At 44.6% G+C, this 131,360-nt stretch overlaps 2 protein-coding genes, 4 long non-coding RNA genes and 8 other non-coding genes across 17 annotated transcripts; 8 read left to right on the forward strand and 6 right to left on the reverse strand.

Moving 5' to 3' along the window:
• Positions 1-1,603: 1,603 nt before the first annotated feature.
• Positions 1,604-7,012, reverse strand: LOC101788463 (uncharacterized). Of its 3 annotated transcripts, none has more exons than XR_001200767.3 (5): positions 6,907-7,012; positions 6,237-6,352; positions 4,186-4,237; positions 2,054-2,139; positions 1,604-1,976 (listed from the first exon to the last, which is right to left on the reverse strand). It is a non-coding gene; the product is annotated as an uncharacterized LOC101788463 (long non-coding RNA). The 3 variants fall into 3 exon arrangements; XR_001200768.3 differs by having other exon boundaries at positions 6,825-6,990; XR_216253.4 differs by having other exon boundaries at positions 6,766-6,970.
• LOC111756200 (small nucleolar RNA SNORA71) lies at positions 3,072-3,201 on the reverse strand. The gene has a single exon (XR_002790676.1). It is a non-coding gene; the product is annotated as a small nucleolar RNA SNORA71 (small nucleolar RNA).
• On the reverse strand, positions 4,602-4,734 carry LOC111756204 (small nucleolar RNA SNORA71). The gene has a single exon (XR_002790680.1). It is a non-coding gene; the product is annotated as a small nucleolar RNA SNORA71 (small nucleolar RNA).
• A 9,800-nt stretch (positions 7,013-16,812) lies between the features above and the next one.
• On the forward strand, positions 16,813-29,021 carry LOC101788446 (uncharacterized). Of its 2 annotated transcripts, XR_001200765.3 has the most exons (7): positions 16,813-16,995; positions 18,196-18,342; positions 21,317-21,382; positions 22,661-22,779; positions 22,995-23,239; positions 28,175-28,362; positions 28,466-29,021. It is a non-coding gene; the product is annotated as an uncharacterized LOC101788446 (long non-coding RNA). The 2 variants fall into 2 exon arrangements; XR_216252.4 differs by lacking the exon at positions 21,317-21,382.
• On the forward strand, positions 19,076-19,208 carry LOC111756202 (small nucleolar RNA SNORA71). The gene has a single exon (XR_002790678.2). It is a non-coding gene; the product is annotated as a small nucleolar RNA SNORA71 (small nucleolar RNA).
• On the forward strand, positions 21,914-22,046 carry LOC111756198 (small nucleolar RNA SNORA71). The gene has a single exon (XR_002790674.1). It is a non-coding gene; the product is annotated as a small nucleolar RNA SNORA71 (small nucleolar RNA).
• LOC111756201 (small nucleolar RNA SNORA71) lies at positions 24,277-24,409 on the forward strand. Its single transcript, XR_002790677.1, has one exon. It is a non-coding gene; the product is annotated as a small nucleolar RNA SNORA71 (small nucleolar RNA).
• A 1,443-nt stretch (positions 29,022-30,464) lies between the features above and the next one.
• On the reverse strand, positions 30,465-54,942 carry LOC134475877 (lipopolysaccharide-binding protein-like). The gene is made up of 15 exons (XM_063247925.1): positions 54,767-54,942; positions 53,821-53,935; positions 52,220-52,348; positions 51,710-51,865; positions 51,099-51,162; positions 42,562-42,625; positions 41,619-41,710; positions 39,938-40,114; positions 38,010-38,219; positions 36,622-36,792; positions 35,198-35,265; positions 33,323-33,368; positions 32,418-32,481; positions 31,590-31,666; positions 30,465-30,698 (listed from the first exon to the last, which is right to left on the reverse strand). The coding sequence occupies exons 1-15, from the start codon at positions 54,885-54,887 to the stop codon at positions 30,666-30,668; spliced, it is 1,587 nt and encodes a 528-aa protein (XP_063103995.1). The 5' UTR covers positions 54,888-54,942; the 3' UTR covers positions 30,465-30,665.
• A 19,352-nt stretch (positions 54,943-74,294) lies between these two features.
• Positions 74,295-86,392, forward strand: LOC134475999 (uncharacterized). The gene is made up of 5 exons (XR_010047386.1): positions 74,295-74,453; positions 75,554-75,700; positions 80,103-80,221; positions 85,551-85,738; positions 85,842-86,392. It is a non-coding gene; the product is annotated as an uncharacterized LOC134475999 (long non-coding RNA).
• Positions 76,421-76,553, forward strand: LOC111756203 (small nucleolar RNA SNORA71). Its single transcript, XR_002790679.1, has one exon. It is a non-coding gene; the product is annotated as a small nucleolar RNA SNORA71 (small nucleolar RNA).
• LOC111756197 (small nucleolar RNA SNORA71) lies at positions 79,360-79,492 on the forward strand. The gene has a single exon (XR_002790673.1). It is a non-coding gene; the product is annotated as a small nucleolar RNA SNORA71 (small nucleolar RNA).
• LOC111756199 (small nucleolar RNA SNORA71) lies at positions 81,678-81,810 on the forward strand. The gene has a single exon (XR_002790675.1). It is a non-coding gene; the product is annotated as a small nucleolar RNA SNORA71 (small nucleolar RNA).
• Positions 86,393-87,831: 1,439 nt separating the features above from the next.
• LOC134475998 (lipopolysaccharide-binding protein-like) lies at positions 87,832-99,103 on the reverse strand. Its single transcript, XM_063248360.1, has 9 exons — positions 98,995-99,103; positions 97,314-97,490; positions 95,386-95,595; positions 93,998-94,168; positions 92,574-92,641; positions 90,698-90,743; positions 89,793-89,856; positions 88,965-89,041; positions 87,832-88,076 (listed from the first exon to the last, which is right to left on the reverse strand). Exons 1-9 carry the CDS (start codon positions 99,076-99,078, stop codon positions 88,044-88,046), a joined length of 930 nt encoding a protein of 309 aa, XP_063104430.1. The 5' UTR covers positions 99,079-99,103; the 3' UTR covers positions 87,832-88,043.
• An 827-nt stretch (positions 99,104-99,930) lies between these two features.
• LOC134475878 (uncharacterized) lies at positions 99,931-109,228 on the reverse strand. Its single transcript, XR_010047206.1, has 3 exons — positions 109,079-109,228; positions 108,468-108,531; positions 99,931-99,994 (listed from the first exon to the last, which is right to left on the reverse strand). It is a non-coding gene; the product is annotated as an uncharacterized LOC134475878 (long non-coding RNA).
• Positions 109,229-131,360: the final 22,132 nt, after the last annotated feature.

The following is a 131,360-nucleotide window of genomic DNA, read 5'->3' on the forward strand; positions in this document are numbered from 1 at the left end:
AAGTGATCATGGCTTGACAGACAAAGCTCCCCTGTTCTACTCCTCTCCACCAACCGTAGCAAGCTCATCTCTTTCCTTCCTGCCTAGTGCTCCATCCTGGTCCTCTCCTGCAGTGTACAGGTTAACAGAGCATGACGAACTCAGAGTGTGGGACTGTAATAGTGGGATTTAAAAAAGCATAAGAAACACACTAAAGGGGAGGAAGGTACACATTGCTCTCAATAGCTGATGGGAAATACAAGTTAATAGGGCATGAAGGACCCCAAGGTGTAGGACTAAGATAATGGTCAAGAAACAAGAAAAGTACAACAGAGAGAAAGGAGAGAGACAGACAGACAGACAGATAAACACAGAGAGAGAGACAGACAGAGATAGAGACAGAGAAAGAGAGAAAGAGACTCTAAGGGAGACTCCTAGGTCAGTGCTCTCAATAGCTGATAGGAAGCTCAATAGCTGATGTCCCAAGAAAGGGGACAGTCAGCCTGTTAAGGAAGGAGATGGCTACCAAAGTCAAAGCACCGAGCAACAGACATAGGGTGGAAGAGGCCACATTGGGGGAAATGTGTTCATTTCTCACCAAAAGATAAGGGCCTAGTTATTTGAAACTGGCCAGAGAAGGCTTGGGGTGAGGAGGGAGAGATCTTCCAGAAAGCACATGGGAGATGTTACATGGTCCTTGGGTAGGAATTCATGTGGGGAGCAATGTAGAAATGAGGACCTCTTGGGGCTAGGGGTTTAGCTCAAGATGTAAGCACCTGTCTGGCAAGCACCAGGTCATGAGTTTGATCCCCGGTACCAAAAAAATAAAGAAGGAAAGAAGGAAAGCAAGCAAGCAAGCAAGCAAGCTCTTCAGCCCCTGAAAATGCTTCCTTCTCTTTTTATAGAGCTTCACAGCCAGGTTTCCACCTCAGCCTCATTACTGAATATAGTGAATTCAATTTCAATTGAAGGAATGGACCAACTAGCCCTCCTCTTTCTGTCACAGCCTTGAGGAGAGTTCCTCTGTATGAACTATATCTGATCAAAGGGGACAGATTAAGTATACATGCCCATAAATGGTAATACACACATGTGCTGGGTACATCCTTGCAATCATTGCCAATGAATATACTGGCCAAAGATCAAATATACCTGGAGTAATGGAAATCCCAAGCTCTGGCACTGCTTATCACATCCCCAGAGTTCTCCAAGGGCAGCAGTCCTTATACACCCCACTCTTACCTTTGCTCGAAACCATTTTCCTATATTCACTCTAAAGCATCAAGCTCAGAACACAATTGTCTTCCTTGAAGACTTCAGTCCATCTCCATCTCTTCATCCACATTATCATCTTCTCTTCCAAATCCCTGGCACAAATGTTACTCAGCCAACCTAGATCTAACAGTTCTCTTCGTTCCTAAGCCTGAGCCCCTAGATGCACATGAGATTATTCAACCTCCAAATCCTACATCCCACCTTATATCTCCTAGGTCAATCCTTAGGAGTGTATTAATGGGAATTCTCAGTGAGTGAAAACAGGAAGATTTGCCATGTGACTACCTTCTCTATACCCAGCCTACCCAGTGCACATAAATATTTTGGTAAACAAACAAAAACCAAAATATAGTAGCATAATAGCATGTTCAACATTTATTGAAGTGGTCAAGAAGACAATAGTACAGAGTACAGAACACTTCACAAGGATCTCTTGGGTCTAAAAGTTACACCGGAATAGGGAAGACTGGAGGCGGCCAGATATAGGGAGACTTCTCATCCATGGCACTCTTTGGGTCTGCTGGCATGGGGTAGAATCAGCTAGGTCTCTACTCTGGAACCCAAATCCCCAGAATTCTAGGCTTCTCCTATGCCTGCTCATGCAGAGCGAAAAGGTGTTCCGTGTTGTGCTGAGGTCACTGCATTAAGGCCTGGAATGCGTTGTGCATTGATGTCCTTCTTCACTCCGCTATGCCAGTGTCCATGATCTACATCACAACCAACTAAGGGAGAAAGTCAGATGAGGCCTGTGGCCTGACTGAGGATTTCCAAGAAGCTCAGTCTCTTGGCAGTAACTTACCATGAGGAGACCCCTTCAGGGGAACAGGAACCCCATGCCATTATCCTGACATTCTTTCAGTAGTCTCCAGACCCAGGGCAGCATCCCTAGGGTGATGAGGTGACAGAGTGAAGGTTACTACAAGTACTTGTTCTCCAACATTACCTCACCTTTCTTCAAGCCGCCACTAATGAGAATGCTCCCAACTAATCACATCTCAGTTGTCAGGTGTTTTTTCCACACCAAATTTGTCTTAAAAAGGAATCTCAATGCACAGAAAAAAAAAACAACACTTAAAATGGAACCATCTTAACATGTTCCCAACAGCAGTGTAATTCATATGTCTCACTGCTGGTATAAGCCAGCAGAATCCCATGAAGCAGCCAGATGTGGTGCACTCCACTACAGTCCTGCACTGAAAAGGCTGAGGGGGGACCAACCAGTTTGAGACCAACCTGGGTAACACAGTAAGAACCCAATCTCAAAAAATAAATACAGAAATGAATAAAAACTCTAAAACAACTCCTTGCAGGGAAATTGAGCAGATATATAGTTGGCAGAGAGAGACCTCAAGAGCTCAACTCTTAGCGCTCTTCCCACCAAGGTCTCAAAGGACCACCCCAGCTGCCATGCCTCCATGCTGTCATTACTGTCCTGCCCATCTGTCTACCGAGCAGGACTGGGAGCCATTGCTCACCTCAACTTCAAAGTCTACCACATATCCCCGATCCCCAGAATCCCTATCATATCACATGACTTCCAAGGCCTGCCCAGGCCCACCATTTCCAAAAGGCTACTTCTCTTTGAACATTTGTGGTAATGACTGTGTATTACCCAACATTTCACTTATTCACTACATACAATTTGTCCTAGCTCCTTCCACCTCTTAAATGTATCTAATGCTTAACATGTATACAGTCTGGTCTCTTAGAATGACAGGCAAAGCTGAGAGAGACCAAGACAAACTATCTCCCATCACCAACCCTCACACAACAGCCCTTAAGGTTCCTGAAACTCAAACGTGTTGTCAGGAAAGAAATGTATGAAAGCGCCAGCATTTGAAAGGGACAGGCTGGACCCTTCAAACACGGGAAATGGCTTTCAATTCCTCTCCCTGCAAAACTGATGACCAGGGCACAGGCAGCCCATGATCACTTTCGAATGCAGGTGCACACACCAGAGAACAGCCCTTGAAGAGACGCCAGTCCCAGGGGCCCATGGAATGGGCCAAGTCCAGGAAAACAGCCCAGCTAAGCATAGGACTCCGACGGTGACAAAATTCTCAAAAAACCTCTCTGCCACAGGAAATCAAAAAGAAGTTAACTTGGACAGAAACACTGGAAAAATATGTATCACTTTATTTTTCAAGTCCAGAAAACTGGATTGAGCTGGTCATTGAAATAGCGGCAGAAGGGGACCCCCATCCCCAGATTCACCCATTTTGCATTACAACACGCTGCTGCCTACATGCAGGCAAGGAGGGCCGACAGCTGGGAGACTTATTGCCCAAGTGAGACTCTGGAGGTTTTTCTTTTACAGCAGTCACTAAAAACAAGTGTGATGGCTGGGATGCAAAATGTCCTCCCAAAGGCCCACTGTGTTGCAGGCTTGGTCACCAAATGATGGGCTTTTGGGAAGAGACTGGATCCTCATCAAGTGAATTAATCCACTAATGAATTAAAGAACTGAATGGACTTATCAAGAAGTGGGGCCTAATTGCATGAAATAGGTCACTGGGGGTCTAGCTTAGAAGGGTATACTTTGGGCCCTATCTCTTTCTCTCTGGCTTTTTCCTGTCTCTGTCTCTCTTTCTCTGCTTCTTGACTGCAATGGATTTCTTCCACTATTCCCTCTGCCATGACATTTCTGCCTTACCATAGGCCTAAAAGCAATGGAGGTATCAGACCATGGATGAAACCTCTGAAATCCTGAGCCAAAACATCTCATTTAAGTAGTTTTTCTCAGGTATGTTGTCACAGCAACAGAAGGCTAACACAGCATGCAAAGCGTGAGATGTGATCTAGCTTGTCTAGGTTGGCAGATTTGCCACCCTCATCTCACCTCCCAGTTTTCCTACTTCTGTGTCTCAAAGTCCCTGAACACATATGCAGGGCTGTATTAGATGCAAGGGATCAATGGACCAGAGATCTTACCTCAATGACACTGGAGTCTATGGTGCTCCTGATCTGACAACTTCCAAGACATCTGCAAGAGACAGGAAGCACTAGTGAGCATCCAGCAGCGTAGGCATGAACGTTACCAGGAAAGGGCTTGGCACAGTAGATATCAGATGGTAAGCATTTCAAACATGGCAGTTATTATTTCCTAAATAAATACAATATTTCCTTAGGGAAATTAGAGTTAACTAAAGAGAGAGATAATGATGATCTGCACCAGGGTGGCTAGTACTGAGTAATACAAAACACCGATTAGTTGAGTGGCAGTGACTCTGCTGACCACCAAGAGGAACTTAAGAAACACATAAAAGCAGGGGGCAGGATGTGAAAGCCCTAGCAATGACAGTAATGCACACAAAACAGCCGGAAAGCCCAAGCTATATGATGAGAAGTGTGGGAAAGCGCCTAGAAATGAAAGGCAAGCATGCAGACCCTCCAAACATAGGACAATTCTTTCCACATTTCCTCTACCTGCACTACCAATGCCCAGGGCATGGGGGTCCCTGATCACTTACGAATGCAGGAATAGAAAAGGGCGGGAGAACTGCTGTAAAAGGAGGCAAATGGCACAAGTTTTGAGCAGCCAGCCCAACTAAACACAAAGACCCAACAATGGTTTCCAATTCTTCAAACATTCCTTCAACATGGCCAGACAGGGGAGGCAAAGGAAAGACACTAAAGAAAACTGATGGAAAGCACAGTGTGCTTGTAATCCCATCACTGAGGTAGCTGAGGCAGGAGGACTGCTGTGGTCTGAGACCAGCCTAGGCTAGTGAGTTCAACAGCAACCTGCACTCACAGCAAGACCCTGGCTCAAAAAACCAAAGCAAGCAAGCTAGCTAGCTAGCTGATGTAGTTCTTGAATTGTAGAAGACAGGAAATTATGACCCAAAGAAAAACTGTGTCATCACATCCCTGCATTCTAGTGGATGAAAGTGAGGATTAAAAAAAAGGGCAAAAGATAGGAAGCGAAAACAAAGTGACTTAAGACCTGGGTATAGCTGAGTACAGTGCAAAACTCCTTCCTGCTTTGACTTGGGCATTGTGCCACCAACACACCAAGGAAGGAGAGGATCCTTACAGATTCCAGTCCCAAACCAGCACACCAAAGGGAGTCACATGCATCTCAAAACCCAAAGATGATGGTGCCTTCATCTCACTTCTATCTATGTCACATCTAGGAAATCTGCATAAGTCCCCAACTTCAAGAGGACACACTTCAGTCAGGAGGACCATGGTCCAGCTGCTTCCTGGCAAGATGGACACCTCTTAAAGCTCGGTTACATCTAGTTGTCATCTCTGTAATAAACAAGAAGTCCCAAGTAAGTCATCAAAACATCACCTGGTCAAACCCATCCTAATACATGTAGTAGTATTACATGGAGTTCCTGGCACAGTAGCTAGCTGCTGTTCCTCACAAACGTGTGCTGCTGTTACTAACCTGTTCTTACACAGGAAAAAAGCTAACAATGTCGCAGGGCACAACAAAATACAGAAAATTTTTCAAATCATTTGTTGTGTAACTCTTAAGAAAATGTAGAGGTTCCAACTGGGACCTGTACCCTGCCAAAGAACCTCAAATGGATACTTATTGATTATCCAAGTGCAAAGCTCAAAGAACCCGGTGCTGTCTTCACTTCAGATAGATTTCGTCAGCCCTCTTAACAGAGTTCACAGGAAGAAAGACTTTCGGTAAAAATGTGCAATTGTTCATTCATCCCGTGATTATCTACATGTAACCAGCACCAGAGTTGAAAACAAGAAAAGCGGGCAGCTCTCTGATCTCAAGAACTTTGTATCTTCCCTACTTAACAGAAGTACAGCTTAGTAGCATGAGGGAACTCAGCTAGGATCTGACCTCAGGTCTGACCCCCAAGTGTTACACCAGGCTTCAGTGTGCACAGGAGCTTTGCCACATAGACCTCGGAACCCCTAGGTGCTCAACCACCATCCCCTCAGTGGATGTTCACTGAATCAGGATCCAGAAGGCTCCCAGTCCTCAAAGAGCTCAGCGCAGCAGCACTTACCAGGACATTGGGTCCCTAGAATGCCCAGGGCAGGGCGCGCTGGGTGCTGCAGAACCAGCAGCGCTGGCCAAGGAAAAGTTTCCATCTGCCTCCAGGAGGCTGCGAAGCAGAAAGACCTAAGCAGGGGAAAGAGGAGGGAAGGGCTTCAGTGCACAGTCAGAACGCTGTCCCCTAGGGCCCTGGGAGCGGTCTCAAACAAAACCTCAGCCACAGAGTATGCAAAAAGGAAGTTTTAGCGCTGGTTTTAAAAGGCTTTTGGTGAAAAGAGGTCAGTTCTAGGTCACAGCACAACACTGACCCCGTATAGTCAAACGAAAAGCAAATTCTGGGCTGCGAACGCCACTAGTCCGAGTCCTGGCCGCGGGTGTGAAAGACCACGGGGTGTGTGGTCTCAGACCAAACGGGGCGTCCTCCCAGGAGGAAGGGTCAAACACAACACCCTTCTGGGACGCTCAGCCCGGCGCGGCAGAGGCCTGGGACATGTAAGCCCTGGAAATCCCCGAGTAACAGACGCGTCGGTTTCCCTTACGTGAGGGAGAAACCTCAAGCCTTTAAGAGCCGAGCGGAGAGCACGCTCCGAGCGCGCACCCGCAGTGACTTAGCCGGGTGCGGAGACGGAAGGCAGCAGGGAACACAGAGCACAACACCGGTATAGGCTGCAACACAGCACCTTGCGGATGGAGAGGAAGCGCTGCTACCTTGGCGCTCCGCTATCCCTGCGGAGCTGCGGCTGCGCGCAGGCTGCAGCCTAGAGCGGCGCCTCCGGGCCAGGCCAGGCTTGTGCGACTGGCTCTGCAGCGCCCCCTGGAGAAGAGGACTTGAAATTCTAACCCTCCAGTAAGGCTCTCTATCCAGGCTTCTTTACCACCAAACATCCCTCTTTCCCCGCATCTTTCCTCCCATCCACATATCCATGCATCCAATTATCCAGAAAATACTTAATGAAGCACAGCTTTCTCATTTGTCCAATTATTCATCTTTTCTATTGAATTATCAGCCCTTCCGCCATCCAAACATCTATGCACTAACCCATCTCTTCATTTTTCATCAAATCTATTCATCTAGATTTCCATCCATCTAGCAAATCTACTGAGCAACAACTTCACTTTAAGGATGGACATATCGGAAATATATGTCCAGAAATATGAAAATAGTCATAATTTCTGACTTTATTTTAATGGGACAAACCAGAAAATGCAATAATTAAAAATCATAGCTGAGCATAGTGGTGCATACCTGTGGCAGGCTAAGGCAAGAGAATCACAACTTTTAAGCTCAGACTGGTCAATTTAGTGAGACCCAAAACCATAAAGTATAAAAGGGGCCGAGGATGAAGCTTAGTGCAAAGATCTTAAGTTTGATTTTAGTACTGCCAAAAAAATGAAACAAAACAAAAACATAAGTGTTACCAACTCAGCATAAAAATAAAAAGAGCTGATCATAAAAGAACTATTTTTCATGGTATATCCGTTGCAATGACTTCTATTAGTTGACAGCCTAATAACTAATATTTTAGGACACATTTATAATGTTTCAATTATTTTGGTCCATTTAATCATCATACCAAGTGTTATGGACTGAATGCTAATGTTGCCCCCAAATTCATATGCTGACCCCTTAATCCTGAATATAGTGATATCAGGTATGAGGTGTTTGGGAGCTCATTAGAGTTAGATCAGGTCACATGGATGGTCCGCGTGAGTGTTTTTGGTGCCCTATTAGAGGCTCTGAAGAGTTTGCTTCCTCCGGCCATTTTACAGTGAGAAGAAAACCACCAGGTCTGTAAAACAGAAAGTTGAACCTCACCAAATAGCAAATCTACTGGTTCCTTGGTTTCAGACTCCCAGTCTCCGTAACTGTGGGAAAGAGTTTGCTATTGTTTATAAGTCATTCAGTTTATAGCAGTTTGTTATGGCATCTCAACTGGACCAAACCACTCATCCCGTAACTTAAACATTGCAGTCATCCTATTTGTTGATAAGGAAATAAGCACTCAGAAAGTTTAATTAGCTCATCCAAGGTCATGCAGCTAATGTGTCAAGAACTGCGTGGTGCCAGGCATGATGGGGTATGTCTGTAACTCAAGGTCAAGGCCAGCCTGCACTGCCAAGGGAGATCCTGTCTCAAATCTCTCCTCTACAACAAAAAAAAAAGAAAAAGAAAGAAAGAAAACAAAAGAACGGTACGGTCTGAGAGTTAATCTTGTTTACAAGCAGACACTTTAGCTTAGAAGTGTTTTAATAAATATTTACAGAGGACAGGAAATGTCCAAGTCAAAGGACTTCATTACTCATAGCAAGAGCAGTAGGCAGAGCTTCCTGTTCACCTGGGTGCCTTGTGCCTCACTAGTCCTTTGGGGGCAGTAGCACCCATGATGGGTTCCTGTTTATACAATGTGTGGGAGTGTGACAGGATATGAACACTGTGCATGGGAAAGTCATTCTGCTAATGGGGAATAGAGACAAACCTGGGAAGCTTTAGTCTGGGAGGAGCATTTACCTCATCCCACAAGGCTGTACACTGCAAAACATAACCTTAACAAACTGCCCAGATGACCCGCAGTCAGGGCCTTGCATTTGTGCCATCCCCAGCGAAGACAGGCATAAGTGCTCAGGGCCTGTGACACATCCTCTCTCCCAACAGTAGACTGTCAGAGTCAAAATTCAGGGCCATAAAGCAATCTAGGAGCCATTAATAGATGCTTCCATTACATTTGATAATAGTATTTAAGTTCTATTACTGATCAAAACAGTATATTTTAGAATGCACAGACTAAAAGGGTATTTTCATCATGTCATACAGATCAATGCAAACATAGAACATTATATTTTAAGGTGAAAGGTTAAGAACAGACGGTGTAACATCACATAAACCTGAATGGTCAGTGGTCAGGACATCTGACCTTTCCACTGTTTTGTCATTCTCAGAATAGGACCCTGCTATGGACCGAATGCTGACATCCCTCCCAAAATTCACAGGTTGGACTCTAATCCCCAGTGTGAATGTGTTTGGAACTGGGCCTCCAGAAGATGATTAGGTCACTAGGATAGAGTCCCCACTGATGGAATTAGTGCCTGTATTAGAGAGGACACCAGAGTGCCCCTTCAAGCCTTGAGTTGGTTAAACCCCATGATTTTGAGAGTGATCACCAGCTGATGCAGGTGTTCTGTGTTTGGATGGTACATCCCCATCCCTGTGAACCTGGAGCTTTTCATGTCTGGTGTTTGCATCTGCCAGGCACTGGGTGCAGCTGTGGACTGTGTGGTTTCCTTGCTTTATATTTTTTGAGCTTGGCCTCCTGGCAAAAATGAGGCTATGTGTATTGAGCACTGTTTTTCACCCAGACAGGGCTCAGTACTGTGAGGATGGTAGAGCATCACAGCAGGAGCTCCGCACAGGAGAGAAGAATTGCAACTAACGACAGAGTGTGAGTGAGTACAAAAGGGGATAGAGAGTGACACCCAGGGCTTGCAAAGGAAGGTGGCTTCTTGGAGGTGGTGTGCATTGGGGGCATTTTGGAGGACAGGAAAGGACAACAGGATAGTGTTTAGTGGGAAGAGGGAAGAAGTAGACTGTGAAGTTGATGGGAAAGAGATGAGGGGCTGGGTACATGTGCTGGTGTGGAGAGAAGTACAAAACCAGAACGTACAGTATGACCATAGCTCATTCCACAGTCTGTAAGGATGCCTTTACATGTTTATACAAGGCAAGAAGCAGCCAGATGCTGTGGCACAGGGCTATGTCATGACCAGTGCTCCGGAAGGCTGAGGCAGGAGAAGCTCAAGTTCAAGCCCATCTTGGGCATTTTAGCAAGATCCTGTCTCAAAATTTTTAAAAAAAAGTGCTGAGGACATAGCTCAAGGCAAAAGCCCTCTTTTTAGTCCCTATTCTGCAAGATGGAGAAGAGGGAAAGAGAGGAAGGGAGAGGGAGAAGAGAAAGAAGAAAGACAAGGAGAAAGAGGAGAACGGGAAGAAGAAAAAGAAGGAGAAGGAGCAGGAAAAAGATAAGGAGAAGGAAAGGAGGAGAGAAGGGAGAGGAGATGGAGAAAAAAGAGAAATGCTCACTTTAGTGGTGAGAGAGGGAAACATTTAATTCTGAAATGTGGGAAATATTTCTTGTGCTCTAATCTACTCTTGCCTCTAAAGGCTTTTTAAATGGAGGAAAAGGATAACTGAGCTGATAGAAATAAAAGAAGAGCAGAAAGTGAAATGGCAGAACATGGACATTGTCTGATTTAATCGACAGCCACACAGTTTCAGGAATGAGCAAAGGCGCGTGGCACCATCAGAGCAGAGAGTAAAATGTGAAAGAACACTGTTGACTCTTCCTGTAAAATTTAAAACAGAGGAAATGAACACACACCAGGAAATATTTTTAAAGTCACTTTAAGAAAGAACAGAAAACTTGAAAAATCTTATTTTAAAAAATGGAACCAGTGGTTAATAATGTTTACACAAAGAAAACATCTTACACCCAGGTATCTTTATGGGTTATTGTACAGTGTTGTTGTTGTTTTTTTTGAAAACATAGCTATATATAAGCCTTCTACAGTCTCTTGGATTGGAGAAAAAATCCTCAGCTAATGTAATAACCAGATCTTAAAATCAGATAAATTCAACAAAAGGAAATGTAATTTATAGGCGAATTCATTTGTGAACACAAAGAGAAACATCTTAAAAATATTTGCAATCTCTCTTGGCCCTGATGCTCCTGAAGGGCAGGAATAGCGCTGGGGATTGGTGGACATGAGAATGGGGCGATGGAAATTAACTGCATCTTAATCATGGTGACAGCAGATGGAGGACTCCGCTGAGCTGTGACCACCTGCAGCCTCCCTGATGTTCCCTCCTGCCTTTCATCACTGTTGCAGGCATCTCTGCACAGAGCCTGCCTCTCACGGGGCAGGGCAGGAACCCAGGTGAGGAGCCCAAGTACCAGCAAACCAGAGGGCCCCCAAGAGGCAGTGACTAGTTTGGGCTCCACACCTCTCAGTGCATCCTGGAGAGAAATTCCCTTGGAGCAGGGTTCTGCAGAGGTGGGAGACTCCTCCCATAACTAGAAAAAGAATGGAAGCACCTTTCCTTGGCTCAGACTTATTTCTTTCTTCTTCTTTTTTTTTTAATCAGAGCCTCACTATGGAACCCAGGCTAGCCTCAAACTCACAACCTTCCTGCCACATCTCCTGAATGCTGGGATTTTGAGCATGCAATACCAAACTGGCTTCAGAAAGTAATTTTGAGGATTGGTAGCCTGAATGTCCAAAATGTGAAAAACAATATTTTTCCTTACTGCTGAAAAACCTGTGTCTTTTTCTAAAGACCCTGCATACTTAATTATCTTTTGCTTGAATTCATGAAGCTGGCAGGAAGGTGTTGAGGGTTCTCCCGTAGGCATTACTTTTGGGAGGTGTTCTCAGCAGTCTGTTAGAAGGACTCACTATTTCAGGGTTAGAATGCTTCGCATAGGATCACTGTGCTGCTCCAAGAGAGGCAGACTAAGAAAATGCCTTCGTGCCATAATTTAATGATTTCTGTGACATCAACTCAGCCAAGTTCCCCAAGCATCTCTGCCTCTCAGCCACAGACTGAAATATGAGTGCAGTGTGTGTCCATATGTGGCAGTCCACAGGGCAGCTCAGGAACGGGTGAATGGCACTTGGGGACCAGACTGGCTGACACTTCCATCAAGTGACAGTCCCAGACCTTGGAGCCTGAGCATGTGGCTGCCAAGAGAAAGCAGAGAAGGGAGGGCAGATACAACAAAAGAGGAAGCACGGTGGGGTGAGGACTGGGCCTGGGGATCCACAGCGCTCATGTGGCTAGTTGCTGCCTGGCCCCTGGGCACCACCTGCTTGGAACATTCTGTCCAGCCAGCTACAAGTCCTGTTCTCAAAGGAAGGACTCTTGGTTCAACTTCTGTGATGTACAAACTTCACATGGTGGGATTTGTCCTACCAGAGACAACCAAACCATTTATTAATGCAATCAGGAGCTGAAAGGAGGGTGCTAGTAGTATGTAATTATGAAAAAATTGTTCCCTGTCTCTGCACATTTGCTAAATGCAAGAATCTTTTCCTCATCCCTAGAAAAAGACAAAGCAACCCTCCTAACTTTTTTGATCAGTTTTAGATAGTAAAATCTTGCAGGGTGCAGGATGTAGCTCAGTGGTAGAGTATTGGCTTAGAACATGCCATGACCTGGGTTCAATCCCCCACATCACAACATTTAACAAATAAAATAGAAATGTTGCAATCACTAAAAATTGGAAAGTTTCCATTGAATTATTTCAAATGTGAGTCTCATGCATTAATAATGTTTCCCATGATTATTCATAGGTAAGACTTCTGTCTTCTCCACAAGCTAGGCCTGAGCACAGGTAGAGTACTGTGGGCCTCCAAGAGCCTGACCAAGGGAATAAGGAATAAAGGGGAGGGGGCAGCTCTGGTAACTGCTACTGTTGCAAGAAGGTGGGGTAAGTACTGAAAGCTGAATCTTTGGATTTTTCAGAGACTCCCCTCCTCACCTCCTTTGACCTGCCCCTGCCAATATGACAAGTTCTCTGCTTAGACTTCTTCACCCTAGTGGGCTTTCTCTTGGGCAGGACTTTCTGGGTATTTGGCAGACATTTGCCTCACAGGTTCTATACCTGCTGAAAGACACTGAACGTTTGACTCAGGAGATGGTGAGGCCCAACCACCTGTGATCCCCAGCCCTAAGGGACAGTGATCTAATGATTCTCTGAAGCTCCTCTTTCTTACTTGGAGTAGGACACAGAGGCTTCTGCTCATCGCCACCACATGGGGACAGACGGTGAGACTCATGGCACTGTTCTTTCCTAAGACATACAGTTTATAATTCCAACTTGCTTTAATTTGTTTTTTAAAATCTATTTTAATTCAAAGAGAAAAAGATAAAACAAAATTTCAAAACACAATAATCAGAGGGCAATAATGGCACATATAATTGCACAGTACGAACCCCAAATCAGTCACCCAGAGCACAAAACATCTGCATTCAGTTGTCTATACAATACCAGTGCAAACTTTTCTCATCAATGAACTTGGAGAAATGAGTAGTATAAATATCTTAGGTATATACTTATATATAGTTTCTTTCAGCTTCTCACACTAGTGAGAGAAAACAATGTCTACACAAGTATGTCTCATATGGACACAAGTGGCACCTATTTACCTACAAAAATCTCATTTTTCTTTCTCTATGACTGAGTAGTACTCCATTGCATAAAAGTACACTTTTTAAAATCTATTACTCTGTCGATGGGCATTTAGGTTGTTTCCAAGGTCTAGCTGTTACAAATTGTTCTGCTACAAACATTGGTACACATACATTGGTACGGTATGATGTTTCTAATTCTTCTGGGAAGATACTCAGAAGGAGAATAACTGGGTCAAATGGGACCTCCAATCTTAGCTTTTTGAGGAGTCTCCACATGGATTTCCACAATGGTCGCACTGGGCCACAGTCCCATAAACAGTGGAGAAGGGTTCCTTTTTCCCTATAGTCCCTCCAGCATTTGTTATTGGTTGATTTCTCAAACCTAGCCATTCTTTCTGGGGTGACATGGAATCTCAATATTGTTTTAATTTGCATCTCTTGAATAACCGGTAATGTTGAACATTTTGTCACATATTTATTTGCTGTTTGTATTTCTTCATCTCAGACATGTGTTTTCATCTCAGGTACACATTTTTGTGTTGAGTTTTTAAATCTGGGAGGACTGATTGTTTTGAGTTCTCTTTATGTTTTGACAGCAAACATTTTTGTCTGAGGAACAGCTGGCAAACATTTTCTCCCAGGTTGTGTGATGTCTCTTCACTCTGTTGGTGGTTTCTCTTGCTGTGAAAACGCTTTTCAATAAGATGAGATCGGAGTTGTTGAATCTTTGTAAGGGTTCATGTGCAGCTGAGGTTTTGTTCAGAAAGTCTTTGCATACACCATTATCCTCCAGACTTTTACCTTCTGCATCCTCCAGCAGATTTAATGTTTCTGTTTAATATTTAGATCTTTGATCTATTCCAATTTTGTTTTTAGTACATGGTGAAAGCTATGGGTCCAGTTTTAATCTTTGGCACATGTTGAGCCAGTTTTTCCAGCACCACTTATTAAAGAGGCTATCCTTCTTCCAGTGAATGTGTTTGGCACCTTTGTCAAAGATAAGGTGGTTTAGTGTGTCTAGCATTGTTTTTCCATCTTATCTGTTTCACTGATCTTTGGCTCTGTTTTTTTTCTTTGTTTTGCCAGTACTGTGCTATTTTTATAGTATCGTTTTAAGTCAGGGACTGTGATGCCCCTGGCTTGTCTTTGTTGCCCAGGATTACCTTTGTTATTGTAAGTCTCTTCTGGCTCCAGTTGAATTTTAGGATTGTTTTTATTAATTCTGTGAAAATGCTATGGGAACTTGGATTAGGATTGTATACAATCTGTATAACATTTTTGGAAATATGGCCATTTTTACTCTATTGATTGTTCCTACCCAAGAGTGTGAGATATCTATTTTCTAATGTTCTCTTCAATCTCCTTTTCAGAGTACTGTAGTTTTCAATATAAAGGTATTTTTTATCCTTCATTAGATTGATTCCTAGATATTTACTTTTTTTTTTAGGATGATAGTATGAAAGGCGTTTTTTCCCTGGTTTTTCTCTGTGTGTTTGTTATTTGTGTCCAGGAAGGCTATTGAATTTTGAGTGTTGACTTTGTATCCATCAGGGTTTCTGTTTTTTGACAGGTTTTTAAATTACATTTTCAATTTCACCTAATCATATTCGTTTATTAAGATTTTCATGTCTTCTTGATTCAGATTTGGTAATTCATATGAGTCCAGGAATCTGTCGATTTCTTCTGTAGGCACCAAAGATGGAGAAATGAATGAGCCAAGATGACTTCCGTGGTATAATGGCCACAAGTAACACAAAAGAAAACGTTGGTTTGAATCATGGTTCTTCCTCTTTCCAGACTTCTGAGAGCACCTGTGCCTTAATCTTCTAAATGAGAAAACCCCAGTCTGAGGATCCAGAAGGCCACATCCTCCAAAGGGATTCCTGGCTCTTCTGGTGGGGTGTGTGTGAAACCTGAATACTCTCAGCTTCCTTCCTGTGGCTGCCTCTCTCTTCCAGCCCCTGAAGGACAATCAAAGCCAGAGTGCCTGCAACCTGAACTGATGAGCACAACCATCACAAGTCCATTTGCCTGCTCAGTCCTGGAACTGTAGCTGGTCTGAATTATGATGTGACCAGATTAAAAGACTTTGAGTACGAAAAAGAGTGGTAAGCAACTCAATAATTTTAAAATATTGATTACGTGCTATCAGATTATTTTGGCTATAGTATCAGGTTAAATAAAATACAAGTTAAAATTGTTGGCCGGGTTGATGGCACACGCCTGCAATCCTGGCACTTAGGAGGCTGAGGCAGGATGGTTGCTGAGAATTTGAGGGCACCCTGGGCTACACAGTGAATTTAAGGCCTGCCTGAACTACATAGCAAGACTCTGTCTCAAAAAAGCAAGGAAAATCATTCATTATTAATTATTGTTATTATTATTTTGAGGTTCTGGGGAGTCCAGAGCCTCCTAGAGGACAGACAAGCCCTCTATCACTGAGTTAATTCCCACCACTTTTTCATTTTGAGACAAGGTTTCCCTAAGACAAGACATCAGATGGCAACAAACTTGTGCTCCTTCTGCCTCAAAGTCTCTAGAGCTGGGATTGCAGGCATGTGCCACCACCTCTGACCACACCCACGTATTTCTAATTTATTTGAAGTTTAGCTAAGCATCCATCCTCTGCTTGCCAGTTGGGGCTCATTTTCTCACCCTTATGCTGCAGGGTCTGGCCAAAACTCTGATATGGGAGTCCGGTGTTGAGGTGGGTTTGTGAACCATACAGGAATGCAAACAGCCAAACTGATAAATCTGGAATTTAATTAACTGAGCTCAGGACCACTCAAATACAGATCCCCTCCCACATGTTCCAAAAAAGTGGCACTGAACTGGAAAGTTACAGAGTTTTTAAAAGAGAATCACAAAAGACATCCTGTTGCAAACAATTTTTCTCGAATCTTTCATTAATTTTCGGTTGACACCTGTATCCTGCTTCTTTGTTGAGCAGGTTAATTTTTCTCCTTGTAGGTACAGCTCATTCTGTTTTTCTCATGGGACTTATCCCATGAGTAGTTTTCCATTTTCCTGAATACAGGGCACTAGTTGACTGCAAAGCTTAAGCTGGCGTCAGTTATGCCAAGCTACAACAGTGTGTGGCAGGTAGCACAGGCGACATGACCGCACAGTAGTGAATCAGACAGAAGTACACAAGACGCTTTCAGGAGGAAAGGCAAACACATAGAACAACTTGGTCAGAGCTACGCAGCCTGCACTAATCATTCCTATCTATTAACGACAAATTAGTGACCAAAAAATGGCATCAGGACAACTGCGAAGCAGAGCAAATGAGATAGGCTTTCTTCCAAAATCCCAAGGGCTTCTTGAAAATATTCCCAAACCCTTCAGGCCAACGTTGGCCTCCTGTCCCTGTAGAGGGCGCTGTCGGGGATACGAGCATTTCTCCTGGTGTGGTGCGGATCTAGGCCGCAATCTCGTCTTCCAGCCGCGCTTCCGCCGGAGTTTCTTTTGTCACGGCGCCAGCTCCTCTCAGTGCCTCAGAACTCCGAGAATCTGCAAACATCTCTCTTCTTCCACAGCTGTCTGTTCTCTTTCGGCAGCCGCCCAACGCTGAGGCTGCACGGTGAGTTCACTGCGGGGCGCTGGTCCATTTGATGAAAGCGAGGCCCCGAGGGCGGGATGCTCCGGGGTGGTTACCGGAGACGCGTGTTCCCCGGGCCTTGGTCCCCGGAGACTCGCGTGTTCTCGGAGGAGACCAATAGTGGGCTGCGGCCTCGGCTGTCAGGGTACGGACGCCAATTGCGGTCAGCGTCCAGGCGACGCTGTTCGCGGGCCTGGAGCGAGGAGCAGAGGGCGCCGTGATCTTTCTTGCCCGCGTGTGGGCCTCCGGTTCGTGGCAGTCACGGTGCCGAATCCGCTTGTGGTTTGTTGAGACGGGAGCAGTGAGTGCCACCTAGGCACTCACCTAGGACCACCGGACTCCTTCCCCTCCACGATCTTTCAGGGCCAGGGCTCAAAATATCCATTTTGCTAAGGTCAATTACGGATGCTCCCAGAACCCTAGGAAACAGCTTCGATATTATAGACAGCTAAGTTAGGTAGTAATATAGACCGTCGGACAGCGCTGCACCCTGGAGAGTTCAATGCAGAAGAAAACTGTGGATGGAGGCACATTCACTGAAGGCCAGACTGCAGCAAGAGAGGAATTACTCAGTCATATACTTCCCCTAGGGATGAACAGCAACGTTTGATACTCAGGATAGGCATGAATCATCTCTTGGTAGAGGACCAGACCTTAATCCAATCCTTCCAGGAAAGTCCTTGTCCATCCCATGTGCTCTTGCTGTGTGACTTCCCAATTTGATCTCCATTTAATCAATATTACCCCAGCGACTATACTTGTCATAACCTTTTAGTTCACCATAGTCTTAGTTTACTTCATACTCAACTTTTGATTTTCCACAGGATCAATATTACCTGAGCAACTATGCTTGTAATCTTAGTGATTGGTTGATTGCATTTGTGTCCCACCTGGAACCTGCCTCACCTCCTGACTTTGCCCAATAAACACCCTTAGAAGTGAGATGGGGGGGGGGGGGGCAGCTCGCTTTCCAGGCTCCCTTCTGTCCCTCTGAGAAGCTTTCTTCCTCAGTACATTCTTCCTTCTCTTAACTTCTTTTTTCCTAGAATTCATTCCTCAATGTTAGAGAAAACAGACGCTGATTTTAGGACTTGTAGCAGGTTGGGATTTGTATTCCCTCTATGTCATTGGGACTGCAGTCCCCTGCTAGCACTGAAGCTCCTTCCTGTTTCCCCTGCTTAGGCCTTGCTTCTTCAGGGACATGTGGAGATGGATGGAAACTTCTCCTGTGGTCAGCACCTTGGATTCTGCAGCAGCCAGCCAGCCACTCCCTCCCCTACACTGCCTTTCCAGCTCTCCCTGCTGCCAGTGCAGAGCCCTGCTGTTCTGGTAAGTGCTTTGGAGCTGAACTCCTTGAAGTGGGAGCCCTCTTAGGTTGCCTTTCCACCTATACCTGCAGAGCAGTGGTGGTGGAGGGCTTGGGTTCTGAGATCTGCCTGGCAAAACCCCTGTGCAGACTGAAGCCTGGTGAAGCACATGGGGATCTTGGGGTCGGAGTTGGGTCCAAAGACACGAGGTCAGATTCTGGCTGAGTTCCCTGATGTTTCTGAGCTTTAGTTTCTGTGACATAGGGAAGCTGCAAAGATTTGAGAGTAGTGAGCTTGACTGATTGCCTTTTGAATCTTGCCCTGGCAGGGTATACATACTCTGGATATCTGTGGGGTAAAGAATTGAATCATCTTGACCATAAATTTGTATTCTGGTGAGGTTTTCATGGCAGGTGGAATTTCTTTTTCCCTTTGTAGAACTCAGTGTTGTATTGGGTTTTTGCTTTGAGTTACTTCACCTTATTTTTAGTTTATTTTTTGTTTTTAATTTTGAGGTGTTCTCTTGCTAAGCACTTTAATTGCCCAGATTATATTCAAACTTATGCTCCTTCTGCCTTAGCTTCCAAGAGCACTGGAGTTCCAGGCATGTGCCACCTCAGGTGGCAGCTCTGATGGAATCTTCTGTGTGATGATGGCTCTCAGGAGTTGGGCGTGGCTAGTAGTCTCCCATCTCTGGACTGCTGGAGGAAATTGTGGTTACATGTTAGCTTCCTGGTTTACCTGCTTGTCTTTGCCACAGTATTTGAAAATGATTAGGGCTGCCTGTGCCCTGGGCATTGGTAATGCAGGGAGAGAAACTGCTAAAAGCCTTTCTCTGTGTTTGGAGGGTTCACTCCCTTCCCTTACAAACTCTGGAGCTTTTGCACACCTTGTTGCCACCTTGTAGATGTCCCTGGGCCTCTGGTGTCTTGCTTACTGGGTGCTCTGTGCAGCTCAGTGCTGGTGTCTGAAGCTTTAGCAGGGGAGAATGGAGTTGAGTGCTTTCCTCAAGGAGCACCTGTGGGTGGGGAGTAAAGCCACAGCAGGGGTCACTTTTTTATCCTCAGCTCATTGTGAATGACCCTTTAGCAGTTGTTGGTTTGCTGGGCTCTGTATCTCTCCTGTGATCTTAAGGGGAGTGTCTGAGTCTTGCCCCTTGATTTATCTTATACCTGGCATGGCAGATTCTCAGTGTTTGGCACTTAGAGAACAAATGAAACTGAGAAAAGAAGAGAAGCCTGCCATGTCATGACCCTCAGCATAGTTTGGCACTTCACAAGCAAATTTTAGAGCAAGGCAAATCACCTGGCCCACCAGGGTAGGTATCCCAATGGATGCTCCTTTTGGTGCCAGGAGCCAAACAGGTAGGCCTGGAGATGGATGACATAGTCGAGTGACCCATGTAATCCGCCCTGGCCCTTAGATGACAAAAGTGGGCTAGTCTGGTGGTGCTTCAAGTCAAGGCTGCTGTGCATGCTGGCACATCCAGCCTTCCAGAGTCCAGCATTCAGCTTCAGGGCCACTGCAGACTAACCTACTTGTACATAAGATGAAACTGAGGATGTCCCTGCATGGTCTTCTCCTTAAATTAAGCTCTTTATGTAACAGACAGTAGGACACTGTTCAGGTAATTATGACAGTGTCTGTGAAGCACTTCCAACCTGCTAGCTTCTCCATGTACTGCCCAGGACAGCTTTGACTAAAGATTTTTAAGTGGTTCCTGCAGGCTTGTTTATTGCAGAGGTTGCAGCTTGGTACAGGGCAGACATGGACATATCTCTATTCTGCCAGGAAGCAGCTGGACCATGTAGCTCCAGGGAGAAGTGGGAACTCTGGAGATCTCCCATATCTGATATTGGGAACCCAGCTCAGAATCCTGATTTTTAGTCTCAAGAATGCCACGAGAAAATAAAAACAAGACAAGTATATAAAATTCCAACAATGGCTGGGAAGTCAAAATCTCTGGATCCCCTTCCTTCACTCTCGCACAGCCACTATTTATTAGCTGTATACGATGATAGGTGGGGCTAGCCAAGTATTACATTTCATCTGAAGACTCCGATTCCAGAGGGCATAGATGACCTTATGCTTAGAAGTGTCTTGTCCTTGAGTATAATCCTGAGATGACTCAAGAAGGAGTCTTCTAAACTTAAGATCACTTAAGATGATCTTAAGTTTAGAAGACTCAATAGGGACTCTGAGAGGAGTGGTGTCAGTAATCCCAATTCTTCCTTTTCTCCCATAGGGAAATATGCAAAACTAGTGACTGTGAATTTGTGGACCCTAAAGCTGGGAAGTAGATGGAAACTACATAAAGGCAGCTTCATCTGGTTCTCAGTTAGAGACGCACCTGGCTCTTGCTGTACCCACTTAGGGTCCAGCGGTTTATGGTACTCTGTGTTTTCTTTTGGTATACAGGCAGCAGAACTTCGGCATGAAATGCAGGAATAGCTTTGGCATTGTACTCTGCCATGCCCAAGTGCCCATCACCTCACTGCCATGTCCTAGTTTGGGGACCTGCCCAGATTCCTGGTTTCCTCATCAGGAAACTAGGGAGTGTAAAGTGGTAATTTGTCTTAGGTGTACATTGTTCCTACTTTCTTATGTGGGGCATCTTCCCTTTGTGTGTCTTGGATGGAGCAGGTTAAGTTCACGCAGGACAGGAAGGCAGCTGCAGGGTCCTGTTCTCTGTGCTGTTGCAATCCCGTCCCAGGCCATTTTCTGACACTTGCTGGCATTTTTGTCAAGGCCCATGTCTGTTTCCACTCCCTGTTCACTGTGACTGTAGGCTATATTTGGGAATTCAGAAAAGCCAGGAGGTTTTCCTCATGTGCAAGACAATGTTCTTTTCTTTCCAGGGGATTGGCAATGACCTCAGAACGTACAGTTAGAGGTGTCAATGGATTCACTGTCCACGACTGATTCGCTTGTTTCCTAGACATGCTGTCAGCAGTGCTAAGTTGGCTGATCATATGCTGGCTTCTTGTCTCTTGCAGGAGTGTCACACGTGTGCTGATGAGTGTGTGAGAGGTTTCCTCAGGGAGAAGATGGTGAAATGTCAGGTATGTGGTGATGTTCTTGGTTTTCTAGAGCTCACGTGTACTGTCGGTGATCAGTTGAGTTTCAATGCTCTGGATGGGGAGTGAGCTCAAGGGGGAAGGCTGCTTCGTTGTGCTCCTAGTTCTGTTCCACTTAGCCTCTTTATTTGAGGGGCTGCTGCAGAGAAAATGCTTCCAGAGCTGGGTTTGGGCTCCCAGCATCCCTGAGGGCGGCCCTCTGTTTTGAGGAGGAAAACAGCAGTGTGTTGGAATGGACAGAGGGCCACCTGGAGACTTAACTCTAGGTTCCTATGCAGTGAGCAGCGTTCTGGTCTTCTGTGTGCCTCAGTGGATGATGCTCAGTATTGTTACCACTCAAACCCAGTCTCTAGCTCAAGAATTCCGAGGAATTCTGCCAATATTTGCCTTCAGTTCATGTCAGGGAGCGCCAGGTGATCTCTAGAGTCACAAAGCAGCTTCTGTCCTCCCAGTTCCATCATTTCCTGGAATGCTGGCCATGATCTCTCCGTCCAGCTTAACTTCTGTCCTTCTGCACCCTGTATTCGAAAGTGATCGTGGGCTGCCTGTGCCCTGGTCATTGATAGTGCAGGGAGAGGAACTGGTGAAAGCCTTTCCCCGTGTTTGGAAGGTCTACTGCTGTCCTACCAGACCCTGGTGCTTTCCCACAGCTTTTAGATGCCTCCTGGCTCCTGCATCATCCAGTTCAGTAAGTGGCCCTTCTCTCTGGCCTGGGGCAGGTTTCTGTGACTTCTTGAGAGAAGGTTGTGGAAGCCTGGACCTCACCAGAAGTGGATGGGCTGTGATGGGTGTGGAGCCTTGGCATCAGGCTCTTCCTCCAGGGACTTTCTCAGTCTCCATCCAGTGGGCCTCAGCACTAAGCAGGCTGAGGGGCAGTTACTGCTTTGCTTGTCTCCTGGCTTCCTTCCTGGTGGTCAGAAGGGTGGCGCGTTTCTTCTGTGTCTTCATTTTCCAGAAGATCAGTTTTCTATGAGCCTAGGGCAAAGGAAAAACAAGGAGATTCCCTTTGCTGTAAGAGCTGGGATGCATCGCCTTGTGCAGGGCTGGGTTGGGGGTACAGTAAGCAGTCTGTGCAGGAGCACACTGGTGTTTTCTCCCCTTGAAGAATTCAACAGGTCACCTCCAGGGGACGGACAGCTTTTCAGCTCTAGCCTGTGCGTACTGTGGTAAGGAGCAGGGATAGGCAGAACAGGATGTAAGTGAGGGATTTATGGAAGTGGCCCTTCCTTACACAGCCCTCCTGCTGCTCTGTCTCCTCCTCAGGTCTGTGCCACATGCTGGCAGAGAAATACCACATTGAAGACAGTCAGTAATAGTTGGCGCAACAGATAAAACAGACACGCTCCACCACTTTTAGGAGATCTCCAGTCCCTTTCCTAGAGGTAAGCTGCTTTTGGGATTCCTAAAATAATGAGACCTTTCGTGATGGTAATATGGATAAGTCAACACTGTGCACCACTGTACAGAGAGGCTTGGTCCTAAGTGTCACAATAGAGATCGTCAGACTGGGCTCTGAGGTCAGGTTTCTGGTCCATTCTCAGGAGTTATGGCTTTTTGTACCATGTAACGTCGGTTCTTTTTCTCTGATTGTTTGCAGAGTGATGTAAGCAGGTGATGAGGAGGAGATGAAGGGTGATACATGGGTCCCCAGATCTCCCTCCATGGACTCCTGAATCTCATCTGGTACCAGGTTTGAACCAGCAAACCCTGACAGCAAGACAAAAGAAGATGTGAGAGAATTATTTTTTGCTGCGGGCTAGGGAGCTTCACGGAAAGGAAGCCTTGAACTGACTCAAACTTCAGATTTATTCAGGAGTAACAAAGACAATGTATTCTGCTGAGGTTTGTGTCAGGTTGCTGAATTAATAACTGTTACCTGATTATTCCTCTGGAAGCTTCCTTGTTTCCCTGTTGGGCTCTTCTATATGCGGGTTGACAAAATATCCTGTCCTGAAGATGTTCAGGCTCCTGGCTGGGGGTTTAGCTAAGTGGCATAAGCGCCTGCCTGACAAGTGCAAGCTCATGAGTTTGATCCCTTTTACCAAAAAAAAAGAGGGTTCCAGCTCTTTGGAGTTAGCAGCCTTGTGCTTTCCCATCCCAAGTTTACCTGTTGAAATTGCAAGGAACTCCACCATCTGGTACGCCACTCTAGAGTTGTTTTGTTTTGTTTTTGGAGACAAAGTCTCATTATGTCGGCCGAACTGAACTCTAATTCACAGTGAACCTTCTTACCTCAACCTCCTCGCTGCTGGGATTATAGGTGTGCGCCACCATAGCTGGTGCCACCTGCCTTTTGGGATCATGAAGGACCCAGCCCCTCCAGACCTGCTGGTACTGAGTTCTGGGCCTTCTTTTGTGTTACAGCAGCTGCAAGCTGTAACAGGAAGTGGGTGAACTTAGGCATCACAGACACCCAATACCTGTCTCTTCATTCCTCCATATGGTTGTGCCAGGGATCTAGTGGGATGGTCAGAACCCAGGGCTTTTACAGAGGGCTGGTTGTGTAGATGCCTTTGGCCTTGCAGGTGTGCAAGTCCAGACTCAGCAGGCGTCCAACCCAAGCCACATTGTTTGCACAGGGAGCTGGGTTCATGGAAGTGCCGTGAGCAGCTAGGTGTTTGACTAAGAATGTTTTGGAAGCCAGGTTTCAGGACCCAGTAAGGGCCACTGGCAGGAAGACAAAGCTCTGACAGGTGAATTTTACAGACATGACCATGTGATCCTGTTCTTCAGCCCCCAGATTTTTCTCATTTTGTCAGAGGGTCTCCCGTTTGATTCCCACATGGCAGTTGCAGGATCCTGTGCTCCTTTCCTTGTGGACCAGGCATCTGGCACCAGGCTCCTGTACATCTTGGCCCTCCTCCCTCTGCTCTTCTCTGCCCTATATTCGAAAGTGATTGTGGGCTGACTGTGCCCTGGTCATTGATAGTGCAGGGAGAGAAATATTGAAAGATGTTTTCCCCGTGTTTGGAGGGTCCATCTGTCCCTTCTGAACCCTGGAGCTTTCCCACATTCTTGTTCTCTTCTGCCAGCCTTGTAGGAATGCAGTGCTTCTTGGATTGCCACAGAAGTCAGTGTCAGGGGTCACCATGCCAGCGTCTTTCTCGCCTTGTCTTGTTTCCAGCAAGTAAGGTGTCTATGCATTGAGATGTTGCCCAGCAGAGTTCAGTCCTGTGGGGAGCAGATCAGGATTCCAGAGCCTCAACCTGCTCATGGAAAGATTGTGTTTAGGAATCCCAGTGAATGCATGCGAGTATCAGCACAGTAGGAGGAAGTGCAACATTGGTGTGTACGGTGGTTCCCAAGTGTTTCTGGAGCAGCTTCCTGAAGAGTGTGTGTGTGGGGCCATTTCTAAAACAGAACAGGAGGTGCAGTGTCGATGTGTGCTAGGGCAGCTGGGACAGCAGGCAAGAGACTTTGGGAGTTGGGTGAGCAGGGCTGGGTGAATGCAGCGGAGAATATATAAGGGATAAGCAAGGGAAGTATCTTTACATATCAGTGGTGTGTGATTGAGAGCCCTTAGGTCTATATTGGTGAGAATGGGAGGGCACTCAGTTCTGAGGTGGGACACACCTCACTTCCCAGAGGGTGCAGCTCCTAAGAGTTTTGCTTGCTCTCAGGACCCTCTAAGGTATGCATTGGTATCACCCATTGTGTGCTCTTACCAACTGCTTACTCCTCTTCAGTTCTCTTGGCTTTCAGGGAATCCCCTTTTGATACCTGGTTTCTGGAGAGTAAAGTCCTCAGGTCAAGAATGAAACTTGAGAGCTAGGTGTCAGATATGTCCTAGTACTTGAGAGTCTGAGGCCCAGGCTGGCTTCAAACTTGTGGTGATCCTCTTGCCTCAGCCTCTCAAGTGCTGGGATGTACCGTGACATCTGGTTCTAGTTTCATTAAAAAAAAAAACAAACCCAAACATGAAAAATGCTCCATGCTGAGCCAGTTGCTTAAACTTATCAACTTCACAAATAGACACAACAACATCCTAGAGTGGTCCTGCATGTCCTCTACACTCTTAATGGATATACAGCTGCTGAGTCACTTGCTTCAGCTTCTAAACTTCTCAAGTTGACACAGAAACAGAGAGAGAGAGAGAGAGAGAGAGAGAGAGAGAGAGAGAGATAGTGTGTGTGTGTCCGTGTCTGTGTTCAGGCGCGTATGTATGTGCGTGTGTGTTAGATACAAGTTAAATGGACATTTTTCTCTCTTCATTGTTGATGGACCTTGCAGGGTGGGATATGATCGGCAAGGTGCACTCCTTTGGGTGTGTACCAAGAAGAGGGATTTCTGGGTTCCAGCACCCTTTTAGCAAACACCAATGATCAGCAGTTGGGTCACAGCAGGTACTAAATAATGTGGACGTCATTCCAGTCACAGGTGGTGTGCACACCCTTCCTCAGTTAGGGCTCCTTGATGGAGAAGTAGCAGTGTGGCTGCAGAGTACTCAGGGTACAGCCAGCACCTGTGAAGGGCCAGCTGCCTTACCAAGTGCTCGTTCTGTTGGAGACGGTGACCTGTATGCTGAGACTATACATAGATGTGTTGTCTACCTAGCCTACAGGAATGATTTTTGGACTGTTCTTTGGCATATTGTTTTGTCCATGTTCCCTAGGGCTTGGGTGGGGGCATATGAGGAAGTGAGGTGAGAGCGGCATCCTGTGAGTTCCAGGTGTATTAATCTGCATTGGGCCAGGGAGCCCCCCATCTCTCCCGCAACTCTGCCAGGAAGGGCCATCCAGAAACTTGACTGGGGAAGAGAGCTTCCTGGGTCATCTTGCCTCTGGGTCTGTGATATGTCACTACTGTGTTAAGAAGAAAAGAGTCTGGATTCAGGCACCAGCGACTCTGATCCTCCGATTGACCCATCTGGCCAAGTGACCTGCTCTCAGCCTTTTACAAGCTCAGCTGGGTTAGCAGTGTTTTGTTTTGATGTGTTTTCTTCTGGTGTTAAAATCATAGTTCCTGACCATTTCCAACCTAAAAGCCTTACCCAGTATATTTATGCTGGACTTCCGTGATCCATAGGTCACAGTGGCAGGTAGTTGGATGCTGGGTTCAGCTGGGCTGTTCTCTAGGACTCAGGCCATCAGGCCATTCCCCAGCTCCCTGGCCCCAACCTCCCTGTCTTCTCCACTCTTTGCCCCTTTTCTGGTCCCCTAACCAAATACGATCTTGGGCTGCCTGTGCCTCATTTATTGGCAGTACATAGAGACGAACATGGAAGACCTTTTCCCTGTGTTTGCAGGGGCCTCTTTTCATTGCTTGCAAACTCAGGAGCTTTCCCACACTTCAGGCTTCCTGCCTACCCTTTAGACCTTGGCCTTCACTGGCCCTCATGGGAAACTGTCACTAGAGCAGCTTCCTGACTTGAAAAATTAAGGTTCCTTGCCAGATGCTATGCATTTCCATTTAGACTCCTTACCACAGTAAATCCTAGCCGCACTGTAGGACACGTGTGAGAATTGTAAGTTAAGGATTCTGCTCTACAACATTTGTAGGAGTGGAGGATAATCTGGATAATGCATGTTTTACTACAGCCATGCTTTAAATGCTCATTCGCGTCCTTTGCTTCTTTATCTCCCCCTTCCCCCCACACTGAGGATTGCTATGCATGCTAGCACCACCCACCTGCTGTACCACTGTGTGACATCCTTTATGAAGTCCTCTTTCATTTTTTGAGACAGATTTACTTTGTAGTTCAGGCTGGCTTTGAAGTCACAGAGATCCTCCTGCCTTAGTGTCCCCAGTGTACACCTACATACGGCTTCCCCAGGACAAGGCCGCCACTGGCCCTTTAATTTTGAGGAAGGCTGTGCTAATTTACTGAGGCTGGCCGCAATGGTGATTACAGGCGTGGGCCAGTTGGCAGTCCTTTATCCTTGTGCACAGCTTCTCCAGCAGCCTGCCTTCCTTCCCCAGTTGTTCTCCTGGTTCTGGCGCTTTGCAGTTCAGCCAGGCATGGAGAGTTATTGGACAGTCGTGACCCTTTTAGATTCATACCTTCTAAGCCAGGAATTGTGCCACATGCCTGCAGTTCTAGCATTTGGGAGGCTGAGGCAGGAGGATTGTTGTGAATTCCAGGGTGGCTTGGGCTACATAGTTCTAGGCAAGCCTGAACTACAGATAAGGAAAACCTTCTTCAAACTAAGCAAATATAGGCAGGCAGGCAGGCAGCTTTTCTCTCCAGAAGGCCTGGTAATTGAGAATGGGTTTGGAGTCCTCCGGATTGTGTGGGGTTCACTTGCTGTGTGATGACATCAACCATTGATCACTTGTGCATTTATCATATAAGTCGGATTTGTGATCTTTAGAGACCTCGCTACCTAACAAGTCTCTAGATGTTTGGCTTCCACTTGTCTCTCTGGGCTGGGTAAAATTGAATGGATCTTTGTGAAACAGGATGACAGCTGTGAGGGCTTTGCAGTAGGTTGGGCAGACAGGTAAAGACCATGTGATGGAAGAGCTGCTAGCAGGGGTGGTCTGTCTTCTTGTTCGGGATGCTTTAGCTGGGCCCAGGGGTACACTTCTGTGATCCTGGCTACCTGGCAGTCTACGAGTGGAGAGTCCCAAGTTTGAGGACGGCCTGGGCTTTTTAGCAAGATCCTTTCTGAAAATAAAAGGCAGAAGATGAAGCTTAGTCTTTTGTGAGGCCGTGGATTGAGTGGCTTCTACTGCGAAATACATTATTCCAGCATGATGGATGGTGAGGTCCTGCTCTGATTGTGAACTGCTGGAAAGAAAATCATTTGCTATAAAAACTTACTTTTCTGTTCTTAGGACTTCTAATGAGGTGTGCATAAACTGGAGCTGTCTATTAGGAACGCCCGTGTGATATCAGCTTGCGTGGGAGAACCTGGTGCTGGAGCCTGAGTGCTTTGTTTGCCTCCTCAGTTCTCACCAAGCCTGACAGTCTGTACCCTGGGGAGAGCTTGGATCTGAGTGCACTGAGTTTTTTCTCAGTGATGGTAAGTTAGGGCCAGGGGCCTGGAACCCACAGCCAGGGCTAAGGGGTTTTGTGTTTATGCAGATGAAGCTCTCAACCTTTCTTGTCACCTCTCTTTGTTTTAGATCCTATTGGTGTTGTCCAGGAACTCTAGGAGCAGAAAATGGAGACTGAGGCCACCAGAGGAAGTGTAATTGGAGCTGTGGCTGTCCCTGCAGGCTGCTCAGAGCATTGGGGACTGCTCTTCACCCTGGGAAGAATTTGGATCCACACTGGCCCTAACCTGTTCCTCCAGCCCAGCCTGCCCACCCCCTGACAGCACAGTTAGCTCATCAGTGGGCGGATTCACGGAGGAGCACAAGGCCTCCTGACACAGTCGCCTTCCAGATGCATGTGAACTTAGGAGAACATTTTAGGTCTAAATGATCGCAGAGTATGTGCCTTTCTGAAGAAAAGGTATTTTAGTGTTTTTGTGTTCCAAGTTAAAAAACTGTCACTACCAAAGAATTAGGATTATAGACTTTGATTTGTAAAATAATACAATTAAGTACAGTAGGTTTAAAGGTTACTTGTATTTGGATAATACTAGGCATTTTAAAATAAAACTCCCTCAAAGTGGAGTTCATTGGGGGAATTAGAAACTATTGCCACGTAAATAAAATTGTGTGTTTTAGAATGGTACTGTGTATCTGAAATAATTTTTGGAGATTTATTAGTTTTACATGCTCACATAAAAATTAAAACTTGAGGGGCTGGGGACTTAGCACAGTGGCATAAGCGCCTGCCTTGCAAGCAGGCAGTCATAAGTTCAATCCCTGGTATCGATAAAAATGAGAAAGACAAAAAAAAAATCATGTCGAAATGATAAGTGAAGATAGTGAGAAATTATTAGTGAAGATAGTGCTTCAAGAGACTAGAAGAAATGGAAGGGCTTTTGTAAAGTGATGTGGACAAACTGGTAAAACACAATACAATTTTAGGAGTGAAGGAGAACAGGATGGGTAGGGCTGAAATAAAAACTAATAATACGGATTACTTGTTGCTTTTAAAACTGAACGTCTGTAGGGCAAACAGTAAAAATTTAAATTGCTGCAAAGAGCAAACGAAAAACTGTTAAAACCCAGGGATAACACACCTGTTATCCCAGCACTTGGGAGGCAGGAGGATCACCATGAATCTAAGACCAGCCTGAACCACACCATGAGACTCAAAAAATAAAAGCCACCCAGGGGCCAGGTTCAGCAGTCAGATTTGTGCACTTACTGTAACAAAGAAACTTAAAGCTGTGACTAGCAGAAGAAACGAGATTCATCCTGAAACAGGAATAATCACCAAACCTTTACCCTATACTGTTAGGGCCAGTTGCCTACAATCCATTGGCAAGAAGGAAAAGGCGCCAGGTCTTGGCATCAGACTGCTGTCTGTTTTTTGAGTCTGGTTGTGTTGAGGTGCTGTGTGTGAGTCAGACCTTTCAGGTTTTCCCACCTTGGCTTCAGGTTGTAGGCACATGTGCTTCTCTTATGGCTGTAAGGTGGAAGTATACCAGTATGCCAAGGGGATCTGTGTAGGTTGGTTGGGGTGGAATTGAGCTAAAGCCTCTGGAGGATGCTTACCAAGGATGTGGCTGTCACCGTGGAGGAAGGACAATATACAAAGAACACTATTCCACTGGTCCCTGGATTTGCATCAGCATGCTGTGCTGCCACTGGAAGATAAGGGCTTGAAACCTAGCAAAAGGGTCCCCCTGGACTAGTGTATGAGTATAGTTGTTTCACAAATGACTCAGGAGTGTGTACCTTCTGTCAGCTTTGTGGTTTTTAATCCTAAATTTGATGGGAGGGCTCTCATTAGTTTTGAGGCCAGTGCAGGATAATCAAAGTTGAAAATCTGGTGAACACATGCAGGCCCCATTCTGAGCCTGCCCGCCCCAGGGTGGTTCCATCTCATTGTTGCATACCCAGGAAGTGGCCAAAGAAGGCTTCAGCACATGTCTGACTTAATCATGTCACTGGGCGACATGTACAAGTAAGTTCCCTAAGTGTCTTGTGGAGCAGGTGACATGGAAACTAATGAATGCTCATGGGTTTATCCTTTATGGAAGTTTATTCTAGTTGATTGGTGCAGTCAGGTTGAGCTCCCTCGGTTAGACTGATAGCTGTAAAGAGAAGGTGTGGGAATACAGAAAGGAGCAAGTTTGGGAGTGTCCCGTGTCCATGGCTTCAAATGTGACAGGTTCATTGGTGGCCACTGTCCATGGGGCAGAAAGCTGGAGGAAGAGGCTGCAGCCTGGGGTTCTCTTCCGCTCCTGTCTCCTCCATCCTTCACCTAATTGATATCAGCTCCTATGAGCAGGAAGTTCTAGAGAGAAGACAAAAGAGCTAATCAAGAAAAGTCATTTGCTGAGCCACCCAGGTGTCCGGGTTCCCACAGGAATCAAAAGTCTCAGCCTAAGTCTGGGGGCTTCACAGTAAACTGTTCTCAGCTTCCTATCTCCAGGAATTTATACTTCCCAAAGCACTGCTCCCTAGAAGACATCCATGAAAGTCACTTTCCTCCAAAAGTTACTCCATCAAAAAAAAAAAACAAAAGTTACTCCGTCAGGAGAGAAAGGCAAACCTGGGTGCTGTCTCAGCTGCTCAGTTTAGCAGAAGGCAGCTCTGAGCCTCCTTGCAAGGAAACAGCTGTGAACAGTGAAGATACTGGCAAAGGGCCTTTGTGGATATAAATCAAAAACTTGTTTTTTGCCTGTGCTCCCCATGGAAGGTATGGCACAGTTTTCTCCAAAGCTGTCCCTTGCTGTGAGTGGGAGGGCTGGCCAGGGACTCGGGGCAGCTGTCACATCACTACTGTGACTGTAGGCTTGTTTAGGATGCCCCTCAACCCCAATGGCATGTGATCCGACCTGCACTTATGCTTCTTTTTTTTTTTTTTTTTTTTTTTTTTGTCTTTTTTTATCGGTACCAGGGATTGAACTCACGACCGCCTGCTTGCAAGGCAGGTGCTTATGCCGCTGAGCTAAATCCATTCTGCCATCCAGGGATGCATTACCTCGTGCTGTGTGGGTGCTCAGTAAATGTGTACCCATAGGATCATCAGGAACTGAGCGAGTCTATGTGTGGCTGAGACGCCAGATCATCAATACCTGCCATTTTCACTGCAAAATTTATGTTTTTTCCTGGTTCCCCCTCGTCCCCCAGCCCTTGAGGCAGCCTCCCAACACATCTCAGCACTGCAACCCCATTCACTCACTTTGTGAATTTGGAGTTCCACGTTGTTGAGGTAGATCTGCCTGGGCAGAGGGAGTGGGAAGCCCTCCTCGAGCTTTGCTGGAGGAGAGAGCAGAGGTGAGCTGGACACAGAAGTCCAGGAGGAGACAGGAAGCAGGCCATGACCTTTGCAGCCCCTATGGATTATGGATTCAGGGCTGGTTTGGGCTGGGATATTGAGACCAAGGACTGGGAAATTCAGCCTTATCAGGACTGATGAGAGGAACCCCTTGGGCCCCCGAGGGCCCATTTAAGAGCCCTCATCCTCCACCCAAAGTAGCTGAGGAAGAGGTGTGGCGTGTGAACCCAGTGACTTCTTCGATCTCTCCAGCTGTCTTACTCTGTTGTCAGACCAAGTTACCTCCTCTTATCTCTTAGTTTAAAACTCAGATGCTGAAGCCCAGTGAAGAGGGTCCTAGGTAGTTGAGGGGGACTACAGATTCTCAGGCAGCCTCTGTTCAGGTCACCCAACAGTGTCACCTCACCAGGTCCAGTGCCAGGACTGCAAACTCCTGGAATGTTTCTCTCCCTCTACCCAATTCTTTACCTTAGCTCTCATGCCCTGGAAGCCTTGCCTGACCTCCAAGGCCATTCTTGGTGCTTCCTCCTGGCTCCTATAGCTCCCCATTGTTCCTGCCATGGCACTCAATACACTGTGTACCACTGCCTGTTACCCGCCTGTCTTCTCAAATGGGCAAGAGGTCTTGTTGAATGGATGAGTGTGTGAGTGAATGAATGAAGCATGAAGTCCTATGGAAAGGGAAGAGCTCAGTCTTTGTGCTATGGAGCCATCAGCAAGAGCTCTACTTACCATTGAGGGCCGGGTATATAATATTGAACGCATAGTAGTTGAGGATGGTTTCCATTAGCTCCACCTAGAACACAGGAAGTGCCAGAACAGAGATCAAGTAACACATGAATAAAAATGTCTGGTTCCACCTCTGGAGATCCTGTCTTGTCATTCCACCTCAAGCACAGGCGTTGACCCTTGACCACCATTATGAACAAGCGGCCCCTTCCTCAAACCCTCTCATCTGTAAGCTCATTCTCCATAAGTGCAATAGGACTGGTGTTATCCTGAGGCTATTTAGTGGTCTAATTTATGAACATGTAAAAGTTTATTGAAGAAACATGAGTGTCTTTGATTACACACTGATTCTCCAGAACTTCCTGGAAGTCTTACATAATATACGGAGCAAGAACCTTATTATGTCTCAGAAGTTATCAATTCCTAAAGCCACTGGAACCCATGATTCAGTGAGAAGATGGGGCCTCAATCCCTAAGTCGTATAAAGGCAACCCCGTGCTATTCTTTTTCCAATAGTGAATGTAGTTGAGAGATTTTCATGTGTGAGACATTTTATCACAGTGTCTTACTGAACTCATCGGCTTGCTTCATACTGTAGCTCCCATTTGGGTAGATGCTCTTATTATTCCCATTTAGAGTAAGAGAACCAGGCATGGAAAGGTCACATAATTTGCCCATGGTCACACAGTCAGCAGCAGGCAGAGATGGTTTCTTATTCCAAATCTCATGGCCTTAGAGTCTCTGTCCTATTGTCTTTTTAGGTGTCAAGCTCTTCATGCCTGCTGAACTTTCAGATATGGCTGCCCCATTTCCTGGGAGCCTGTAGACATCTTTAGGCCTTTTACCTGACACTCCATGACACCCGATTGGGGAAAAACATTCAAGAGATGCAGAGAGAAATGACTCACATTGATGTCGCTGACACTGGACTGTTTCAGTTGAAGCTTCAGCTCACTGTGTGGGGAGATAAAAGTGTTTGGGTCACCAGGTCAGGGCTAGAAGTTTCTTGCTGTCACCCCAGTGGAATTTGCACTGTGCTTGGAGGCAAAGTCATTTTGTTTGAGACTGGGTACCTGGCAGTTGCTCTACAGTGTATCACTGTGGGCTCAGGGCCTGGCACACACACTGATTTGAGAGCAAAGTGCTATGCTTAAGACTAAGGTTTAACTCATAACTTGAAGAACTCATAACTTGAAGAAATTATAATGATATAAAAAGTAAGTGAAAACGGTAGAATACAAAAATGTATGCACTATGTATTTCCAGTTACATGGGAAATGTATGCTTTGTGTTTTGTTTTGTTTTTTGTCTTTTTGACAGGGCTTCACTATGTAGTTCAGGCCAGTCTTGAACTCATTTCATAGCCCAGGCTAGCCTCAAGCTCACAGTGATCCTCCTGCCCCAGCCTCCCTAGAGCTGGGATTACAGGTATGTGCTAGTAAGGCAATCTAGAAATTGTGTTTTTTAAAAACTGGAAGGAAACAAAACTAGTAAGAGACACAGACTCTGTGTGGCAAAGTTATGGGTGATTTTGTTTTTTATGTACCTTTTTAATCTCTAATATTTTCTTGCAATTAATACTTATTATTGGTCTGATGTTGGACTACACAATGAGCCTGTGTTGTTTGTGTAATGTGGAGGTGTGTAGCGGCATGAGTTATCTTTATCACATGGAAGCCGACAATGTGAAGGAGAAAGAGAAGCACTGCAAATGGTGGCAGTATGCAGATGACACCCACTAGAGTGGGTGGCTCAGGATACGTGGGTCCCTGTGGCTGTGGAAACCAAACCCCAACTTCTTCCATTGATGCCCTTCCTGATAGGCTTTCTTTTTGGCTGCTGTGCTGGTTCCTCTGATGAGGAATTCTTATCTAGATACCTCTGAAGGAGATGTTCATTTTAATATCTCAGTGCAATTTATCAGCCTATAAACATTTAACCTAACGCCAGGAAGTAAACCAAGCATAGTGGTTTACAGTTGTAATCCTAGCACTCTGGGAAACTGAGGCAGGAGAATAACAAGTTTGATCCCAGCCTAGACATTGGTGACTTAGTGTGAGACCTTGTCTTGAAATAAAATATAAAACAAAAAAAAATAGCTAGGGGTAATAGCTTAGTGAGAAGTCCTGGGTTCAGTGCCCAGTTTTAAAATAAAATCCAGGAAGTAGCTCATCTGGTGTATGTCAACACAGAGCTGCACACACAGTAAGTGAGATTCAGGTATTAGTACAGAGGACAAGTTCCAACCCCAGGAAGCAGTACAGTCCCTGCTGACCAAAGCCTGAACTCTTTCCCCACTGATTCACCAGTGTAACACATGTTTACTGACTGGGAATCTGGGTAGGGGAGCTACAGGCAGTGGCTTGGGGCACTTTAACCCTCCATCAAAAATCTTTCCTGCTCTGTGATATGATTTCTTTCAGTGAAGTGAAAAGTCCTTGTGACACAGCTTCCCACCCTGAACTAGACTGTCCTGAGTAAGTTTTTGCCTTTGCAGAGAGTCATCTTCTCCACAGAAGCCTGAGAGGGACAAGGGAAGAGCTTAGAGATACTGGGTACCCGAGGACAGCCTCTGCAATATGGCAACTCTTCTGTAGTTACTTCTGGCTGTCTCCCTGAGGCACTGTTACTGTGCCTTTTCCCCAAAGGAACTGGATTGGAAAGTGTCCCACCTCTGGTGGAGATCTGTCTCTGGGGGTCACCTCTGATCCCATCAGTCAACCTGGCCACTATCAGGATGTCACCCTGTGCCTTCATTCCCCTCCTACTCCCTGGTCTCTTACCTTCCTGTGGTTACTGAGCCAACAATCCTGCTGGAGTTCACACTGACGTTGATGGAAACACTGGTATTCTAGAAAAGCAAAAGCTTGCTTAGCTATCATGTTAGCTCCTGGAGACAAGTCCTGGAGACAAGTCCTCAGAAATAGAAATTCTGGGCATGAGGCCCTATGGGACACATGGGCAGAAAGCAGCTCCCAAGGCTTGTGGCTGGAGGGTGCAGGCAGAGGGTAGCTCCGAAGGGGACACTCAGAAAGGGAAGCCAAGTTTCCCAGGTCTCCATCTCAGTGAAAGTATTGAGAATGGGGAATAAGCCTGAGCTGAAAGCACAGAGCATTTGAACAGGGGTACTTCCAGTTTGTAACCATGACAGAGCTCTTTGGAGCAGACCACCAAGGAACACTGACAAAGCCTTGAGCCCTGGAGAAACATAGGGACAGCACCAACTGACATCTGATTTAGAGAGAAGGACTTTCCTGCTGAGGGGTTGCATTTGACAGGTGACTGAATCTGGAGGGCCCTGTCCTGTTCAAATGGTCCATTGAGTCACTTCCTGTTACCAGGAGGTGAGCTCTTTTCTGTGGCACCTGGGTGAGGGCTTGAAGTCTTAAAGACTTGTAACAGGAAAAAAGGTACAATATCGTATGCCAGCCAAATGGGTAAGTCTGGCTTCTGCTCAGATGTATACAACAGTTTCCAGGAAGTATTAAAGATGGACATGAAAGGTGCTGCAACTGAGCCTCTTATGTTTTAACTAAGACTCATTAGCTTTATAGCCAGAGCTCACAGCTGGACTACATTTCCCATCCTCCCTTGCAGTTTCATGTGGCCATGGGACTGAGTTTTAGCCAATGGATCCTTTGAAGCTACTTGTGAATTTTAAGATCAACTTGTCAGCTGGATTCTAAGGAAAGTAGCTGGAATTTTTAAAATAAAAATTGTGAGAGCTTGTAAATCAGTTTAGAGTATTGCTAAATACTTATATCGTCTTTTACAAGGTAATTTTATACTTTTTATTCATAGAAACTTCAATAGAGTGATGTTTGAGATTTTAAAAAATGTATAGTGAACTAGCTAGACTTGGGGGTTCATATCTGTGATCTCAACCCTCAGGAGGCTGAGGCAGGAGAAATACAAATTTAAGACCACACCGTGTACTACAAAGTGAAACCATGTTTTAAAAAATTATAGTAAATGACTGTGGGAAAGTTAAAATTAGCAGCTTAGCTAGAGCAAATGATTCAAGATTTCCTGCATCTATGACAGTCTATGATCCGATGAAGTGTGCCTTCAGGAAGCCTGGCAGCGTGGCTCAGGAGGGCGGTACTCACGGCAGAGTTTTAGCATCTGCCGGTCCTGTGGCTATCACTCTGCTGAGGGAGGGGCTTGCACCATGACTCCCTGGTGCCTCAGTCAGTAGCAGACTTACCGCCCTGAGCTGGAAGAGTGGCCTGTGGTCAGAGGAGTTGGGTAGGAGGACGAAAGCTTGGATATTTATCACTGGTGAGAGGGTCACATTCCCAGGAGTGAAAGTCAAGAGCGGTTCAGACTCAGGCGATGCCTCAAGTTCCACCTCCATGTTGGGGTATGTCCTGGCCAGCTGGAGAGAGAGCAGACACTCAGAGGACAGCAGGGGACACATGGAGATCCAGAGGGAAGATCAGATGTTGGGTCCCAAGGAGCAAACTCTAAAGGTCCCATCCAGTTCTTCACGTGACTTGTGTTTTCCAGAGCTTCTTTCCCTGAGATGGCTGTTATTGGAAGGGACACTGCAATAAAGTGTCTAGCGTAAGGGAGAAACCTCAAGGAACTGTTTGAGCAACAGAAGATAGTTACTGTGCTGCCTTCCAATGCCAGCCTACTTTGTCAGGTGGACAAGTTGGGGATTGGGGCCACCCTGATCTTTTCTACTCTGCCTGTATCACTTTTCAGGGGGGCTTCCAACTAAATATCAAATAAATGTTGATGACTATAGGTTTAGCCCCAAATTATTAGTCATCCAAGGTTGGAAAATTTGCACTGGTTGAATTTATTTTGGTATGTATGTATGTATATAATTTATTGCAGTACTGGGAACTGAACCCAGGAATGTTCTACCACTGAGCTATAATCTCAGTCTTTGTTCTTCCTCCTCTTCTTCTTTTTTTTTCCTCCTCCTCCTCTTCCTCTTTCTCCTCCTCAATCTCCTCCTTCTTCTTCTTGTCTTTTTGAGACAGGGTCTCGCTCTGCCATTCAGGCTGGCCTTGAGCTCACTTTGTAGCCCAGGCTGGTCTCGAACTCACAACAATCCTCTTGTGTCAGTCTTCTGAGTGCTGGGTGTGCACCACTGTGCCCAGCTGTCCCCCAGCTTTTCTTTCTCTTGTCTTTTTTTGGTTCTCTAATTTCCCAGAATGAACTTCAATTTGTAATCCTCCTGTCTCAACCTTCGAAGTGGCTGGGTTTACAGATGCACACAACCACACCTGGCTTGGTTAAATGCTTTTATCTCTCATGTAAGCAACCCAGAGGAGTGGAGGCTATGGTCATCCTCATTTGAGAAATGGGGAAACTGGCCCAGGCAGTTTGAATTCCAAAGCTAGAAAATAGCAGGCCTAGGATTTAAATCCAGGCAATCTACATTCAGATCTTGCATCTTTGTGCCATCAGGAGCCAGAGGAAGATAGGAATGTTATACAACAAATTAGTTTAATAGATTATATATTCCCCACTGCTCTAATAAGTGAGCTGTTTCTCTCTGGGGTCCAAACACATTTCCTGGATCTGATCTGGGTTGAGGGGCTTGTCTTGCCCTCTGGGATGAATGGGCAGAGGTCCTACCTGAGGGACCAGCATCTGGAAAGAGCTGGTGTGCAGAAGGGTTGAGAAGTTTAGGGGCATCTGCTGTAGGAGAGGCAGGAAGTTATTGGAGAAGCAGGACGCCATGGTGGTTAGAGTTGTAGACTTGAACAGCTGACATCCTGGCCTTAGATTCTGCTCCCGCCACTTTTTAGCTGATTCACTGGCAGCCAGCTTTATCAGATTCCTCAGCTATAAAAGAGGAACAGTGGTAGGAATTATAGGTTTACAGGTTAAATGAGACACTATATGAGTAAAGTGTCCAGGGCTGTGCTCGGCTGTGCTCAATAAATACCTGGTGGTGTTATTTACTTTTTCTCAGGATGATCCCCAAAAGATCATCCATAACAATTTGACACTTATTATACTACTCACTACGAGTTTGTCTGGACTCCTTTTCTAGCCATTTTACACAGAGCCTCTTCTCTCCCTAGCCCTGCAATTTGCTGATCTTTGCGCTCAGGGGACCCTGTTCAACCCTGTCCTCAGCCTGTGCTCCGTTTCCTCCTTCTTCACAAGTCCTGGGCTGTAACTGTAGCACTTCTCACAGGGGCTGGCCAAAGGAGTGGCTGCTCAGAACTCCTTCAAATTGCACAGGTAGTGGGGTCACTGCCTAAAGCCCCACCCTGTGGGAAGCCCTGTAATTGGCTGCCACCTTATATCTGCAGGCTGCACCACCTTAATTCCCTCTAGGAGTTAAGTTTGGTAGTTAAGCAGCACCTTGCCTACCTAGCTTCTTTGGCTCATTTAGGAATTATGCTAATCAGCCCGCCTTATGAGCCCCCCCATGGGAAATTTGAATTGACCTACGACCCTCAGTCTTGCCACTGTTGCTAAGTTAACTGCTTTTGTCTCAGGACCCAAAACCCTCCTCCCCAATACCCTATATATTTGATACTCATTCCTTGAATAAACGAGACTTGAACGGAAGGACTTCGTCTTGTCCCTGCTCTTTGTGTCTCTTGTTCCTTTTCATCCCCACTCCACCTCTAGGGTCTCCATCGACTTACCCACAGGCCAGGACACCACCCCTTCCTGTGCAGACCCCTATGCTGGCCATGCTGAGGTTGCATGACCCCCAGATGGCTCCCAGCTTCTAAGGGGCACAGCAGGAGACAAAGCCAAGAGCTTTAGGTGCCCAGGTGTCCAGTTGGTCTGCTACTCACAGTACTGGGCTAGAATAAGAGGAGGTGAATCTGGAAAGGCCATTGCTCCCCTGTGCTTTGCCCTCCTCAGGCAGTAACACTGGCTGCATGCATTACATAAATCAGCCAGCTAGGGGCTGTTAGCATTTTTTGGGCGCAATGGAGTGGCCTTTATTCTAAGGATGTGGAGAGGAGCCGGCCGGTAACTGGGAGCAGTCTGAGTTCTTCCTCTGACTGGATTATGAAGTATGGGAGTATATGGAACTTTTGACTGGGGGTGGTGCTTAGGGTGGGCATTGATGACTTGAGAGGAGCGGATTGGAATTTTCTTTGTGCCCACTGGGAAAGGAAAAAGGAAGTCATAGGGGAAGGAGGAAGTGATCTCAATGAAAACATCCCTAATTTGACCTTCGACTTCCATATTTTGCTATAGTTTATTCTAGAGCAAAACTTTTACAGGGGCACCAGCTTATTACCAAGGGAGCCTCTAAAGATCCCTGAAGGGGTCATTTTTAATGGTCCTGGGACACAGAGGGAGTGAAAGAGAAGGGGAAGGGCTAGCAGGAAAAATACTGAGTAGTGAATGGAAACTATTAGGATCCACCTGTATAGATAGGGGAGCTGAAGTGCAGTTTGATTTCAGTTCACATTTGTTACGATACAAATTCCACATTCTGTCCTTCTCCCTGGGTACCCACTGAGAGCCTGTGGTCTCAACCTGAAGCCCTCTCCTGAAGCCTGGTCTCCTTCTCACCCAGCACTCACATGTTCATTTCGGATGATGACCTTCATGTACCCAGCCTTGTGATAAACCCAGCTGGCTGTGTTGAATGTGTATTCAGAGATTGCCAAGTAAATCATGTGGTCATGTCGTGGTGGCAGCATCATGGGTGGGGCTCCAAAAGGCGCTGGTGCAGGTTGGATTGGGTTGAAGAATTCACCCTGGAGACAGAGGACTGATCAGTTCTCCCTGCATACCTGCACCCTGCCTCGGTGTAGCCAGTGGGGGTGCCCAGCAGAGGTGCAAGCCTGCCCAGCAGAGGCCTCTTATGCTTTAGGTGGTGGCTGGGTGGTTCCTCTCTGGAATGCGAACCCAACAACACTAACGATCTAGATCCTGACAGCTGCCTCGAATCACCCCTTCAGAGCAGCAATCCTCTGGGCTGGAGGGGTCCTAGGACTCATAGCCCAGGATTTGGCAGGCACAGCCTGGAGTGAGGAGCTTGGACTTTGGGATTCCAGTGGCTGAATTAATCCCAAGGTTTATTAGCTCTGGTACCTTGGGCAAATCCCTAACTTCCTTGGGCCTCAACTTCCTCATCTGTGAATTGAGGATGGGGCTAATGATTTTTCTGACTCATAGAGATAATAGGAAATTTAAGTTTATTATGATCTATTATTATTTTTAGAAACTCTTGGAAGTGACACAGCAAGAAATATATGTTAATGATATAAATAAAATAAGCAAAATTGAAGGGGCAGCACCTTACAAGGGCTCGGCCCACAATCAGGGGGTATGGAATGAACAGGGGAATGGGGAGGGGGTTTTCCTATTGCTGCTGTAAGAATTACCACAATTTTAGTAGCTTACAACAGCACAAGTTTGTTTCCTTTCCTGTCTCCAGGCCCGTGCTTCTTCTGAAAGCTTTAAGGGAGACTCTGTCCCCCTGCTCTTGCCACCTCCATGTGGATTCCCTGGCTTACGGTCCCTCATCACGTCACCCCATGGTTCTTCTGTTGTTTTGCACATGTCTCCCTCTTCTAAGAACCTTTAGATTATACTGAGTGCAGCTGGAGGAGCCAGGATAACCTCACCATCAAAAGGTCTGTTATCACCTCTGCAAAGTCCTTTTTTGCCACATATGGTCATGCTCACAAGTTCTAAGAGTCAGGACATGGTGTCTTAGGAAGTCCATTCAGTCACCTTGAGGGTAGAGTAATAGTAACAAGCACGTCCTTATATATGCCCTCTGTGCTATGTCTAGCTAAGTGCTTTAGCAAATCATCTCTCCTAATTCCTGCTGGCCAATTTGTTTTTTCATTCATTTTTTAGGCAGGGTTTTCTATGTAATTCAGGTTGTCCCGGACTTACTACCTAGCCTAGCCTGACCTGAACTCACGGTGATCCTCCAGCCTCAGCCTTCTGATTGCTGAGATTACAGGTGTGCATCACCCTTCCTGGCTATTCCAGTTGAATAGAAGCTAAGAGAAGTTAAACAAGTGTTCCAGGTTCCCCAGCACACAAATGGTAGAGCTAGGAGTCAAGCTCAGGCTCTGGAGACTCCAGACAGATTTAGTATGTTGTTTCACAGACTCCTGACTTAGTCTTGGTGTGCAGTGGCTAATAGCACATCTGTCCCTTATGGGCTGGCAAAGGAAGGGGAGGAGCTGCCTCTGGGAAGTGGAACTGATTTCCTAGCAAGGTCCTTTCCCTATAACCCCTTACCTTGAAGGGAGTATCCAGGCCTTCAGAAGTCACCTGGGGTGCGCCTACCAATCTGTATTCCAGGCTTGCAGTCTCATCAATCATCACGGTGACTGTGAGATAGGAAAGAGACAGGTTAGGAACAGGATGGCTAAACACAGCTGAGCAAGTTGTGTATTGCACATCTCTGGGGAACGTCATTCACAGAAACTGTAATCTTTCTAAAAGGGAAATGGGGCTGGTGCTGATCCATCCACTTTAACCAGAGAGACACATTGCCTCACTCATCATTTTACTGAGAACCTCCTATATGCCAGGCATAATGCAGGTGGCTGAAGAAACCGTTGGGTAAGATAGTCAGTCCCTGCCTTCTGGAGTCCAGAGGTTAACAGATAAATACTTGAGCAAATAAATGTACAAGTACAGCTCTGCCAAGTGGAAGAAGTTCGTGTGGTGATGTCGTTCATGTAGTATCAGCCACAGTGGGCAGTGTCAAAGGGTTCAACAGGGAGTCAAAGAAAGCTTCCTGGGGAGGTTTTGCCTGGCTGGAGTCAGCAGGGCATAGATGCTGACTGGGGAAGGGGTGAATACGGGCCTGGGCTCTCCTGGCAGAGGGAACCGCAGGAGCGAAGATCACATGGCAGGATGTAACATGGAGTATTAGAGGATCTGTGGGGTCCAGCAGGGCTGACTGGGTTTGGGGCTCTCTGTTTCATTAAGGCAGATGGAACCCAGGCAGCACATGCTTCTCCCAGGGCCTTGAGATCCTCTCCCTACCTTGTTCTCCTAGTACATGTCTCCCCTGGAGCATCCCATTGCCAAAAACAGACTCCTCAAAAGATGCCCTGTTTCAATTCTGTAGGATGGGAGAGTTTTCCTAGGGCTCCCCAGGAGCAATGCTTTCAGGATAACCCAGGGTCAGGGAGTCTGCTGGCACCTATGGAAATTGAGGGTGTGCTCAAACCTGGTAGAGTTCTGAGATAGGGCTCCAGGTAAGAAGTGGTGGACTGCCTGATCATCTCACAGATCTGCCAGAGGGAGAGAGAAAGCTGGTGAGTCCTTCTTTCTCCACTCTCCCCAGCAATGCCCTGGTGTCCCCAGATCCACCTCCAGGAGGTACCTTGGCAGCCCAGCTGTGGAGGTACCTGAGTGTGTGCCGGGAAGGGTCAGGCAACATGGAGAAAAGAAAGAAGAGGTCACTGTGCTCCGAAATACATAGCACTTGGCCACTTCAGCACCCACGTTAAGTTTGCCACTCATTCCTGAATCCCTTTGGCTCTTCTTCTTGCTCAGATCCTGAAATCTCAACAGTGCTGACCAAGTCGTGAGATGGCCCACCGCAAAGCCAGAAAAGGGCTCAGCCTCGGAATCACAGTGGCCATTGGCCACTAACTTGTTTCTGGGAAAGTAATGGAGTTCTAAACAGTCCACATCCTTCTGTGTCTGTCTGTCTTTCTGTCTCTCTCTATTTCTGTCTGTTTCTGTCTGTCTGTGTGTTTTATAATGGGAACTGAACTCAGGACCTTGCCCTTGCCAGGCAGGTGCTTGTGCTGCTGAGCCATGTCCCTGACCTAGTTGTGGAATTCTAGACGGGGGATGTCAGAAGACCCTAACTTGGCCATTTCCCATCTTTAGCAATTCCTACACCATCCCATCATTTTGCCTTTCCCACCTTTCCCTCTGTTACTTATTCAATATTTACTTTATGCCAGCTGGCCTTTTCAAATGGACATACATTTAAGAAAAAATACAGAAACTTCATATCACTCTTTTGAGTGAAAAACTGGAAGCCCTTGGAATAAACAAGATACAACTGGGAAAATGAATAATGTACAAGGGATTGCAGGGAAAAAATTGTTCTGGAAGATTGGCTAGATGCTGCTGCCTAGTTAGCTAATCCCCTCTTTGCTAGAAAAAACAATTCAGGATACATTAGTCTCCTACTGAGTCTTCCTGTCTTTGATGTGAGAAGAGAAAGAAGACTTCAGAGGGAAGTGTTTATGCATCCTGTCATTTTGCATATTTTAATACCAAGGCTTCCAATCACTTAAAATCAACTCTCTGTGGGAAGCATCTTCATTTTGAGAGCACTGTTTTGGTGCAAAACTGTAAGGCAGCCAAAGCCTGGTGGACCTAGGTCAGCCTCCCTGGAGCACCACGCCAGGGCATCGCTGCCTTGGGAGTCGGTCCTCTCAGGACCTGGCTTTATCCATCTTCCCCACCTCCCCTGGCCAGAGGTCCTCTTTCTACAGAGCCACCTGGGACTCTGCACTCACAGCCCTATGGGAACTGAAGTCAGTGACCACATGTGAAATAGTGGCTCAGCCTCCCTGGCACTAGCCTCATTCCCCTGGAAATGTAGTATCCCGATTTTTCTGGCCCACGTTTCCTATGTATGAAAAGCAATCACCACAACACACAAGTAACTAGTGGGGAGCTTAGTTGAGTATTTACCCAAATGTTAGTCCTAGACATTAACTATAAGTGCATCACAGCTTTGGGTCCTCACAGCAAGGTAGATGTTATGATTATTCCTATTTATACACAGGCATCCTAAGAGTCAGGGAGGTTCAGTTCCCTAAGACTTCACAGCTATCAAAGTGGCAAATTGGGATTTAAAACCAGAGCATCTAACTGCTGAACTTGTGGCTCAACATTGAAGAGTCAAGAGGACGAGTCATAGTTCTGAAATGGTAGCAAAGCTGAGTACTCCATGAAAGAGTTTTGCCCTAGAATAAATTACAGCACATTATGGCGGTGGAATGTCAAATCTGGGATGTTTACCCTGAGGTCACTTCCACCTTCCAATCAGCCCCTCACGCTTCATCACGCCCACCCTAAGCACCACCCCTGGTCAAAGGTTATATATATCCCATACCCCATATTCTGATTAGAGATAGCCAGACCACTGTTGGTTGTGGAATCCTTTCCACATCCTTACAATAAAGGCTACTTTTACTTTTATATTTTGCTCCTTTATTGTGCCAGGATACTCTAACATTATGGTGCCTTGAGACTCGTATGGCAGAGTATGTTAGCTCCTGGGAGTCACTCCCAGTTTGAGCTACCTGGCCTATGAATCACCTTTTTATTTCCTCCGGGACTGTTTACTTGCCGCTGCTAATCCACATGCAATAGCGACCTGCTTCACTCATCACAGGTGAGCTGTTGTCTGGGGTTTTCTGTTTCCATTCCTAAAATCACAAGCTTGCATCAGAAAACTATCGCATGTTGCCCTTTCTGGACAGAGATAGCAGTTTTCACACTCATTAGGCCATACAGCCAGAGGCAAAACTGTTATTTTTTGTTCCCTGGGACCTTGCCCCATGCTCTTCAGTGATGGCCAGGATAAGAACGTGTGTTGGGACATTCATGTCACACTTTCAAAACAGGTGATAACCTTTTTTTGATAGGTGTGATCCAGGACAGCTTCCCTGTTCCTTGGGGGAGAGTTAAAGCTCTTACATCCTGAGGCAAAGTTGTTCTCTCAGCTCACTTATAATTCGGTCATGGGGACCATTTTCTGTCCCCCCGCAAAAAACACACTTCTTGGGTGCTTAGTTCATAATCTTGGTGTTCTTGGCCTCAAGAAGGGTATAAAGACCAAAAAAGCAGATATTTTATTTATACTTTTGTTCTAGTGGCGACAAGTTAGCAGAAACTCCTTATTTTTAGGCCTTTTTTCACTCTGAGGATTGTCTTTCTCTCATTCTTTCTTGTATAATGGCCCAAACACTTCTGGCTCACTCTGCTCCATCAGGAACTCTCCCTCCTTTCCCTCCGGACCTCTTAGATGACCTGTCTCCTGTCTTTACGGTTCCTCTCCTGTACCTACCAGACAAATCCCACAGCTTTCTCAGCCAGAGATTTCTGTGCCCCCTGTGCCATCCTCTCCCCATTCTTTACCCCCAGTGGCCTCTAATCCTTCCTTTACTTTCTCTCTCTAGTCTCAAAATTTTCAACCCCCTCAGTCCACTGTATATTCCATCAGATGGCTCTTGTTGTCCCCTACTCCTGTGTTGACATTTTCTTCACTGGCTCACCGTACTTGGTCTTGTGCCTTTCAGGAACCTAGCAGGCCACGTGGTTCTCAGCAACCATCTTGCTGCAGCTCACTTGGAGGACAGCTGCCATCTTGCATCCCTACGCCACATGACAATGCACTGCTATCTTGGGGTCCCTCATAATGGGACCAGCCGCAGCCATCTAGTTGTGAGTCTCATTGTAATCAGTCGCCATCTTGTGCTTCCCTGATGCATGGTAGTTGATCACCCAGTAATTGCCCACAGATACAGATGCCTGCCGGGCAGTTGGTTACTGAGTGGCCTTCTACACTTCCCACTCTACAGCCTACTCAGTCTCAGTCCCTATTCTCACTTGAGGAACAGGCTGGCCCCAAGGAACTAGTTCATATTAATGTTCCTTTTCCCTCTCTGACCTATCTCAAAGCAAACATAAATAAGGTTCCTTTTCTGCTATTCCTATTTTAAGAGATCTCTATTAATTAATCTACAAAATGTTCATACTAGTCTATTTATTATAGTTCAGATTGGCCAAATATATTTGAATACAGTCTGAGTTTGTAAGATGTTTGTTAGTCTATATATCTGTTATCTGTTTGTCCAGTCTGTTTGTGCTGTACAGATTGTCCATGTTTGCACATTTGTCTGCTCTATAAACAGCTGTTCCTTTTTATTTGAGCTCAATAATTTTTTCCTTTTGCATTTTTAGACCACTTAATCAAGATGTATTTGGGTTATAGATTTTAAAAATATGCTTTCACCTAGGTTGCCAGCTTGTCAAATTGATGCTAAAATTGGTTAAACAAAATCCCCTGGGGTGGGGAGACATTGGACAGGACTTCAACTTATGAATAAGACAGTGGCCACCTGGTAACTTTAACCAGCTCTTATTCATTAATTGGAGGCTCCAATAATCTCCATAGCTTATGGGAGACACCCCAGCTAAAGTTCATATGACTAAGACAATTCATTGTTGCTGATCTGATGGTATATTCATGCCTTCAAATATAAAATTGGGATTGTTTATGATGATAAATATTTTCTTTCAGATCAGACATCTGCCTTTTTCTTGTGCTCCAGCCAAGTGATTCAAATCAAGTCAACAGGAGGTTATCAGTCAAATGATAATTTTAAAACAAAAATTTATATAATGTCCATCAACAAAAGTACCTAAGAGCCAATGAGTTACAATTGCTATAACCTAAAAGCAGTTTCTAAACTTATCTGTCAGCCCTACTGCTCATGCTTTGATTATATATGCTTTACACTTTGTGTATGCATGCTTTGTTTAAAGTTTATTCTTGCCTAAAAGGTGTCAAACCCCAAGGCATCATAACAAATATACCAAATTCTTTTTAGATTCCTTTTACTGGGATCCACCAGATCTTTTCCAGAAAAAGGTTTTATGACGCATGTTGGGGTCATAATTAACTATACTCGACTGGCCTTAAATGACACCACAGCTCATCTCTCTCCTAAGTAAAAAGGTAAAATTAATAAAACAGGCCATTCTCCAAAAATCAGATGGCATTAGACATTCTTTTCTTTTGTACAGGGGACCAAACTCACAACTATGCACTTACAAGGCATGTGCTTATGCTGCTGAGCTAAATCCCTAGCCCTGACACTAGACATTCTAACAGCACAAGAGGTACTTATACAATTGTAAAACCTAAACAGGTATATGACAAATGAATGACATGTCAGTTTCTAAAATTCACTGGACCTTATCCTTATCCTCCTTATGGGAAGCCATTATTAAAATTATACTTATAAATACCCCGTTGATTCTATTATTTGACTCCTGCATACTTAATTGATTCTTTGCTTTTGTCTCCTTTAGACTTAAAGCTGTACATCTACCCAAGATAAAAATGCCTGCTATCTACTGAGGGCCACTAGTTAAAAGCTCTGTAGAGTATCCCTGACTGCTGTTCAACAACTTCACCTCTCTTCAGCCTGAAGAATTCAGATCTGTCATTGCCCATTCTCCTTCATGGCAGTTTGGGTTACTTCTTCAGAGAAAAAATGCTACAGACAGCTAAGTCAGTTAAAAATATTATAGGCAGTCAGACAGGGTTAGGGCCTCAAAATAGCCAGCACAGAGAACCAGATGTGTTGTGACTGTGGAGGGAACAGTGTGGGCCAGATCCCAAGACAAAAGGCTAAACTTGGCTCTCAAACCCCACAGGGAGACCTTCTTAATGTGACTTTTCATGTTTTCAACAACAGAGATAAAACTCAAAAGGAAAAATGACAATCTGATCTTTTAGCAGTGACACTGGGAGCTCTAAGACAGGTAAACTGAGACAAAGTGGAGCTGCCCAAGCACCTCCCAGACCATGCTTCAAGGGTGACAAAAAAAGATGCTGGGCAAGAGAATGCCCTTTCTGCAATCTCAAGGGCCATTGGAAGAGCGACTGTCCTAGCCACCAGAAAGCGGGTAAGCCATCCTCTAACTTCTTGCCCTCCCAGGAGATCTCATCACCACTGGATTCATCGCTGACTGATCTACTCGGACTTGCTGCTGAAGACTGATGGGGATCGGGGCCCACAGACCTCCATTAAGGTATCATTCTCAGAGCCCCAAGTCCCAGTGGAGGTCTCTGGTAAAACACTCTATCTACTTGTTGGCATAGAGGCCAAATATAATGTTCTTCCTGAGTTTTCAGGCCACTATATTAAGTCCTTGGGCTCTGTAGTGGGTGCTGATGGCCAACCTACATAGCCACTGCAGACAGGGCCTATTCCATGCAGGTTCTAGACTCTTCTTTACCCATAGCTTTCTAGTAATTCCAACATGTCCCACACCCCTTTTAGGCAGAGATCTTCTTCAAAAGTTTAACTTCTCCTTTACTTTCTCCCTCCCCATAGCTCTCATCTTCCAGACACCCTCACAGTGCACCACAAAGCCATCCCCTCCCCTCCCTTCTTCTCTGGTTGATCCTATAGTTTGGGATACCTCCAATCCCACCTGTGCTACCCATGCCATGCCTATTTGAATTCATCTCAGACATCCTTCAAAATTTCCTTGCATTCCCGCATATCCTATAGCTCCAAAACATTTAAGGGAACTTAAACCTATAATCAAACATCTTTTAGACTAGAGTTTTTTTAAACTCACCCATCACCCTTCAATACTCCCATTCTCCTGGTACTCAAGCCTAATGGGTCCTATAATCTGATACAAGACCTTAGGATAATCAGTGATGCTGCTACCCCAATTCACCCAATGGTCCCAAACCCTTGTACTATGTTCTCTCATATCCCTCCCTCCACCTCTCACTTCATAGTCCTAGACCTTTAAAATGACTTTTCTTTACCATCCCACCTACACCCCGATTGTCAGGATTCCTTTGTTTTTATGTAGACTGACCCAGACACTCTGAGGTCTCATCAGCTTACACCTGTCATCTCTAGAGTAGAACCTCTCCTCAGGGACACATACCACCTCTTCCTTTCCTATTCATCAATTTCACAGACACGACCTGGTCAGGACTGACAGGTAGATTATACACATATCCCACCACAAAACTCTCAAATATATTCAAATCTTTGTTTGTACTTTTTCAGGATAGAAAAAAGCCTTTCCCACAACCAGGGAGATTGCTGATGTATTAAGTTCATCTCAGAGTATTCAGTCAGATAATGGTCTAGCCTTTGTTTATCAGTTCTCTCAACAGGACTACAACTAAAAGGGAGTGGCCTTTACCTGGTCTTCTTCAGAACTTCAATGGTGGTCAAGGTCCCTGGACTGCCATCCTGGTACCACATCACTCAAGCTAAGTGGTGCCCTCCTAACCCTAACTCCCTTGTATATTAAACATTCTGAGTGGTCATCTCATCTCTTATCTCCCATCTCCATCTCACCAAGGCCCCACAGCCAAAATTTTCTGGCTAAGTCATGTTTTGTTATCCTATTTGGTTCCTGATCCCATACCTTCTGTTAGCTAATTTTTTCACTGTAACTATCTTAGTTCTCTCCACCCTCAGCTGTTTACATGAGACTCTTGTAGGTCTAAGATCTCGTGTCACTTATAGTGACACAGCCACACACCCCCACTCTATAATTTCCCAATCATGATTCAATCATGAGGCCTTATATTTCTCATGCTTCTTATTCTTTCCAGCTCAACTCCTAAAACAAGGATAAATCCTACTTACACTTTTAACTCCTACCCTTTCAGATGGGGGAATAATTACCTCTCAGAACTCCATCCCCCCAACTCCATGCTTATTTTTCAGATTCTTCCTCACCATGGCCCTGATGGAATGACACATTTGGATCAAGGACACTTTCCCTTCTACTTTTCCTGGGTTGTTAATTATGATAGTGATCTGCCTCCTCATAGCACCTTGTGTTTTTTATTTTTCCAATCTAAGATGCGAGCATTCACCAATGATAAATTTTTTGTTCTGGCTGAAACACCTGGTACCAGCTTCTACATGGACATCAACTCTCATCCCATCAACCTTCCTAAACTCCAGTATGGTGCCCCCTTCCTGCAGGAAATAGTCAGAGAGAGAATTTGCCCTTTTCCTAACAATCAAAAGAAGAGAATGAAAGAGTTTTGCCCTAGAATAAATTACAGGACATGTGGCAGTGGAAGGCCAAATTGGAGATGTTTACCCTCAGGTCACTTCCTCCTTCCTCTATTTCAATTTCTTTTTTCCTTTCCCAGTGCACAAAGAAAATTGCAATCAGCTCCTCGCACTTCATCAATGCCCACTCTAAGAACCTCATCGGTGAGAAGTTATATATATCCCATACCCCATATGCAGATCAGAGAAAGCCAGACCACTGTAGGTTGTGAGCTCCTCTCCATGTACTTAGAATAAAGGCTGCTTTTACTTTTATATTCTGCTCTTTTGTGCCGGAATACTCTAACACCCCAACAATAATTAGTCATGGGAACTCAGTGTGATTATCTAATTGTACTTTCAAAGGCTCTTCAAAGTAGGTGTCAGCTTCTCCCTTTTAAAATGACGAGACTGAGCTCCATTGAATTCACTGAGTTGCTCCAAGATATGTAGAGGGTATAGTGAAGAGGCACCTGCCCAGCTCCACAGACCAAGCACTTTGCAAAGGTGAGTGATCCCAAAGGCCAATGCCACTGTTTTCAAAATGGTGTGAGCTGGAGGAGTGAGAAGGATATTCTAGGTTTCCTCCTTACATATCTGAAGATTTATTTTGGTAGTTAAATCCTTGGACCCAGTTGATTTTCTATGGTTGAGGGAAGGATCCAAAATCAATTCTTACCAATATTTTTCTAATACCACCTGCACTTAGATAATGAAATAACACTTGGTTAAGTTTCATACAAACTTGGGAATCAACATTTGCCTTTGAATTATGTGAGATTTTGTTAAGCAAATTCAGACACCTGCATACTTAAGGGAGAAGCTCTTTCCAAGCATTCAATATGTAAATACTAATGATTCATGTATTAGCTACCAATCTGCTTATCCTTTTGTTTACCTTTTGTTGCAATATTCTTTTGATATTGTTTTCAATTCCTTCATGGGAGAGGTTTAGGATCCAGCTAGAGAAAAGAGGTGAGGTGGTCAGGATATATTTTATTATGAAGCAAACTTGTACTGCCCATGAAGTTGAACTTTCCTCCTTTTTCCCATCAATGAGACCCAGGAAGATACATTCAATCTGCAGGAAGATGATTCACAGTACATCTTTATACATCTGTGGTTTTGACTTCTCCAGGGTCCTTACTTTTCCTTACAACCTACTTCTCTGTTTTCTGGCTCCATGGTTCAATGTGACTGACCCTATCCTTATCCCAATGACTAAATATGAGTACAGACCATGGCTCTGTCAATCACAGTTCATAATGATTGATCCAAGCTAAGCCTGTGACTCAACAGAGACCAATAACAGTTTCCCCACTGCTTTGCTTGAGGCTGTCTGGGGAAAAAAGCAGGTGGGAAACAGCCCCAAAGGCATAGTTTGCTGAGCCATGATCTTGATTAGTCTTAAAGTCTTGTACTTTTGCTCTATTAGATGAGCTGGATTGGAGGGGTTTGATGCTGAGACAGCAGTGAGTGTTTCCAGTGAGTATACATGGGGTCACCTACCTTAAGCTTCCAGAAATGTGAACCCTGACACGGCCAATGGAGTTGCTGCACTGGGCCACAGAGGCAGTGGGTCTTCCAGACTGGTCCTTCCCAAAATTCAGAGAAACTGAGATGGAAATGCTGTACACTGTCAGATCAAAGTTGCCCTGTAGGTCACTGGTTAGAAGAAAAGCAATGCAAAATCCTGTATAAGCAGTTGCCTTCAAGATCAGTAACCAGAAGAACACAGAGTTACGTAGACACTAACAAGCTGTGTCCTTTGTCTAGGACTCTACTTACCATGAATAAAAGGAGCCAGTGATTTTTGGGTATGCTATGTGCCAGGCACAGTGCTGGAAGTAGATTATTGTTAGTCCCATTTCCCAGATGATGAGAATGAAGCTTAAATATAGCTGGATCTGGGTCCTTTATAGGCCAGAACTTTAAGATTCCTGAAATGGAATCCACAGAGGGAGGGTGTGCTCTGCCCAAAGATCAAAGCAAACAACATCTTAACCAAGTGCTACTCACATGAATGCCTTTTTCACCTTCCAGTTTCCACCCAAAAATATGTCGTTATTGGGCAAAGAAACTGTTATGTGCTGATTAGGAAGCAGATGTAGATTCCAGTTCCAAATCTCAAAGTGATGGATCTTCAGGCTAGGGAAAGAAGGCAGATTGTCAAACCCAGAAAGGCCAGGGTCATGTCTGTCTCTGAGTAGGTCCCAAGAGCTCCCTCTAACCTCTTAGAGTCTCTTTCAGTTGTATAACCTAAGCCTCAGAGACCATCTGGTCATCCTCTGTATATGTTTCCAGATTGCTCCATCCTCTGGGGAGCCTTCCCCAACCCTCTGAGACCAAAGATTTCTCCTCTCTTTGACCACACTTCTGCAGCTAGCTTCTTCTGTCCCTAGTGATCTGACTGTCAGTGCTTCAAGCAACTTGTGAGCTTTGTTGCAACTTGTGTTGCTTTGCATGTGTCCTGGCTTCTTAGCTGGGGTCTCCAGGAAGCAACTAGCCCTTTCATTCTCTCTCTCATTGCTTCAAACAGAAAACCAGGGCATAAGGCTGTGGATGCAGCTCAATGGCAAATCATGGGCTGAACATGTGTGAGGCCCGATTCTATCCTCACTAAATACTAAAACCAATAGAGAAATAAACAACTACCACGCTCACAATTTAGATCAGGGGTTACGCAGTAATCTGTGAGCTATATGGTGTGTATAGTTCTATCTATCTGTCTATCTATCTTTCTATCTTCCTTTCTTTTTTCATTTCATTTTATTTTTTGAGACAGGGTCTCACTTCAACTTACTTTGTAGCCCAGACTGACCTCAAACTCATGACAATCCTAGTGTCTCAGCCTCCCATCTTTTGGGATTATACTCATGGACTACTGTACCTAGCTTTATTTTTCTCTTTCTGTTTTGTGCTTTTAAGAATTTTAATCTTTTGTTCATTTTAAAATGTGGAAAATTTTATACAAAAAACATGGGAAAATAAATGGTTGGATTTTTGGCTTGTCCTTAAAAAATCAAAAGGGAATGTGACTGTTCACTCTTACTTCCAACACCCGTCAATTGCAGCTGAGTAGCAAGTGCCCCTATTTGGAATTAGGCATCCCAGGCAAGTGCTACAAATCTCTATTTGATCATTTATTCTCGGATCTTTTCCCTGGCCTTTCTTTGCTCTGAGCCATATTGAATAGGGCTGACCTGTGCAAACTACATTACCCAGATGGCTTTGCAAAAGGCTTCTAGTTAGGATTGGCCAATGGGAAGCATTCAAAGAGACAGTAATTGATGGGAGGAGGGAGATTCCAGGATATTTCTTCTCCGTTCTCCTCTGGGAGTTGTCTTTAGCAGTGGTTACACATCCACAGAGGGTCAGTTCCTGCCAAGAATCCTCTCCAAGGCTCAAGTCTCCCTAAAGCACTGACCTAGGGCTGAGCAATGGTTTCTAAGTGTCCTCCTTTCATCCTGATAATGCATGAAACACAGAACTCTCATCAATCCCATAAGAGCTAGCCATTACCCTCCCTCTACTGCTGAGTCCATGTCGATTCCTCTCCCCTCAGCCTCGGTTCCCATCCTTCCTCCTTGGTTTTCTGGGATGGTGAAAGGCAACCTTACTTGTAAAAGTTATAGCTGACTCGTCCAAACCAACCCATTTTAAAACTTCCTGTTAAGTCAGGCAAACTGACAGTGGACAGCTTCTGCTTCAGGATGGTGACTGCATATTGTTGGGCTGGAGGAGTGAAATAGAAGAGTATTTGAATTAGTTATTTGGTGGGAGGCAGCCTGGGTGGTCGGGTTTTGCAATCAGGTACACAATGGTAGTAAACAAAATGTGCTACTTACTAGTAATGCAAGCCCAAGCAATCTTTTAAAATACCTGGACCTCAGTTTCCCCATTAGCAACATCATAATGTTAATTCTGACTTGAGTCTGAGAAGTAAATTAGATCAGGACTCCAAAATGTCAGGTAAATGTCAGTCTTAGTTTTTTATTTATTCAATCAGAGTTGGAGCAAAGGTGCGAGTACAAGGTGCTCTTGTGGACTAACTCACTGCAGTTTGATCAGACCTTCAGCTCTACAACTGTTGCCAGGGCAAAACATCAGCAATGCAGATTCCCAGACCCCCACTTAGGCAATCTTGGGTGGATTCCTGGAAAGTGTATTCTAACATACGTATATCCCAGCATTTTTGTCTGATTTCATTTGTTTGTTTGTGTTTTCAGTTTTTGATACAGGGCCTCCTCACTGTGTAGTTTAGGCTGGCCTTGAGCTTACTATCCAGCCCAGAGTAGCCTGGAACTCATGGCGTTCCTCCCGCCCTAGCCTCCAAAGTGCCAGCACACCTGTGCACCCCAGTAATTTTAGTGTAGGAAAAAGGCTGATCTAGTCCTATCCTTGTCCTCCCGTATTCAAGATGGGAATAGTGAAGCCCAGGGGGTGACATCCAAAGTGCCTAATTCAGATAGTGGCTTTACCACAGCCTGTCACAGACTGTTTTCATGATCTCAGTACTGTGGTAGGCCAAAAAGGGCATCATAAGAACCAACCCAGTCACCTTACCATATTCCAGGCCTTTCTTGGTGATTCTTGCCACGAACCCAGGATTAGAATTTCCTACTGCAAACCTGGAAAGCCCTGCCAGCAGCAGGACCACTAGCACACAGTGCGGTCTGGCTGTCATGGCTGTCCTCAGGGCTTCCCTAGGCAGATGCGGTCAGAGGCTCTTTGTAGGGTCCTCCTTTACTGCAGATGATAGCAGAGCTGAGGTGCCTATAAATCCAGGGGGCAGATAAGGAACTGAGCCTGTGGGGAGTGGGGTACGGAAGAATTTAGGATTTCCGGGCTGTTTCGTTACAACAAATGTGAAATATGATGAAGTCTCCTTGTGAAATCATTTCAGGATTATTTTTGCCTTGAGAGTAGCAGAAGTGTTGCCACACCTCCGAATTCTTACTCTGCCCAGCTTTCCTGCTCAATCCAGCTACAAGAGCCTCCCTAGTCTCTCTTTCAGATTGAACAATATCCATTCATTCTGTGTTATCTACATATGGAAATCTAAACCCCCAGCTTGGCAAAGGACGCCACTGCAGCATGGCTGCGTGCCACAGGCCACTCCAACTGGATCTTCCAGTGCTCCTAACCCTGCCTGAGCCCTGCAATCTGCCTCTGCTGGTATCTGCTGGTATTTTCTGTTCCCTGCTTAAACCATGCATCAGGTAACAACTACACACTCGCTTTCAGACCCTTTAAGATCTCTTGTCTGTGTTCTTTTTCCTAATCAGTATCCTTGAGGTATCATTTATATGAATATAATGCACACATTTTAAGTTTAAAGAAACATGAATATTGATATACACATGCATCTGTGTGATCACACTGTGATCAAGGGACCATGCATGCCACCACCCCAAGAAATCCTCCTGTGACTCTTTCCAGTCATCTCCTTTCTCACAGTCAATCCCAGAACCACTGCTGTCCTTTCTGCTAAACAGATTGTCTTTACTTCTTCTAGCACTTCATGTTCATGAAATTATTTAGTGTATGTATTTTTGACTTGCTTCTTTTATGTAGCATTATATTTTAAAGATTAACCTTTGCTTTTGGGTATGTATAGTGCTTTTTTGGGGAGTTGTTTTTTGACACAGGGTCTCATTATGTAGCTGAGACTGGTATGAACTCCCAATGTAGCCTAGGCTGATTTTAAACTCACAGCTATCCTCCTGCCTCAACCTCCCAGGACCTGGGATTTCAGGTATGCGCCACCATGCCCGGCCCTCTATAGTTCCTGTTTATAGCTGAGTAGAACTCTATCAAATAGCTAGAACAATCCTTGTAATGCACTGTATTATATTCTTGTCATGTAGGAACCATTTTCACATGGTTAAAAAATCAGTCAGAATAAAAAGATGCCTATTGAAGAATAACTTACTGCAGTTTCATCAGACCTTCAGCTTTATCGCTGTTGCCAGGATAACATGACAGCTATGCAGATTCCCAGACTCAGCTTAGTCAGTCTTGAGGAGACCCTTGGAATGTATGTTTGTCATACTGTATGTGTCAGAAATTTAATGTAGTGAACAATATCATATTCATCTTGTGTTTGTGTGTTTTCTCAGTTTCTGTATCTGTTCCACCAAATCAAGATAAAAATCTACTGAGATAAATTGTAGCAGACATAGGAAGTGTTTTGAGGGCTTATATTTTAGGGCCCGTGGAAACCCATAGAACAACTAAAAGAATAGGGGAGTTTGCATGTGGTTTTGAAGCATGGGTAGAAGTTTCATAGCAGACATAGAAAGGAAAAGTATCGTAGGCAGAGAGAGCAGAATGAGCTATGACGAGAAAGTGAAAATTGTCCATTTCAGAAGGCACAAGAAACCGTGGGAGAGTCAAGGGTGAGAGAGGGAATGTGAGGAGAGAGAAGGCATGTGAGTAGACCAGAATGTGAGTAGACCAGAAGGCAAGACAGAGCCTTATTGGAGGCCTTTTTAGCCTGCATAAGCAGGAGATGGCTTTAATTTTTGAGCAACTGGTATCTCCCAAGATCCATTGACACCTTTGCCCCCTGTATAGCATCTCACCCTGATTCCATAACACAGTAGTCATATTTGCCTTAAGGCTCAGTCTTATTATGCTAAAATTGCATCACATATTCCACTTATGCTTTTCTCTTTGCTTCCATGTATGCCTCCCATCGCTCTTGAGACTTGCAGCATGTGTGTGCGTGCCTGTGTGTGTGTGTGTGTGCGTGTGTAGTGCATACTTCACTTCCTGATCTATTTTCCATTGTCTGTGCCTGCTACATTCCTTTAAGGAAGGCTCCCAACCCACAGTGAACTCTGTCAGTGATGATCTCCATTCCAAGCAGTGCTTCCAGGCAAGGACCGGTGTCATCTTCAAACCCTGCCTGTGCCCAGAACTGACGTGGTTGGCGTTCCCGTTGGGAGACGGATGATGAGGGAGACCCTTGCTGCTGCTTTTCCTGCCAGTCCCTCCATTACAGCTGGTTCCCATGTCCTTCCTCTGCACCCTGCAGCCCAGGAAGCTCAGGAGGCCCTTGCTAAGCTGATAACCATAGGAAAGGAGAAGGAAATCTTTATGTCACAGGGCCCCTACATTGTTAGGAGCAGTTGGGAAACTTCAGTTTCCTAAATTCTGTAAATACATCCTTTCCCGCTTCCCCTTGATGTCCCCATTGCTTTCTCCTTGTTTACATGTCTGTGACCAAATCCTCCTTTCCTAGGGACATGAATCCAAGGTGGATTAACGTCCCCAGTTAGCATGGATTTTTAGCTGTGTGCAAGATGGAAATCTGATGTGGAGCAGCTCCTGCGCTGCTTCTCCTTTGCTGATGACTCGCACTGTTGTCTGCCCTCCTCTTCCAGGCCTTCTAAAGGGCAGGGTCCACACACAGGCTTCCAACACAGGTTCTTTGACAAATCTGAATGGAAATCAATGGTTGGCGAACTGTATCTTCTAGTATTAACAGCCCTGAAATTTGAATGCCAGTGGCTATCAGCTCTTAGAGCTAGTGGCCTTCTTGTCACTCAGAGCCAGCAGGTCCTGGCAGGCTTTAGGAATTCTTCTGCCCAGTGGAGGTGGTGGCTTTTTGCATTTCTTCACTGCTCTCCATTGTTTTGTGGCTGCTGGCTGCCTTGAGTGTTAGGAGTTCTGGTTGCTGGCTGCTTTTGCTGTCTGTGCCCTTGAATGTTACCAGTTCTTGTGTACCAGCTCAGCATGTTCAACTCAAAATAGAAATCAAGCATAGCAAAAATGTGCCACTCAGAGGAGACTTTAGCAGGACTTGTGCTGTAGCATGAAGGGGAATGGCAAGGGGGCGGCACCTGTGACGGGTGTGGGCAGGTTGCTACATAGGAAAGCAGGCGAGCTGGCGAACGTGCAGTGTCAGACTTCCTGTTTGCTCATGAGTAGGGGAGAACCACAAAGTCATTTCTAGGCTCAATTGCATTCATGGAGGACTGGGCTGTGCTTTTAAAGCATATCTTAATAGGCAATACCAACCCATGATAAAAATAAAGATACAAACAGTACAGAAAGGTGAAGTGAATGCCTTCCATTACAGCCCCTGTTAGTTGGCCCCCTTCCTAGAGACAATGTTTTTCCTGTCTTTCTAGAAGTACTTTGTGACCGCAGAAGCATGAGTGACAACCAGAGTCCTCTAGATCTTGTTTTTCTGTTTTAAATTTTTATTTATTTATTTTTATTGTATTTTTCTTTTAATCACAGAGCTTGGCAATGATTACTTTCTTTCTTTTTTTTTTTTTTTTTTGTCTTTTCCCTTTTTATCGGTACCAGGGATCCAACTCAGGACTGCCTGCTTACAAGGCAGGCCGCTGAGCTAGATCTCCAGCCCTAGCAATGATTTCTTATCAACCTGCTCAGATCTGGCTCATCCATCATAACTGTCATGTTTCTGAATTAGAACCTGCCTAACTAGGAGACTGAACTTCCCCAAACAGATCTGCACCTAGGGAAGCATTGTATTCAACAGGAAACTGACAGCTGTCTCCACACAGCTCAACCTGCTAAGAGCTGGTTCCATGAAAAACCACAAGAGCCCTACTGTGCCTGACAGCATCCCTGTAACACCCTCTTTATCACCTCGCCTTAGACACCCTGCTCAGAGACCCAAAATGTTGTACTCAGCCGTACCCTCCCTCCACATAAACTTCCCTATGAAAACACGCCCTCAGCCCGTGCTCAGGACCAATGCTGTTTTCACCCTTGGCCAAGCCGCGCCTGGTCAGCAGTCCAGACTTTGCACATTGCTTCAACTTCGCCTGCCTCAGTGGTGTCAGTTGCATCTTGGTTTAGCCTAATAGTCACCACTGTAGAGAACTTCATCCCATGGCTGTTCACAGCTTATTGAATCAGCTTCCTTCTGATGGACATGTGCATTAGTTCCATTCTTGCTGTGACAAACTCTTGCATCAAAAATGTCATTTTACAATTTTATTTATGTGAATGTGTGAATAAATCTGTGGGAGTTTCTGAGAAGCAATTATCTGTGTGATAGTATATGTGCCACCAGCCCTGACCCTAGTGCATATTTTTTCAGTTGTGATTTCATTAATTTCTGATCTTTATTTACATGATTTGTTCTTGCCTTTCCAAAAAACTTGAGTACCATCTTTGGTTGTTTATGTGAGATCTTTCTGGATTTTTCATGTATGCATTTGTTGTTATAAAATTTTATCTTAGTTGAGCCAGGCATGGTGGCTCATGCCTGTAATCTCAGCACTTGAGAGGCTGAGGCAGGAGGATCATTGTGAGTTCGAGATCAGCCAGGGCTACAAAGTGAGCTCAAGGCCAGCCTGAACTGCATAGCGAGACTCTGTGTCAAAAAGACAAAAAACAAAACAAACAAACAAACAAACTTGTCTTAGTGCTGCTTTTGCTGTGTTTGATAGATTTCCCTATCATAAATTGTGTTGTGATTTCCTTTGTTCCTAGAAACTATTACTTTCTTTTTAATTCCTTCAATTACCCATGGAAGACCTTGACTGTGGACAGACAGGACAGAGGAGGAAACCCTGTGAGCTGGAGCCAATTGCCTGATGGGCCTTGACCCATTTTCCTCTCCTCAGCAAGCAAAGCTTGGACCGTGTTTCAGGGTCCACTGCTCTCCCACATAAATGTAGCACATTCTGATGTAAGCCATGTATGGCAATACTGTCTCCTTCTCCATGACTATAGAGGAGGCATGTAGTACAGTTCTGTTTACTGATCCATGAGACCTCTAGGACAGTTTCCTATGGGACAAAAAAAGCTGCATTCATTTCAGCTGGAGGTTGTCATGTCAGTATGTGATACTTGGAACTGTGGCAACCCTCTTGGGCCACTGTGGAGAACCAGTCAAGGACAAGCCAATACACTGAGGATGATTGCGTAGAAACATAGAAAGCAGTTTGTGTCTGGTGAACTGTGGAGGCACTGAGTGGCCCAAATCTGGAGCTTTTGACTATTTTGTGAAACTATAATTACCATTTTCTCTAACTTACAGCTAAAATCATCGATGAACCCATTGTTTGACATCTTATGAAACTGACATGCCCAAAATGCATTTGCAGTGCAGAAAAGGGGCATTAGGAAATGCCAGAAGCCTTTGGTATATTAAATGTTTTTTCCTAGTCCACAGGGAGGAAAACATAACTGAAAATAACATATGTATTTTTGAAAACACACAATCATAGATATGTGTTTCCATTTCTTCATTTTCAGATAAATACTTTTGGTGTTTTGAAATACATTCTTCTGGAAGCAACCAGCTCACCTTCCTGGTAAGCAGCTGTGGTGCGGCAGGCTGTGTCTCCTCCAGGGGGAGAACCTGGAGGTTCCTGAGATCCATACCATGTTGGAACTTAGGGCACTGGGAAACCAAGAAATCAGCTTGCCTCCCTGGTAAGTGCCTGTGGTGTGGCAGGCTGCAGCTGCCCCAGGGGGAGAACCACAAGCATCTCCTGAGATCCGCGCCTCATGTTGGAATTTAGGGCACTGGGAAACCAAGCAAGCTTCTTGCCAACCTGGTAAGTGGCTATGGTGTGGCAGGCTGTGGCTACCCTAAGGGGAGAACCACCATTGTCTCCTGAGATCCACACCATGTTGGAATTTAGGATGCTGGGAAACCAAGCAACCAGCCTGCCTCCCTGTTAAGCAGTAGTGAGACTACCAGTGCACAGGCTTAGAGTCAAACATCCCACTTCCTCTACCCCCCCTTTAGCAAATGAAAGCCAGAGATCTGAGCATCTCTTGGAAGGTTGACCATATTCAATATAGCAAATAAGGGCCATTTCCTTCTACCGTCTTTTTGAAGGCAAATATTTTTACTAGTGTTTTGCTTTATTCTGATTAATGGTACTGTTCTACTCAATTTTCTGTTTTGATAAGTTCTATAATGTTCTGTACTTCATTTTATTTTGCTATACGTGATTGAAAGAACAGATACTATTGTGAAGATAATGAGATATACTTTGATACGTATTACTGTTATCCTGATAACCTGCTGTGAAGTTCTGTACCAATTTCACTACACTGTCTCAATTGGCTTTGTTCTGTCTTATTCTGTTGTATTTTACTACCTTCAAAATAAAATTTAAAAAAAGAAATATATCTTTCTGATATTTTTTCCTTGATCTATTATTTATATAAGAAATATATTCAGTCATAAAGTAGAATAGTAATAAGCTAGTTTAAAATTTTTTTTTCTGGGGATCAAACTCATGACCTCGTGTTTGCCAGGCAGGCACTAGGCTGCTGAGCTAAATTCCCTTAAATTTTTTTTTACTTTTAATACTACACATTTGCAGTACTAAATGAGGGCACTCATCATGGGGAGTGAATACATGTACATGTCACACCTTGATTCTTGGTAGATTCTCTTCCCCTCCCTCCTTTCATCTCTTAGTCCCCTTTGCATTTGCAAAGGTTCTATCTCCCTGTTTTCTATTATCTATGTCTTATTTGTCCTTTGTTTATTTATAATTGGGCCAGGTATATAGCTCAACGGCACAGTGCTTGCCTGGCAAGTGCAAGGTCCTGAATGCATGAATGAAATAATTTATTTATACTTGGGTTTTTCACAGATAAAAATAGTTGCTTATGTCTATGATCTATTTAGCTTAAAATTATTGTCTGAAGTATGTTCATTTTCCTATAAATCACCCAAGTTTTTGCTTCTGTTTGGCGGACTAGTACTTTGTCATGTATAAACACCATATTGTCTTCATCCATCCATCTATTGGTAGACTTCCAAGATTCAGGTATTGTGAGCTGTGCCACTATAAACACAGATAAACATGTATCATTGTAATATGATACCTTGGACTCTTTCAGTAAGGTACCCAGAAGGGAAATGGCTGACTCCAATGCAATTTTTGGTTTTAGTGTTTTGAAGAATCTCCATACTGTTTTCCGTAGTAGTCAACTAGTTTACAGTCTCACAGCCAATGTAGAGGGGTCTCACCCTATCTGAATCTTTGCCGGCATTTGTGGTAATTTGATACCCCCCCCCCCCCCCCCCCGTCCTTTAGACAGGGTTTCACTATGCAGTTCAGGCTGGCTTAGACTCAGTTTTGTAGTCCAGGCTGGCCTTGAATTCTCAGTGATCCTCCTGCCTCCTCCTCCCTGGTGCTGGGATTATAGGTGTGTGCCACCATGCCTGGCTTGGTGATATCTTTTTTTTTTTTTTTTGTCTTTTTCCTTTTTACCGGTACCAGGGATCGAACTCATGACTGCCTGCTTGCAAGGCAGGCACTTATGCCACTGAGCTAAATTTCCAGCCCCTGTTTGGTGATATTTTGATGACAGTTATTCTTATGGAGTAAGATGGAACCTCACTGTTGTTTTAATTTGCATTATTCTAATAGCCACAAGTGTTGAATTTTTTTTCATGTATTTATTGACCATTTGAATTTCTTCTTCTGAGAATTGTCTATGCATTTCAGTTTCTCATGTTTGATTGGTCTTAATGTTGGCAGGGTCTAATTTTTAGAAGTTTTTATTCATTCTTGGTATCAGTCCTCTCTCTGAGGACTAGCTGGAAAAACATTTTTCCATTCTGTAGGTTTTCTTTTCACTCTGTTGGTTGTTTCTTTTGCTGAGCAGAAGTTTTGAAATTTAACATGATCATATTTGTTAATTCTTGTAACTGATTCGTGTGCAACTGGGGTTCTATTCAGAAAGTCCTTGCCTACGCCTGTGGCTTCAAGAGTTTTACCTATCTTGTATTCTGTCAGGTTAAGTATTTGTGGTTTAGCACTCACTTCTTTGATCCATTTTGATTTTAGTTTAGTATGTGGTGAGACATAAGGGTGTAGAGTTAATATTCTGTATAGAGATAGACAGTTTTCCCAACATCTCTTACTAAAGAGGGTTTCTTTCACCCAGTGTGTGGTTTTAATTCCTTTGTCAATGATCAAATAGTGGAATGTACATGGACCTGTTTCTGCAGTCTCTATTCTGTTGCACTGGTCCTCATGGTTGTCATAAATTTCTAAAATATTCTTTGTTATGGGAAGACCTTATATCTTCATTAATTTTGAAAGTTAGAGTTGTAGGATACATCATTTTGGGTTGGAAGTTTCTTCTACAGATTGAAACACTTCACTCTATGCTCTCCTAGCTTTAAAAAAAATGTTTTATTTTATATTCCAAAATTTAGGATGAATTTTATTTACAAAACAGTTTGCTTCTCTTACTTTACAAAAATTACAAAACACGATTCTTAGAAATAAATTCTCAGTCTCTTGTCAACTACTTTCAAGCAACCACGGGGCTGGAAATCAGGTGCTCTCTTCTGTCTGAGAACTGTAACTTCGCTGTTGCGTGTCTTGTCTTAAAATGACGCAGTGACCAGAGGTTTCTGGTGCAGAGGTCTCTCATCAGGTCAGAGTTTGAAGCAGCAAGATCTTCTTTCTCCTTAATGCAGAAGCTCTGCAGCAGTAACATCAGGTTCTTGCCCGAGAGGGCGATCTGGTGCCCCGTGGCCAGGCAGAAGTCCTCCTTCACACCTTTGGTGCTGCCTGGCGTGGTTATGTGGTACTCGATCAGCATCCCTGATTGGGCCATAATTCCTGGTGGATCTTCCCACCTTCCTGAGTTCTCAAGTATAGACATCTTCCTCCAGCATATCAACACTTGTAACAGAACTGAAAACATTCTCATACTGGAAATTTCCTTGTTGGCAAATCTTATTGACATCTTTCCAGAACAAATTTTCTCGCTGTGGCCAGTCCAGTTGACGCGATACGATAATGCGACAGGGCCACATTGTGTGTGTTGTCGGTGAAAGCTCTAAGTTTAAGGCAGACTGACATCATCTCGGTATGTGTTACTTGGGACTGTGGCAGCCCACTTGGACCACTGAGGGGAATCAGGAAAGGACAAGCCGATACACTGAGGATAATAGAGCAGAAATATTGAAAGCATTTGTTTCTTTTGTGAAGTGTGGAGTCACCCAGCGACCCATATCTGGAGCTGCTGATTGTTTTGTGAAACCATAATTATAATTTTCTCAACTGACAGCTAAAATCATCCTAAATGAACTCATTGCTCGATGTCTTGTGAAACTCACATGCCTGAAAACCACACTGCAGGAAAGGGAACATTAGAAAATGCCTGAAGCCTTGGGTACTTTTTGTTTTTTGCCTAGTCCACAGGAAAACAAAGCTGAAATGTAAAATATACATTTTGTTCCATTTCCTCATTGTCTGATAAGTACTTCCATTTTTTTTAAACACTTCCATTATTTTGAAATATACCCTTGGGGTATACTGTCCCTTCATCTGTCTCATTATATATAAAATGCCTACAGTTATAAGATAGGTTAGCAATGAACTAGTTTTTCCCCCTTTTCCTCTCTTCCATTATACAGCTATTGGCAGGATGATTGGGTGGTTGCCAGTCTTTTGAGAGCAGTTCTGTGGGTTTGGCAGCATCTCGCCCTTCTCTTGGAGTACTTGATGCTTTGTGTGTCTCCTGTCTAGTTGCCTGTGGTATCAGTGGTGAAGCCAGATATTTTGTTCAGCCTGTGCTCCTCAAGGAAAGGTTCTGCAGTCACCTGGAGGAAAATCTTTGGATTCAAATTCAGATTTCTGGGCCCATCCCAGTCACCCTGAAGCAGACTGTGCTGGTGGGGTTCAGAGATCTGCAACTCTAAGCAGCAGGTGATACCGATGAGCTCTCAGCTCAAGGCCCACAGGTCTATCTTCTTTTTATTTTAATTGAATTGAATTTCTTATTTTAAAGAGCCAATCAAAGCCAATCAAAACAAAACAGTGAAAGTAATACAGGACTTCAGAACAGGATAATAGGAAATCAACCATTGCTAAAATAATGCCTATTGTTATCTTCAAAATTGCTACCCATAACAACAGATACAATAAAATCAAACAAAACAGAACAGAATAAAACCAATCAAAACAGAACATTGAATAAAACAAAACAATGAAATGGAACAAAACAAAATAGTGAGAACTATATTGGATTTCAAAAACAAGACAAAAAGAAACCACTGTATATGCTACATGGCATGTTTTTATTCTCTTACTAGATGCTTAGACTACTGGCATTAGGCTTGCAAGGTCCATTAAATGATCCAACCATTAAGTCATTTTTGTACCTTAGCTGCTATAAACTCAGTCTGTCCTCTGACTCAGCAGGTTGCTCATGGTGGGCGGGGAGTGTGGTGGGTTGGTGCTCTTGTCTCTCAGCCCATTTACCAGTGGGCTCACAGGAAGGGCAAATCGGGTTAATGTTTTTCCTCCTGGGCTTGTCATGGCTTCTGCTGACTCACAGAAAGGGTAAATTCGCTCCTCCAAAGCCCAGATGGCTTGCTCTGGCTCGTGGAAAGCTGGTCTGTCTATCTCCTACTGCGCTGCACAAAACCTTCCCACCTACAGCTGGAGTAGAGCTACCCCCTTTCTGTCCATCTTGGCTGGGTTTGCATTTATGCCACAGCACCCCTTACCAGGTTGGTGCTGATCTTGTCAAATTCTATCAACAATGGCCCTGCACCACTGGGAAGCTATAATTCTAACTGATAGTTCTGTTAAAACTGATTTCACTATATAGCCCAGGTTGGCCTCAGACTCACTAGATAGCCTAGGCTGGCCTTGAATTTGGAGCAATCCTTCTGCTTTGGCTTCCAGAGCACTGGGATTATAAATTGTGCTACTACCCACAGCTTGACTATTATGGATAATACAAAAATATACAACCATGTAAACTGATAACTAATATTTTAGGGCACATAATGTTTCAACCTTTTTGGTTCATTTAATCATCATACCAAGTGTTATGGACTGAATGCTTATATCGCCCCCAAATTCATATGCTGACCTGTTATCACTGAATATAGTGATATCAGGTGTGGTTAGATCAGAAGATGATTAGGTCACTAGGATAGAGTCTCCACTGATGGAATTAATGCCTGTATTAGAGAGGACCCCAGAGTGCCCCTTCAAGCCTTGAGTTGCTTAACCCCCATGATTTTGAGAGTGATCACCAGCTGATGCAGGTGTTCTGTGTTTGGATGGTACATCCCCATCCCTGTGAACCTGGAGCTTTTCATGTCTGGTGTTTGCATCTGCCAGGCACTGGGTGCAGCTGTGGACTGTGTTGTTTCCTTGCTTTATATTTTTTGAGCTTGGCCTCCTGGCAAAAATGAGGCTGTGTGTATTGAGCACTGTTTTTCACCCAGACAGGGCTCAGTACTGTGAGGATGGCAGAGCATCACAGCAGGAGCTCTGCACAGGAGAGAAGAATTGTAACCAACAACAGAGTGTGAGTGAGTACAAAAGGGGATAGAGAGTGACACCCAGGGCTTGCAAAGGAAGGTGGCTTCTTGGAGGTGGTGTGCATTGGGGGCATTTTGGAGGACAGGAAAGGACAACAGGATAGTGTTTAGTGGGAAGAGGGAAGAAGTAGACTGTGAAGTTGATGGGAAAGAGATGAGGGGCTGGGTACATGTGCTGGTGTGGAGAGAAGTACAGAACCAGAGCGTACAGTGTGACCATAGCTCATTCCACAGTCTGTAAGGATGCCTTTACATGTTTATACAAGGCGAGAAGCAGCCAGGTGCTGTGGCACAGGGCTATGTCATGACCAGTGCTCTGAAGGCTGAGGCAGGAGGAGCTCAAGTTCAATCCCATCCTGGGCATTTTAGCAAGATCCTGTCTCAAAATTTTTAAAAAAGTGCTGGGATGTATCTTAAGGCAAAAGCCCTGTTTTTAGTCCCTATGCTTCAATAAGGAGGGTAGAGAAAGAGAAGAAGAGAGACAGAAAGAAGAGGAAGAGGAAGAAGAAAGAGAAGAAAAAGAAAAGGAAAAGACACGAGAGAGGAAAAAGAAAAAGGCATATTTTGTAATTGGAGAGGGGCACATTTAATTCTCAAATGTGGGAAATATTTCTTGTGCTCTAATCTACACTTGCCTCTAAAGGCTTTTTAAATGGAGGAAAAGGATAACTGAACTGATACAAATAAAAGAAGAGCAGAAAGAGAAATGGCAGAACATGGACATTGTCTGATTTAATTGACAGCCACACAGTTTCAGGAATGAGCAAAGGCAGGTGGCACCATCAGAGCAGAGAGTAAAATGTGAAAGAACACTGTTGACTCTTCCTGTAAAATTTAAAACAGGTGAAATGAACACACACCAGGAAATATTCTTAAAATCACCTTAAGAAAAATAGAAAAGCTGAAAAATCTTATTTATAGATAAATGGAATCAGTGGTTAATAATTTTGCACAAAGAAAACATCTTCCATCCAGGTGCTTTTATGGGTAAATTGTATAGTGTTTTTATTGAAAACATAGCTTTATATAAGCCTTTTACAGTCTCTTGGATTGGAGAAAAAATCCTCAGCTAACATAATAACCAGATCTGAAAATCCAGATAAATTCAACAAAAGGAAATGTAAATTATAGGCCAATTCAATTGTGAACACAAACAGAAACATCTTAAAAATATTTGCAATCTCTCTTGGCCCTGATGCTCCTGAAGGGCAGGAATAGCGCTGGGGATTGGTGGACATGAGAATGGGGCGATGGAAATTAACTGCATCTTAATCATGGTGACGGCAGATGGAGGACTCCGCTGAGCTGTGACCACCTGCAGGCTCCCTGATGTCCCCCCCCCCCCTTTCATCACTGTTGCAGGCATCTCTGCACAGAGCCTGCCTCTCACGGGGCCGGGCAGGAACCCAGGTGAGGAGCCCAAGTACCAGCAAACCAGAGGGCCCCCAACAAGGAGTGACTAGTGTGGGCTCCACACCTCTCAGTGCACCCTGGAGAGAAATTCCCTTGGAGCAGGGCACTGCAGAGGTGGGAGACTCTTCTAAAAACTAGAAAAAGAATGGAAGCAGCTTTCCTTGGCTCAGATTTTTTTCTTTCTTTCTTTCTTTCTTTCTTTCTTTCTTTCTTTCTTTCTTTCTTTCTTTCTCTTCTTCTTCTTCTTCTTCTTCTTCTTCTTCTTCTTCTTCTTCTTCTTCTTCTTCTTCTTCTTCTTCTTCTTCTTCTTCTTCTTCTTCTTCTATCAGGGTCTCACTATGGAACCCAGGCTAGCCTCAAACTCACAACCTTCCTGCGACATCCCCTGAATGCTGGGATTTCAAGCATGCAATACCAAACTGGCTTCAGAAAGTAATTTTGAGCATTGGCAGCCTGAAAGTCCAACGAGTGAAAAGCAGTATTTTTCCCTACTGTTGACACACCTGTCTCATTTTCTTATGGCTGCACACTTAATTATCTTTTGCTTGAATTCAGGAAGCTGGCAGGAAAGCATTGAGGGTTCCCCCATAGGCATTACTCTTGGGAGGTGTTCTCAGCAGTCTGTTAGAATGACTCACTATTTCAGCATTAGGAAGCTTCGCGTAGGTTTCTGTGCTGCTCCAAGATAGGCAGACTAAGAAAATGCCTTTGTGCTGTAATCTAGTGATGTTCAAGGCATCAGTTCAGCCAAGTTCCCCCAGCATCTCTGCCTCTCTGCCACAGACTGTGATATGAGTAGGGCTCCCAGAAATTGTGCAGTGTGTGTCCACATGTGGCAGTCCACAGGGCAGCTCAAGAAAAGATGAGTGGCACTTGAGACTAGGCTGGCCGACTCTTCCATCAAGCTTGGTTCAGCCACTCTGATGTACAAACCCCAGATGGTGGGATTTGCCTTACCAGAGACAACCAAATCATGTATTAATGCATTTAGCATGTTGAAAAGAGGGTCTAGTAGTATGCAATCATGAAAAAACTGTTCCCTGTCTCTGCACGTTTGCTAAATGCAAGAGTCTTTTCCTTACCACTAGAAAGACAAGGGAGGCCTCCTAACTCTTCTGATCATTTTTAGATAGTAAAATGTTGTAGGGCTTGGGATGTAGCTCAGTGGTAGAGTATTGGCTTAGAATGTGCCTTGATCTGGCACATTCCCGCACACCACAACATTTAACAAAATAAAATAGAAACTTTGCAATCACTAAAAATTGGAAAGTTTCCATTGAATTATTTCTTTTTTCCATTGAATTATTTCAAATGTGCAGTCTAATGCATTAATCATGTTTCCCATGATTATTCATAGGTAAGACTCCACTCTTCTTCTCCAGCTGGGCCTGAGCACAGGTAGTGTGCTGTGGGCCTCCAAGAGCCTGTCCAATGGAATAAGAAATAAAGGGGAGGGGGCAGCTCTGGTAACTGCTACTGTTGCAAGAAGTCTGCGCCCTCTGCAGGTGGGGTAAGTACTGACAGCTGAGTCTTTTTGGATTCTTCAGAGGCTGCCCAACTCACCTCCTTTGACCTGCTGCTGCCAATATGATAAGCTCTCTGCTTGGAATTCTTCACCCTAGTGAGTTTTCTCTTGGGCACGACTTTCTGGGTATTAGACAGACATTTATGTCACAGATTCTACCCTGCTGAAACAGACTGAACTTTTGACTCAGGAGATGGTGGGGCCCCAACCACCTGTGATCCCAGCCCCAAGTGACAGTGATCTAATGATTCTCTGAAGCTCCTCTTTCTTCTTTGGGGTAGGACACAGAGGCTTCTGCTCATCACCACCACATGGGGACAAAGGTTGATACAGCTCTGTTCTTTTCTAAGACATACAGTTTATAATTCCAACTTGCTTTAATTTGTTTTTGAAAATCTATTTTACTTCAAAGAGAAACAAAATGAAACAAAATTTCAAAATACAACAATAGGGAGCAATAATCGCACATACATTGCACGTTACAGACCCCCAATCAGTCACCCAGAGCACAAGACATCTGCATTCAGTTGTGTGAACAATACCAATGCAAACTTTTCTCATCAATGAACTTGGAGAAAAAAGTTGTATAAATATCTTAAGTGTATACTTATATGTAGTTTCTTTTAGCTTCTCACGCTATTGAGAGAATACAATGTCTACACAAGCATTTCTGTTACGGACACAATTGGCAACCATTTACCTATAAAAATCTCATTTTTACTTCTCTATGACTAATACTCTGTTGTATAAAAGTACCACTTTTTAAAATCTATTACTCAGTCGATGGGCATTTAGGTTGTTTCCAAGTTCTAGCTGTTACAAATTGATCTGCTATAAACATTGGTACACATATATCAGTACGGTATGATGTTTTTAATTCTCTTGGGAAGATACTCAGAAGAAGAATAGCTGGGTCAAATGGAACCTCCAATCTTAGTTTTTTGAGGAATCTCCACGTTGATTTCCACAGTGGTTGCCGCAGTCTACACTCCCATAAACAGTGGAGAAGGGCTCCTTTTTCCCCAAATCCCTTCAGCATTTGTTACTGGTTGATTTCTCAAACCTAGGCATTCTTTCTGGGGTGAGGTAGAATCTCAGTATTGTTTTAATTTTGCATCTGTTTAATAACCAGTACTATTGAACATTTTTTCATATATTTTTTGCTGTTTGTATTTCTTCATCTCAGAAATGTGTTTTCATCTCAGGTACACATTTTTGTGTTGAGTTTTTAAATCTGGGAGGGCTGATTGTTTTGAGTTCTCTATATGTTTCTACAGTAACCCTTTGTCTGCAGTACCAGCGGCAAACATTTTCTCCCAGGTTGTGTGATGTCTCTTCACTCTGTTGGTGGTTTCTCTTGCTGTGAAAATGCTTTTCAATAAGATGAGATCGGAGTTGTTGAATCTTTGTGAGGGTTCATGTGCAGCTGGGGTTTTGTTCAGAAAGTCTTTGCCTACCCCAGATCCTCCAGACTTTTACCTTCTGCATCCTCCAGCAGATTTAATGTTTCTGTTTAATATTTAGATCTTTGAACCATTAGTACATGCGTGAAAACTATGGGTCCAGTTTTAATCTTTGGCACATGTTGAGCCAGTTTTTCCAGCACCACTTATTAAAGAGGCTATCCTTCTTCCAGGGAATGTGTTTGGCACCTTTGTCAAAGATAAGGTGGTTTAGTGTGTCTAGCATTGTTTTTCCATCTTATCTGTTTCACTGATCTTTTTTTTTTTTTTTTTTTGTCTTTTTCCTTTTTATCGGTAACAGGGATTAAACTCATGACTGCCTGCTTGCAAGGCAGGCGCTTATGGCGCTCAGCTAAATCCCCAGGCCCCTGTTTTACTGATCTTTGGCTCTGTTTTTTTCTTTATTTTGCCAGTACTGTGCTATTTTTATAGTATAGTTTTAAGTCAGGGACTGCGATGCCCCTGGCTTGTCTTTGTTGCCCAGGATTACCTTTGTTATTGAAGTCTCTTCTGGCTTCAGTTGAATTTTAGGATTGTTTTTATTAATTCTGTGAAAATGCTATGGGAACTTGGATTAGGATTGTATAGAATCTGTATAACATTTTTGGAAATATGGCCATTTTTACTCTATTGATTGTTCCTACCCAAGAGTATGAGATATCTATTTTCTAATGTTCTCTTCAACCTCCTTTTCAGAGTACTGTAGTTTTCAATATAAAGGTATTTTTTAATCCATCATTAGATTGTATCCTAGATATTTCCTTTTTTTTTTTTTTTTGGATGCTAGTGTGAAAGGTGTTTTTTCCCTGGTTTGTCTCTCTGTGTTTGTTATTTGTGTACAGGAAGGCTATTGAATTTTGAGTGTTGACTTTGTATCCATCAGGGTTTCTCTTTTTTGACAGGTTATTTAATTACACCTTCAATTTCACCTAACCATATTCACTTATTAGGATTTTCATATCTTCTTTATTCAGATTTGGTAATTCATATGAGTCCAGGAATCTGTCGATTTCTTCTGTAGGCACCAAAGATGGAGAAATGAATGAGCCAAGATGACTTCCATGGTGTAATGGCCACAAGTAACACAAAAGAAAACGTTGGTTTTAATTATGGTTCTTCCTTTTTCCAGATTTCTGAGAGCACCTGTGCCTTATTCTTCTAATTGAGGAAACTCCAGTCTGAGGATCCAGAGGGCCACATCATCCAAAGGGCTTCCTGGCTCTGCTGGTGGGGTGAGGGGAAAGCTGAATGCTCTCTGCTTCCTTGCTGTGGCTGCCTCTCTCTTTCAGCCCCTAAAGGGTAATGAAAGCCAGATTGCCTCAGATCAGAACAAATGAGCACAACCATCATGAATTCCTTCTGGCTGCTTAGTCCCTGAACTCTAGTTGGTCTGAATTACTATGTTGCTGTACCCTAGCAAAAAGAGCTTCGTTATGTTTGTGTTATGCCAAAGTACCTGTAATGCCACTTACTGTTCTTTATGGGGTTTTTCCCCCCTCTGGGTGACCTAATTGATATGTTAATCAATGCTCCTCTCTGTAAAGAATTGTAAATCCCGGGGAACCTAATCTAATTGATATGTTAACCATTGTTGCCCTCTAGAAATAACAGATGTAGTGTTAAAATAAGCTGACAAAGAATTGTTAATTACTGCTAGACTTCTCTGTCCTCTGCTAAGGGAAACATTTCCTTAGCAGATTTCCTGATCCACACCCATAACCCCTTACTTTGTAAACTGTGATATCTACAAAAGGGCTGTAAGTTTTGAGGGGAACACACAGCTTTTGCAAACTCCAACTGCACTGTGTTACTGGATCCATGATAAAATAAATCAGTGCTGATTTTTTTTAAAAACATGTCTTACCCAGGGCTGGGAATTTAGCTCAGCAGCATAAGCACCTCCCTTGCAAGCAGGCGGTCGTGAGTTCGATCCCTGGTACCGGTAAAAAAGAAAAAAAAAAAAAAACCATGTCTTACCCGTTTTTGAACTTCAGGCTGGGCTTTGGGGGACTCATTTGTGGATTACAAGATATGACACCAGATTTGTGTAAGAAAAAGAGTGGTAAGCAAGTCAATAATTTTAAAGTATTGATTACATGCTATCAGATTATTTTGGCTATAGTATCAGGTTAAATACAATTGTTCAAATTGTTGGTCTGGTTGATGGCACACCCCTGTAACCCCAGCACTTAGGAGGCTGAGTCAGGATGCCTGCTGAGAGTTTGAAGGCAGCCTGGGCTACATACTGAATTTAAGGCCAGCTTGAACTACTACATAGCATCACTCTGTCTCAAAAAAACCAAGAAAAATCATTTAGTGTTAGTTATTGTTATTATTATTTTGTGGTGCTTGGGAATCCAGGGCTTCCTAGAGGACAGACAAGCCCTCTATCACTGAGTTACATCCCCGCACCCCTTTCTTTCTCATTTTGAGACAAGGTTTCACTAATGTGTATAAGATGGCAACAAACTCAAGCTCCTTCTGCCTCAAAGTCCCTATGGCTGGGATTGCAGGCACGTGTCACCACATCTGGCCACTCTCACGTATTTCTAATTTATTTGAAATTTAGGTAACCATTCATCCCCTGCCTGCCAGTCGGGGCTCATTTTCTCACCCTTCTGCTACAGGCCCTGGACAATACTCGATATGGGAACCTGGTGTTGAGGTGGGTTTGTGAACAACAATATAGTACTCTAAATAGCCAAACTGATAAATCTGGAATTTAATTAACTGAGCTCAGGACCACTCGAATACAGACACTGCCCTCCCCCCTTCACGGTCCAAACAAGTGGCAAGGTAAGTTACAGTGTTTTTAAAAGATAGAATCACAAAAGACATCCTGTTGGAAACAATTTAGCTCGAATCTTCCATTAATTTTTGGTTGACACCTGTATCCTGCTCCTTTGGTTGAGCAGGTTAATTTTTCTCCTGTAAGTACGGCTCATTCTGTTCTTCTCATGGGACTTATCCCCTGAGTGATTTTCCATTGTCCTGAATACAGGGCACCAGTTATATGAAGGGTTGAAAATGTTGTCAGTTATGCCAAGCTACAACAGTGCGTGGCAGATACCACACCAGACACAGGAGGGAATCAGACAGAAGTGCATGAGAAGCTTGCAGAAAGAAAGGCAAACACATTGCACGACTTGGTCATAGCTACGCAACCTGTACTAATCATTCCTATATATTAACGATAAATCAGTGATCAAAAAATGTCATCAGGACAACTGCAAAGCAGAGTAAATGAGATAGGCTTTCTTCCAAAATTCCAAAGGCCTCTTGAAAATATTCCCAAACCCGACGTTGGCCTCCTGTGCCTGTAGAGGGCGATGTCGGGAATACGAGCATTTCTCCTGGTGTGGTGCCGATCTAGGCCGCAACCTGGTCTTCCAGCCGCGCTTCCGCGGGATTTTCTTTTGTCGCGATGCCAGCTCTTCTAAGTGCCTCAGAACTCCGAGAATCTGCAAACATCTCTCTTCTTGCACAGCTGTCTGTTCTCTCTCGGCAGCCGCCCGACACTGGGGCTGCACGGTGAGTTCACTGCGGGGCGCTGGTCCATTCGATGAAAGCGAGGCCCCGCGGGCGGGATGCTCCGGGATGGTTACCGGAGGCGCGTGTTCCCCGGGCCTAGGTCCCCAGAGACTCGCGTGTTCTCGGAGGAGGCCGATAGTGGGCCACGGCCTCGGCCGTCAGGGGAAGGATGCCAATTGCGGTCAGCGTCCAGGCGACGCTATTCGCGGGCCTGGAGCGAGGAGCGCAGGGCGCCGTGATCTTTCTTGCCCGCGTGTGGGCCTCCGGTTCGAGGCAGTCACAACGCCGAATCCGCTTGTGGTTCGTTGAGACGGGAGCAGTGAGTGCCATCTAGGCACTACCTAGGACCACCGGACTCCTTTCCCTCCACGATCTTTCAGGGCCAGGGCTCAAAATCTCCATTTTGCTAAGGTTTCAATTACGGACGCTCCCAGAACCCTAGGAAACAGCTTCGATATTACGGACAGCAAAATTAGGTAGAAATATTATAGACCAGTCGGACAGCGCTGGACCCTGGAGAGTTCAATGCAGAAGACAACTGTGGATGGGGGCACATTCACTGAAGGCCAGACTGCAGCAAGAGAGGAATTAGTCATATACTTCCCCTAACTCCTTGCAGGAAAATCCTTGGCCATCCCATGTGCTCTTGCTGCGTGACTTCCCAGTTTGATCTCCATTTAATCAGTGTTACCCCAGCGACTATACCTTTTAGTTCACCATAGTCTTGGTTCATCTCATACTCAACTTGTGATTTTCCACAGGATCAATATTACCTGAGCAACTATGCTTGTAATCTTATTGATTGATTGATTGCATTTGTGTCCTACTTGGAACCTGCCTCACCTCGTGGCTTTGCCCTATAAACACCTTTGAAAGTGAGATCTGGGGGCAGCTCTCTTTCCAGGCTCCCTTCTGTCCCTCTTCCCCAGTACATTCTTCCTTCTCTTAACTTCTTTTTTCCTAGAATTCATTCCTCAATGTTAGAGAAAACAGACGCTGATTTTAGGACTTGTAGCAGGTTGGGATTTGTATTCCCTCTATGTCATTGGGACTGCAGTCCCCTGCTAGCACTGAAGCTCCTTCCTCTTTCCCCTGCTTAGGCCTTGCTTCTTCACGGACATGTGGAGATGGATGGAAACTTCTCCTGTGGTCAGCACCTTGGATTCTACAGCAGCCAGCCAGCTGGTCCCTCCCCTACACTGCCTCTCCAGCTCTCCCTGCTGCCAGTGCAGAGCCCTGCTGTTCTGGTCAGTGCTTTGGAGCTGAACTTGAAGTGGGAGCCCTCTTAGGTTACCTTTCCACCTATACCTGCAGAGCAGTGGTGGTGGAGGGCTTGGGTTCTGAGATCTGCCTGGCAAAACCCCTGTGCACACTGAAGCCTGGTGAAGCACATGGGGATCTTGGGGTCGGGGTTGGGTGCAAAGACAGGAGGTCAGATTCTAGCTGAATAACCTGATGCTTCTGAGCTTTAGTTTCTGTGAGGTAGGGAAGCTGCAAAGATTTGAGAGTAGCAGCCTGACTGATTGCATTTCGAATCTTGCCCTGGCAGTGTACACATACTCTGGATATCTGTGGGGTAAAGAATTGAATCATCTTGACCATAAATTTGTATTCTGGTGAGGTTTTCGTGGCAGGTGGAATTTCTTTTTCCCTTTGTAGAACTCAGTGTTGGGTATTGGGTTTTTGCTTTGAGTTACTTCACCTTATTTTTAGTTTTTTATTTTGAGGTGTTCTCTTGCTAAGCACTTTAATTGCTCAGATTATATTCAAACTTGTGCTCCTTCTGCCTTAGCTTCTAAGAGCACTGGAGTTCCAGGCATGTGCCACCTCAGGTGGCAGCTCTGATGGAATCTTCTGTGTGATGATGGCTCTCAGGAGTTGGGCTTGGCTAGTAGTCTTCCATCTCTGGACTGCTGGAGGAAATTGTGGTTACATGTTAGCTTCCTGGTTTACCTGCCCGTTTTTGCCACAGTATTTGAAAATGATTAGGGCTGCCTGTGCCCTGGGCATTGGTAATGCAGGGAGAGAAACTGCTGAAAGCCTTTCTCTGTGTTTGGAGGGTTCACTCCCGTCCCTTCCAAACTCTGGAGCTTTTGCACACCTTGTTGCCACCTTTTAGATGTCCCTGGGCCTCTGGTGTCTTGCTTACTGGGTGCTCTGTGCAGCTCAGTGCTGGTGTCTGAAGCTTTAGCAGGGGCGAATGGAGTTGAGTGCTTTCCTCAAGGAGCACCTGTGGGTGGGGAGTAAAGCCACAGCAGGGGTCACTTTTTTATCCTCAGCTCATTGTGAATGACCCTTTAGCAGTTGTTGGTTTGCTGGGCTCTGTATCTCTCCTGTGATCTTAAGGGGAGTGTCTGAGTCTTACCCCTTGATTTATCTCATTCCTGGCATTGCAGATTCTCAGTGTTTGGCACTTAGAGAACAAATGAAACTGAGAAAAGAAGAGAAGCCTGCCATGTCATGGCCCTCAGCATAGTTTGTCACTTCAGAAGCATACTTTTGAGCAAGGCAAATTCCCCTGGCCCACCAGGATAGGTATCCCAATGGATGCTCCTTTTGGTGCCAGGAGCCAAACAGGTAGGCCTGGAGATGGATGACATAGTCAAGTGACCCATGTAATCTGCCCTGGCCCTTAGATGACAAAAGTGGGCTAGTCTGCTGGTGCTTCAAGTCAAGACTGCTGTGCATGCTGGCACATCCAGCCTTCCAGAGTCCAGCATTCAGCTTCAGGGCCACTGCAGACTAACCTACTTGTACATAAGATGAAACTGAGGGGGGCAGGGGATTTAGCTCAGCGGCATAAGCACCTGCCTTGCAAACAGGCGGTCATGAGTTCGATCCCTGGTACCGAGAAAAATGAAAAACACAAAAAAAAAAAAAAAAAAAAAGATGAAACTGAGGATGTCCCTGCATGGTCTTCTCCTTAAATAAGCTCTTCATATAACAGACAGTAGGACACTCTTCAGGTAATTATGACAGTGTCTGTGAAGCACTTCCCACATGCCAGCTTCTCCGTGTACTGCCCAGGAGAGGTTTGACTAATGATTTTTAAGTGGCTCCTGCGGGCTTGTTTATTGCAGTGGTGGCAGCTTGATGCAGAGCGGGCATGGACATGTCTCCATTCTGCTACGAAGTAGCTGGACCATGTAGCTCCAGGTAGAAGTGGGAACTCTGGAGATCTCCCATATCTGATATTGGGAACCTAGCTGAGAATCCTGATTTTCAGTCTAAAGAATGCCATGAGAAAATAAAAACCAGACAAATACAAAATTCCAAGAATTGCTGGGAAGTCAAAGTCTCTGGATCCCCGTGCTTCACTCCCGCACAGCCACTATTTATTAGCTGTCAGCAGTGATAGGTGGGGCTAGCCAAGTATTACAGTTCATCTGAAGACTCCGACCCAGAGGGAATAGATGACATTATGGTTAGAAGTATCTTGTCCTTGAGTGTAATCCTGAGATGACTCAAGAAGGCATAGATGATCTTAGGTTTAGAAGAGTCAGTTGGAATCTGAGATGAGTGGTGTCACTAATCCCAATTCTTCCTTTTCTCCCATAGGGAAATATGCAGAACTAGTCACTGTGAATTTGTGGTCCCTAAAGCTGGGAAGTGGATGGAAACTACAGCTTCATTTGGTTCCTAGTTACAGATGCACCAGGCTCTTGCTGTATCCGTTTAGGGTCCAGTGGTTTATGGTACTCTGTGTTTTCCTTTGGTATACAGGCAGCAGGACATCTGTGTCAAATGCAGAATGGCTTTGGCATTGTACTCCCTCATGCCCCAGTGCCCATCACCTCACTGCCATGTCCTAGTTTGGGGACCTGCCCACATTCCTGGTTTCCTCATCAGGAAACTAGGGAGTGTAAAGTGGTAATTTGTCTTAGGTGTACATTGTTCCTACTTTCTTATGTGGGGCATCTTCCCTTTGTGTGTCTTGGATGGAGCAGGTTAAGTTCACGCAGGACAGGAAGGCAGCTGCTGGGTCCTGTTCTCTGTGCTGTTGCCATCCCGGCCCAGGCCATTTTCTAGGTGTCTGACACTGGCTGGCATTTTTGCCACGCCCCGTGTCTGTTTCCACTCCTTGTCCATTGTGACTGTAGGCTGTCTTTGGGAATTCAGAAAAGCCAGGAGGTTTTCCTCACGTGTGAGACAACATTGTTTTCTTTCCCAAGGGATTGGCAGTGATCTCAGAATGTACAGTTTGAGTTGTCAGTGCCTTCCCTGCCCCCTACTGATTCCTGCTGAGGTTGTCATTTCCTGGACATGCTGTCAACAGTGCTAAGTGGGCTGTCCATATGCTGGCTTCTTGTCTCCTGCAGGAGTGTCACACGTGTGCTGATAAGTGTGTGAGAGGTTTTCTCAGGGAGAAGATGATGAAATCTCAGGTATGTGGTGATGTACTTAGTTTTTTAGAGCTCACGTGTACTGTCGGAGGTCAGAGGAGTTTCAGTGCTCTGGATGGGGAGTGAGCTCAAGGAGGAAGGCTGCTTCCCTGTGCTCCTAGTTCTGGCCCACTTGGCTACTTTATTTGAGGGGCTGCTGCAGAGAAAGTGCTTCCAGAGCTGGGTTTGGGCTCCCAGCATTCCTGAGGGCGGCCCTCTGTTATGAGGAGGAAAACAGCAGTGTGTTGGAATGGACAGAGGGCCACCTCCAGACTTAACTCTAGGTTCCTATGCAGTGAGCAGCCTTCTCGTCTTCTGTGTGCCTCAGTGGATGATGCTCAGTATTGTTATCACTCTAGCTCAAGAATTCCCAAGAATTCTGCCAATGTTTGCCTTCAGTTCTTGTCAGGGAGCGCCAGGTGATCTCTAGAGTCACAAAGCAGCTTTTCTGTCCTCCCAGCTCCGTCATTTCCTGGAATGCTGGCCATGGTCTCTCCGTCCAGCTTAACTTCTGTCCTTCTGCACCCTGTATTCGAAAGTGATCGTGGGCTGCCTGTGCCCTGGTCATTGATAGTGCAGGGAGAGGAACTGCTGAAAGCCTTTCCCCGTGTTTGGAAGGTCTACTGCTGTCCTACCAGACCCTGGTGCTTTCCCACAGCTTTTAGATGCCTCCTGGCTCCTGCATCATCCAGTTCAGTAAGTGGCCCTTCTCTCTGGCCTGGGGCAGGTTTCTGTGACTTCTTGAGAGAAGGTTGTGGAAGCCTGGACCTCACCAGAAGTGGATGGGCTGTGATGGGTGTGGAGCCTTGGCATCAGGCTCTTCCTCCAGGGACTTTCTCAGTCTCCATCCAGTGGGCCTCAGCACTAAGCAGACTGAGGGGTAGTTACTGCTTTGCTTGTCTCCTGGCTTCCTTCCTGGTGGTCAGAAGGGTGGCGCGTTTCTTCTGTGTCTTCATTTTCCAGAAGATCAGTTTTCTATGAGCCTAGGGCAAAGGAAAAACAAGGAGATTCCCTTTGCTGTAAGAGCTGGGATGCATCGCCTTGTGCAGTGCTGGTTTGGGGGTACAGTAAGATGTCTGTGCAGGAGCACACTGGTATTTTCTCCTCTTGCAGAATTCAACAGGTCACCTCCAGGGGATGACTTTTCAACTCTAGCCTGTGGTTACTGTGGCAAGGAGCAGGGATAGGCAGAACAGGATGTAAGTGAGGGATTTATGGAAGTGGCCCTTCCTTACACAGCCCTCCTGCTGCTCTGTCTCCTCCCCAGGTCTGTGCCACATGCTGGCAGACAAATGCCACATTGAAGACAATCAATAATAGTTGGCACAACAGATAAAACAGACACGCTCCACCACTTTTAGGAGATCTCCAATCCTTTTCCTAGAGGTAAGCTGATTTTCTCATTCCTAAAATAATGAGACCTTTCGTGATGGTAATATGGATAAGTCAACACTGTGCACCACTGTACGGAGAGGCTTGGTCCTAAGTATCACACTAGAGATCGTCAGACTGGGCTCTGAGGTCAGGTTTCTGGTCCATTCTCAGGAGTCATGGTTTTTTGTACCCTGTAAAGTCGGTTCTTTTTCTCTGCCTTTTTGGATAGTGGTGTAAGCAGGTGATTAGGAGGAGATGAAGGGTGGTACATGGATCCCCAGATCTCCCTTCCCTGGACATCTGAGTCACATCTGGTACCAGGTTTGGGCCAGCAACCCCTGACAGCAAGACAAAAGAAGATGTGAGAGAATATTTTTGCGGAGGGCTAGGGAGCTTCACGGAAAGGAAGCCTTGAACTGACTCAAACTTCAGATTTATTCAGGAGTAACAAAGACATTGTGTTCTGCTGAGGTTTGTTTCAGGTTGCTGAATTAACTGTTACCTGATTATTCCCCTGGAACCTTCCTTGTTTCCCTGTCAGGCCCTTCTCTATGTGGGTTGAGAAAATATCCCATCCTTAAGATGTTCAGGCTCCTGGCAGGGGATTTAGCTCAGTGATACAAGCGCCTGCCTGACAAGCGCAAGCTCATGAGTTTGATCCCTGGTACCATACAAAAAGGTTCCAGCTCTTTGGAGTTAGCAGCCTTGTGATTCCCCATCCCAAGTTTACCTGTTGAAATTACAAGGAACTCTACAATCTGGTTCCCCACTCTAGGGTTGTTTTGTTTTGCTTTTGATCGGTGAACCTTCTACCTGAACATCCTTGCTGCTGGGATTCTAAGTGTGCACCACTATAGCTGGCCCCACCTGCCTTTTGGCAGAAAAAACGACCAACCTCTCCAGAGACCTGCTGGTATTGAGTTCTGGGCCTTTTCCTGTGTTACAGCAGCTGCAAGCTGTAACAGGAAGTGGGTGAACTTAGGCATCACAGACACCCATACCTGTCTCTTCATTCCTCCATATGGTTGTGCCAGGGATCTAGTGGGAGAGTCAGAACCCAGGGCTTTTACAGAGGGCTGGTTGTGTAGATGCCTTTGGCCTTGCAGGTGTGCAAGTCCAGACTCAGCAGGAGAGCAGGTGTCCAACCCAAGCCAGGTTGTTTGCAAAGGGAGCTGGGTTCATGGAGGTGCCGTGTGGAGCTAGCTGTTTACTAAGAATGTTTTGGAAGCCAGGTTTCAGGACCCAGTAAGGGCCACTGGCAGGAAGACAAAGCTCTGACAGGTGAATTTTATAGACATGAGCATGTGATCCTGCTCTTCAGCCCCCAGATTTTTCTCATTTTTGTCGGAGGGTCTCCCGTTTGATTCCCACATGGCAGTTGCAGGATCCTGTGCTCCTTTCCTTGTGGACCAGGCATCTGGCACCAGGCTCCTGTACATCTTGGCCCTCCTCCCTCTGCTCTTTTCTGCCCTGTATTCGAAAGTGATTGTGGGCTGACTGTGCCCCGGTCATTGATAGTGCAGGGAGAGAAATATTGAAAGATGTTTTCCCCGTGTTTGGAGGGTCCATCTGTCCCTTCTGAACCCTGGAGCTTTCCCACATTCTTGTTCTGCAAGCCTTGTAGGAATGCGGTGCTTCTTGGGTTGCCCCGGGAGTCAGCGTCAGGGGTCGCCATGTCAGCGTCTTTCTCGCCTTGTCTTGTTTGCAGCAAGCAAGGTGTCTATGCATTGAGATGTTGCCCAACAGAGTTCAGTCCTGTGGGGGGCGGATCAGGATTCCAGAGCCTCAACCTGCTCATGGAAAGATTGTTTGAGGAATCCTAGTGAACGCATGCGAGTATCTGCACAGTAGTAGAAAGTGCAACATTAGTGTGTGCGGTGGTTTCCAAGTCCTTCCAGAGCAGCTTCCTGAAGAGTGTGGGGGGGGGGGCAGGTTTCTAAAACACTCCAGAACAGGAGGTGCAGTGTCGACATGTGCTAGGGCAGCTGGGACAGCTGGCAAGGGACTTTGGGACTAGGGTGAGCAGGGCTGGGGGAATGCAGCAGAGAATATGTTAGGGATAAGGTGGGGTAGTATCTTTACATATCAGTGGTGTGTGATTGAGAGCCCTTAGGTCTATATTGGTGAGAATGGGAGGGCACTCAGTTCTGAGGTGGGACACACCTCACTTCCCAGAGGGTGCAGCTCCTAAGAGTTTTGCCTGCTCTCAGGACCCTCTAAGGTATGCATTGGTATCACCCATTGTGTGCTCTTACCAACTGCTTACTCCTCTTCAGTTCTCTTGGCTTTCAGGGATCCCCTTTTGATACCTGGTTTCTGGAGAGTAAAGTCCTCAGGTCAAGAATGAAACTTGAGAGCTAGGTGTGAGATATGTCCTAGCACTTGAGAGGCTGAGGCCCAGGCTGGCTTCACACTTGTGGTGGTCCTCTTGCCTTAGCCTCTCAAGTGCTGGGATGTACCATGACATCTGGTTCTAGTTTCATTAAAAAAAAACAAACCCAAACATGAAAAATGCTGCATGCTGAGCCAGTTACTTAAACTTACCAACTTGGCAAATGGACACAGCAACATCCTAGAGTGGTCCTGCATGTCCTCTACACTCTAATGGATATACAGCTGCTGAGTCACTTGCTTCAGCTTGTAAACTTATCAAGTTGACACTGTGTGTGTGTGTTAGATACAAGTTAAATGGACATTTTTCTCTGTTCATTGTTGATGACCTTGCAGGGTGGGATATGATCAGTAATGGTGCAGTGAATGTGTGAGTGCCTGTCTTTCTAAAGCAATGGTGCACTCCTTTGGGTGTGCACCAAGAAGAGGGATTTCTGGGTTCCAGCACCCTTTTAGCAAACACCAATGATCAGCAGCTGGGTCTCAGCAGGTACTAAATAATGTGGACGTCATTCCAGTCACAGGTGGTGTGCACACCCTTCCTCAGTTAGGGCTCCTTGATGGAGAAGTAGCAGTGTGGCTGCAGAGTACTCAGGGTACAGCCAGCACCTGTGAGGTGCCAGCTGCCTTACCAAGTGCTCGCTCTGTTGGAGACGGTGACCTCTGTGCTGAGACTATACATAGATGTGTTGTCTACCTAGCCTACAGGAATGATTTTTGGACTGTTCTTTGGCATATTGTTTTGTCCATGTTCCCTAGGGCTTGGGTGGGGGCATATGAGGAAGTGAGGTGAGAGCGGCATCCTGTGAGTTCCAGGTGTATTAATCTGCATTGGGCCAGGGAGCCCCCCATCTCTCCCGCAACTCTGCCAGGAAGGGCCATCCAGAAACCTGCCTGGGTAAGAGAGCTTCCTGGGTCATCTTGCCTCTGGGGCTGAGATATGTCATTACCGTGTTAGGAAGAGAAGGGTCTGGATTCAGGCACCAGCGACTCTGATCCTCCGATTGACCCATCTGGGCAAGTGACCTGCTCTCAGCCTTTCACAAGCTCAGCTGGGTTAGCAGTGTTTTGTTTTGATGTGTTTTCTTCTGGTGTTAAAATCATAGTTCTTGACCATTTCCAACCTAAAAGCCTACCCAGTATATTTATGCTGGACTTCCGTAATCCATAGGTCACAGTGGCAGGTAGTTGGATGCTGGGTTCAGCTGGGCTGTTCTCTAGGACTCAGGCCATCAGGCATTCCCCAGCTCCCTGGCCCCAACCTCCCTGTCTTCCCCACTCTTTGCCCTTTTCTGGTCCCCTAACCAAACATGATCTTTGGCTGCCTGTGCCTCATTTATTGGCAGTGCATGGAGAGGAACATGGAAGACCTTTTCCCTGTGTTTGCAGGGGCCTCTTTCCATCGCTTGCAAGCTCAGGAGCTTTCCCACACTCCAGGCTTCCTGCCTACCCTTCAGACCTTGGCCTTCACTGGCCCTCATGGCACTAGAGCAGCTTCCTGACTTGAAAAATTAAGGTTCTTTGCCAGATGCTGGTCTATGCATTTCCATTTAGACTTGTTACCACAGTAAATCCTAGCAGCACTGTAGGACACGTGTGAGAATTGTAAGTTGTGGATTCTGCTTTACGACATTTGTCGGAGTGGAGGATACTCTGGATAATGCATGTTTGAATACAGCTGTGCTTTAAATGCTCATTGGCTTCTTTATCCTGTCCCTTCCCCCACCACAGGGGATGGCTATGCATGCTAGCACCACCCACCTGTTCTACTACTAAGTGACATCCTTAGTCCTCTTTGTTTTGTTTTTTTTTTTTTTTTTTCTTTTTCCTCTTTCATTTTTTGAGACAGATTTACTTTGTAGTTCAGGCTGGCTTTGAAGTCACAGTGATCTTCCTGCCTTAGTGTCCCCCGTGTATACCTACATAGGGCTTCCCAAGGACAAAGCCTCCACAGTACTGGCCCTTTAATTTTGAGGAAGGCTGTGCTAATTTACTGAGGGTGGCCCCAACATTGAGTGCAGGCCTGGGCCACTTGGCAGTCCTTTATCCTTGTGTACTGCTTCTCCAGCAGCCTGCCTTCCTTCCCCAGTTGTTCTCCTGGTCCTGGCGCTTTGTAGGTCTGCCAGGCATGGAGAGTTAATGGACAGTCGTGACCCTTTTAAAATCCTAGCTTCGAAGCCAGACATTGTGCCACGTGCCTGCAGTTCCAGCACTTGGGAGGCTGAGGCAGTAGGATTGCTGTGAATTCCAGGCTGGCTTGGGCTACGTAGTTTTAAATTCAAGGCAAGCCTGAACTACACACAAGGAAAACCTGCTTCAACATAAGGAAATATAGGCAGGCAGGCAGCTTTTCTCTCCAGAAGGCCTGGTAATTGAGAATGGGTTTGGAGTCCTCCGGATTGTGTGGGGTTCACTTGCTGTGTGATGACATCAACCATTGATCACTTGTGCATTTATCATATAAGTCGGATTTGTGATCTTTAGAGACCTCGCTACCTAACAAGTCTCTAGATGTTTGGCTTCCACTTGTCTCTCTGGGCTGGGTAAAATTGAATGGATCTTTGTGAAACAGGATGACAGCTGTGAGGGCTTTGCAGTAGGTTGGGCAGACAGGTGAAGACCATGTGATGGAAGAGCTGCTAGCAGGGGTGGTCTGTCTTCTTGTTCGGGATGCTTTAGCTGGGCCCAGGGGTACACTTCTGTGATCCTGGCTACCTGGCCATCTAAGGTGGGAGAGTCCCAAGTTTGAGGACGGCCTGGGCTTTTTAGCAAGATCCTTTCTGAAAATAAAAGGCAGAAGATGAAGCTTAGTCTTTTGTGAGGCCGTGGATTGAGTGGCTTCTACTGCGAAATACATTATTCCAGCATGATGGATGGTGAGGTCCTGCTCTGATTGTGAACTGCTGGAAAGAAAATCATTTGCTATAAAAACTTACTTTTCTGTTCTTAGGACTTCTAATGAGGTGTGCATAAACTGGAGCTGTCTATTAGGAACGCCCGTGTGATATCAGCTTGCGTGGGAGAACCTGGTGCTGGAGCCTGAGTGCTTTGTTTGCCTCCTCAGTTCTCACCAAGCCTGACAGTCTGTACCCTGGGGAGAGCTTGGATCTGAGTGCACTGAGTTTTTTCTCAGTGATGGTAAGTTAGGGCCAGGGGCCTGGAACCCACAGCCAGGGCTAAGGGGTTTTGTGTTTATGCAGATGAAGCTCTCAACCTTTCTTGTCACCTCTCTTTGTTTTAGATCCTATTGGTGTTGTCCAGGAACTCTAGGAGCAGAAAATGGAGACTGAGGCCACCAGAGGAAGTGTAATTGGAGCTGTGGCTGTCCCTGCAGGCTGCTCAGAGCATTGGGGACTGCTCTTCACCCTGGGAAGAATTTGGATCCACACTGGCCCTAACCTGTTCCTCCAGCCCAGCCTGCCCACCCCCTGACAGCACAGTTAGCTCATCAGTGGGCGGATTCACGGAGGAGCACAAGGCCTCCTGACACAGTCGCCTTCCAAATGCATGTGAACTTAGGAGAACATTTTAGGTCTAAATGATCGCAGAGTATGTGCCTTTCTGAAGAAAAGGTATTTTAGTGTTTTTGTGTTCCAAGTTAAAAAACTGTCACTACCAAAGAATTAGGATTATAGACTTTGATTTGTAAAATAATACAATTAAGTACAGTAGGTTTAAAGGTTACTTGTATTTGGATAATACTAGGCATTTTAAAATAAAACTCCCTCAAAGTGGAGTTCATTGGGGGAATTAGAAACTGTTGCCACGTAAATAAAATTGTGTGTTTTAGAATGGTACTGTGTATCTGAAATAATTTTTGGAGATTTATTAGTTTTACATGCTCACATAAAAATTAAAACTTGAGGGGCTGGGGACTTAGCACAGTGGCATAAGCGCCTGCCTTGCAAGCAGGCAGTCGTGAGTTCAATCCCTGGTATCGATAAAAATGAGAAAGACAAAAAAAAAATCACGTCGAAATGATAAGTGAAGATAGTGAGAAATTATTAGTGAAGATAGTGCTTCAAGAGACTAGAAGAAATGGAAAGGCTTTTGTAAAGTGATGTGGACAAACTGGTAAAACACAATACAATTTTAGGAGTGAAGGAGAACAGGATGGGTAGGGCTGAAATAAAAACTAATAATACGGATTACTTGTTGCTTTTAAAACTGAACGTCTGTAGGGCAAACAGTAAAAATTTAAATTGCTGCAAAGAGCAAACGAAAAACTGTTAAAACCCAGGGATAACACACCTGTTATCCCAGCACTTGGGAGGCAGGAGGATCACCATGAATCTAAGACCAGCCTGAACCACACCATGAGACTCAAAAAATAAAAGCCACCCAGGGGCCAGGTTCAGCAGTCAGATTTGTGCACTTACTGTAACAAAGAAACTTAAAGCTGTGACTAGCAGAAGAAACGAGATTCATCCTGAAACAGGAATAATCACCAAACCTTTACCCTATACTGTTAGGGCCAGTTGCCTACAATCCATTGGCAAGAAGGAAAAGGCGCCAGGTCTTGGCATCAGACTGCTGTCTGTTTTTTGAGTCTGGTTGTGTTGAGGTGCTGTGTGTGTGAGTCAGACCTTTCAGGTTTTCCCACCTTGGCTTCAGGTTGTAGGCACATGTGCTTCTCTTATGGCTGTAAGGTGGAAGTATACCAGTATGCCAAGGGGATCTGTGTAGGTTGGTTGGGGTGGAATTGAGCTAAAGCCTCTGGAGGATGCTTACCAAGGATGTGGCTGTCACCGTGGAGGAAGGACAATATACAGAGAACACTATTCCACTGGTCCCTGGATTTGCATCAGCATGCTGTGCTGCCACTGGAAGATAAGGGCTTGAAACCTAGCAAAAGGGTCCCCCTAGACTAGTGTATGAGTATAGTTGTTTCACAAATGACTCAGGAGTGTGTACCTTCTGTCAGCTTTGTGGTTTTTAATCCTAAATTTGATGGGAGGGCTCTCATTAGTTTTGAGGCCAGTGCAGGATAATCAAAGTTGAAAATCTGGTGAACACATGCAGGCCCCATTCTGAGCCTGCCCGCCCCAGGGTGGTTCCATCTCATTGTTGCATACCCAGGAAGTGGCCAAAGAAGGCTTCAGCACGTGTCTGACTTAATCATGCCACTGGGCGACATGTACAAGTAAGTTCCCTAGGTGTCATGTGGAGCAGGTGACATGGAAACTAATGAATGCTCATGGGTTTATCCTTTATGGAAGTTTATTCTAGTTGATTGGTGCAGTCAGGTTGAGCTCCCTCGGTTAGACTGATAGCTGTAAAGAGAAGGTGTGGGAATACAGAAAGGAGCAAGTTTGGGAGTGTCCCGTGTCCATGGCTTCAAATGTGACAGGTTCATTGGTGCCCGCTGTCCATGGGGCAGAGAGCTGGAGGAAGAGGCTGCAGCCTGGGGTTCTCTTCCGCTCCTGTCTCCTCCATCCTTCACCTAATTGATATCAGCTCCTATGAGCAGGAAGTTCTAGAGAGAAGACAAAAGAGCTAATCAAGAAAAGTCATTTGCTGAGCCACCCAGGTGTCCGGGTTCCCACAGGAATCAAAAGTCTCAGCCTAAGTCTGGGGGCTTCACAGTAAACTGTTCTCAGCTTCCTATCTCCAGGAATTTATACTTCCCAAAGCACTGCTCCCTAGAAGACATCCATGAAAGTCACTTTCCTCCAAAAGTTACTCCATCAAAAAAAAAAACAAAAGTTACTCCGTCAGGAGAGAAAGGCAAACCTGGGTGCTGTCTCAGCTGCTCAGTTTAGCAGAAGGCAGCTCTGAGCCTCCTTGCAAGGAAACAGCTGTGAACAGTGAAGATACTGGCAAAGGGCCTTTGTGGATATAAATCAAAAACTTGTTTTTTGCCTGTGCTCCCCATGGAAGGTATGGCACAGTTTTCTCCAAAGCTGTCCCTTGCTGTGAGTGGGAGGGCTGGCCAGGGACTCGGGGCAGCTGGCACATCACTACTGTGACTGTAGGCTTGTTTAGGATGCCCCTCAACCCCAATGGCATGTGATCCGACCTGCACTTATGCTTCTTTTTTTTTTTTTTTTTTTTTTTTGTCTTTTTTTATCGGTACCAGGGATTGAACTCACGACCGCCTGCTTGCAAGGCAGGTGCTTATGCCGCTGAGCTAAACCCATTCTGCCATCCAGGGATGCATTACCTCGTGCTGTGTGGGTGCTCAGTAAATGTGTACCCATAGGATCATCAGGAACTGAGCGAGTCTATGTGTGGCTGAGACGCCAGATCATCAATACCTGCCATTTTCACTGCAAAATTTATGTTTTTTCCTGGTTCCCCCTCGTCCCCCAGCCCTTGAGGCAGCCTCCCAACACATCTCAGCACTGCAACCCCATTCACTCACTTTGTGAATTTGGAGTTCCACGTTGTTGAGGTAGATCTGCCTGGGCAGAGGGAGTGGGAAGCCCTCCTCGAGCTTTGCTGGAGGAGAGAGCAGAGGTGAGCTGGACACAGAAGTCCAGGAGGAGACAGGAAGCAGGCCATGACCTTTGCAGCCCCTATGGATTATGGATTCAGGGCTGGTTTGGGCTGGGATATTGAGACCAAGGACTGGGAAATTCAGCCTTATCAGGACTGATGAGAGGAACCCCTTGGGCCCCCGAGGGCCCATTTAAGAGCCCTCATCCTCCACCCAAAGTAGCTGAGGAAGAGGTGTGGCGTGTGAACCCAGTGACTTCTTCGATCTCTCCAGCTGTCTTACTCTGTTGTCAGACCAAGTTACCTCCTCTTATCTCTTAGTTTAAAACTCAGATGCTGAAGCCCAGTGAAGAGGGTCCTAGGTAGTTGAGGGGGACTACAGATTCTCAGGCAGCCTCTGTTCAGGTCACCCAACAGTGTCACCTCACCAGGTCCAGTGCCAGGACTGCAAACTCCTGGAATGTTTCTCTCCCTCTACCCAATTCTTTACCTTAGCTCTCATGCCCTGGAAGCCTTGCCTGACCTCCAAGGCCATTCTTGGTGCTTCCTCCTGGCTCCTATAGCTCCCCATTGTTCCTGCCATGGCACTCAATACACTGTGTACCACTGCCTGTTACCCGCCTGTCTTCTCAAATGGGCAAGAGGTCTTGTTGAATGGATGAGTGTGTGAGTGAATGAATGAAGCATGAAGTCCTATGGAAAGGGAAGAGCTCAGTCTTTGTGCTATGGAGCCATCAGCAAGAGCTCTACTTACCATTGAGGGCCGGGTATATAATATTGAACGCATAGTAGTTGAGGATGGTTTCCATTAGCTCCACCTAGAACACAGGAAGTGCCAGAACAGAGATCAAGTAACACATGAATAAAAATGTCTGGTTCCACCTCTGGAGATCCTGTCTTGTCATTCCACCTCAAGCACAGGCGTTGACCCTTGACCACCATTATGAACAAGCGGCCCCTTCCTCAAACCCTCTCATCTGTAAGCTCATTCTCCATAAGTGCAATAGGACTGGTGTTATCCTGAGGCTATTTAGTGGTCTAATTTATGAACATGTAAAAGTTTATTGAAGAAATATGAGTGTCTTTGATTACACACTGATTCTCCAGAACTTCCTGGAAGTCTTACATAATATACGGAGCAAGAACCTTATTATGTCTCAGAAGTTATCAATTCCTAAAGCCACTGGAACCCATGATTCAGTGAGAAGATGGGGCCTCAATCCCTAAGTCGTATAAAGGCAACCCCGTGCTATTCTTTTTCCAATAGTGAATGTAGTTGAGAGATTTTCATGTGTGAGACATTTTATCACAGTGTCTTACTGAACTCATCGGCTTGCTTCATACTGTAGCTCCCATTTGGGTAGATGCTCTTATTATTCCCATTTAGAGTAAGAGAACCAGGCATGGAAAGGTCACATAATTTGCCCATGGTCACACAGTCAGCAGCAGGCAGAGATGGTTTCTTATTCCAAATCTCATGGCCTTAGAGTCTCTGTCCTATTGTCTTTTTAGGTGTCAAGCTCTTCATGCCTGCTGAACTTTCAGATATGGCTGCCCCATTTCCTGGGAGCCTGTAGACATCTTTAGGCCTTTTACCTGACACTCCATGACACCCGATTGGGGAAAAACATTCAAGAGATGCAGAGAGAAATGACTCACATTGATGTCGCTGACACTGGACTGTTTCAGTTGAAGCTTCAGCTCACTGTGTGGGGAGATAAAAGTGTTTGGGTCACCAGGTCAGGGCTAGAAGTTTCTTGCTGTCACCCCAGTGGAATTTGCACTGTGCTTGGAGGCAAAGTCATTTTGTTTGAGACTGGGTACCTGGCAGTTGCTCTACAGTGTATCACTGTGGGCTCAGGGCCTGACACACACACTGATTTGAGAGCAAAGTGCTATGCTTAAGACTAAGGTTTAACTCATAACTTGAAGAACTCATAACTTGAAGAAATTATAATGATATAAAAAGTAAGTGAAAACGGTAGAATACAAAAATGTATGCACTATGTATTTCCAGTTACATGGGAAATGTATGCTTTGTGTTTTGTTTTGTTTTTTGTCTTTTTGACAGGGCTTCACTATGTAGTTCAGGCCAGTCTTGAACTCATTTCATAGCCCAGGCTAGCCTCAAGCTCACAGTGATCCTCCTGCCCCAGCCTCCCTAGAGCTGGGATTACAGGTATGTGCTAGTAAGGCAATCTAGAAATTGTGTTTTTTAAAAACTGGAAGGAAACAAAACTAGTAAGAGACACAGACTCTGTGTGGCAAAGTTATGGGTGATTTTGTTTTTTATGTACCTTTTTAATCTCTAATATTTTCTTGCAATTAATACTTATTATTGGTCTGATGTTGGACTACACAATGAGCCTGTGTTGTTTGTGTAATGTGGAGGTGTGTAGCGGCATGAGTTATCTTTATCACATGGAAGCCGACAATGTGAAGGAGAAAGAGAAGCACTGCAAATGGTGGCAGTATGCAGATGACACCCACTAGAGTGGGTGGCTCAGGATACGTGGGTCCCTGTGGCTGTGGAAACCAAACCCCAACTTCTTCCATTGATGCCCTTCCTGATAGGCTTTCTTTTTGGCTGCTGTGCTGGTTCCTCTGATGAGGAATTCTTATCTAGATACCTCTGAAGGAGATGTTCATTTTAATATCTCAGTGCAATTTATCAGCCTATAAACATTTAACCTAACGCCAGGAAGTAAACCAAGCATAGTGGTTTACAGTTGTAATCCTAGCACTCTGGGAAACTGAGGCAGGAGAATAACAAGTTTGATCCCAGCCTAGACATTGGTGACTTAGTGTGAGACCTTGTCTTGAAATAAAATATAAAACAAAAAAAAAATAGCTAGGGGTAATAGCTTAGTGAGAAGTCCTGGGTTCAGTGCCCAGTATTAAAATAAAATCCAGGAAGTAGCTCATCTGGTGTATGTCAACACAGAGCTGCACACACAGTAAGTGAGATTCAGGTATTAGTACAGAGGACAAGTTCCAACCCCAGGAAGCAGTACAGTCCCTGCTGACCAAAGCCTGAACTCTTTCCCCACTGATTCACCAGTGTAACACATGTTTACTGACTGGGAATCTGGGTAGGGGAGCTACAGGCAGTGGCTTGGGGCACTTTAACCCTCCATCAAAAATCTTTCCTGCTCTGTGATATGATTTCTTTCAGTGAAGTGAAAAGTCCTTGTGACACAGCTTCCCACCCTGAACTAGACTGTCCTGAGTAAGTTTTTGCCTTTGCAGAGAGTCATCTTCTCCACAGAAGCCTGAGAGGGACAAGGGAAGAGCTTAGAGATACTGGGTACCCGAGGACAGCCTCTGCAATATGGCAACTCTTCTGTAGTTACTTCTGGCTGTCTCCCTGAGGCACTGTTACTGTGCCTTTTCCCCAAAGGAACTGGATTGGAAAGTGTCCCACCTCTGGTGGAGATCTGTCTCTGGGGGTCACCTCTGATCCCATCAGTCAACCTGGCCACTATCAGGATGTCACCCTGTGCCTTCATTCCCCTCCTACTCCCTGGTCTCTTACCTTCCTGTGGTTACTGAGCCAACAATCCTGCTGGAGTTCACACTGACGTTGATGGAAACACTGGTATTCTAGAAAAGCAAAAGCTTGCTTAGCTATCATGTTAGCTCCTGGAGACAAGTCCTGGAGACAAGTCCTCAGAAATAGAAATTCTGGGCATGAGGCCCTATGGGACACATGGGCAGAAAGCAGCTCCCCAGGCTTGTGGCTGGAGGGTGCAGGCAGAGGGTAGCTCCGAAGGGGACACTCAGAAAGGGAAGCCAAGTTTCCCAGGTCTCCATCTCAGTGAAAGTATTGAGAATGGGGAATAAGCCTGAGCTGAAAGCACAGAGCATTTGAACAGGGGTACTTCCAGTTTGTAACCATGACAGAGCTCTTTGGAGCAGACCACCAAGGAACACTGACAAAGCCTTGAGCCCTGGAGAAACATAGGGACAGCACCAACTGACATCTGATTTAGAGAGAAGGACTTTCCTGCTGAGGGGTTGCATTTGACAGGTGACTGAATCTGGAGGGCCCTGTCCTGTTCAAATGGTCCATTGAGTCACTTCCTGTTACCAGGAGGTGAGCTCTTTTCTGTGGCACCTGGGTGAGGGCTTGAAGTCTTAAAGACTTGTAACAGGAAAAAAGGTACAATATCGTATGCCAGCCAAATGGGTAAGTCTGGCTTCTGCTCAGATGTATACAACAGTTTCCAGGAAGTATTAAAGATGGACATGAAAGGTGCTGCAACTGAGCCTCTTATGTTTTAACTAAGACTCATTAGCTTTATAGCCAGAGCTCACAGCTGGACTACATTTCCCATCCTCCCTTGCAGTTTCATGTGGCCATGGGACTGAGTTTTAGCCAATGGATCCTTTGAAGCTACTTGTGAATTTTAAGATCAACTTGTCAGCTGGATTCTAAGGAAAGTAGCTGGAATTTTTAAAATAAAAATTGTGAGAGCTTGTAAATCAGTTTAGAGTATTGCTAAATACTTATATCGTCTTTTACAAGGTAATTTTATACTTTTGATTCATAGAAACTTCAATAGAGTGATGTTTGAGATTTTAAAAAATGTATAGTGAACTAGCTAGACTTGGGGGTTCATATCTGTGATCTCAACCCTCAGGAGGCTGAGGCAGGAGAAATACAAATTTAAGACCACACCGTGTACTACAAAGTGAAACCATGTTTTAAAAAATTATAGTAAATGACTGTGGGAAAGTTAAAATTAGCAGCTTAGCTAGAGCAAATGATCCAAGATTTCCTGCATCTATGACAGTCTATGATCCGATGAAGTGTGCCTTCAGGAAGCCTGGCAGCGTGGCTCAGGAGGGCGGTACTCACGGCAGAGTTTTAGCATCTGCCGGTCCTGTGGCTATCACTCTGCTGAGGGAGGGGCTTGCACCATGACTCCCTGGTGCCTCAGTCAGTAGCAGACTTACCGCCCTGAGCTGGAAGAGTGGCCTGTGGTCAGAGGAGTTGGGTAGGAGGACGAAAGCTTGGATATTTATCACTGGTGAGAGGGTCACATTCCCAGGAGTGAAAGTCAAGAGCGGTTCAGACTCAGGCGATGCCTCAAGTTCCACCTCCATGTTGGGGTATGTCCTGGCCAGCTGGAGAGAGAGCAGACACTCAGAGGACAGCAGGGGACACATGGAGATCCAGAGGGAAGATCAGATGTTGGGTCCCAAGGAGCAAACTCTAAAGGTCCCATCCAGTTCTTCACGTGACTTGTGTTTTCCAGAGCTTCTTTCCCCGAGATGGCTGTTATTGGAAGGGACACTGCAATAAAGTGTCTAGCGTAAGGGAGAAACCTCAAGGAACTGTTTGAGCAACAGAAGATAGTTACTGTGCTGCCTTCCAATGCCAGCCTACTTTGTCAGGTGGACAAGTTGGGGATTGGGGCCACCCTGATCTTTTCTACTCTGCCTGTATCACTTTTCAGGGGGGCTTCCAACTAAATATCAAATAAATGTTGATGACTATAGGTTTAGCCCCAAATTATTAGTCATCCAAGGTTGGAAAATTTGCACTGGTTGAATTTATTTTGGTATGTATGTATGTATATAATTTATTGCAGTACTGGGAACTGAACCCAGGAATGTTCTACCACTGAGCTATAATCTCAGTCTTTGTTCTTCCTCCTCTTCTTCTTTTTTTTTCCTCCTCCTCCTCTTCCTCTTTCTCCTCCTCAATCTCCTCCTTCTTCTTCTTGTCTTTTTGAGACAGGGTCTCGCTCTGCCATTCAGGCTGGCCTTGAGCTCACTTTGTAGCCCAGGCTGGTCTCGAACTCACAACAATCCTCTTGTGTCAGTCTTCTGAGTGCTGGGTGTGCACCACTGTGCCCAGCTGTCCCCCAGCTTTTCTTTCTCTTGTCTTTTTTTGGTTCTCTAATTTCCCAGAATGAACTTCAATTTGTAATCCTCCTGTCTCAACCTTCGAAGTGGCTGGGTTTACAGATGCACACAACCACACCTGGCTTGGTTAAATGCTTTTATCTCCCATGTAAGCAACCCAGAGGAGTGGAGGCTATGGTCATCCTCATTTGAGAAATGGGGAAACTGGCCCAGGCAGTTTGAGTTCCAAAGCTAGAAAATAGCAGGCCTAGGATTTAAATCCAGGCAATCTACATTCAGATCTTGCATCTTTGTGCCATCAGGAGCCAGAGGAAGATAGGAATGTTATACAACAAATTAGTTTAATAGATTATATATTCCCCACTGCTCTAATAAGTGAGCTGTTTCTCTCTGGGGTCCAAACACATTTCCTGGATCTGATCTGGGTTGAGGGGCTTGTCTTGCCCTCTGGGATGAATGGGCAGAGGTCCTACCTGAGGGACCAGCATCTGGAAAGAGCTGGTGTGCAGAAGGGTTGAGAAGTTTAGGGGCATCTGCTGTAGGAGAGGCAGGAAGTTATTGGAGAAGCAGGACGCCATGGTGGTTAGAGTTGTAGACTTGAACAGCTGACATCCTGGCCTTAGATTCTGCTCCCGCCACTTTTTAGCTGATTCACTGGCAGCCAGCTTTATCAGATTCCTCAGCTATAAAAGAGGAACAGTGGTAGGAATTATAGGTTTACAGGTTAAATGAGACACTATATGAGTAAAGTGTCCAGGGCTGTGCTCGGCTGTGCTCAATAAATACCTGGTGGTGTTATTTACTTTTTCTCAGGATGATCCCCAAAAGATCATCCATAACAATTTGACACTTATTATACTACTCACTACGAGTTTGTCTGGACTCCTTTTCTAGCCATTTTACACAGAGCCTCTTCTCTCCCTAGCCCTGCAATTTGCTGATCTTTGCGCTCAGGGGACCCTGTTCAACCCTGTCCTCAGCCTGTGCTCCGTTTCCTCCTTCTTCACAAGTCCTGGGCTGTAACTGTAGCACTTCTCACAGGGGCTGGCCAAAGGAGTGGCTGCTCAGAACTCCTTCAAATTGCACAGGTAGTGGGGTCACTGCCTAAAGCCCCACCCTGTGGGAAGCCCTGTAATTGGCTGCCACCTTATATCTGCAGGCTGCACCACCTTAATTCCCTCTAGGAGTTAAGTTTGGTAGTTAAGCAGCACCTTGCCTACCTAGCTTCTTTGGCTCATTTAGGAATTATGCTAATCAGCCCGCCTTATGAGCCCCCCCATGGGAAATTTGAATTGACCTACGACCCTCAGTCTTGCCACTGTTGCTAAGTTAACTGCTTTTGTCTCAGGACCCAAAACCCTCCTCCCCAATACCCTATATATTTGATACTCATTCCTTGAATAAACGAGACTTGAACGGAAGGACTTCGTCTTGTCCCTGCTCTTTGTGTCTCTTGTTCCTTTTCATCCCCACTCCACCTCTAGGGTCTCCATCGACTTACCCACAGGCCAGGACACCACCCCTTCCTGTGCAGACCCCTATGCTGGCCATGCTGAGGTTGCATGACCCCCAGATGGCTCCCAGCTTCTAAGGGGCACAGCAGGAGACAAAGCCAAGAGCTTTAGGTGCCCAGGTGTCCAGTTGGTCTGCTACTCACAGTACTGGGCTAGAATAAGAGGAGGTGAATCTGGAAAGGCCATTGCTCCCCTGTGCTTTGCCCTCCTCAGGCAGTAACACTGGCTGCATGCATTACATAAATCAGCCAGCTAGGGGCTGTTAGCATTTTTTGGGCGCAATGGAGTGGCCTTTATTCTAAGGATGTGGAGAGGAGCCGGCCGGTAACTGGGAGCAGTCTGAGTTCTTCCTCTGACTGGATTATGAAGTATGGGAGTATATGGAACTTTTGACTGGGGGTGGTGCTTAGGGTGGGCATTGATGACTTGAGAGGAGCGGATTGGAATTTTCTTTGTGCCCACTGGGAAAGGAAAAAGGAAGTCATAGGGGAAGGAGGAAGTGATCTCAATGAAAACATCCCTAATTTGACCTTCGACTTCCATATTTTGCTATAGTTTATTCTAGAGCAAAACTTTTACAGGGGCACCAGCTTATTACCAAGGGAGCCTCTAAAGATCCCTGAAGGGGTCATTTTTAATGGTCCTGGGACACAGAGGGAGTGAAAGAGAAGGGGAAGGGCTAGCAGGAAAAATACTGAGTAGTGAATGGAAACTATTAGGATCCACCTGTATAGATAGGGGAGCTGAAGTGCAGTTTGATTTCAGTTCACATTTGTTACGATACAAATTCCACATTCTGTCCTTCTCCCTGGGTACCCACTGAGAGCCTGTGGTCTCAACCTGAAGCCCTCTCCTGAAGCCTGGTCTCCTTCTCACCCAGCACTCACATGTTCATTTCGGATGATGACCTTCATGTACCCAGCCTTGTGATAAACCCAGCTGGCTGTGTTGAATGTGTATTCAGAGATTGCCAAGTAAATCATGTGGTCATGTCGTGGTGGCAGCATCATGGGTGGGGCTCCAAAAGGCGCTGGTGCAGGTTGGATTGGGTTGAAGAATTCACCCTGGAGACAGAGGACTGATCAGTTCTCCCTGCATACCTGCACCCTGCCTCGGTGTAGCCAGTGGGGGTGCCCAGCAGAGGTGCAAGCCTGCCCAGCAGAGGCCTCTTATGCTTTAGGTGGTGGCTGGGTGGTTCCTCTCTGGAATGCGAACCCAACAACACTAACGATCTAGATCCTGACAGCTGCCTCGAATCACCCCTTCAGAGCAGCAATCCTCTGGGCTGGAGGGGTCCTAGGACTCATAGCCCAGGATTTGGCAGGCACAGCCTGGAGTGAGGAGCTTGGACTTTGGGATTCCAGTGGCTGAATTAATCCCAAGGTTTATTAGCTCTGGTACCTTGGGCAAATCCCTAACTTCCTTGGGCCTCAACTTCCTCATCTGTGAATTGAGGATGGGGCTAATGATTTTTCTGACTCATAGAGATAATAGGAAATTTAAGTTTATTATGATCTATTATTATTTTTAGAAACTCTTGGAAGTGACACAGCAAGAAATATATGTTAATGATATAAATAAAATAAGCAAAATTGAAGGGGCAGCACCTTACAAGGGCTCGGCCCACAATCAGGGGGTATGGAATGAACAGGGGAATGGGGAGGGGGTTTTCCTATTGCTGCTGTAAGAATTACCACAATTTTAGTAGCTTACAACAGCACAAGTTTGTTTCCTTTCCTGTCTCCAGGCCCGTGCTTCTTCTGAAAGCTTTAAGGGAGACTCTGTCCCCCTGCTCTTGCCACCTCCATGTGGATTCCCTGGCTTACGGTCCCTCATCACGTCACCCCATGGTTCTTCTGTTGTTTTGCACATGTCTCCCTCTTCTAAGAACCTTTAGATTATACTGAGTGCAGCTGGAGGAGCCAGGATAACCTCACCATCAAAAGGTCTGTTATCACCTCTGCAAAGTCCTTTTTTGCCACATATGGTCATGCTCACAAGTTCTAAGAGTCAGGACATGGTGTCTTAGGAAGTCCATTCAGTCACCTTGAGGGTAGAGTAATAGTAACAAGCACGTCCTTATATATGCCCTCTGTGCTATGTCTAGCTAAGTGCTTTAGCAAATCATCTCTCCTAATTCCTGCTGGCCAATTTGTTTTTTCATTCATTTTTTAGGCAGGGTTTTCTATGTAATTCAGGTTGTCCCGGACTTACTACCTAGCCTAGCCTGACCTGAACTCACGGTGATCCTCCAGCCTCAGCTTTCTGATTGCTGAGATTACAGGTGTGCATCACCCTTCCTGGCTATTCCAGTTGAATAGAAGCTAAGAGAAGTTAAACAAGTGTTCCAGGTTCCCCAGCACACAAATGGTAGAGCTAGGAGTCAAGCTCAGGCTCTGGAGACTCCAGACAGATTTAGTATGTTGTTTCACAGACTCCTGACTTAGTCTTGGTGTGCAGTGGCTAATAGCACATCTGTCCCTTATGGGCTGGCAAAGGAAGGGGAGGAGCTGCCTCTGGGAAGTGGAACTGATTTCCTAGCAAGGTCCTTTCCCTATAACCCCTTACCTTGAAGGGAGTATCCAGGCCTTCAGAAGTCACCTGGGGTGCGCCTACCAATCTGTAATCCAGGCTTGCAGTCTCATCAATCATCACGGTGACTGTGAGATAGGAAAGAGGCAGGTTAGGAACAGGATGGCTAAACACAGCTGAGCAAGTTGTGTATTGTACATCTCTGGGGAACGTCATTCACAGAAACTGTAATCTTTCTATCAGGGAAATGGGGCTGGTGCTGATCCATCCACTTTAACCAGAGAGACACATTGCCTCATTCATCATTTTACTGAGCACCTTCTATATGCCAGGCATAATACAGGCGGCTGAAGAAACCGTTGGGTAAGAGTCAGTCCCTGCCCTCTGGGAGTCCAAAAGAGAAACAGATAAATACTTGAGCAAATAAATGTGCAGTTACAGTGGTGCTCAGTGGAAGAAGTGTGATGTCATTCATGTAATATCAGCCACAGTGGGCAGTGTCAAAGGGTTCAACAGGGAGTCAAAGAAAGCTTCCTGGGGAGGTTTTGCCTGGCTGGAGTCAGCAGGGCATAGATGCTGACTGGGGAAGGGGTGAATACGGGCCTGGGCTCTCCTGGCAGAGGGAACCGCAGGAGCGAAGATCACATGGCAGGATGTAACATGGAGTATTAGAGGATCTGTGGGGTCCAGCAGGGCTGACTGGGTTTGGGGCTCTCTGTTTCATTAAGGCAGATGGAACCCAGGCAGCACATGCTTCTCCCAGGGCCTTGAGATCCTCTCCCTACCTTGTTCTTCTAGTACATGTCTCCCCTGGAGCATCCCATTGCCAAAAACAGACTCTTCAAAAGATGCCCTGTTTCAATTCTGTAGGATGGGAGAGTTTTCCTAGGGCTCCCCAGGAGCAATGCTTTCAGGATAACCCAGGGTCAGGGAGTCTGCTGGCACCTATGGAAATTGAGGGTGTGCTCAAACCTGGTAGAGTTCTGAGATAGGGCTCCAGGTAAGAAGTGGTGGACTGCCTGATCATCTCACAGATCTGCCAGAGGGAGAGAGAAAGCTGGTGAGTCCTTCTTTCTCCACTCTCCCCAGCAATGCCCTGGTGTCCCCAGATCCACCTCCAGGAGGTACCTTGGCAGCCCAGCTGTGGAGGTACCTGAGTGTGTGCCGGGAAGGGTCAGGCAACATGGAGAAAAGAAAGAAGAGGTCACTGTGCTCCGAAATACATAGCACTTGGCCACTTCAGCACCCACGTTAAGTTTGCCACTCATTCCTGAATCCCTTTGGCTCTTCTTCTTGCTCAGATCCTGAAATCTCAACAGTGCTGACCAAGTCGTGAGATGGCCCACCGCAAAGCCAGAAAAGGGCTCAGCCTCGGAATCACAGTGGCCATTGGCCACTAACTTGTTTCTGGGAAAGTAATGGAGTTCCAAACAGTCCATACCCTTCTGTCTGTCTGTCTGTCTGTCTCTCTCTCTATTTCTGTCTGTTTCTGTCTGTCTGCGTGTTTTATAATGGGAACTGAACTCAGGACCTTGCCCTTGCCAGGCAGGTGCTTGTGCTGCTGAGCCATGTCCCTGACCTAGTTGTGGAATTCTAGACGGGGGATGTCAGAAGACCCTAACTTGGCCATTTCCCATCTTTAGCAATTCCTACACCATCCCATCATTTTGCCTTTCCCACCTTTCCCTCTGTTACTTATTCAATATTTACTTTATGCCAGCTGGCCTTTTCAAATGGACATACATTTAAGAAAAAATACAGAAACTTCATATCACTCTTTTGAGTGAAAAACTGGAAGCCCTTGGAATAAACAAGATACAACTGGGAAAATGAATAATGTACAAGGGATTGCAGGGAAAAAATTGTTCTGGAAGATTGGCTAGATGCTGCTGCCTAGTTAGCTAATCCCCTCTTTGCTAGAAAAAACAATTCAGGATACATTAGTCTCCTACTGAGTCTTCCTGTCTTTGATGTGAGAAGAGAAAGAAGACTTCAGAGGGAAGTGTTTATGCATCCTGTCATTTTGCATATTTTAATACCAAGGCTTCCAATCACTTAAAATCAACTCTCTGTGGGAAGCATCTTCATTTTGAGAGCACTGTTTTGGTGCAAAACTGTAAGGCAGCCAAAGCCTGGTGGACCTAGGTCAGCCTCCCTGGAGCACCACGCCAGGGCATCGCTGCCTTGGGAGTCGGTCCTCTCAGGACCTGGCTTTATCCATCTTCCCCACCTCCCCTGGCCAGAGGTCCTCTTTCTACAGAGCCACCTGGGACTCTGCACTCACAGCCCTATGGGAACTGAAGTCAGTGACCACATGTGAAATAGTGGCTCAGCCTCCCTGGCACTAGCCTCATTCCCCTGGAAATGTAGTATCCCGATTTTTCTGGCCCACGTTTCCTATGTATGAAAAGCAATCACCACAACACACAAGTAACTAGTGGGGAGCTTAGTTGAGTATTTACCCAAATGTTAGTCCTAGACATTAACTATAAGTGCATCACAGCTTTGGGTCCTCACAGCAAGGTAGATGTTATGATTATTTCTATTTATGGTCAGGCATCCTAAGAGTCAGGGAGGTTCAGTTCCCTAAGACTTCACAGCTATCAAAGTGGCAAATTGGGATTTAAAACCAGAGCATCTAACTGCTGAACTTGTGGCTCAATATTGAAGAGTCAAGAGGACGAGTCATAGTTCTGAAATGGTAGCAAAGCTGAGTACTCCATGAAAGAGTTTTGCCCTAGAATAAATTACAGCACATTATGGCGGTGGAATGTCAAATTGGGGATGTTTACCCTGAGGTCACTTCCACCTTCCAATCAGCCCCTCACGCTTCATCACGCCCACCCTAAGCACCACCCCTGGTCAAAGGTTATATATATCCCATACCCCATATTCTGATTAGAGATAGCCAGACCACTGTTGGTTGTGGAATCCTTTCCACATCCTTACAATAAAGGCTACTTTTACTTTTATATTTTGCTCCTTTATTGTGCCAGGATACTCTAACATTATGGTGCCTTGAGACTCGTATGGCAGAGTATGTTAGCTCCTGGGAGTCACTCCCAGTTTGAGCTACCTGGCCTATGAATCACCTTTTTATTTCCTCCGGGACTGTTTACTTGCCGCTGCTAATCCACATGCAACAGCGACCTGCTTCACTCATCACAGGTGAGCTGTTGTCTGGGGTTTTCTGTTTCCATTCCTAAAATCACAAGCTTGCATCAGAAAACTATCGCATGTTGCCCTTTCTGGACAGAGATAGCAGTTTTCACACTCATTAGGCCATACAGCCAGAGGCAAAACTGTTATTTTTTGTTCCCTGGGACCTTGCCCCATGCTCTTCAGTGATGGCCAGGATAAGAACGTGTGTTGGGACATTCATGTCACACTTTCAAAACAGGTGATAACCTTTTTTTGATAGGTGTGATCCAGGACAGCTTCCCTGTTCCTTGGGGGAGAGTTAAAGCTCTTACATCCTGAGGCAAAGTTGTTCTCTCAGCTCACTTATAATTCGGTCATGGGGACCATTTTCTGTCCCCCCGCAAAAAACACACTTCTTGGGTGCTTAGTTCATAATCTTGGTGTTCTTGGCCTCAAGAAGGGTATAAAGACCAAAAAAGCAGATATTTTATTTATACTTTTGTTCTAGTGGCGACAAGTTAGCAGAAACTCCTTATTTTTAGGCCTTTTTTCACTCTGAGGATTGTCTTTCTCTCATTCTTTCTTGTATAATGGCCCAAACACTTCTGGCTCACTCTGCTCCATCAGGAACTCTCCCTCCTTTCCCTCCGGACCTCTTAGATGACCTGTCTCCTGTCTTTACGGTTCCTCTCCTGTACCTACCAGACAAATCCCACAGCTTTCTCAGCCAGAGATTTCTGTGCCCCCTGTGCCATCCTCTCCCCATTCTTTACCCCCAGTGGCCTCTAATCCTTCCTTTACTTTCTCTCTCTAGTCTCAAAATTTTCAACCCCCTCAGTCCACTGTATATTCCATCAGATGGCTCTTGTTGTCCCCTACTCCTGTGTTGACATTTTCTTCACTGGCTCACCGTACTTGGTCTTGTGCCTTTCAGGAACCTAGCAGGCCACGTGGTTCTCAGCAACCATCTTGCTGCAGCTCACTTGGAGGACAGCTGCCATCTTGCATCCCTACGCCACATGACAATGCACTGCTATCTTGGGGTCCCTCATAATGGGACCAGCCGCAGCCATCTAGTTGTGAGTCTCATTGTAATCAGTCGCCATCTTGCGCTTCCCTGATGCATGGTAGTTGATCACCCAGTAATTGCCCACAGATACAGATGCCTGCCGGGCAGTTGGTTACTGAGTGGCCTTCTACACTTCCCACTCTACAGCCTACTCAGTCTCAGTCCCTATTCTCACTTGAGGAACAGGCTGGCCCCAAGGAACTAGTTCATATTAATGTTCCTTTTCCCTCTCTGACCTATCTCAAAGCAAACATAAATAAGGTTCCTTTTCTGCTATTCCTATTTTAAGAGATCTCTATTAATTAATCTACAAAATGTTCATACTAGTCTATTTATTATAGTTCAGATTGGCCAAATATATTTGAATACAGTCTGAGTTTGTAAGATGTTTGTTAGTCTATATATCTGTTATCTGTTTGTCCAGTCTGTTTGTGCTGTACAGATTGTCCATGTTTGCACATTTGTCTGCTCTATACACAGCTGTTCCTTTTTATTTGAGCTCAATAATTTTTTCCTTTTGCATTTTTAGACCACTTAATCAAGATGTATTTGGGTTATAGATTTTAAAAATATGCTTTCACCTAGGTTGCCAGCTTGTCAAATTGATGCTAAAATTGGTTAAACAAAATCCCCTGGGGTGGGGAGACATTGGACAGGACTTCAACTTATGAATAAGACAGTGGCCACCTGGTAACTTTAACCAGCTCTTATTCATTAATTGGAGGCTCCAATAATCTCCATAGCTTATGGGAGACACCCCAGCTAAAGTTCATATGACTAAGACAATTCATTGTTGCTGATCTGATGGTATATTCATGCCTTCAAATATAAAATTGGGATTGTTTATGATGATAAATATTTTCTTTCAGATCAGACATCTGCCTTTTTCTTGTGCTCCAGCCAAGTGATTCAAATCAAGTCAACAGGAGGTTATCAGTCAAATGATAATTTTAAAACAAAAATTTATATAATGTCCATCAACAAAAGTACCTAAGAGCCAATGAGTTACAATTGCTATAACCTAAAAGCAGTTTCTAAACTTATCTGTCAGCCCTACTGCTCATGCTTTGATTATATATGCTTTACACTTTGTGTATGCATGCTTTGTTTAAAGTTTATTCTTGCCTAAAAGGTGTCAAACCCCAAGGCATCATAACAAATATACCAAATTCTTTTTAGATTCCTTTTACTGGGATCCACCAGATCTTTTCCAGAAAAAGGTTTTATGACGCATGTTGGGGTCATAATTAACTATACTCGACTGGCCTTAAATGACACCACAGCTCATCTCTCTCCTAAGTAAAAAGGTAAAATTAATAAAACAGGCCATTCTCCAAAAATCAGATGGCATTAGACATTCTTTTCTTTTGTACAGGGGACCAAACTCACAACTATGCACTTACAAGGCATGTGCTTATGCTGCTGAGCTAAATCCCTAGCCCTGACACTAGACATTCTAACAGCACAAGAGGTACTTATACAATTGTAAAACCTAAACAGGTATATGACAAATGAATGACATGTCAGTTTCTAAAATTCACTGGACCTTATCCTTATCCTCCTTATGGGAAGCCATTATTAAAATTATACTTATAAATACCCCGTTGATTCTATTATTTGACTCCTGCATACTTAATTGATTCTTTGCTTTTGTCTCCTTTAGACTTAAAGCTGTACATCTACCCAAGATAAAAATGCCTGCTATCTACTGAGGGCCACTAGTTAAAAGCTCTGTAGAGTATCCCTGACTGCTGTTCAACAACTTCACCTCTCTTCAGCCTGAAGAATTCAGATCTGTCATTGCCCATTCTCCTTCATGGCAGTTTGGGTTACTTCTTCAGAGAAAAAATGCTACAGACAGCTAAGTCAGTTAAAAATATTATAGGCAGTCAGACAGGGTTAGGGCCTCAAAATAGCCAGCACAGAGAACCAGATGTGTTGTGACTGTGGAGGGAACAGTGTGGGCCAGATCCCAAGACAAAAGGCTAAACTTGGCTCTCAAACCCCACAGGGAGACCTTCTTAATGTGACTTTTCATGTTTTCAACAACAGAGATAAAACTCAAAAGGAAAAATGACAATCTGATCTTTTAGCAGTGACACTGGGAGCTCTAAGACAGGTAAACTGAGACAAAGTGGAGCTGCCCAAGCACCTCCCAGACCATGCTTCAAGGGTGACAAAAAAAGATGCTGGGCAAGAGAATGCCCTTTCTGCAATCTCAAGGGCCATTGGAAGAGCGACTGTCCTAGCCACCAGAAAGTGGGTAAGCCATCCTCTAACTTCTTGCCCTCCCAGGAGATCTCATCACCACTGGATTCATCGCTGACTGATCTACTCGGACTTGCTGCTGAAGACTGATGGGGATCGGGGCCCACAGACCTCCATTAAGGTATCATTCTCAGAGCCCCAAGTCCCAGTGGAGGTCTCTGGTAAAACACTCTATCTACTTGTTGGCATAGAGGCCAAATATAATGTTCTTCCTGAGTTTTCAGGCCACTATATTAAGTCCTCGGGCTCTGTAGTGGGTGCTGATGGCCAACCTACATAGCCACTGCAGACAGGGCCTATTCCATGCAGGTTCTAGACTCTTCTTTACCCATAGCTTTCTAGTAATTCCAACATGTCCCACACCCCTTTTAGGCAGAGATCTTCTTCAAAAGTTTAACTTCTCCTTTACTTTCTCCCTCCCCATAGCTCTCATCTTCCAGACACCCTCACAGTGCACCACAAAGCCATCCCCTCCCCTCCCTTCTTCTCTGGTTGATCCTATAGTTTGGGATACCTCCAATCCCACCTGTGCTACCCATGCCATGCCTATTTGAATTCATCTCAGACATCCTTCAAAATTTCCTTGCATTCCCGCATATCCTATAGCTCCAAAACATTTAAGGGAACTTAAACCTATAATCAAACATCTTTTAGACTAGAGTTTTTTTAAACTCACCCATCACCCTTCAATACTCCCATTCTCCTGGTACTCAAGCCTAATGGGTCCTATAATCTGATACAAGACTTTAGGATAATCAGTGATGCTGCTACCCCAATTCACCCAATGGTCCCAAACCCTTGTACTATGTTCTCTCATATCCCTCCCTCCACCTCTCACTTCATAGTCCTAGACCTTTAAAATGACTTTTCTTTACCATCCCACCTACACCCCGATTGTCAGGATTCCTTTGTTTTTATGTAGACTGACCCAGACACTCTGAGGTCTCATCAGCTTACACCTGTCATCTCTAGAGTAGAACCTCTCCTCAGGGACACATACCACCTCTTCCTTTCCTATTCATCAATTTCACAGACACGACCTGGTCAGGACTGACAGGTAGATTATACACATATCCCACCACAAAACTCTCAAATATATTCAAATCTTTGTTTGTACTTTTTCAGGATAGAAAAAAGCCTTTCCCACAACCAGGGAGATTGCTGATGTATTAAGTTCATCTCAGAGTATTCAGTCAGATAATGGTCTAGCCTTTGTTTATCAGTTCTCTCAACAGGACTACAACTAAAAGGGAGTGGCCTTTACCTGGTCTTCTTCAGAACTTCAATGGTGGTCAAGGTCCCTGGACTGCCATCCTGGTACCACATCACTCAAGCTAAGTGGTGCCCTCCTAACCCTAACTCCCTTGTATATTAAACATTCTGAGTGGTCATCTCATCTCTTATCTCCCATCTCCATCTCACCAAGGCCCCACAGCCAAAATTTTCTGGCTAAGTCATGTTTTGTTATCCTATTTGGTTCCTGATCCCATACCTTCTGTTAGCTAATTTTTTCACTGTAACTATCTTAGTTCTCTCCACCCTCAGCTGTTTACATGAGACTCTTGTAGGTCTAAGATCTCGTGTCACTTATAGTGACACAGCCACACACCCCCACTCTATAATTTCCCAATCATGATTCAATCATGAGGCCTTATATTTCTCATGCTTCTTATTCTTTCCAGCTCAACTCCTAAAACAAGGATAAATCCTACTTACACTTTTAACTCCTACCCTTTCAGATGGGGGAATAATTACCTCTCAGAACTCCATCCCCCCAACTCCATGCTTATTTTTCAGATTCTTCCTCACCATGGCCCTGATGGAATGACACATTTGGATCAAGGACACTTTCCCTTCTACTTTTCCTGGGTTGTTAATTATGATAGTGATCTGCCTCCTCATAGCACCTTGTGTTTTTTATTTTTCCAATCTAAGATGCGAGCATTCACCAATGATAAATTTTTTGTTCTGGCTGAAACACCTGGTACCAGCTTCTACATGGACATCAACTCTCATCCCATCAACCTTCCTAAACTCCAGTATGGTGCCCCCTTCCTGCAGGAAATAGTCAGAGAGAGAATTTGCCCTTTTCCTAACAATCAAAAGAAGAGAATGAAAGAGTTTTGCCCTAGAATAAATTACAGGACATGTGGCAGTGGAAGGCCAAATTGGAGATGTTTACCCTCAGGTCACTTCCTCCTTCCTCTATTTCAATTTCTTTTTTCCTTTCCCAGTGCACAAAGAAAATTGCAGTCAGCTCCTCGCACTTCATCAATGCCCACTCTAAGAACCTCATCGGTGAGAAGTTATATATATCCCATACCCCATATGCAGATCAGAGAAAGCCAGACCACTGTAGGTTGTGAGCTCCTCTCCATGTACTTAGAATAAAGGCTGCTTTTACTTTTATATTCTGCTCTTTTGTGCCGGAATACTCTAACACCCCAACAATAATTAGTCATGGGAACTCAGTGTGATTATCTAATTGTACTTTCAAAGGCTCTTCAAAGTAGGTGTCAGCTTCTCCCTTTTAAAATGACGAGACTGAGCTCCATTGAATTCACTGAGTTGCTCCAAGATATGTAGAGGGTATAGTGAAGAGGCACCTGCCCAGCTCCACAGACCAAGCACTTTGCAAAGGTGAGTGATCCCAAAGGCCAATGCCACTGTTTTCAAAATGGTGTGAGCTGGAGGAGTGAGAAGGATATTCTAGGTTTCCTCCTTACATATCTGAAGATTTATTTTGGTAGTTAAATCCTTGGACCCAGTTGATTTTCTATGGTTGAGGGAAGGATCCAAAATCAATTCTTACCAATATTTTTCTAATACCACCTGCACTTAGATAATGAAATAACACTTGGTTAAGTTTCATACAAACTTGGGAATCAACATTTGCCTTTGAATTATGTGAGATTTTGTTAAGCAAATTCAGACACCTGCATACTTAAGGGAGAAGCTCTTTCCAAGCATTCAATATGTAAATACTAATGATTCATGTATTAGCTACCAATCTGCTTATCCTTTTGTTTACCTTTTGTTGCAATATTCTTTTGATATTGTTTTCAATTCCTTCATGGGAGAGGTTTAGGATCCAGCTAGAGAAAAGAGGTGAGGTGGTCAGGATATATTTTATTATGAAGCAAACTTGTACTGCCCATGAAGTTGAACTTTCCCCCTTTTTCCCATCAATGAGACCCAGGAAGATACATTCAATCTGCAGGAAGATGATTCACAGTACATCTTTATACATCTGTGGTTTTGACTTCTCCAGGGTCCTTACTTTTCCTTACAACCTACTTCTCTGTTTTCTGGCTCCATGGTTCAATGTGACTGACCCTATCCTTATCCCAATGACTAAATATGAGTACAGACCATGGCTCTGTCAATCACAGTTCATAATGATTGATCCAAGCTAAGCCTGTGACTCAACAGAGACCAATAACAGTTTCCCCACTGCTTTGCTTGAGGCTGTCTGGGGAAAAAAGCAGGTGGGAAACAGCCCCAAAGGCATAGTTTGCTGAGCCATGATCTTGATTAGTCTTAAAGTCTTGTACTTTTGCTCTATTAGATGAGCTGGATTGGAGGGGTTTGATGCTGAGACAGCAGTGAGTGTTTCCAGTGAGTATACATGGGGTCACCTACCTTAAGCTTCCAGAAATGTGAACCCTGACACGGCCAATGGAGTTGCTGCACTGGGCCACAGAGGCAGTGGGTCTTCCAGACTGGTCCTTCCCAAAATTCAGAGAAACTGAGATGGAAATGCTGTACACTGTCAGATCAAAGTTGCCCTGTAGGTCACTGGTTAGAAGAAAAGCAATGCAAAATCCTGTATAAGCAGTTGCCTTCAAGATCAGTAACCAGAAGAACACAGAGTTACATAGACACTAACAAGCTGTGTCCTTTGTCTAGGACTCTACTTACCATGAATAAAAGGAGCCAGTGATTTTTGGGTATGCTATGTGCCAGGCACAGTGCTGGAAGTAGATTATTGTTAGTCCCATTTCCCAGATGATGAGAATGAAGCTTAAATATAGCTGGATCTGGGTCCTTTATAGGCCAGAACTTTAAGATTCCTGAAATGGAATCCACAGAGGGAGGGTGTGCTCTGCCCAAAGATCAAAGCAAACAACATCTTAACCAAGTGCTACTCACATGAATGCCTTTTTCACCTTCCAGTTTCCACCCAAAAATATGTCATTATTGGGCAAAGAAACTGTTATGTGCTGATTAGGAAGCAGATGTAGATTCCAGTTCCAAATCTCAAAGTGATGGATCTTCAGGCTAGGGAAAGAAGGCAGATTGTCAAACCCAAAAAGGCCAGGGTCATGTCTGTCTCTGAGTAGGTCCCAAGAGCTCCCTCTAACCTCTTAGAGTCTCTTTCAGTTGTATAACCTAAGCCTCAGAGACCATCTGGTCATCCCCTGTATATGTTTCCAGATTGCTCCATCCTCTGGGGAGCCTTCCCCAACCCTCTGAGACCAAAGATTTCTCCTCTCTTTGACCACACTTCTGCAGCTAGCTTCTTCTGTCCCTAGTGATCTGACTGTCAGTGCTTCAAGCAACTTGTGAGCTTGCTTTGCATGTGTCCTGGCTTCTTAGCTGGGGTCTCCAGGAAGCAACTAGCCCTTTCATTCTCTCTCTCATTGCTTCAAACAGAAAACAAGGGCATAAGGCTGTGGATGCAGCTCAATGGCAAATCATGGGCTGAACATGTGTGAGGCCCGATTCTATCCTCACTAAATACTAAAACCAATAGAGAAATAAACAACTACCACGCTCACAATTTAGATCAGGGGTTACGCAGTAATCTGTGAGCTATATGGTGTGTATAGTTCTATCTATCTATCTGTCTATCTATCTTTCTATCTTCCTTTCTTTTTTCATTTCATTTTATTTTTTGAGACAGGGTCTCACTTCAACTTACTTTGTAGCCCAGACTGACCTCAAACTCATGACAATCCTAGTGTCTCAGCCTCCCATCTTTTGGGATTATACTCATGGACTACTGTACCTAGCTTTATTTTTCTCTTTCTGTTTTGTGCTTTTAAGAATTTTAATCTTTTGTTCATTTTAAAATGTGGAAAATTTTATACAAAAAACATGGGAAAATAAATGGTTGGATTTTTGGCTTGTCCTTAAAAAATCAAAAGGGAATGTGACTGTTCACTCTTACTTCCAACACCCGTCAATTGCAGCTGAGTAGCAAGTGCCCCTATTTGGAATTAGGCATCCCAGGCAAGTGCTACAAATCTCTATTTGATCATTTATTCTCGGATCTTTTCCCTGGCCTTTCTTTGCTCTGAGCCATATTGAATAGGGCTGACCTGTGCAAACTACATTACCCAGATGGCTTTGCAAAAGGCTTCTAGTTAGGATTGGCCAATGGGAAGCATTCAAAGAGACAGTAATTGATGGGAGGAGGGAGATTCCAGGATATTTCTTCTCCGTTCTCCTCTGGGAGTTGTCTTTAGCAGTGGTTACACATCCACAGAGGGTCAGTTCCTGCCAAGAATCCTCTCCAAGGCTCAAGTCTCCCTAAAGCACTGACCTAGGGCTGAGCAATGGTTTCTAAGTGTCCTCCTTTCATCCTGATAATGCATGAAACACAGAACTCTCATCAATCCCATAAGAGCTAGCCATTACCCTCCCTCTACTGCTGAGTCCATGTCGATTCCTCTCCCCTCAGCCTCGGTTCCCATCCTTCCTCCTTGGTTTTCTGGGATGGTGAAAGGCAACCTTACTTGTAAAAGTTATAGCTGACTCGTCCAAACCAACCCATTTTAAAACTTCCTGTTAAGTCAGGCAAACTGACAGTGGACAGCTTCTGCTTCAGGATGGTGACTGCATATTGTTGGGCTGGAGGAGTGAAATAGAAGAGTATTTGAATTAGTTATTTGGTGGGAGGCAGCCTGGGTGGTCGGGTTTTGCAATCAGGTACACAATGGTAGTAAACAAAATGTGCTACTTACTAGTAATGCAAGCCCAAGCAATCTTTTAAAATACCTGGACCTCAGTTTCCCCATTAGCAACATCATAATGTTAATTCTGACTTGAGTCTGAGAAGTAAATTAGATCAGGACTCCAAAATGTCAGGTAAATGTCAGTCTTAGTTTTTTATTTATTCAATCAGAGTTGGAGCAAAGGTGCGAGTACAAGGAGCTCTTGTGGACTAACTCACTGCAGTTTGATCAGACCTTCAGCTCTACAACTGTTGCCAGGGCAAAACATCAGCAATGCAGATTCCCAGACCCCCACTTAGGCAATCTTGGGTGGATTCCTGGAATGTGTATTCTAACATACGTATATCCCAGCATTTTTGTCTGATTTCATTTGTTTGTTTGTGTTTTCAGTTTTTGATACAGGGCCTCCTCACTGTGTAGTTTAGGCTGGCCTTGAGCTTACTATCCAGCCCAGAGTAGCCTGGAACTCATGGCGTTCCTCCTGCCCTAGCCTCCAAAGTGCCAGCACACCTGTGCACCCCAGTAATTTTAGTGTAGGAAAAAGGCTGATCTAGTCCTATCCTTGTCCTCCCGTATTCAAGATGGGAATAGTGAAGCCCAGGGGGTGACATCCAAAGTGCCTAATTCAGATAGTGGCTTTACCACAGCCTGTCACAGACTGTTTTCATGATCTCAGTACTGTGGTAGGCCAAAAAGGGCATCATAAGAACCAACCCAGTCACCTTACCATATTCCAGGCCTTTCTTGGTGATTCTTGCCACGAACCCAGGATTAGAATTTCCTACTGCAAACCTGGAAAGCCCTGCCAGCAGCAGGACCACTAGCACACAGTGCGGTCTGGCTGTCATGGCTGTCCTCAGGGCTTCCCTAGGCAGATGCGGTCAGAGGCTCTTTGTAGGGTCCTCCTTTACTGCAGATGATAGCAGAGCTGAGGTGCCTATAAATCCAGGGGGCAGATAAGGAACTGAGCCTGTGGGGAGTGGGGTACGGAAGAATTTAGGATTTCCGGGCTGTTTCGTTACAACAAATGTGAAATATGATGAAGTCTCCTTGTGAAATCATTTCAGGATTATTTTTGCCTTGAGAGTAGCAGAAGTGTTGCCACACCTCCGAATTCTTACTCTGCCCAGCTTTCCTGCTCAATCCAGCTACAAGAGCCTCCCTAGTCTCTCTTTCAGATTGAACAATATCCATTCATTCTGTGTTATCTACATATGGAAATCTAAACCCCCAGCTTGGCAAAGGACGCCACTGCAGCATGGCTGCGTGCCACAGGCCACTCCAACTGGATCTTCCAGTGCTCCTAACCCTGTCTGAGCCCTGCAATCTGCCTCTGCTGGTATCTGCTGGTATTTTCTGTTCCCTGCTTAAACCATGCATCAGGTAACAACTACACACTCGCTTTCAGACCCTTTAAGATCTCTTGTCTGTGTTCTTTTTCCTAATCAGTATCCTTGAGGTATCATTTATATGAATATAATGCACACATTTTAAGTTTAAAGAAACATGAATATTGATATACACATGCATCTGTGTGATCACACTGTGATCAAGGGACCGTGCATGCCACCACCCCAAGAAATCCTCCTGTGACTCTTTCCAGTCATCTCCTTTCTCACAGTCAATCCCAGAACCACTGCTGTCCTTTCTGCTAAACAGATTGTCTTTACTTCTTCTAGCACTTCATGTTCATGAAATTATTTAGTGTATGTATTTTTGACTTGCTTCTTTTATGTAGCATTATATTTTAAAGATTAACCTTTGCTTTTGGGTATGTATAGTGCTTTTTTGGGGAGTTGTTTTTTGACACAGGGTCTCATTATGTAGCTGAGACTGGTATGAACTCCCAATGTAGCCTAGGCTGATTTTAAACTCACAGCTATCCTCCTGCCTCAACCTCCCAGGACCTGGGATTTCAGGTATGCGCCACCATGCCCGGCCCTCTATAGTTCCTGTTTATAGCTGAGTAGAACTCTATCAAATAGCTAGAACAATCCTTGTAATGCACTGTATTATATTCTTGTCATGTAGGAACCATTTTCACATGGTTAAAAAATCAGTCAGAATAAAAAGATGCCTATTGAAGAATAACTTACTGCAGTTTCATCAGACCTTCAGCTTTATCGCTGTTGCCAGGATAACATGACAGCTATGCAGATTCCCAGACTCAGCTTAGTCAGTCTTGAGGAGACCCTTGGAATGTATGTTTGTCATACTGTATGTGTCAGAAATTTAATGTAGTGAACAATATCATATTCATCTTGTGTTTGTGTGTTTTCTCAGTTTCTGTATCTGTTCCACCAAATCAAGATAAAAATCTACTGAGATAAATTGTAGCAGACATAGGAAGTGTTTTGAGGGCTTATATTTTAGGGCCCGTGGAAACCCATAGAACAACTAAAAGAATAGGGGAGTTTGCATGTGGTTTTGAAGCATGGGTAGAAGTTTCATAGCAGACATAGAAAGGAAAAGTATCGTAGGCAGAGACAGCAGAATGAGCTATGACGAGAAAGTGAAAATTGTCCATTTCAGAAGGCACAAGAAACCGTGGGAGAGTCAAGGGTGAGAGAGGGAATGTGAGGAGAGAGAAGGCATGTGAGTAGACCAGAATGTGAGTAGACCAGAAGGCAAGACAGAGCCTTATTGGAGGCCTTTTTAGCCTGCATAAGCAGGAGATGGCTTTAATTTTTGAGCAACTGGTATCTCCCAAGATCCATTGACACCTTTGCCCCCTGTATAGCATCTCACCCTGATTCCATAACACAGTAGTCATATTTGCCTTAAGGCTCAGTCTTATTATGCTAAAATTGCATCACATATTCCACTTATGCTTTTCTCTTTGCTTCCATGTATGCCTCCCATCGCTCTTGAGACTTGCAGCATGTGTGTGCGTGCCTGTGTGTGTGTGTGTGTGCGTGTGTAGTGCATACTTCACTTCCTGATCTATTTTCCATTGTCTGTGCCTGCTACATTCCTTTAAGGAAGGCTCCCAACCCACAGTGAACTCTGTCAGTGATGATCTCCATTCCAAGCAGTGTCTCCAGGCAAGGACCGGTGTCATCTTCCAACCCTGCCTGTGCCCAGAACTGACGTGGTTGGCGTTCCCGTTGGGAGACGGATGATGAGGGAGACCCTTGCTGCTGCTTTTCCTGCCAGTCCCTCCATTACAGCTGGTTCCCATGTCCTTCCTCTGCACCCTGCAGCCCAGGAAGCTCAGGAGGCCCTGGCTAAGCTGATAACCATAGGAAAGGAGAAGGAAATCTGTATGTCGCAGGGCCCCTACATTGTTAGGAGCAGTTGGGAAACTTCAGTTTCCTAAACTCTGTAAATACATCCTTTCCCGCTTCCCCTTGATGTCCCCATTGCTTTCTCCTTGTTTACATGTCTGTGACCAAATCCTCCTTTCCTAGGGACATGAATCCAAGGTGGATTAACGTCTCCAGTTAGCATGGATTTTTAGCTGTGTGCAAGATGGAAATCTGATGTGGAGCAGCTCCTGCGCTGCTTCTCCTTTGCTGATGACTCGCACTGTTGTCTGCCCTCCTCTTCCAGGCCTTCTAAAGGGCAGGGTCCACACACAGGCTTCCAACACAGGTTCTTTGACAAATCTGAATGGAAATCAATGGTTGGCGAACTGTATCTTCTAGTATTAACAGCCCTGAAATTTGAATGCCAGTGGCTATCAGCTCTTAGAGCTAGTGGCCTTCTTGTCACTCAGAGCCAGCAGGTCCTGGCAGGCTTTAGGAATTCTTCTGCCCAGTGGAGGTGGTGGCTTTTTGCATTTCTTCACTGCTCTCCATTGTTTTGTGGCTGCTGGCTGCCTTGAGTGTTAGGAGTTCTGGTTGCTGGCTGCTTTTGCTGTCTGTGCCCTTGAATGTTACCAGTTCTTGTGTACCAGCTCAGCATGTTCAACTCAAAATAGAAATCAAGCATAGCAAAAATGTGCCACTCAGAGGAGACTTTAGCAGGACTTGTGCTGTAGCATGAAGGGGAATGGCAAGGGGGCGGCACCTGTGACGGGTGTGGGCAGGTTGCTACATAGGAAAGCAGGCGAGCTGGCGAACGTGCAGTGTCAGACTTCCTGTTTGCTCATGAGTAGGGGAGAACCACAAAGTCATTTCTAGGCTCAATTGCATTCATGGAGGACTGGGCTGTGCTTTTAAAGCATATCTTAATAGGCAATACCAACCCGTGATAAAAATAAAGATACAAACAGTACAGAAAGGTGAAGTGAATGCCTTCCATTACAGCCCCTGTTAGTTGGCCCCCTTCCTAGAGACAATGTTTTTCCTGTCTTTCTAGAAGTACTTTGTGACCACAGAAGCATGAGTGACAACCAGAGTCCTCTAGATCTTGTTTTTCTGTTTTTAATTTTTATTTATTTATTTTTATTGTATTTTTCTTTTAATCACAGAGCTTGGCAATGATTACTTTCTTTCTTTTTTTTTTTTTTTTTTTTTGTCTTTTCCCTTTTTATCGGTACCAGGGATCCAACTCAGGACTGCCTGCTTACAAGGCAGGCCGCTGAGCTAGATCTCCAGCCCTAGCAATGATTTCTTATCAACCTGCTCAGATCTGGCTCATCCATCATAACTGTCATGTTTCTGAATTAGAACCTGCCTAACTAGGAGACTGAACTTCCCCAAACAGATCTGCACCTAGGGAAGCATTGTATTCAACAGGAAACTGACAGCTGTCTCCACACAGCTTAACCTGCTAAGAGCTGGTTCCATGAAAAACCACAAGAGCCCTACTGTGCCTGACAGCATCCCTGTAACACCCTCTTTATCACCTCGCCTTAGACACCCTGCTCAGAGACCCAAAATGTTGTACTCAGCCGTACCCTCCCTCCACATAAACTTCCCTATGAAAACACGCCCTCAGCCCGTGCTCAGGACCAATGCTGTTTTCACCCTTGGCCAAGCCGCGCCTGGTCAGCAGTCCAGACTTTGCACATTGCTTCAACTTCGCCTGCCTCAGTGGTGTCAGTTGCATCTTGGTTTAGCCTAATAGTCACCACTGTAGAGAACTTCATCCCATGGCTGTTCACAGCTTATTGAATCAGCTTCCTTCTGATGGACATGTGCATTAGTTCCATTCTTGCTGTGACAAACTCTTGCATCAAAAATGTCATTTTACAATTTTATTTATGTGAATGTGTGAATAAATCTGTGGGAGTTTCTGAGAAGCAATTATCTGTGTGATAGTATATGTGCCACCAGCCCTGACCCTAGTGCATATTTTTTCAGTTGTGATTTCATTAATTTCTGATCTTTATTTACATGATTTGTTCTTGCCTTTCCAAAAAACTTGAGTACCATCTTTGGTTGTTTATGTGAGATCTTTCTGGATTTTTCATGTATGCATTTGTTGTTATAAAATTTTATCTTAGTTGAGCCAGGCATGGTGGCTCATGCCTGTAATCTCAGCACTTGAGAGGCTGAGGCAGGAGGATCATTGTGAGTTCGAGATCAGCCAGGGCTACAAAGTGAGCTCAAGGCCAGCCTGAACTGCATAGCGAGACTCTGTGTCAAAAAGACAAAAAACAAAACAAACAAACAAAAAAACTTGTCTTAGTGCTGCTTTTGCTGTGTTTGATAGATTTCCCTATCATAAATTGTGTTGTGATCTCCTTTGTTCCTAGAAACTATTACTTTCTTTTTAATTCCTTCAATTACCCATGGAAGACCTTGACTGTGGACAGACAGGACAGAGGAGGAAACCCTGTGAGCTGGAGCCAATTGCCTGATGGGCCTTGACCCATTTTCCTCTCCTCAGCAAGCAAAGCTTGGACCGTGTTTCAGGGTCCACTGCTCTCCCACATAAATGTAGCACATTCTGATGTAAGCCATGTATGGCAATACTGTCTCCTTCTCCATGACTATAGAGGAGGCATGTAGTACAGTTCTGTTTACTGATCCATGAGACCTCTAGGACAGTTTCCTATGGGACAAAAAAAGCTGCATTCATTTCAGCTGGAGGTTGTCATGTCAGTATGTGATACTTGGAACTGTGGCAACCCTCTTGGGCCACTGTGGAGAACCAGTCAAGGACAAGCCAATACACTGAGGATGATTGCGTAGAAACATAGAAAGCAGTTTGTGTCTGGTGAACTGTGGAGGCACTGAGTGGCCCAAATCTGGAGCTTTTGACTATTTTGTGAAACTATAATTACCATTTTCTCTAACTTACAGCTAAAATCATCGATGAACCCATTGTTTGACATCTTATGAAACTGACATGCCCAAAATGCATTTGCAGTGCAGAAAAGGGGCATTAGGAAATGCCAGAAGCCTTTGGTATATTAAATGTTTTTTCCTAGTCCACAGGGAGGAAAACATAACTGAAAATAACATATGTATTTTTGAAAACACACAATCATAGATATGTGTTTCCATTTCTTCATTTTCAGATAAATACTTTTGGTGTTTTGAAATACATTCTTCTGGAAGCAACCAGCTCACCTTCCTGGTAAGCAGCTGTGGTGCGGCAGGCTGTGTCTCCTCCAGGGGGAGAACCTGGAGGTTCCTGAGATCCATACCATGTTGGAACTTAGGGCACTGGGAAACCAAGAAATCAGCTTGCCTCCCTGGTAAGTGCCTGTGGTGTGGCAGGCTGCAGCTGCCCCAGGGGGAGAACCACAAGCATCTCCTGAGATCCGCGCCTCATGTTGGAATTTAGGGCACTGGGAAACCAAGCAAGCTTCTTGCCAACCTGGTAAGTGGCTATGGTGTGGCAGGCTGTGGCTACCCTAAGGGGAGAACGACCATTGTCTCCTGAGATCCACACCATGTTGGAATTTAGGATGCTGGGAAACCAAGCAACCAGCCTGCCTCCCTGTTAAGCAGTAGTGAGACTACCAGTGCACAGGCTTAGAGTCAAACATCCCACTTCCTCTACCCCCCCTTTAGCAAATGAAAGCCAGAGATCTGAGCATCTCTTGGAAGGTTGACCATATTCAATATAGCAAATAAGGGCCATTTCCTTCTACCGTCTTTTTGAAGGCAAATATTTTTACTAGTGTTTTGCTTTATTCTGATTAATGGTACTGTTCTACTCAATTTTCTGTTTTGATAAGTTCTATAATGTTCTGTACTTCATTTTATTTTGCTATACGTGATTGAAAGAACAGATACTATTGTGAAGATAATGAGATATACTTTGATACGTATTACTGTTATCCTGATAACCTGCTGTGAAGTTCTGTACCAATTTCACTACACTGTCTCAATTGGCTTTGTTCTGTCTTATTCTGTTGTATTTTACTACCTTCAAAATAAAATTTAAAAAAAGAAATATATCTTTCTGATATTTTTTCCTTGATCTATTATTTATATAAGAAATATATTCAGTCATAAAGTAGAATAGTAATAAGCTAGTTTAAAATTTTTTTTTCTGGGGATCAAACTCATGACCTCGTGTTTGCCAGGCAGGCACTAGGCTGCTGAGCTAAATTCCCTTAAATTTTTTTTTACTTTTAATACTACACATTTGCAGTACTAAATGAGGGCACTCATCATGGGGAGTGAATACATGTACATGTCACACCTTGATTCTTGGTAGATTCTCTTCCCCTCCCTCCTTTCATCTCTTAGTCCCCTTTGCATTTGCAAAGGTTCTATCTCCCTGTTTTCTATTATCTATGTCTTATTTGTCCTTTGTTTATTTATAATTGGGCCAGGTATATAGCTCAACGGCACAGTGCTTGCCTGGCAAGTGCAAGGTCCTGAATGCATGAATGAAATAATTTATTTATACTTGGGTTTTTCACAGATAAAAATAGTTGCTTATGTCTATGATCTATTTAGCTTAAAATTATTGTCTGAAGTATGTTCATTTTCCTATAAATCACCCAAGTTTTTGCTTCTGTTTGGCGGACTAGTACTTTGTCATGTATAAACACCATATTGTCTTCATCCATCCATCTATTGGTAGACTTCCAAGATTCAGGTATTGTGAGCTGTGCCACTATAAACACAAATAAACATGTATCATTGTAATATGATACCTTGGACTCTTTCAGTAAGGTACCCAGAAGGGAAATGGCTGACTCCAATGCAATTTTTGGTTTTAGTGTTTTGAAGAATCTCCATACTGTTTTCCGTAGTAGTCAACTAGTTTACAGTCTCACAGCCAATGTAGAGGGGTCTCACCCTATCTGAATCTTTGCCGGCATTTGTGGTAATTTGATATCCCCCCCCCCCCCCGGTCCTTTAGACAGGGTTTCACTATGCAGTTCAGGCTGGCTTAGACTCAGTTTTGTAGTCCAGGCTGGCCTTGAATTCTCAGTGATCCTCCTGCCTCCTCCTCCCTGGTGCTGGGATTATAGGTGTGTGCCACCATGCCTGGCTTGGTGATATCTTTTTTTTTTTTTTTTTTTTTGTCTTTTTCCTTTTTACCGGTACCAGGGATCGAACTCATGACTGCCTGCTTGCAAGGCAGGCACTTATGCCACTGAGCTAAATTTCCAGCCCCTGTTTGGTGATATTTTGATGACAGTTATTCTTATGGAGTAAGATGGAACCTCACTGTTGTTTTAATTTGCATTATTCTAATAGCCACAAGTGTTGAATTTTTTTTCATGTATTTATTGACCATTTGAATTTCTTCTTCTGAGAATTGTCTATGCATTTCAGTTTCTCATGTTTGATTGGTCTTAATGTTGGCAGGGTCTAATTTTTAGAAGTTTTTATTCATTCTTGGTATCAGTCCTCTCTCTGAGGACTAGCTGGAAAAACATTTTTCCATTCTGTAGGTTTTCTTTTCACTCTGTTGGTTGTTTCTTTTGCTGAGCAGAAGTTTTGAAATTTAACATGATCATATTTGTTAATTCTTGTAACTGATTCGTGTGCAACTGGGGTTCTATTCAGAAAGTCCTTGCCTACGCCTGTGGCTTCAAGAGTTTTACCTATCTTGTATTCTGTCAGGTTAAGTATTTGTGGTTTAGCACTCACTTCTTTGATCCATTTTGATTTTAGTTTAGTATGTGGTGAGACATAAGGGTGTAGAGTTAATATTCTGTATAGAGATAGACAGTTTTCCCAACATCTCTTACTAAAGAGGGTTTCTTTCACCCAGTGTGTGGTTTTAATTCCTTTGTCAATGATCAAATAGTGGAATGTACATGGACCTGTTTCTGCAGTCTCTATTCTGTTGCACTGGTCCTCATGGTTGTCATAAATTTCTAAAATATTTTTTGTTATGGGAAGACCTTATATCTTCATTAATTTTGAAAGTTAGAGTTGTAGGATACATCATTTTGGGTTGGAAGTTTCTTCTACAGATTGAAACACTTCACTCTATGCTCTCCTAGCTTTAAAAAAAATGTTTTATTTTATATTCCAAAATTTAGGATGAATTTTATTTACAAAACAGTTTGCTTCTCTTACTTTACAAAAATTACAAAACACGATTCTTAGAAATAAATTCTCAGTCTCTTGTCAACTACTTTCAAGCAACCACGGGGCTGGAAATCAGGTGCTCTCTTCTGTCTGAGAACTGTAACTTCGCTGTTGCGTGTCTTGTCTTAAAATGACGCAGTGACCAGAGGTTTCTGGTGCAGAGGTCTCTCATCAGGTCAGAGTTTGAAGCAGCAAGATCTTCTTTCTCCTTAATGCAGAAGCTCTGCAGCAGTAACATCAGGTTCTTGCCCGAGAGGGCGATCTGGTGCCCCGTGGCCAGGCAGAAGTCCTCCTTCACACCTTTGGTGCTGCCTGGCGTGGTTATGTGGTACTCGATCAGCATCCCTGATTGGGCCATAATTCCTGGTGGATCTTCCCACCTTCCTGAGTTCTCAAGTATAGACATCTTCCTCCAGCATATCAACACTTGTAACAGAACTGAAAACATTCTCATACTGGAAATTTCCTTGTTGGCAAATCTTATTGACATCTTTCCAGAACAAATTTTCTCGCTGTGGCCAGTCCAGTTGACGCGATACGATAATGCGACAGGGCCACATTGTGTGTGTTGTCGGTGAAAGCTCTAAGTTTAAGGCAGACTGACATCATCTCGGTATGTGTTACTTGGGACTGTGGCAGCCCACTTGGACCACTGAGGGGAATCAGGAAAGGACAAGCCGATACACTGAGGATAATAGAGCAGAAATATTGAAAGCATTTGTTTCTTTTGTGAAGTGTGGAGTCACCCAGCGACCCATATCTGGAGCTGCTGATTGTTTTGTGAAACCATAATTATCATTTTCTCAACTGACAGCTAAAATCATCCTAAATGAACTCATTGCTCGATGTCTTGTGAAACTCACATGCCTGAAAACCACACTGCAGGAAAGGGAACATTAGAAAATGCCTGAAGCCTTGGGTACTTTTTGTTTTTTGCCTAGTCCACAGGAAAACAAAGCTGAAATGTAAAATATACATTTTGTTCCATTTCCTCATTGTCTGATAAGTACTTCCATTTTTTTAAACACTTCCATTATTTTGAAATATACCCTTGGGGTATACTGTCCCTTCATCTGTCTCATTATATATAAAATGCCTACAGTTATAAGATAGGTTAGCAATGAACTAGTTTTTCCCCCTTTTCCTCTCTTCCATTATACAGCTATTGGCAGGATGATTGGGTGGTTGCCAGTCTTTTGAGAGCAGTTCTGTGGGTTTGGCAGCATCTCGCCCTTCTCTTGGAGTACTTGATGCTTTGTGTGTCTCCTGTCTGGTTGCCTGTGGTATCAGTGGTGAAGCCAGATATTTTGTTCAGCCTGTGCTCCTCAAGGAAAGGTTCTGCAGTCACCTGGAGGAAAATCTTTGGATTCAAATTCAGATTTCTGGGCCCATCCCAGTCACCCTGAAGCAGACTGTGCTGGTGGGGTTCAGAGATCTGCAACTCTAAGCAGCAGGTGATACCGATGAGCTCTCAGCTCAAGGCCCACAGGTCTATCTTCTTTTTATTTTAATTGAATTGAATTTCTTATTTTAAAGAGCCAATCAAAGCCAATCAAAACAAAACAGTGAAAGTAATACAGGACTTCAGAACAGGATAATAGGAAATCAACCATTGCTAAAATAATGCCTATTGTTATCTTCAAAATTGCTACCCATAACAACAGATACAATAAAATCAAACAAAACAGAACAGAATAAAACCAATCAAAACAGAACATTGAATAAAACAAAACAATGAAATGGAACAAAACAAAATAGTGAGAACTATATTGGATTTCAAAAACAAGACAAAAAGAAACCACTGTATATGCTACATGGCATGTTTTTATTCTCTTACTAGATGCTTAGACTACTGGCATTAGGCTTGCAAGGTCCATTAAATGATCCAACCATTAAGTCATTTTTGTACCTTAGCTGCTATAAACTCAGTCTGTCCTCTGACTCAGCAGGTTGCTCATGGTGGGCGGGGAGTGTGGTGGGTTGGTGCTCTTGTCTCTCAGCCCATTTACCAGTGGGCTCACAGGAAGGGCAAATCGGGTTAATGTTTTTCCTCCTGGGCTTGTCATGGCTTCTGCTGACTCACAGAAAGGGTAAATTCGCTCCTCCAAAGCCCAGATGGCTTGCTCTGGCTCGTGGAAAGCTGGTCTGTCTATCTCCTACTGTGCTGCACAAAACCTTCCCACCTACAGCTGGAGTAGAGCTACCCCCTTTCTGTCCATCTTGGCTGGGTTTGCATTTATGCCACAGCACCCCTTACCAGGTTGGTGCTGATCTTGTCAAATTCTATCAACAATGGCCCTGCACCACTGGGAAGCTATAATTCTAACTGATAGTTCTGTTAAAACTGATTTCACTATATAGCCCAGGTTGGCCTCAGACTCACTAGATAGCCTAGGCTGGCCTTGAATTTGGAGCAATCCTTCTGCTTTGGCTTCCAGAGCACTGGGATTATAAATTGTGCTACTACCCACAGCTTGACTATTATGGATAATACAAAAATATACAACCATGTAAACTGATAACTAATATTTTAGGGCACATAATGTTTCAACCTTTTTGGTTCATTTAATCATCATACCAAGTGTTATGGACTGAATGCTTATATCGCCCCCAAATTCATATGCTGACCTGTTATCACTGAATATAGTGATATCAGGTGTGGTTAGATCAGAAGATGATTAGGTCACTAGGATAGAGTCTCCACTGATGGAATTAATGCCTGTATTAGAGAGGACCCCAGAGTGCCCCTTCAAGCCTTGAGTTGCTTAACCCCCATGATTTTGAGAGTGATCACCAGCTGATGCAGGTGTTCTCTGTGTTTGGATGGTACATCCCCACCCCTGTGAACCTGGAGCTTTTCATGTCTGGTGTTTGCATCTGCCAGGCACTGGGTGCAGCTGTGGACTGTGTGGTTTCCTTGCTTTATATTTTTTGAGCTTGGCCTCCTGGCAAAAATGAGGCTGTGTGTATTGAGCACTGTTTTTCACCCAGACAGGGCTCAGTACTGTGAGGATGGCAGAGCATCACAGCAGGAGCTCTGCACAGGAGAGAAGAATTGTAACCAACGACAGAGTGTGAGTGAGTACAAAAGGGGATAGAGAGTGACACCCAGGGCTTGCAAAGGAAGGTGGCTTCTTGGAGGTGGTGTGCATTGGGGGCATTTTGGAGGATAGGAAAGGACAACAGGATAGTGTTTAGTGGGAAGAGGGAAGAAGTAGACTGTGAAGTTGATGGGAAAGAGATGAGGGGCTGGGTACATGTGCTGGTGTGGAGAGAAGTACAGAACCAGAGCGTACAGTATGACCATAGCTCATTCCACAGTCTGTAAGGATGCCTTTACATGTTTATACAAGGCGAGAATCAGCCAGGTGCTATGGCACAGGGCTATGTCATGACCAGTGCTCTGAAGGCTGAGGCAGGAGGAGCTCAAGTTCAATCCCATCCTGGGCATTTTAGCAAGATCCTGTCTCAAAATTTTTAAAAAAGTGCTGGGATGTATCTTAAGGCAAAAGCCCTGTTTTTAGTCCCTATGCTTCAATAAGGAGGGTAGAGAAAGAGAAGAAGAGAGACAGAAAGAAGAGGAAGAGGAAGAAGAAAGAGAAGAAAAAGAAAAGGAAAAGACACGAGAGAGGAAAAAGAAAAAGGCATATTTTGTAATTGGAGAGGGGCACATTTAATTCTCAAATGTGGGAAATATTTCTTGTGCTCTAATCTACACTTGCCTCTAAAGGCTTTTTAAATGGAGGAAAAGGATAACTGAACTGATACAAATAAAAGAAGAGCAGAAAGAGAAATGGCAGAACATGGACATTGTCTGATTTAATTGACAGCCACACAGTTTCAGGAATGAGCAAAGGCAGGTGGCACCATCAGAGCAGAGAGTAAAATGTGAAAGAACACTGTTGACTCTTCCTGTAAAATTTAAAACAGGTGAAATGAACACACACCAGGAAATATTCTTAAAATCACCTTAAGAAAAATAGAAAAGCTGAAAAATCTTATTTATAGATAAATGGAATCAGTGGTTAATAATTTTGCACAAAGAAAACATCTTCCATCCAGGTGCTTTTATGGGTAAATTGTATAGTGTTTTTATTGAAAACATAGCTTTATATAAGCCTTTTACAGTCTCTTGGATTGGAGAAAAAATCCTCAGCTAACATAATAACCAGATCTGAAAATCCAGATAAATTCAACAAAAGGAAATGTAAATTATAGGCCAATTCAATTGTGAACACAAACAGAAACATCTTAAAAATATTTGCAATCTCTCTTGGCCCTGATGCTCCTGAAGGGCAGGAATAGCGCTGGGGATTGGTGGACATGAGAATGGGGCGATGGAAATTAACTGCATCTTAATCATGGTGACGGCAGATGGAGGACTCCGCTGAGCTGTGACCACCTGCAGGCTCCCTGATGTCCCCCCCGCCTTTCATCACTGTTGCAGGCATCTCTGCACAGAGCCTGCCTCTCACGGGGCCGGGCAGGAACCCAGGTGAGGAGCCCAAGTACCAGCAAACCAGAGGGCCCCCAACAAGGAGTGACTAGTGTGGGCTCCACACCTCTCAGTGCACCCTGGAGAGAAATTCCCTTGGAGCAGCTCACTGCAGAGGTGGGAGACTCTTCTAAAAACTAGAAAAAGAATGGAAGCAGCTTTCCTTGGCTCAGATTTTTTTCTTTCTTTCTTTCTTTCTTTCTTTCTTTCTTTCTTTCTTTCTTTCTTTCTTTCTTTCTTTCTTCCTTTCTCTTCTTCTTCTTCTTCTTCTTCTTCTTCTTCTTCTTCTTCTTCTTCTTCTTCTTCTTCTTCTTCTTCTTCTATCAGGGTCTCACTATGGAACCCAGGCTAGCCTCAAACTCACAACCTTCCTGCGACATCCCCTGAATGCTGGGATTTCAAGCATGCAATACCAAACTGGCTTCAGAAAGTAATTTTGAGCATTGGCAGCCTGAAAGTCCAACGAGTAAAAAGCAGTATTTTTCCCTACTGTTGACACACCTGTCTCATTTTCTTATGGCTGCACACTTAATTATCTTTTGCTTGAATTCAGGAAGCTGGCAGGAAAGCATTGAGGGTTCCCCCATAGGCATTACTCTTGGGAGGTGTTCTCAGCAGTCTGTTAGAATGACTCACTATTTCAGCATTAGGAAGCTTCGCATAGGTTTCTGTGCTGCTCCAAGATAGGCAGACTAAGAAAATGCCTTTGTGCTGTAATCTAGTGATGTTCAAGGCATCAGTTCAGCCAAGTTCCCCCAGCATCTCTGCCTCTCTGCCACAGACTGTGATATGAGTAGGGCTCCCAGAAATTGTGCAGTGTGTGTCCACATGTGGCAGTCCACAGGGCAGCTCAAGAAAAGATGAGTGGCACTTGAGACTAGGCTGGCCGACTCTTCCATCAAGCTTGGTTCAGCCACTCTGATGTACAAACCCCAGATGGTGGGATTTGCCTTACCAGAGACAACCAAATCATGTATTAATGCATTTAGCATGTTGAAAAGAGGGTCTAGTAGTATGCAATCATGAAAAAACTGTTCCCTGTCTCTGCACGTTTGCTAAATGCAAGAGTCTTTTCCTTACCACTAGAAAGACAAGGGAGGCCTCCTAACTCTTCTGATCATTTTTAGATAGTAAAATGTTGTAGGGCTTGGGATGTAGCTCAGTGGTAGAGTATTGGCTTAGAATGTGCCTTGATCTGGCACATTCCCGCACACCACAACATTTAACAAAATAAAATAGAAACTTTGCAATCACTAAAAATTGGAAAGTTTCCATTGAATTATTTCTTTTTTCCATTGAATTATTTCAAATGTGCAGTCTAATGCATTAATCATGTTTCCCATGATTATTCATAGGTAAGACTCCACTCTTCTTCTCCAGCTGGGCCTGAGCACAGGTAGTGTGCTGTGGGCCTCCAAGAGCCTGTCCAATGGAATAAGAAATAAAGGGGAGGGGGCAGCTCTGGTAACTGCTACTGTTGCAAGAAGTCTGCGCCCTCTGCAGGTGGGGTAAGTACTGACAGCTGAGTCTTTTTGGATTCTTCAGAGGCTGCCCAACTCACCTCCTTTGACCTGCTGCTGCCAATATGATAAGCTCTCTGCTTGGAATTCTTCACCCTAGTGAGTTTTCTCTTGGGCACGACTTTCTGGGTATTAGACAGACATTTATGTCACAGATTCTACCCTGCTGAAACAGACTGAACTTTTGACTCAGGAGATGGTGGGGCCCCAACCACCTGTGATCCCAGCCCCAAGTGACAGTGATCTAATGATTCTCTGAAGCTCCTCTTTCTTCTTTGGGGTAGGACACAGAGGCTTCTGCTCATCACCACCACATGGGGACAAAGGTTGATACAGCTCTGTTCTTTTCTAAGACATACAGTTTATAATTCCAACTTGCTTTAATTTGTTTTTGAAAATCTATTTTACTTCAAAGAGAAACAAAATGAAACAAAATTTCAAAATACAACAATAGGGAGCAATAATCGCACATACATTGCACGTTACAGACCCCCAATCAGTCACCCAGAGCACAAGACATCTGCATTCAGTTGTGTGAACAATACCAATGCAAACTTTTCTCATCAATGAACTTGGAGAAAAAAGTTGTATAAATATCTTAAGTGTATACTTATATGTAGTTTCTTTTAGCTTCTCACGCTATTGAGAGAATACAATGTCTACACAAGCATTTCTGTTACGGACACAATTGGCAACCATTTACCTATAAAAATCTCATTTTTACTTCTCTATGACTAATACTCTGTTGTATAAAAGTACCACTTTTTAAAATCTATTACTCAGTCGATGGGCATTTAGGTTGTTTCCAAGTTCTAGCTGTTACAAATTGATCTGCTATAAACATTGGTACACATATATCAGTACGGTATGATGTTTTTAATTCTCTTGGGAAGATACTCAGAAGAAGAATAGCTGGGTCAAATGGAACCTCCAATCTTAGTTTTTTGAGGAATCTCCACGTTGATTTCCACAGTGGTTGCCGCAGTCTACACTCCCATAAACAGTGGAGAAGGGCTCCTTTTTCCCCAAATCCCTTCAGCATTTGTTACTGGTTGATTTCTCAAACCTAGGCATTCTTTCTGGGGTGAGGTAGAATCTAAGTATTGTTTTAATTTTGCATCTGTTTAATAACCAGTACTATTGAACATTTTTTCATATATTTTTTGCTGTTTGTATTTCTTCATCTCAGAAATGTGTTTTCATCTCAGGTACACATTTTTGTGTTGAGTTTTTAAATCTGGGAGGGCTGATTGTTTTGAGTTCTCTATATGTTTCTACAGTAACCCTTTGTCTGCAGTACCAGCGGCAAACATTTTCTCCCAGGTTGTGTGATGTCTCTTCACTCTGTTGGTGGTTTCTCTTGCTGTGAAAATGCTTTTCAATAAGATGAGATCGGAGTTGTTGAATCTTTGTGAGGGTTCATGTGCAGCTGGGGTTTTGTTCAGAAAGTCTTTGCCTACCCCAGATCCTCCAGACTTTTACCTTCTGCATCCTCCAGCAGATTTAATGTTTCTGTTTAATATTTAGATCTTTGAACCATTAGTACATGCGTGAAAACTATGGGTCCAGTTTTAATCTTTGGCACATGTTGAGCCAGTTTTTCCAGCACCACTTATTAAAAAGGCTATCCTTCTTCCAGGGAATGTGTTTGGCACCTTTGTCAAAGATAAGGTGGTTTAGTGTGTCTAGCATTGTTTTTCCATCTTATCTGTTTCACTGATCTTTTTTTTTTTTTTTTTGTCTTTTTCCTTTTTATCGGTAACAGGGATTAAACTCACGACTGCCTGCTTGCAAGGCAGGCGCTTATGGCGCTCAGCTAAATCCCCAGGCCCCTGTTTTACTGATCTTTGGCTCTGTTTTTTTCTTTATTTTGCCAGTACTGTGCTATTTTTATAGTATCGTTTTAAGTCAGGGACTGCGATGCCCCTGGCTTGTCTTTGTTGCCCAGGATTACCTTTGTTATTGAAGTCTCTTCTGGCTTCAGTTGAATTTTAGGATTGTTTTTATTAATTCTGTGAAAATGCTATGGGAACTTGGATTAGGATTGTATAGAATCTGTATAACATTTTTGGAAATATGGCCATTTTTACTCTATTGATTGTTCCTACCCAAGAGTATGAGATATCTATTTTCTAATGTTCTCTTCAACCTCCTTTTCAGAGTACTGTAGTTTTCAATATAAAGGTATTTTTTAATCCATCATTAGATTGTATCCTAGATATTTCCTTTTTTTTTTTTTTGGATGCTAGTGTGAAAGGTGTTTTTTCCCTGGTTTGTCTCTCTGTGTTTGTTATTTGTGTACAGGAAGGCTATTGAATTTTGAGTGTTGACTTTGTATCCATCAGGGTTTCTCTTTTTTGACAGGTTATTTAATTACACCTTCAATTTCACCTAACCATATTCACTTATTAGGATTTTCATATCTTCTTTATTCAGATTTGGTAATTCATATGAGTCCAGGAATCTGTCGATTTCTTCTGTAGGCACCAAAGATGGAGAAATGAATGAGCCAAGATGACTTCCATGGTGTAATGGCCACAAGTAACACAAAAGAAAACGTTGGTTTTAATTATGGTTCTTCCTTTTTCCAGATTTCTGAGAGCACCTGTGCCTTATTCTTCTAATTGAGGAAACTCCAGTCTGAGGATCCAGAGGGCCACATCATCCAAAGGGCTTCCTGGCTCTGCTGGTGGGGTGAGGGGAAAGCTGAATGCTCTCTGCTTCCTTGCTGTGGCTGCCTCTCTCTTTCAGCCCCTAAAGGGTAATGAAAGCCAGATTGCCTCAGATCAGAACAAATGAGCACAACCATCATGAATTCCTTCTGGCTGCTTAGTCCCTGAACTCTAGTTGGTCTGAATTACTATGTTGCTGTACCCTAGCAAAAAGAGCTTCGTTATGTTTGTGTTATGCCAAAGTACCTGTAATGCCACTTACTGTTCTTTATGGGGTTTTTCCCCCCTCTGGGTGACCTAATTGATATGTTAATCAATGCTCCTCTCTGTAAAGAATTGTAAATCCCGGGGAACCTAATCTAATTGATATGTTAACCATTGTTGCCCTCTAGAAATAACAGATGTAGTGTTAAAATAAGCTGACAAAGAATTGTTAATTACTGCTAGACTTCTCTGTCCTCTGCTAAGGGAAACATTTCCTTAGCAGATTTCCTGATCCACACCCATAACCCCTTACTTTGTAAACTGTGATATCTACAAAAGGGCTGTAAGTTTTGAGGGGAACACACAGCTTTTGCAAACTCCAACTGCACCGTGTTACTGGATCCATGATAAAATAAATCAGTGCTGATTTTTTTTAAAAACATGTCTTACCCAGGGCTGGGAATTTAGCTCAGCAGCATAAGCACCTCCCTTGCAAGCAGGCGGTCGTGAGTTCGATCCCTGGTACCGGTAAAAAAGAAAAAAAAAAAAAAAAACCATGTCTTACCCGTTTTTGAACTTCAGGCTGGGCTTTGGGGGACTCATTTGTGGATTACAAGATATGACACCAGATTTGTGTAAGAAAAAGAGTGGTAAGCAAGTCAATAATTTTAAAGTATTGATTACATGCTATCAGATTATTTTGGCTATAGTATCAGGTTAAATACAATTGTTCAAATTGTTGGTCTGGTTGATGGCACACCCCTGTAACCCCAGCACTTAGGAGGCTGAGTCAGGATGCCTGCTGAGAGTTTGAAGGCAGCCTGGGCTACATACTGAATTTAAGGCCAGCTTGAACTACTACATAGCATCACTCTGTCTCAAAAAAACCAAGAAAAATCATTTAGTGTTAGTTATTGTTATTATTATTTTGTGGTGCTTGGGAATCCAGGGCTTCCTAGAGGACAGACAAGCCCTCTATCACTGAGTTACATCCCCGCACCCCTTTCTTTCTCATTTTGAGACAAGGTTTCACTAATGTGTATAAGATGGCAACAAACTCAAGCTCCTTCTGCCTCAAAGTCCCTATGGCTGGGATTGCAGGCACGTGTCACCACATCTGGCCACTCTCACGTATTTCTAATTTATTTGAAATTTAGGTAACCATTCATCCCCTGCCTGCCAGTCGGGGCTCATTTTCTCACCCTTCTGCTACAGGCCCTGGACAATACTCGATATGGGAACCTGGTGTTGAGGTGGGTTTGTGAACAACAATATAGTACTCTAAATAGCCAAACTGATAAATCTGGAATTTAATTAACTGAGCTCAGGACCACTCGAATACAGACACTGCCCTCCCCCCTTCACGGTCCAAACAAGTGGCAAGGTAAGTTACAGTGTTTTTAAAAGATAGAATCACAAAAGACATCCTGTTGGAAACAATTTAGCTCGAATCTTCCATTAATTTTTGGTTGACACCTGTATCCTGCTCCTTTGGTTGAGCAGGTTAATTTTTCTCCTGTAAGTACGGCTCATTCTGTTCTTCTCATGGGACTTATCCCCTGAGTGATTTTCCATTGTCCTGAATACAGGGCACCAGTTATATGAAGGGTTGAAAATGTTGTCAGTTATGCCAAGCTACAACAGTGCGTGGCAGATACCACACCAGACACAG

The sequence above is a fragment of the Cavia porcellus genome, unplaced genomic scaffold (genome assembly GCF_034190915.1).
Source record: "Cavia porcellus strain 051 isolate PalLab524CR breed Dunkin Hartley unplaced genomic scaffold, mCavPor4.1 scaffold_5, whole genome shotgun sequence".
NCBI classification, from domain to species: domain Eukaryota; kingdom Metazoa; phylum Chordata; class Mammalia; order Rodentia; family Caviidae; genus Cavia; species Cavia porcellus.

Coding starts and splice junctions, on each gene's coding strand:
- LOC134475877 (XM_063247925.1), bottom strand. CDS start 54,887: ATGACAGCCAGACCGCACTGTGTGCTAGTGGTCCTGCTGCTGGCAGGG. Junction 53,936..54,766: donor CAAGAAAGGCCTGGAATATG/GTAAGGTGACTG, acceptor TCACTCCTCCAG/CCCAACAATATGCAGTCACC. Junction 40,115..41,618: donor GCCTGGATACTCCCTTCAAG/GTAAGGGGTTAT, acceptor CTCTGTCTCCAG/GGTGAATTCTTCAACCCAAT.
- LOC134475998 (XM_063248360.1), bottom strand. CDS start 99,078: ATGATTGATGAGACTGCAAGCCTGGATTACAGATTGGTAGGCGCACCC. Junction 95,596..97,313: donor TCATCATCCGAAATGAACAT/GTGAGTGCTGGG, acceptor CCTCTTTTATAG/CTGAGGAATCTGATAAAGCT. Junction 89,042..89,792: donor TATATACCCGGCCCTCAATG/GTAAGTAGAGCT, acceptor TCTCTCCTCCAG/CAAAGCTCGAGGAGGGCTTC.